Source organism: Capricornis sumatraensis, chromosome 9, assembly GCF_032405125.1.
Source record: "Capricornis sumatraensis isolate serow.1 chromosome 9, serow.2, whole genome shotgun sequence".
NCBI classification, from domain to species: domain Eukaryota; kingdom Metazoa; phylum Chordata; class Mammalia; order Artiodactyla; family Bovidae; genus Capricornis; species Capricornis sumatraensis.
In genome coordinates this window covers 59,383,483-59,527,661 of record NC_091077.1, presented here as the reverse complement: position 1 = coordinate 59,527,661, position 144,179 = coordinate 59,383,483, and the positions used below count along the sequence as shown (strand labels likewise).

The following is a 144,179-nucleotide window of genomic DNA, read 5'->3' as shown; positions in this document are numbered from 1 at the left end:
ACCAGCTGGCCAGAGAGTGGGCAGTTGGTCAAGGGGATGTGAGTCAATGGAAGGAACCAGGAAAGAGTGGTTTTATCAGGGTTACTCTTATTAGTGCATCTCCTCGTCTCAATGCAGAGCCTTCCGGAAACATTGAGTTATAAAAGTAAAATGCCAAAGTCATTCCAGAATTCTGTCTCATCTAATAGAAGCCCTCTCAGTGGGGAGCAGTCTCTGTTTATTTTCTAATTTCCTGACATTTATTTTCTATTTAAACCTTCCTTTGTAACTGATGGCTTCACTTGTGATAGCCTATATGAAAAAAAAAAAAAAAGCAGAAATTCTGATACCACTGTGAGTCACCAGCTGGGTGACTTCTGGCAAGCCACTTCCCTTCTGGGTCCCAAATTTCTCATGAAACAAACTCCACAGCCCACCTCACAGATACCAAACTTTATTTATTCAATTGGCAAAGGTTTTTGTGCTGCTGGAGAAGAGAGAAATAAATCAATTTTTTTTTTTTTTTGGCATGGGCCTTTAATGGCTATAATATTAGTAGTCAGGGAAAGATACAGTTACAAAAACTAGAAAGCCAGGCAAAAAGTGATGTTTGGTGAGGTTAGTTAAGACACAATATTCTATCTAAAATATATAGGAATGGACGACAAATGCAAAGTAGTATTATTATTACTAATCCAGTACTAAGTGCTAGCTAAGTTCTAGTAGTGGGGGGAAACAAAGAGCTTCAGGCTTGTTATGACACCCTCTGTGGCCCTGATCTCAGGGGCAAAGGTAAAAACAGAAGAAACCCTGTTGCTGCATTTGGTAGCTGTTTTTACCCTGCTGGTTTCCCTGAGTGTTGGTCACTCACCCAGCATGGATGGTTGATTAATCTTCTGGATGGATTCCAGACCCAGACCCCTGTGCTAGTGGGGAACTGGGGAGCTGCTGTAGGATCCTGAGTGGATATTTTGAGAGTATAACAAAGCATCATCCTGTCCGGGACATCTGGAAAACCTAGCACTGATCACTATGCACTGGCAGGTTTTATCTTCCCCTTTTCCTCATCAGGTGGAAACTACACTGCATCAATTTTATTGTAGTTCTAACAGTTAGGGTATAATAAAACTCTTTTGAGAGTCTGATAAAATCTATAGCCTTTCCCTTAGAAATCTGGAAAGAATTTTGAATACATTTCCAAGAAGTTCACTTGTTCCCTGAAGTAAAAACCCAAGGTTAAAATAAAAATTCCCGCTTTGTTATAAGACTGTATTGGTGGATACAACAGTATTAACTTGGTGAAGTCACAGACTCAGCCTTATTGTTCTGTTTCTGGCTAGTGATGTATGCATCTCAAAGGCATAAATAGAGTCTCCAAGTGCCATTGTTGTCAATAGAGCAATTCATTGTGAAGATCATATTTCTTTACATAATATCTTTCCCCCAAATAGTTCTATGGAAATGATCCCATAAATTGTTATAGATTTCTTATGAGCTAGACCAAAGAATATGTCATTGCCTTCATTTACAGACTCAAACACAAGGTCTAGAGAATTTGAGCAAATGGTTGAGATCTTGGTTAGCTGCTGAATCTAATCAGAAATCTTTCACTCAATAGAGATTTCTGGCATGCCTACTATGTGTCAGGCATTGTACACAGCACTGGGTCTGCTAAACCTCAGACTGTTATCTTGTCCCCAAGGCAAGATACAGGGAATTTGTTCAAGTAGGGAAAGTCCTGTCCTCTTTGGAAATTGACTGGGATGAGTATAGTGTCCCTAACTCAGCTATAATATCTTACATTTTAACAGCATATGTGAAAGCAATAGAGTGTGGGTTAACACACTTTATGAAAGTCAATAAAACTGAATTAGAATCCTGATTTCAATGACTTAAGTACTTGAGTATTTTGAGCATTCGTTTCCTTATCTGTAAAATTGAAATTATCTCTAGAGCAAAGGTCATCAAGTTATGGTGGGCCACGACCAGCCATTGACCTATTTCTGTGTGACCCTTAAGATAAGAATGATTTTACATTTGTAAAGGGGTGTCAAAACTCAACAATAACAAGAACTAAACAGAGTTCCCTCTCAGAAAAAAAAAACAAAAAAGAAGAATATGCAACAGAAATGGCATGTGGTCCCCAAACCTAAAATTCTTACATCAAGCCTCTTATAGAAAAAGTTTGCCAACTCCTGTTGAATCAGAATGCCTATGTTTGGATCCTTGTGGCCTCTTTCCACCAGCTTAATCTTGAGCAGATCACCCAACTGACATATCCAGTTTTTCTCATATGTGTCAGTTTGTTTTTGTTCAGTCACTCAGTCGTGTCCAACTCTTTGCAGCCCCCTGGACTGCAGCACGCCAGGCTTCCCTGTCCTTCACCATCTCTGAGAGCTTGCTCAAACTCGTGTCCATCATGTCAGTGATGGCATCCAACCATCTCATCCTCGGTCAAACCCTTCTCCTCCCACCTTCAATCTTTACCACTAGCACCACATGGGAAGCCCCACAAAATGAGATAATCACACATAGCATTACCACCTAGAGATACATCACAATGAGTTGTGTCCAACTCTTTGTGACCCAATGGACTGCAGCACGCCAGGCCTCCCTGTCTATCACCAACTCCTGGAGCTTGCTCAAACTCATGTTCATTGAGTCGGTGATGCCATCCAATCATCTCATCCTCTGTCATCCTCTTCTCCTCCTGCCCTCAATCTTTCCCAGCTTCAGGGTCTTTTCTAATGAGTTGGCTCGTCGCATCAGGTGGCCAAATTATTGGAGTTTCATCTTCAGCATTAGGCTTTCCAATGAATATTGATTTCCTTTAGGATTGACTGGTTTGATCTCCTTGTAGTCCAAGGAACTCTCAAGAATCTTCTCCAACACCACAGTTCAAAAGCATCAATTCTTTGGCATTCAGCCTTCTTTATGGTCCAACTCACACATTCATATATGACTACTGGAAAAACCATAACTTTGACTATACATGTGTCAATTAGAGATAATAATAAGTACCTATTTCACATGATGTAACATGTATAAATTCTGACAGTGGAGGTCAGTGTATGGTAAACACTTAAGAAATGTTAGCTATTATTATTAATATCACTATTACCACCATCATCAATTTTTCAAAAGATTTTTCTAGGTATTAAACGAAATGGTGTCTATTAAATACCCACTAGGGTGCCCTTTCCAATGAATCAACTCTTCACATGAGGTGGCCAAAGTACTGGAGTTTCAGCTTTAACATCATTCCTTCCAAAGAACACCCAGGACTGATCTCCTTGCGAATGGACTGGTTGGATCTCCTTGCAGTCCAAGGGACTCTGAAGAGTCTTCTCCAACACCACAGTTCAAAAGCATCAATTCTTCAGTGCTCTGCTTTCTTCACAGTCCAACTCTCACATCCATACATGACTACTGGAAAAACCATAGTCATGGCGTCACTGACTTGATGGACATGAGTTTGAGTGAACTCCAGGAGTTGGTGATGGACAGGGAGGCCTGGCGTGCTGCAATTCATGGGGTCGCAAAGAGTCAGACACGACTGAGCGACTGAACTGAACTGAACTGATAGACTGATCCTAAAGGAAATCAGTCCTGAATATTCATTGAAGGACTGATGTTAAAGCTGAAACTCCAATACTTTGGCCACCTGATGCGAAGAGCTGACTCATTTGAAAAGACCCTGATGCTGGGAAAGATTGAAGGCGGGAGAAGAAGGGGACAACAGAGGATGAGATGGTTGGATGACATCACCGACTCAATGGACATGAGTTTGAGTAAACTCTGGAAGTTGGTGATGGACAAGGAGACCTGGCATGCTGCAGTCCATGGGGTCGCAAAACGTCAGACACAACTGAGCGACTGAACTGAACTGAACTGAGGGTGCCCTTTCATGATAGGCTCTCAGTAAATGTCAGCTAACTTTGTTATTATCATCATCAGCAGCAGCAGTATTATAGTTTTCAAAGCTCTTTCACATACAACATCTCATTAAAATCTCCCAACAGCCCAGTGGTTGGTGCTGTGATCTCCCTCTAATAAATGAGAAATGAAAGCACAAAGAAATGAAAGGAGAGACACTGAGCCAGAAAGAGGCAAAATATGGAATCACGTTAGATTTTGTGTTCTGGACCAGTGCATCCTCTTTCCTCACCATGTTGCCTCTCCATCAAAACATCTGAGGATCTGTTGTTTATTAGTTTTCTCCAAATTATATACTTTGAGTCTTGGGAGACTGACAAGACAGGCAAACATGACTGTGTTCTTCCCTGGCAGGGTTCAGCAGACAGGAAGCTGGGATAATTGGATTCCAGCCATTTAATCTTAGGGCTGCATTTGTAACCAGCCAACTGCTGATGACCAAACCTAATGGAAAAAGCCCTGACCAAACAAACACAACCCCCCTGCAGGACCTCATTGTTAATGCTACAGAGAGTGAAATTCATCAACAGCAACCAGATCCCATCTAATAGTTCCTATCCAGGGCAGAGGTGGCTTCAGAATGTGCCAAAACTTAGCCTCCCACTAGGGACAAGCAGAGGTCCCTAGCATAGGGAAGAGTGAGGTAAGGAGCCAGGACATTTTTGACAGCAGGGCTCATGTAGTCAGATCAGAACTATATTTTGTTTGGCATTAGCTAAACTTGATTTGAGCAAAGTGTGCCCTCAGAGTGATGTTACAGCAAGTTGTTAAGATCGTTAGTAGTGCAGCCTCAGAGTGAGTTAATGACTATAAAAATAGGTGATATTGCAAAGTTAGCTCATGGAAGGAGTCCCAGTCATTTCCAGTCAGCTTTAGCTTAGAACAGCTTCAGGCCAGATGTTTTTAAGGCAGTAGATTAAAAACACACACTGTTGTTGGGCAGTATGTAAAGTTGCGTTTCCTGATATTGTTACTGCAAAAATAATGAAAATTACCCTTAAGAAATTTCATCGTTGTTCCTGATGTATAGGGCAGGATATATGAAAGTACAGCTTGTAGGGATTTGCCACGCTAGGGGAAGCTGTCTTTGGTTATGGCATTAAGCTTTGCTTAAAAACTGCTTTGAGACTTGGTCCTCAACTGTTGTCCAGGAGACATAGAGCCCTCAGTGTGAGGAAGAGGATGATATGACCTCCCTTCCCAGGGAGGGTACTGCTGTGGGTTCCTATCTCGGGCCAGATACAGGCTTCTCCTCTGAGCTTATGGCAAATGATTTTAAGGTATTAACTCAGTATTTGTGGATAAGACCCTGTCTAGTAGCAAAGAATTCCTCCAAGCATAACAGGGATTGAGCTAATGAGGAAAGCCAAGGTTCTTACTCATAGCAGGTGGCAGGAGCTATCCAGGTGCTCAAAGCACTCCCAGCCATTATCTAGGATGCCAGCTCTCTGTCTGACCTCTTCCCTCTATCTGCCACCAAACATTGTCTTTTTGGCTATGAGTTTATCTAACACCTGCTGTCAGGCCGTTGGCTAACCACCAACCAATCCCCAGCCTGTCACATCCGTATCCAAACAGTAGCCAAGGCAGCCTGCACAGTGCCGTTTCCTGGGTTTGTGACCTGCCCCAGCTCCGTCCCAAGCTGCCAGGCCAAGGCTCTGCCTGGACCAGACATGTCTGAACTTAAGAAAGGTAAGGCTGATCAGTTAGCATGGTCTTCTACATGTCTTGTCTGGGCAAGGGAAGGGATGTGTGATTTCTTTTCTGCTCATACTTTCACAATACCAACCTCTTGGGTTCGTGGTGGGTAAAAAGTAAAATGATGCATGTCAAAGGCTTTGTAAGATCATGGTCTACAGTACAAATGTAAGGGAAAATAGCTGTATATAAAAACATAGATTCAGCTGGGTGAAATCTTACATTAATAATCCAGCAACTGATCTCAAAAATATACAAGCAACTCCTGCAGCTCAATTCCAGAAAAATAAATGACCCAATCAAAAAATGGACCAAAGAACTAAATAGACATTTCTCCGAAGAAGACATACAGATGGCTAACAAACACATGGAAAGATGCTCAACATCACTCATTATCAGAGAAATGCAAATCAAAACCACAGTGAGGTACCATTTCATGCCAGTCAGAATGGCTGCAATCCAAAAGTCTACAAGCAATAAATGCTGGAGAGGGTGTGGAGAAAAGGGAACCCTCTTACACTGTTGGTGGGAATGCAAACTAGTACAGCCACTTTGGAGAACAGTGTGGAGATTCCTTAAAAAACTGGAAATAGAACTGCATTATGACCCAGCAATCCCACTGCTGGGCATACACACCGAGGAAACCAGAATTGAAAGAGACACATGTACCCCAATGTTTATCGCAGCACTGTTTACAATAGCCAGGACATGGAAGCAACCTAGATGTCCATCAGCAGATGAATGGATAAGAAAGCTGTGGTACATATACACAATGGAGTATTACTCAGCTATTAAAAAGAACACATTTGAATCAGTTCTAATGAGGTGGATGGAACTGGAGACTATTATACAGAGTGAAGTAAGCCAGAAAGAAAAACACCAATACAGTATACTAACACATATATATATGGAATTTAGAAAGATGGTAATGATAACCCTGTATGAGAGACAGCAAAAGAGACACAGATGTATAGAACAGTCTTTTGGACTCTGTGGGAGAGGGAGAGGGTGGAATGACTTGGGAGAATGGCATTGAAACATATATAATATCATATATGAAACAAATCGCCAGTCCAGGTTCAATGCATGATACTGGATGCTTGGGGCTGGTGCACTGGGATGACCCAGAGGGATGGTATGGGGAGGGAAGGGGGAGGGGGGTTCAGGATGGGAACACGTGGACACCCATGGTGGATTCATGCTGATGTATGGTAAAACCAATATAATATTGTGAAGTAAAAAAAATTAAAATTAAAATATTTCTGTGATATTAAAAAGAAAACACTCCAGCCAGTAAAAATTCAAACAGCCAGAGGTCACAGGAAAGCTATTCAGCAAGGCTGACGTGGACAAGTGACAGGGAATAAGGTCTTTAAAACATTTTATAAAATTTATGAAAATCTAAATTTTAATTTTATATGAATATTTTAAATTTTATCTTAACATTTCTGCAATGTGTAATTTTAATCTCATCCCCCATGTTTAAGTATACAGCAGCACAAAAAAAGTGTTTGTAAGGTTATATCTTCTGAGATTTTTATAAGGAAAGTTTTTTTCCCGTAGAATTGCTCACTATTTCAGACATGTCTATAACTTACCTACACATTGCACTCCCAAAATTTGCTCATTAAACTCATTAAGGGTTATATCCAAGAAAAACAATATTGTTATTCACATTTAAAAGGATGTAAGGAGTAAGAGTAATGTAAGAGTAATGAAATTTTAAATTAAGTAATTATTAAGTTCTAACATATATTTGTAGTATTAGTTATTTATAGTAGTTTGTATTATCCTATGTGTAATCTCAACCCCACACAAATACTGGAAACTACTGAACTGTGGAAGCTTAGAGCCATGGAGTGTCTCAGTTCCTCTTGCACTCGGAAACATCCTGGCTCCTACTGTTTGAGTAGCCAAGAACTAATTGTCTGATTTCCAGGAAAACATATCATACAAACAGACACTCAGATATTTAAATCTTCAGCTGATGGTTTATAGCTCACTGAAAGTTTCTGAGTTTCTTTCTTAAATTTTCTTACCATATATGAGTTATTGAAATTGAAACTTTTCATAGAATAAACATAGTACTTGTTATGGTAACCCTTAGCTTTGATTGTGAAGGATATTAAAAGCATGTCATCAGGCTAATGAAGGGCTAGAGAGAACCAATTGAAGGAAGAAAAAAGATGTGGGTCCATGTCACTGTGAAATCTTGCAGTTAATGTTTGACTAGCACAATACTGGAGAAGGAAATGGCAACCCACTCCAGTATCCTTGCCTGGAAAATTCCATGGACGGAGGAGCCTTGTAGGCTGCAGTCCATGGGGTCGCGTAGAGTCGGACACAACTGAGTGACTTCACTTTCACTTTTCACTTTCATGCATTGGAGAAGGAAATGGCAACCCACTCCAGTATTCTTGCCTAGAGAATCCCAGGGACAGAGGAGAATCCCAGGGACAGAGGAGAATCCCAGGAACAGAGGAGAATCCCAGGGACAGAGGAGCCTGGTATGCTGCCGTCTCTGGGGTCGCAGAGAGTTGGACATGACTGAAGCGACTTAGCAGCAGCAGCAGCACAATACTGGCTAATAGTTCATGAGCACCATGCCAGGCACGATGAGCAATATGATCATGTCTCACCATAGCTAGCTGAGGGAGATACTCTTTTTATCTCTATGGCAGATGAGGAAACTGGTATAGGGAGGTCTGAGGTTGTGAGGCTTCTAAGTAATGAAGTTGTGATTAGAATTCTGAACATTTGATTCTCGACCACCATTGTTTGGATAATGGTCAGTAAAGTTAAAACCACTAGATGAATAAGTCATAGTTCCTTCCCACAAGAGGCTTGTAATTTATCTGGAAACACGCTATCAAGTGTATGTACAATCGATTTAACAAGACACAGTAAGGTCTATCACAAAGGAAGTTTATATTGTCAAGTAAATCATAGAGGCAGAAAGGGCTATGTTTGTTTAAAAGAGGGAAAGAGAATATCATGTTGAGATGGCCAGAGATGGCTGAAAGGAGGAAGTGGCCCTACCCAACTACATTCTCAAAGATTCCTCAGCACGGACATACCATAGGAAGTTAGCTAAAGAAGAGGGAAGAAAGGCAAAGAGGGTATGGTCTGTGCTTTTTCATCCTTATGATAAATTATTCTGGGCTTCCCTGATAGCTCAGTTGGTAAAGAATCCGCCTGCAATGCAGGAGTGAAGTGAAGTGAAGTCACTCAGTTGTGTCCGATTCTTTGCGACCCCATGGGCTGTAGACTACCAGGCTCCTCTGTCCATGAGATTTTCCAGGCAATAGTCCTGGAGTGGATTGCCATTTCCTTCTCCAGCGGATCTTCCCAACCCAGGGATCGAACCTGGGTCTCCCGCATTGTAGACAGAAACTTTACTGTCTGAGCCACCAGGGAAGTAGGAGATGCAGGAGACCCTGGTGCGGTTCCTGGGTCAGGAAGATCCGCTGGAGAAGGATTAGGCTACCCACTCCAATATTCCTGGGCTCCCCTTGTGGCTCAGCTGGTAAAGAATTTGCCTGCAATGCAGGAGACCTGGGTTTGATCCCTGGGTTGGGAGGATCCCCTGGAGAAGGGAAAGGGAATTGTTTTAATCAGCTTGCCCTTAACAATTCTGACTCCAGGATCCTGGCTTTCTACCTGGACTCTTGCCTCATGAAAAAGTGAAATTTGATGTCTTGTTGAGGGAAGAGGTAGGCAAAGCTAGGAGAGCCTTTTAGAACCTGGGGCCCTGAAGGTATGAAGGAGTATTTGGATGGGGTTTCCTAATGCGGGGATTAGAGTAGCTCTGGGAAATATAAGAAAGCCATGCATGGCTTTTCTTTCTTGGAATGGGACCCAGAGCTCAAGAGGAGCTTCATTCCTTGCCTGATCCAGAATCTACTGAGGGCTAGCCAGATGGGGATGGGGAATAGGTTGCTCTAGCCTTTAGAAGGGAGGCTCTGTGATTAAGATGCTCACTTTAAATGTGTGTGGTTCTGTCAGAGGGCCTTGAGGTCAGATCAGGGTTTTCCCTCTTTTTCTCCCCCCCCCACAAAACCATTTTAACTTTACTCAACATTACGCAACAATCAACACGACTTCCAGTGTTTTCTCAGTCTTCTCTTGGTTAAGCCTTTCTTCTTGAACTGTTTTCAAAGATCATAGAACTGAATCCCCCATCCCTCTTACTAACCAGATTATTTTGGTCACATTCAATCCTGCTTCCAAGCCTCAGCTTCCACATTAGGAAATGAGAGTTAATAGTGTCTACTTCACAAGGTTGGCTTGAATATTATGTGCAACATCATATATGGGGATGTTGTATATGGGAATATTACATGGGATGATTCATGTATGGAATACAAGACGAGGCCTGGCTAGTGATGAAGAAGAGGAAGGGGAAGGAAAGAGGGTGGCTTTCTGTACATAGCAGCGCCATAATACCATAACAGGTAATTTAGGGTACTGGGCCTTGGTTCTGCCTCAGATGCTAACTCCCGGATGCGTTCGGACTGGTAACTTTCCTCCCGGCGCCTGTTTTCTGACTTGGTTAATTAAGATAGCAACCTACAGTGTAAACCTTCCAAGCATTTCTGTGACTCAAATGAAATTCTAGCTATTAAAGTGCTTTTCAGAGGTATAGCGTGGTATAACCGTGTTGTGCAATAATTATGCTCCCTTCCTTACCCTCCCCTAAAGGCACTTTGATTCCTGTAGAATGTTCAGTTGGGCTAAGATCACCTGTACACTAACCTCTGCATTTTTTTTCTTCCCCCCAACTTCTGTGGCTGTTTTCTGTTTCAACTAAAAGTGGCTGCTCCTCTGTCTCCAGCTTTTTCCTGCTCTTCTGCAATAGACCGGTTCCTGTATAGCTCTGAACGTACTCTGTAAGTCTGTCACTGTCTGTGTTGTGAGTATACCTGCGTCTGTCCATTCACTTCTTCCCACAAAAGGTCCTTGGTTTCTGTTATTCTCCTGCCCTCACCGGGCCACGTTGAGTCCAGTGGACACATCACATATCATGGAGACGTCACAGTTGTTGGCTGAAGCCTGTGCAGAGGGCCTTCTGGACCTTGATTGCTGTTGACCTGAAGGCCAAAGATTCATATGGCTTGAGAGCTTTATTTTATTTTCCATCACTTAATTTTAAATATTGTTTTGGGCTTCTTCCCTGTTCGGGGCGCACAGTCTTCTCAAGCCCTCTAGGAGATGAGCACTTGACCGAGCTGAATTCCACCAGTGTTAACCATGGTCCTCGGAGGCTTTTCGCAGGCCCCAGTTCATCCTGTGTCCCCTTGGCTGTAAGTGGTGAACTCCATCTTTCTCAAACAAATAATTGTAACTAAATTTTTTTTTCTTTCAGTTTTTAAAAAATCCTTTTGTTTTGAAATACTTTTGTATCTGTAGAAGAATAGTGGAGGGTCATCCCTGGTGGTCCAGTGGTTAAGAAACTGCATGCTTGCTCAGTCATGTCCGACTCTTTGCAATCCCATGAACTGTAGCCTGCCAGGCTCTTCTGTCCATGGGATTTTTCAGGCAGGAATGCTGGAGTGTAGGAGATGCGGGTTTGATCCCTGGTCACAGAACTAAGGTCCCACATGCTGCAGAGCAACTAAGGTCATGAGCCACATCTAGAGAGTTTGTGTGCCACAGTGAAAGATCCTGCATGACGCAACCAAGATCCCGCGCGGCACAATTAAGACCCAACACAGTCATATAAATAAGTTACTTACAACGGATAGTACAGTGATAGTACATGGTGTGCATGGATGCCTTGCACGCAGCTTCCCCTCATGCTAACAGTTTATATAACCTTGGGACATTCATCAAAAGCTAGAAAATGAGCATTTATCCAATACTATTAAGTGAAACACAGACTTTATTTGGATTCCCCTAGCATCAAATCAGATTTTGAGTAACATTGTTCAAAGTCATTACTGTGAATTTCCATTATTAAGTCATTTTACGCCACTGTAAAGGCCTTGAGGGGCGTTTGAAGTGTTTTCTTCTGCCCTGTATGATCCCAGCAGGTTCTGCTGTGCTGATTTTTGTAGACATTCTTGTGTTTCTGTTCTCTCTGCACATGTCGCCCATCCTTGTTTCCTGTGATCAGTTTATCTGCAGTAGCATCACACATTTCCCTTGCCATCCTAGTTTCCGGTCTCTGCTCTGCTGTGTGTAGAAGGGCGGAGCTGTCTAGAGTTGTATGCAAACTAAGTTTACATATTCTCTGAGGGAAAGATGAGGAAGACTGCAAGGAAAGTCCACACCTTTGGGACAACTACTCTGATTACTCAGAGACCTTTGAAAAAAACAAGCAAACCAAAGGTTTCTGGATAATTAAGGTCACTGGATACTGACCTTTGGATAAATGAAGTGTTGCTAGCAAAAGATTCACAGGAACACAGACATACAGATGTCCCCCTGATGGTTCACTTTCTCTTGATGCCTTAGGTTTTCCTGAATTAACGGCTAGCAGTGAAAAGTCCTGTCTCCCCAGGTCTCCACATATACTGTTGTTTTTTTTTTCTCTCCGTCCACATTCTTTCTTTGACTCCTTGAGACCTCCTGTATCAGCCTGCTCAGTCTGCCATAACAAAATATCATAGACCAGGTAACTAAAATATCAGAATTTATTTCTCACAATTTTGGAAGCTGGGAGTCCAAGATTCAGGTGGAGGCAAATTTGGTTCCCGGACAGATGTCTTGTCACTCTCCTCGCATGGCAGAGAGAGAGACAAGAGGGTGTGGAGGTGGGGGATGGAGAGAGAGGGCTCAGTTCTTTCTTCCTCTTCTTATAAGGGTACTAATGCCATCATGGATGCCCTACCCTCAAGAGCTCTTCTAAACCTAACTACCTCCCAGAGGTTCCACCTCCAAATACCATCATATTTGGGTTTAGACCTTTAACATATGAATTTTTGAAAAAATAAAAACATTCGGTTTATAATATGTTTCCATCCTGTACCAGCTGAGAGGTATTCCTTTTTCAATCTTCAGACTCCTAGCTTCTTTGCCAGGGGGTGTCCATGGAAGTGACCCAACCGATGATGTGAGTTTTGTTTCTCAGTATCCTCCTCATGGAAGGATTGAGTGACACAGTGCCCACAATCCCTGTATCCCGTATCTACAGTGACTTCCCACATTCTACCACATACAAATCTTACTCACCCTTTAAGATCCATTCAATGCCACCTTCTTCCAGAGCCTTCTGCACCACCCATGAGCATTTACAATCTGTAAGAACACGAATTATCTGCTAATGTGAGGTATCTGATTGGACATATGTCTGGCCTCCTGACATGAAATACCCACAGCCAGAAATACCCTCAGCCTGTTTTTTTCCAAAAGAGGAATGTGTGGAGGGGATTACATCTCCCCACCCCACCCTCCAGAAGACATGGCATAGTACATGAGAGAATGGAAAGTGCCATCACTATTGCAGAGATAATCTGAGTGGGGAACACACAGGGCTACTGTGAAGATCAGTGGGAGAACAGTTGCCAACATACTTTGTAATCAGTATAAATTCCAGCAATGTGGAGGAGGATTGTCTCATTCTGTAATCCAGTCAGTAAATATTTCTATATATTCTATGATATTCTGCACTATATATTGTGAGCTATGTAGCAAGCATTAAAAAGAATAAGGCTGCAAGTACTAATAGCAAAAAAGGCTTGGGATTCTAGCATGCCTGGGTTTGAATCCTGGCTTTGCCATTGCTAGTTGAGTAACCTCTGGCAAATCTTAACCTCTCTGAGTTTCAGTGTTCTCATCTGTGAAATGGAAATATATAAAATAACAGTGCTAACATCATAGACTTATTGTTAGTATTAAATGCAATAATATTTTAAAGTATTCAGTGCAGGGTCTGGTACAGAGGGCTAAAAGATTGATTCTTCTTTTAATAAGATGCCGGCTCTGCCTTCCAGGAGTGTCAGGAGGCCAGACATATGTCCAATCAGACACTTCACATTAGCAGATAATTTGTGTTCCTACAGATAGTAAATGCTCATGGGTGGTGTAGAAGGCTTCTGGAAGTAGGTGGCATTGAATGGATCTTAAAGAGTGGGTAGAATTTGGATGCGGTAGAATATGGAAATCATTGTAGACATGAAATACAGGGATTGTGGGCACTGTGTCATTCAGAATACTTTGGCCTGTAAGTGCTAGAATTCCTAACTAAAATTAACTTTAAAAATAAGATTATTTATCCATTTATAAGATAAAAAGCTTGGTTTAGTAGAGTTTGGTAGTTTTAGGATTGGTTATTCCAATGATTCAACAGTGCTGTGAAGGACCCAGATGCTTTTCCTCTGCTCTTTTCAGCCTGTTAGTTTTCATTCTAAATGATACTTTTGTGGTCACAAACTAGCTGCAACAGTTCCAAACATTGCATCTTCCTCACACAATCATAACCAAGTGCTAGAAGATAAGTAGACTCTTATTGTACTCATCTTTTATTCAGGAGGAAAACATTTTCCATCCCCCTAGCAGGCCTTCAAGTCTTGTTCACCAGAAGATCACAGGCCAAGCCCTTAGCTGTAATGCACCTGGTATTTTTGCCTATATTCAGAGATAGGCTCTGTTAGAAAGAAAAAAGAATGTGTGAGACTTTGCTTTAAATAGCTCACAATGTTTACTACAGACTATAAACCCATTTATCCTTCCTGAAGAAAAACACAGGGAGATTTATTGAAAAGAGATGTCTCATGGATCCCCAGAATAGCAAACTCACTGGCCTTCCTGGTGATAAATAAGGTACATGGGTGCTTTTAGGGATTAAGTTCCTCTTTCCATCTCTCTGAGACCATAATCTATTTCTATTTTTCACTGAATATCAGCTTTATTCTTTTCTCTTTCTAGATCACCTTTCTTTGCTTCTATGAACACATGAGTAAAACCTGGCTCCCCTAGGCAGCCCTTCTCATTCTCAGTTCAAGCACTAAGACCATGATAATATCTCCACATTCCCCAGTCACATATTTCCTGAAGATAGAAGCAGAGTTAACTTTGGATTCTGCCTGGAGGTGGACTTCCCTATAGCTCAGATGGTAAAGAATCTGCCTGCAATGCAGGAGACCCAGGTTCGATCCCTGGGTCAGGTCCCCTGAAAAGGAAATGGCAATTCAATCCAGTATTCTTGCCTGAAGAATCCCATGGACAGAGGAGCTTGGTGAGCTACAGTCCGTGGGGTCACGACTAAGTGATTAACGCATGACCAAGAGGTAGAGCCTCCTGACTTAACACACGGCCAGGAAGTAGAGCCTCCTGCAGGGGTGGGGACTGGTCCTTAGATTATGGAAGAAATGGCTGGAGACCATGGCCACGGCTGTATGCTGTGGTAAAGAAGCACGTGTAAGAAACCGTGAGCTTGTGAGCATGGGGTGGGGAGACCAAGAGAGGAACACAGTTAAAGGAAACATTTCCTGTTTTGGAGTAGTTATAAATTCCTGTGTAAAAGCAAACAGCTGAATTATAGGTGTGGATTTTAATCCCGGCTCCACTGATAATCAAAGAGAAGACCTGAGGCCAGGGTCCCTTAGCAAGAATATCTGTTTTCTAATTACAGAAATAAGCTAGTACCCAGAGGGGAACAACCAGGGAGCCAAAGAATAGGAACCCTGGTCTATGAGGAATCCTGAAGGACTTGGAGGTGTTTCTCCTGGAGAAGAAAAGTCTCAGCATAGGTGATTGAGAGCTCCAGCATTAATGACATTGGCATCCCATTAGGTTTGCAGACTAAATTCAGACCAGACACTCTTAATCGGTGGGACCAGTGAGGGTGTCCTGTTCACTGTTCTCTACAAGGTCCTTCTCTCTCCTCCCACTTACTGCTCCTACTTGTTCTTATGACCTGTCTTGTCTCTTCCTGAGGAATGAACCTCCACACTGGTCTCAGTGTCCCCATTGTCCCAGTTATTTCCCGCAGTGAAACCTGTATTCATTTCATTCTCCTTTACTGCAAGATTCAGCCTAACTTCCTTACCCTCAGTCATGGAGCCTCAACTTCCTCTAAGCCTCATCTCCCAGCAACCTCTCATCCCTACCATGTAGGATGCTGTTAGAACAATCACCATTCCGCAAACTAAGGATGCCACTATAAGCTCTTTCCTGCCTCCACACTTCACCTAGCCCATGCCAAACCTTGAACGCCCTCATCATCCCCATGTCCAGTGCACCACCAGGTCCTATGAGCCCTACCTTCAAGGTAGAACCTAAATCTGACTACTTCCCAACACCTCCACTGTTACCATCCCAAATCTCCAAGTCACTGATATCTCATCCAACCGTCTCATCCTCTGTTGTCCCCTTCTCCTCCTGCCTTTAGTCTTTCCCCACATCAGGGTCTTTTCAGATGAGTCAGTTCTTCCCATCAGGTGGCTAAAGTATTGGAGTTTCAGCTTCAGCATCAGTCCTTCCAATGAATAGTCAGGACTGATTTCCTTTAGGATTGACTGGTTGGATCTCCTTTCAGTCCAAGGGACTCTTAAAACTCTTCTCCAACACCACAGTTCAAAAGTATCAATTCTTTATAGACACTTAGCTTTTTTTATAGTCCAGCTCTCACATCCATACATGACTACTAGAAAAACCATAACTTTGACTCGACAGACCTTTGTTGGAATGGACAAGTAATGCCTCTGCTTTTTAATATGCTGTCTAGGTCAGTCATAACTTTCCTTCCAAGAAGCAAGCATCTTTTAATTTCATGGCAGTGATTTTGGACCCCCCCCCCCCAGAATAAAGTTTCTCACTATTTCCATTGTTTCCCCATCTATTTGCCATGAAGTGATGGGACCAGATGTCTGACATCTCTAGACACCTTAAAAATCACCTGTGATATATATGTATAATTGACTCACTTTACTGTACACCTGAAACTACCACAATATTTTAAATGAACTATACCACAATAAAAATTAAGAAATAGAATAAAAATAAAGAGTGCCAGTCCACACTGCCTACTCCCCCAACACAAGCATAACAACGATGTTAAACTAAAGTCAGCATGTTGCTGTGCTCAGTTGCTCAGTCGTGTCAGACTCTGTGGACCACATGCCAGGCCCCTCTGTCCATGGAATTTTCCAGGCAAAAAAAACTGGAGTGAGTTGCCATTTTTCACTCTAGGGGATCTTCCTGACCCTGGGATAAAACCTATGTCTCCTGCATTGGCAGGTGGATTCTTTATCACCTGGGAAGCCCCTAAAATCAGCACATGCGTGTGTGCAGTGTTGCTTCAGTATATACCATCTTACAAAAAAGAAAAGAAAGAAAATCACCTGTGACAGGCAAGATATTGTCCAAAGAGGTTCACATCCTAATCCTCAAAACCGATGAATCTATTACCTTAGATGGCTAAGGGACTTTGTAGATGTGATTAAGCTATGGTAGTGAGACAGGGAGGGGATTTTCCTGGATCATCTGGATGGGCCCACTGTAATCACAAGCATCCTTCTAAGGATCAGGGTCGGAGGAAGAGATGTGATGGTGGAAGCAGAGTTCAGAGCAGTGAGGCCGTGGACCCGGGAATGAGGGCAGCCTCTAGATGCTGGAAAAGGTGAGGAATGGCGTTCTCTCCTGGGATCTCCAGAAAGAGTGCAGCTCTACCCAGAACCTTGACTTTATAAAGAAAATTCCATGGACAGAGGCGCCTGGCATGTGGGCCACAGAGTCTGACACGACTGAGCAACTGAGCACAGCAACATACTGACTTCAGTTTAACATCGTTGTTAAAGTCAAGGTTCTGACACCCATTTTGAACTTCAGACCCCGAGAGCTGGAAGATAATAAATTTGCATTCTTTTGAGCCAGTAAGTTTGTAGTAATTTATTATAGAATCAATGGGAAGCTAAGATAACTCCTGATTTGCCTCTGGCCCTCCCGCAACCCCACCTCTGCCCACTCTACACATCACAGCTAGAATAGTCTTCCAAATCATAAAGTTCTCATGAGCCCACTCTTGTTCCCTTGGCCAGCTTCCCACTGCTCTGAGGATGAGCAAAATGGCCTTTAGCAAAGTGAGACTTGGGGCCTTCACCCTCCTGCTAGACTGCTGAGCACCCTGTTCTGCGGTCACACCTGCCCTTAGGACTGTGTTCCTCTAATCTTGCTGGACCTTAGCCAACATCTTCCTTCCTGTTTAACCCTTACCCATCTTTCAGCTCTCATCTCCCTCACTTCCTCAGTCATGCTACCCTGACACACTCACCTCGGCCACATCTCCTATGACATGTTCTCACAGCACCGCCAAGCACCACTCATCCCTAACTCTTCTCAGGCTGGCCATTTTCCATCTCGCTGTGGGTCTCCCACACTGCCCTATGAGCTCCTCACGGACAGGGACTGTAGCTTTTCCTCACTGCCCTGTTACCTTCAGGGCATGACACAGTGGTAAGCACTCATAATATGTTTTTAAATAAATAAGTGGCTGAATGAATAAATACCTAAGAATTTGAAAATCTCATATTCCTCTGAACATCACAAAGCACCCAATATGAGATCTTTGTTTCCAGGTGATGGTGCTCCGGCTTCCAGGAAACTTTGCCTTAGGGTTGAATCTCTTTAAACTCATGCACCTTGCATTTTTAATTAAATCAGCTTCTCGCAAGTGCCCCCATGTGAGCACTGCCAAGAGGGGGAGGGCTGCATGTGTAATGAAGTCTAATCATTTCCTTATAATACTAGGTTGGGCAGGCAGAGGGGGCTATTATCATGCGACTAATTACTGCATCCAGGCTGCTCTAAGTGCGATGCTAATTGCTCAGTGAATGAATTGTAGACTCAGGTAATTACCAAACCTAATGTGGCTTCAGTCATGTTTGAGTAAATTAATGCAGAGAAAGAAAGCAATCCAGCTTGAAGGGAGCTGCCTCCTGCCTTCCTGTTGCTTGGGAGACAGCAGTTGGGCTTTTTCATCTGGACTCAGAGCTGTCCAGGTACACTCACACATCTGGGGTCTGGTCTCCACAATTCAGCTGCAAGACTGCAGCTCTTACTTCAAACAAATTTTATACCCAATTGAGCTAGAGACTCTTGTCTCTCAGAACAACCTCTCTCTGGGGCTGTTTCTTTACCTGTAAGTCCATCTTGAGGATTTCCTTCAGCCCTATGATCAGTGACTAAGTGAACGAATATTTGATTAATTATTAAAGAATGGATTTCTGGAAATCAGTCATCAAGTACTGGGTTCAGGAATTACTTCTATCATCAAATAGCAACAGTTCTCATAAACACTTACGGAGTGCTTACTAGCTGACTGGCACTATTCTAATAAGCGTTTTCTCTGTGTTATTTCACTGAATACCTACAGTGACTCAGAACATTTTGAGTAAATCAACAGAGCTAGTCAGTGCTAGAGGTAGGGTTAAACTTAGGCATTCTTACTCAAAAGCCTTTATTTCTAACTGCCTCATACATAACTACTTCTGTGACCCTGGGAGTGTCATATTTTTTGCGCCTTGGTTTCCTTACCAGCGAAGATTTCTGCACCCACTGCATGTCCAGCCTTTTGTGAAGGTCTTTACAGTTGTTGATTTTATCACAACAAAGCTGTGAGGTAGGTAGAACTAAGCTACTTGATTCAGTAACAAATCTAGTAAACGGTAGAGTCAGGGTCTGAATGCTGTTTTGCAGTATTGTTTTTTTCATGCACCCTCATTAGAAAAACGCTGCCCAAAGCCAGTCACTGTCACCACATCAGGCGGGCCTAAGCTCACAAGGCAGTATGAGTTCATAAGATAGTGTACCATATCACTATGTACCATATCATCCCAAATCTGCTCAGGTGACTTATTTACTATCAAAGTGAAAATACCAAATTAAAAATAGGTCTCATGAGATTTGGAGAAACATTTGCACGTCAGACAACCATGAAAGACACACTGCCCTCTGCTAGAGTCCTACTGAGGAAATCTCAGACTGGCCTCTCCTTTCTGGGTGTATCACCCACGATGGTGACAGGACCATCCAAATGTAACAGGAAACATGCCCATGTATAATAGGAGCTTTTGCCTTTCCACTGAACTCTGGAGCCTCCACTTGTTATTCCTAAACAATTCACTCGTTAGCACACGAGAAACATACTCAGGAGAGACATGTTGAAGGCTGCTGTGGAGATGTGCCTGATTCCATGGCAGCATATCTTTTTATATAAATATGAAAAGATGCCTCTTCCAGGGCACCCTCTTCATGTGGACTTGATTGATTGCCAGTGAGCATGGCTTATTGGCCATGAAAAGGGCAAAGGATTGGGAATGTGTTTTGAGGTTAAGAGTGTGGGTGTCGTGGACACTGTGGCCTTAAATAAATTGCTTGACTTCTCTGAGTCTTAGTTTTCTCATCTGTAAAATATGTCCTAGTATAGTTTCTACTTGAGTTCTAAAGCCACTGTGGATGATGACTGCAGCCACAAAATTAAGAGACATTTTCTCCTTGGAAGGAAAGCTATGACAAACCTAGACAGTGTTTTATAAAGCAGAGACATCACTTTGCCAGCAAAGGTCTGAATAGTCAAAGCTATGATTTTTCCAGTTGTCAGGTATACATGTGAGAGTTAGACGATAATGAAGGCTGAGTGCCAAAGAATTGATGCTTTCAAACTGCAACGCTGGAGAAGATTCTTGAGGGTCCCTTGGACAGCAGGGAGATCAAACCTGTCAGTCCTAAAGGAAATCAACCCTGAATATTCATTGGAAGGACTGATGCTGAAGCTCCAATACTTTGGTCACCTGGTGTGAAGAGCGAACTCATTGAAAAAGACCCCGATGCTGGGAAAGATTGAAGGCAGGAGGAGAAGGGGACAACAAAGGATGAGATGGTTAGATAGCATCACCAACTCAATGGATGTGAATTTGAGCAAACAGGTGGGCATCTGACTGTGGTCCTGGTCAGGCTCTGCCACTCACTTACCACAATGCTCATTACTCACTCGGATGCACCAAGTTTCACTTTTTTCTCCATATAATGTTGGTCTTATTGTCTACCTTGCCTGGCCTGAAAAGCTACTTATGAAGTCATGGGTGGGAAAATCAATTAGTGCTGCTTTGGTGCCCGTGCTTGCCAAATGAGAGCTTGTGTTTCTGATAAGGGAGAAAGAACAAGATCTGGGCGCCTTCAATATCTTGAGTTCTTTTAAGTTTTGCCTGTAAAGGAAATAAAGGAGGAAAATATTTTTAAGCCTAGAATTATATATGCTGTGCATATATAATTATTGTCATTATTATATACTCACATCTAAATGAGGTATTGAGGGAAAGAAGTAAATAGAATAATTTAGCTTCAATATTTTGAGATTCTGTTTTGTGTCAGACTGCTCCTGTTTTTCATGCATGATGTAATTTGGCCCGTACACCTGGACTGTGAGGTGTCTCTGTCACTCTGTCACACTGGAGGAAAATGAGGCATAGTGACATTGAATAACTTGCTAAATATCACAAAGCTGGTAAGTGGTAGAGCCTGGTTTGGGAAAAAGGTCTGCTAACTCAAGTCACAGTTTTTACCACTGTGCTGCATGAAGCAGCCTCTAGTTGGTGAGACAAGGCCAGGGAAACCCCAGCACACGCGACAGAGTCTGAGAACAGTTGTAAAGGCTAGATCTTCTGGTAGAATTAAGTATATTAGCAAACTACTCGCTCACTCAGATTATTGCCGTAACCTCCTGAATCCCTGTGCTCATGTCAACTCCATTCCATCTACTCTCCATAAAGCAACCAGAGAGAGCCAGCTAAGAAGTCATTCAGATGGTCAGGGCGCTGCTCACACCTCTCACAGGCAGTGAAAGTCAAAGCTTTACAGGAACCTGCAAGCCATGGCCCTTCCGCCTCCACTCTGGCCCCAGCTACCTCACCGGCCTCAGCTCTCAACTCCGTCCACTCTCCCCCTCACTGTTTCTGCCTCGGCACCCAGCATCCTTGCTTTTCTTCAGACCTTCCAGACAGAATCTAACCTCAGGACCTTTGCACCTGCTGTTCTCTCTACCTGGAATGCTTTTCTCCCTGATAAGCACCTGTCTCCATTCTTCATTATATTTCATAGAATTTAGTCAGAAGACAGAAACCACACCAGCTATTTAAGCAATATATTAATAGGTAGCAACTGTAAGAAGCAACTGCTCCCTCTAGGGCTGAGAGAACAAAAGGAGTAACCCCCCAACCCCAACAACAACAAAAAAACCTAGAAACTTAGAGAGATCGCACAGAGCAGAAACTTGGACCTCTGAGGAAAAGGAGGCACTATCTCTGAGGGGCTGTTTTGCAGCTGATTATGTGAGAGTTGGAAAGACTGTAAACAAGACTTTCTGCTGCTACTGCAAGGCAGCGCTGGTGCTGAGGAAGCATGGGTGGGGTGATGCTCAAGAGAAGCAGGAGTAGGTAGGAAGCTCACAGGAGGAGCAAGGCTCTTCTCTTCCATCCAGGCTTCCAGTCCTCTGCTGGAGGAGCATGAGACGAGCCGGCTCACAAGCCAGCATTTGATTTGCAGAACCACAAAGCCAAGCTTAGAAGAGTGGTGTTGAGGCGGAGAGATTATGACTCTATGGCTGGAATGCTGACCACCCTAAAGCCTTTACTCACATATCTCACTGGGACCTGTTCTGGCCACTCTCATGAAGACTGTGTGATCCAACCCTTTCTTTAACTCTTTCCACTTCGCTTTTCTCCTCAGCACTCACCTAGCAGGCGCTCGTGGCTCTTCAGGTCAGAACTCTGCTGCTCACCTCTCTGTTAGCACCATCTGCAGTGACAGTTCTGTTACCGAGCAGACTCATGCCCTTCTTCTTGTGTTCCTCAGCTAATACCTGCTCTGTCCAGCTAGGAGGACATTTTATTCTAGATCAGGGCACCATGCACATTTTGGGCCAGTTAATTCTTTGTTGTGGGAGTCTGCTGTGTACTGAACAATATTTAGCAGGATTTTTGATCTCTACCCACTAGATACCATTAGCATCACCCCTGCCATGACAAGCAAAAATGCCTCCAAATTGTTTCTGTTGAGACTCACTGTTCTAAATTTATAGCTGGTCCATGACTTGTGTGTGAACCAGTTAAGCACATGGGTGTTGGCATCAAATAGACCAGGCTTGATAGGTTATATCTTCACATATTACCTGTACTCCTTTGGGCAAGTCACTGAGGCTATGTGTAATTTGGCTTAAATGAAAAATAGACATAATCTTATTTCATAGGGTTGTTGTGCAGATTATAGAGAGTGGAGAGAGTTTAGTACAGTATCTGCTATATACCAACCAGTCAACACAAGTCAACAATAAATTAATATAATTCAAAGGAAAGCATCAGTATAATTCTTGAGAAACCACCACCAAGTTGGTTGTCAACATATGATGCCAAGTAACTTGTGTGTGTTTATTTTACTGAATGGACTTGACACTTGCTGTGAGAATGAGAGGTGATAGCCCTTCTAAACTGTAGAAATGTCAAAAGAATCACTGCCAGATGCTGTAAACTGGATTACTGATGACAAGACCCACTTGTGATTGAGACTGATTTAAATGCAATTAACATATTGAGTGCAAGTGTGTGATACTGCAGAAAAACAATAAACACTTGTCAAATAGTAAAGTTCACTCTGATGCTTAGAGTCAACATGCTGTTGGATCCATCTAATTGAGTTACTGTCCCAAATGTCACCAGAAGAAATCCAGCTAACAAGTACAGCTACATTGTCTTTCAGGCTCTGAGTGGTTTATGAATCTCAGTTCAGAACTTGGGTATTGCTGAACCTAGAACCATCCCTGCTGAGATATTTATAATAGACACTGCTTGAACTGGTACATAGGGTCCATTTTAATGAGTAACACAAGAACTCCAGGTTTTATTGCAGGGAAATAAATCTGGGTACCAATGCCAGTTCTACCCCTCACTCTATATAACCCTGGACCTGTCCTTTCCTCTGGGACTTCAGCTAAAAGGAGCAGTTCAGATGCTCTTCCCTCTTGCTGAAGTGCCAGCCCTTGCCCAGCCCCACCTCGCCAAGCTCTCAGAAGTGTGCAGGGAAAGGACGTCAAGAATGATGGGAGTGCTCTCTTTGGTACACTTGAAGAATGCCTGTCAGATTCTCAAGTTTTCTTTTCTTCCTCCTTAGGTACACAGTTCTGCACAGTGGACACCAGGAACTCGAGAAACTGCCCATACACAATGACCCAGAATCCCTGGAATCATGCTTCTGATTGAGGACATGGCTCACAACTAAGCCATTCATTCCCATTCATGTCTGCATGAACAGAACACCCTGGCATCTCTCCTGACCCTCATCACCACCTGTGAGGCATGGGGCCATGGGGCCGAGGGCCCAGGGAAGGCACGTGGGTGACTGGGTTGGACGGGACCCAAGGGCAGAGCGTGGAGGACCTCAGAGCTGAGAAGAGGCTTCAGGTGCCATCAGATGCAGGCTCCCAGCCAACACAGAAGCGGTGTCCTCCATTGCATTCTGGAGGCTGGTCAGTCTCTGCTTGTAAACCTCCAGGGACAGGAGCTCACTCTCTCCTAACACAGCTTCTTCTATTGCGGAGAAGATTTAGTTATAAGGAAGCTCCTTCCTTTGTTGGGACACAAATTTGTTTCTGCTCTAGTTTGCATCTGGGACCAAGCAATTGGCCCCCTTCTTCCACTGAGAGCTCTTAAATATTGGAAGACCATGATCTGCCACCTACCCCACCTTTTAAAGTCTTCTCTCTGTACTCAACAACTCTAATTTCCTCTCCATTCTGGCCATCTTCTTCTGGATGTGCATTGGTGGGTGAATTAATCAAGGCTCTCACAAAGAAATTAGGTTGATGTCAGTGCCAAGATGTCTGTCCAGAAGCACTGAATTTTCTTAAGTGAAGCATCAGTGTTTATTGGTTCATAGACATGAACATTTTTCTTTCTTTTTTTTTTTCTTGGGGATAGACTTTGGAAACTGTGCTGAAGTTTTGGTTTGGATCCATTATCGAAAGGCCTCTTTACAGCTGGTCTGATGTGTGTATGTATGTGTGTGTGTTTAAAGATATTTTCTCATTGGCAGACTTGCTGTGAGGCCATTCAAAATAAATCTTGATTCACTCCCCTTCCGTGACAGTGGGAAAAGGACTTACATCTTTACCAAGAATGTTGACTGAGAATTGTCCTACAATTCAGATTTTGGGAGGGAAACTCATTTGCTGCTATAAGCCCCTTTTAGGGGCTTACTTTCTTGGGAAACTTCATTGGCCTCCTTCCTGTGAAGTTTCTGGGCTACCATTTTTCTACATCTGTTTAGGTATCTCATTTCCTCCCAGCTCCTAAGGAGATGCTTCCCTGATGTCAAAGCCAACACCAAATGACTTTATGTTGGGGTGAATTATCCCCTCAGCTGGAGACTCTATGGTTTTTCAGTTGCCTCTCTTTTGGTTGCTGATCAAAACCCTACTGAGAGTGTTCACTGCTGGTCCTTATGGGGAAGCCTAAGGAAGGGGCAACGTGGTGGGTAGTTGGGAGTGTATAGAATGTGAACTACAAGATAAAGAAGTGCCAGAAGTTTCTAACCTCACCAGTTCTCCTTGCCCTTTTACTTGTCTGTTGTCCCCACTTTCCTTCCTAAGTGATCCCAGAAGCCACAGTTGCCTCCTTATCAGCCATTTCATCCACAAGGGAAGGACCCATCAATTTGGGGCAGGATGGTCAGACTCAACATAAGACCTGGGTGAACTCCACCCTGGTTTTAGCACCCAAAGCCCACATTCTAGGAAACTTTTCAATCTCACATAAACTAGGCTGAACGGTCACCCCGTTGATGGGAACCTCCCTGTGCTGAGGGTTAATATGCCTCCTCGGAATTGCACTTCCTTTATTTTCACTTTTTCATGGAAAAGGCAGAAATAAGTGAATTTGGAAGTCCAGACTTTTCCACATGCTATCTAAATGTGGTCTTTGTTTTCCTCAAAGGATAAAGGACTTCTTAGGGAAAGACTAAGACAATCCTAGCTTTGAGGCAGCTGGTGCGCTTCAATGCCTCCCGAAGTAAGTAATTTCTACTATATAATACAAATGTGATACATGCACACACAAATACCATAGGATTTCTTTCCTGTGAAATGTTTCTTTCCCTAGGGGCGTAGCAAGCGTATCTGCTTATGCAAAATGTTTCTCAGTGGTAGTCTCCCAAATTAAGTGGCAACTTGAACTCATCAGGGATCCAAAGATTACAACATGTTGCAGGGCCGTATTTCTGGACTCTCTGGATATGCTTATGTGGGCCAGGCCATGAATGGTGTCTGTAGAGATCACATGTACCCTGGGTCAGGGAAAGAACAGCAATTGCAGGAACAGGAGCCCTTGCCGTTGTCAGGAAGATGGTCGCTTTTGCAGAGAGAGTCTCACAAGCATCTTTGGCTGTCTCTTTGGAGGAGGGCTGGGATGATGTCGGTGATGCACCAAATGCTCACACTGGAGCCTCACAAAACAAGCAGACTTGCTCTATCTGGACAGCTGCTGGCATGGCATTACTTAAATCTCTGGCTTCTGGGAATCTAGGTAATATGGCATGTGTGTGGGAGAGTCAGAAGAAGAACTGGAGCTTTCAAAGGAACAGGTATTTTGCTGTCTTCTCTGAGGTCATCCTTTTCCAGAAAGCCTGCAACATCATGAAGGGATGCTCCCAGGGAGAAGGGCACATGACCCCAGCCACATCTGCCAGATTAGCCTTGACAGTCAGACTGCCCCCTGCCTGGGATAAAGGGGGCTCACCTGTGCTGCTCTGCACCGTGACTCTCCAGCCCACGGGGCTATCCAGGTACAGGCCCTGACACTCCCCATCCAGCTCATGATCAGCAGCTAGGAAGCAAAGATGATAAAACACTAACTTCAGTTAACACTCAAGTATGTGTCTGCAAAAAAATCCTTTCTGAGACTTCACCTTTCATCTCACCGTTTCCTCTTCATGCTGCTAACTTGCTCTGTGCTGTAGCAAACTGCTGTCTAGCTGGGGGTTGGGGGGTGGGCATGGGGGCGGATGAGGGAGGGAAAGGGGGTGGGCTGCTGGGGAGTGGCTATAACTAAATTCCTTCGTCATTGTCTTCAAGTAAGAAACAAAATAATGTCTTCTCGGTGCCTTGCTGTCTATCCGTTTTTCTCTTTGGTGTTCTCTCTCTCTTTGAGATATTTGCTTTGATCAATATTGTTTTTCTGTTTTTCTGTATGACTCTGGTTTACTCTGGTTAAAATCCTTACCGTAATAGCTGGTCTGCTGCTGCTAAGTCGCTTCAGTTGTGTCCGACTCTGTGCAACCCCTGAGATGGCAGCCCACCAGGCTCCCTCGTCCCTGGGATTCTCCAGGCAAGAACACTGGAGTGGGTTGCCATTTCCTTGTCCAATAGCTGGTCTAGAGTGGGGGAAAAAAAGACTACTGACTGCACTTACCTCTTCTAGCCATAACGTGCAATCCCTTCTCCATCCAATCTAGAAAACTGAGGCCGAATATTTGATTTGAATGTAAACAAATCAGGGATGAATTTGAAGGCTTGAGTTTGAGACACCGTGTCACTTTGGGCCTTCCTTAACCAGCGCTTGCCTCACTTATGTACAAAATGGAGAAAATCTCTGAGCTGGTAGGATTGTTGAGTGTTCTAACATGTGTCACCCAAGGATTTTTACCAAACATGTGTCCTGCCTCTACTGTTATTTAATATTTTTATTTAAGTCAATTCGTTTTTCACATAGATTTTAGAAAGAAACATTCTATCAGTACCCCAAACAGAAAATCAGTATTGCCATAAATAGAAAGCAGCCATAGAGAGAAATAAATGAACACAAAACAAAGTTATTAGGATTTAATAGAGCCTGCTCTCTGCTTCCCAGTTTGAAAGGGAAACAGTGAGTATCAGAGAGCTGTTAGGCCTCCTGCCTCCCATGAGGTGTCTTTAAGCTAAGAAGAGTTGAAAGGGGACTCACCCGAGAGGAACTTCCAAACTTTGAGTTAATGTGGTTTCATGACAAGCTGCATTCCTACATTCTTGCAACATAGAAGGGAAGTGAAACTGCTTATATTTTCTGTTTAACTACTGTTATACTAGGTTCAGATTGGGTTTCTTCTTTCCATTTCTTTTTCAGTTCAGCCCAGAACATGTCTTAGGGAATAATAAAATGATAATAATATAATGTATCAATAATAAGAGAAGGAACATCTAATGAGCTCCTTTCTGCTAGGCACTGTGGTAAGTGCTTTACATGGATCGTCTATAATCCTCATCAATTCCTTACAAGATAAGTATAAGATTTTGCCCTGCTTTCCAGTTGAGCACACCTCCACTGAGAGGTCTGGTGACTAGTCCATGGTAACAGACCTGGGAACTGTGGATTTGGAGTGGGAATGCTGGCAGTCAGTCTGACTCTAAACCCCACAGCCCTGCGCGCGACGGAGTTCCTTATTGGGACTGACTGACTCGACATCCCCATGTTGAGCCCTGTTCGAGGAGAGAGCAGTGAGCAAGCCGAGGCTGGCCCCTGTCTTATGCTGCCTGAAAGTGTCCCTCCCTGTAGGCCTGGGGCCTGGAGAGGAGCTAGGGCATGTCTACTCCAGAGTGAAACTGTCACGCACTCACTGTATCTTCTGCTCCCTTTCACTTTCTGAGCCTCAATTTCCATCTTTAAACATTGCAGGGATTCAGACTGAAGATTAATCAGAAGGAAAGGCCTTTCCCTACTGATGTCTCATAGTCTTCTCAGTATTCAACAGCCGGGAGTCACTGAATAACCAGCAACGGATCTTGGGGATCAGGTGTGTAAGCCAAAGAGATTAGTCTTTTGTTCCTGACCATCAGCAGGGGTGGCCCCACAGCAGGAGTGGCCCCATTGGAAGGCAGTTTGACTTCCTCACATTTCTAGTTGGAACCTGAAACACTACGCAGACAGGTTCCCAGTCGTCCCATCAGCCAAGCACTGCAGGCCCTTTACAGCTTCTTCGCACTTTCACAGCGGGATCTCTGAGCCTCTCCCAGCAGCTTGGGGAAAGGGATTCATTTTCTAGAAAAGGAAGCAGACTTTGTCACGGAAATTGATTTGCCCAAGAACACAGCATAAGCATATAAATGGGGCAGAAATGGGGGCTGAAAACATGCCAGGTCACTCCGTCCTAGCTGAGTGCTTTCTTCTTCCTCTTCTTAACATTTATTTCTAAATATGCAAATTACGTTTAAGACTACATAAATGATGGGTTATACAGATAATGTATTTATGCATGCCATCCTCATCTAATAATAATAAAATAATAAAGATCTAATAAGTAAAAATAATCAAATAATAAAGATACCACAGAATACCACTTGACACCAACTTAGTTCCACTCCCCTCCCAAGAAGTTACTGCCCTCCTTATCTGGCTTATATAATTTAAGAACATATTCTGTGTATTTGTGTCAAAATGTACATATACAAATGCATGGTTTTGGTTTGTTGTTATATATAAATAAGATGATGCAGTGCATAACTGCAACTCACCTTTGCTAAGGTATAGCTTCATGTCACAGCGATACGTGATTCCTCTTTCTTTTGAGTTGCTGTGTGTATCTCATACGATAGACATTGTCTAGTTTGCAGTGTTGTTTATGTTCTTACTGCATCTCACATCTGAGTGGGGCGTTTGAGGCCTGCATCAGAAAATCAGCAGCCTCTATTCTTCTGGGGCTATGCCAACATATGAAGGTCAAGAAATTTCTTTAAGTTTAAGTGGCAGCAGGAACTGATAGGGCAGCTTCCCTGGGCGGGGGTGGAGCTCACTCTCAGATGGGCCTCACGTGGTCTCCTCCCTCCCTTTGAGAACTAAGCCACTTTGCTCAGTTGCATGGGCTTTAGAGTCAGATTGCTTCCATCACTTCTTAGCAGTCTGTTTGTAAGCAAGAAATTAAACCTATTAAACACTAGTTTCCCCAGCAATAAAGTAGGGAACTAATGATCATACATATTTTAAACTGTTGGTATAGGAATATATATGGTCCACACTTGGTAAAACATTTTAAGAATGTTTTCATTGTATCGTTGTTATTGTTTAGTAGCTGAGACACATCAAACTCTTTTATGACCCCATGGACTGTAGCCTGCCAGGCTCCTCTGCCCGTGGGATTTTCGCAGACAAGAATACTGGAGTGGGTATGCCACTTCCTCCTCCAGGGGATCTTTCCGACCCGTGTCTCCTGCATTGGCAGGTGGAGACACTGAGTCACTAGATTGCCCTCTTGGTATCATTGCTTCCTCATAATGGCCTCACCAGTTCTATCTCTGCTTATCATCCTGGGATCTAGTCTAAGGAACCAGAAAGTTTTAGTAAGATTAGGTTAAAAAAAAAAAAAAACAAACCCTTTCACAATAAAGGGAATTATGGTGGAAGCATATTACTTCCACTTGCATCACACTGTCCAGTTTACTGAAAGCTCTCATTGGACATTCACAACTGCCGTGTGGCATGGGTGTTAGCCCTTTCTACATGAGGGAACAGGCTCCAGTCTAAGGGTTTTGACCAGCCACAGCACCCAGCAGTCATCTGATGAGCCTATTTTTTTTCGAATATGAAGTTCCTGGAAGAACTGTGGCATCAGCTAAGATTGTTAGGACTCACACACCTGGCCTGATTCTCTAAAAGTGACATTAGTTCAGTAATCCATCCATGAAACATTTCTTAAGGTCTTTAAAGTATCTGCCAGACACTGCACCAAGAGCTGATTTACACACAGCTGAATGGACCAGGACAGCTCCGCTCTCTGTCGCAGGTAGGTATGGGCAAGCAACTTAGGGACCAAATCCTCCAGTCTGTAAACCAAGACTGGCTTTTACTTTTTAAAGTGATTGGAAAACAAGATATTTTGTGACAATTTTGTGAAAATTATGTGAAATTCAGATTTGTTTCCAAAAATAAAGTTGCACTGTAACATAGCCATGCCCATTCCTTGATGCTTCCTCTGTGGCTGTTTTCACGCAACAGCAGAACTGAGTGGTTGTCATTTTTGTTTGTCATTCAGTTGCTAAGTCGTGTCTGACTCTTTGCAACCCCGTGGATTGTAGCCTGCCAGGATCCTGTCCATGGGATTCTCCAGGCTAGAACACTGGGAGTGGGTTGCCATTTCCTTCTCCAGGGGATCTTCCCAACCCAGGGATTGAACCCAGGTATCCTGCACTGGTAGGCCAGTTCTTTACCACTGAGCCACCAGAGTGGTTGTCATAGTTGAACCTAAAATATTTACTCTCTGGCCCTGAACAGAAAAAGTGTGCTGATAGCTGCTTTAGGGCAATCACTATACAGCCTTTCATTCTACAGACAATTTGCCTTCAACGGTAGCCATCTTCCAAGTTTTGTTTCTGTTGTTCCAGTCTGTGGATCTTTAATGATTTAAGCGCTCCCTGCTGTACGTCTGCTTGTTCTAAGAGTGGGTCAGGTGAGACATTGAGACACACTAAACCAACAAAAGTTAGACAGCAGTGGCCTCTAGTGGCTTTAAATATAAGCATTTTACTTCAGTTCAGTTCAGTCGCGTCCAACTCTGTGACCCCATGGACTGCAGCACACCAGGCTTCCCTGTCCATCACCAGCTCCTGGAGGTTACTCAAACTCATGTCCACTGAGTCGGTGATGCCATCCAACCATCTCATCTTCTCTTGAACCCTTCTCCTCCCGCCTTCAATCTTTCCCAGCATGAGGGTCTTTGCAAATGAGTCAGTTCTTTGCATCAGGTGGCCAGAATATTGGAGTTTCAGCTTCAGGATCAGTCCTTGCAATGAATATTCAGGACTTATTTCCTTTAGGATAGACTGGTTGGATCTCCTTGCAGTCCAAGGGACTCTCAAGAGTCTTCTCCAATGCCACAGTTCAAAAGCATTAATTCTTCAGCACTCAGCTATTCTTTATACTCCAAATCTCACATCCATACATGACTACTGGAAAAACCAAAGCTTTGACTAGATGGACCTTTGTTGGCAAAGTATGTCTCTGCTTTTTAATATGCTGTCTAACTTTTCTTCCAAGGAGCAAGTGTCTTTTAATTTCATGGTTTCAGTCACCATCTGCAGTGATTTTGGAGCCCCTCAAAATAAAGTCTGTCACTGTTTCCATTGTTTCCCCATCTATTTGCCATGAAGAGATGGGACCAGATGCCATGATCTTAAGTTTTCTGAATGTTGAGTTTTAAGCCAAAAGCATTACTTAGATTTGGTTATTATGTTTATGCTTCCCTGATGGCTCTTGGGGCTTCCCTTGTGGCTCAGCTGGTCAAGAATCCACCCACAATGCCGGAGACCTGGGTTCGATTCCTAGGTTTGGAAGATCCCCTGGAGAAGGGAAAGGCTACCCATTCAGTATTCTGGCCTGGAGAATTCCATGGATGGTATAGACCATGGGGTTGCAAAGAGTCAAGACACGACTGAGCAACTTTCACTGGTGGCTCAGATAGTAAAAGAATTCACCTACAATGTAGGAGACCTGGGTTCGATCCCTGGGTCAGGAAGATCGCCTAGAGAACAGAATGCTACCCACTCCAGTATTCTTGCCTGGAGAATTCCATGAACAAAGGAGCCTGGCGGGCTACAGTCAAGATGGTTGCAAAGAGTTGGAAATGACTGAGAAACTAACATACACATAAACACATTGTGGTTACAGTAGAAAACAGGTTTAGATGAGTCTTGACTGAGAGTTGGGGGCTCTGTATTACTTTGAAAATATCTAGAACGTCCTGTAATTGGTTTTCCACCTTTTAGTGGTTACAGTTCTCACCTGGAGAGAGGAATACACTCTTAGAAGAGAGGTATCTGAGTTAAAAACAAGGTAATAAAGAGATGACTGAATGCAGCACCATTCTTCCTAATAAATAGGCAAATTTAATTAAAGTCGTAAGAAACTGATTTAGCAGTGTTAGTGTTAGTAAATACTTGCCAGCACCTTGTCTTTAAGTATTAACGATGAAGACAGAGGCAGCCTGGTAGGAATCAGACACTAGAATTATTGTCCAGCTTGACCTTAATCCGCCCCTGACCATGGGAAAGCCATTTTCCCTCTAGGCTTCAATTAATCCCCTGTAAATGAAGGGGTTGGACACTTAACACCTCATACAGACCATAATTACATATTCTATTTGGAAAGAGATTAAAACTGGCAAAGCCATCAGCCAAATGCTGGTGTTGCTCTAAAGCTTTTTTTGCCTTAATCCTGGACAGTGTGATACTGGGTTTATCACTGCTGTGTACCAGGTAAATTTCTCTCCTTGAGAAAGGACACCTCCCGAAGACAAGGCATCTGGGGGAATTCTGCTGCTCTCACAGAACACTGTGAGTTCTGTGAGTTCAACACTGTGCAGCCACAGAACTTTTAAAAAAGCAATCAGAAATTAGATTACACTAAAATGTTACTTAGACACAACTCTACACATTCCTTTGCTGGGTAGTATTTGCTCCTCTTCGATTCAGTTCCAAGGCAAGAAAAAAATTTTTAATAAACTTTTATTTTTTATATTCAAGATAAAGCATATACACAACTGAATATGGAAATAAATAACTAGAAATGCTTTGGAAACTTTTCCATTTCCCCCTCAAACTCATGAGTCTTTTTTTAAACTTCATTTTAAGAAATACAGCAACTATAATACCAAGAGAAAAAAGAACCACAACTTTGTACAGAAACATATAGCCGCCTCTGACTATAAGGTTTAGCTGGAGTTTTAATAAACACAAAAGAGCACAAGACAAAAAGACTCTTCAACAGATCTACTCAAATAGCTTCGGTCGAGAAGAAAAAGGCACAGATTTAAGGGGATGACAGTGATTATTAAGAATATAGTAAATGGGGGCTCAGCCAAAAAGTGATACTTTATGAACTAAGTCTGGAAAAATGAACAAAATGAACTCTTTCCAATTACCTGCCTTCATTAAAATGAACTTTTAAATTAAATTGTATAAACATATGATATAAAGCTGGTACTTAGGAAGTATCTTTGTATATCTCCTCTATGTACAAATCTTTGTATACAACTTCAATGTTCCTGATACATTTTCTATACACCAAAATGGCCCGGGCTTCCCAACTGCACACCTCCAAGTCTCTGTGGGGCTTGTTGGCAGCTGGACGGCCCCAGCAGCACTCCCAGGACAGCTAGAAAGAAGAGGGCCAGTTAAATGTAGTCATCTTCAACAGGCTCTCCATTGACGTCACAATAGTGGATAAAGATCGCCACTACTCGCTGAAACACACCCTTCTTCATCTGCCGCATCTCTGAAATTTCCTCTCCTATTGTTTCCATACAGATGTCTGCAGACAGCTGCCCTTTCCTTCGAGGAGCATAGATGGTACCTTGGAAAGTAGAAAGCGAAGGGGAAACAAGATTATCAAAATCGTTTGGGAAGCTACTCTGATTAAGCTGGTCCATGAGATATGCCTGTATCCTCTCATGCAGTGTACTGATATATGTTTAGCTCATGGAATGGGTTCCCATCAGTGTGGTTATAATACTATGCTTGATGCCAAAAAGACTGCATATGATTAAAGGCCCAAGGAGAAAATGCACCAGAGACGTAAGTCATATATATGTACATTTAGTTTATGAAATCTATTTCCTCCTAAAATCTATACCTAAACTGTTAAGTCCCCACAAGCTACCCAAGCAGCAGCTCATAATTAGCAGAATTAGTATAAGTGGGACAATTTTGAAACAATATAATTGACCAATTCTTTAATAAAAGAGTAACAAGATCATCAACATTTAGGTTAAAAAAAAAAACAAAACTAAGCAGGAAAATCAGTCTGAAGGGCTCCTTCCTACATATCCCTAGTTAAGTCAATGATTCCCTACTGTACGCATTTGGAGCTACTCTGTTTTTTGAGCAAGGGGAGAACCAAATAATAACAAAAGGCAAAAACATTTATATGGGAAGTGATTAAAAGCTGCACTGCTTGTAACGCAAACAAAATACTCAGGATTTAATGCTCAAACTAGAGAATAAAAATCAAGTCAGGTCATAATTACTTTCTTCATCATCCTCAAAATCGTATCTGGCAAAGCTGTTAGGTTCTGCTGCCCGTAGTGATCTCAACCAAGGGAAGTCTGAAATCATGGAATACGGCGCTCCATCCACAACACCTAAAGAAGACAGATCAACAACAGTGCTACCGGAGGGGAAGTAATGACAGGGCCAAATGCTGCAGCATTTCAAAAGCAGCACCAGAGCTATGGATTCCAATTCTAGCTCCGCTATTACTTGGTCATGTGACTTTGACCATCCTTGGTTTTCATTAAGCCTCAGTTTCTCTCCCTTTATGTGTGTGTGTATGTTTATACACAAATAAAGAGGCTAACACAGGTTCCCTCAAGTCACGGCAACTCAAGCTGTATCAAGTTTCCATTTCTCTTACTTTTTGTTTCCATACTGTTGATTATTTTAGAGATGGCAAAAACTCATACAGGGACAGCAATAATTATCTCATCCCTGCTACCTGCAGATAGTTAATATTCCCATTATTTTGACAAACTGTAAAGCTCCCAATCCTTCCTATCTTTCCTAAGACATGTCTCTCCATCTAGTTAGTTAACAGCTATTAGCTTTCCAACCATTTACAAGTAAATGCTCACCTTCTAAAGTATAGATTTCTCTACCCCAGGGATACTTAGGGTACTTCTTTAAGTCATCTTCACTTCGTGTGGCTTCAGGGAAGAATTCATACTTAATGAGCTCTCTGGAGGCAACAAGAAAATTTAAAAATTATAAAACTGAAAAAAAATGTTGGGATATAAGTTAGAAAGGAACTATCAAAATGTGTCTTGCCTTGATTCTAATGAAGATCTCAAACAAAGTATTAAAATAGCAAATGCATAAAGACTGATGCATATATTCTGATGATATAAAACATCACAGTTTTGGACTTCCCTGGTGGTCCATGCTAAGTTGCTAAGTTGTGTCTGTTTGAGACCCCATGGACAGTAACCCATGAGGCTCCTCTGTCTATAGGATTTTCTAGGCAAGAATACTGGAGTGGGTTGGCAGTCCAGTGGTTAAGAATCCGTCTGCTAATGCAGAAGACACGGGTTCAATCCCTGTTCCAAGAAGATTCCACATACCATAAGGCAACTAAGCCGGTGGGCCCCAACTACTGGAGCCAACGTGCTCTGGAGCCCATGCTCCAGGGCAAGAGAAACCACCCTAATAAGAAGTCTGTGTACCACAATGAAGAGTAGCCCCTGCTCACTACACTAGAGAAAGCCCACGCACAGCAACAAAGACCTAGTGGAGCCAAAAATAAACATTTTTTTGTTTTTGTTTTTAAACACAGAGTTTTTTAAGATCTTTAATTTGACCTCTTTTAAACATGCTGTGGGGCTTCCCTTATAGCTCAGTCATTAAAGAGTCTGCCTACAATGCAGGAGACCTGGGTTTGACACCTGGGTCAGGAAGATCCCCTGGATCTTCTGCCACTCCAGTATTCTTGCCTGGAGAATCCCATGGACAGAGGAGGCTGGCAGGCTACAGTCCATGGGGTCCCAAGAGTCAGACACTACTTAGCGACTAAACCACCACAACCAACCATACATGCTGTAGGCTAAAGGCATGAAACTAAAGGTACATGTACAGCCTGTTCTTATGGTTTTTAAGTTTGAAAATAAAAAGTTACAAACATACATGTATGCATTTTAGTTTTAAGTCTTATTTCCCTCATTTTTTTTCACTATTTCATGTGTGTCAGTGCCTGAAAAGCCTGGATGAAATCATTTAAAATAAAAAACAATTAGGATTTGTTTCTGGGTGTCCTTGCTCCACGGAATGATACAGAAGGCTGTCAGGGCTGCAGATTACTTACTGGTTAATGTTTGCTATCGTGTCCATCCAGCTGCGAATGCGCACCTTGTTCCGAACGTTGGGAGGGTTACTGAATTCATGGATAATACAGATATGATAGGGGTAGGGACCACTAAATAGCTTCTGCTCCAATGTTAGTGTGTCCACCTGTGGAAAATACCAGAGAGGATTTGGAACCAAGGAAGAGAATGCCTTAGCAATCTATCTCCTCGGGCTTGAACAATCTTTCCTTGGGACCTCAGTTTTTGAATCTTTGGCTGATTTGAAAATCAAATAGTCACATTCTGCCCTAAACACAACTTGCCATGCTAGGAATAAGGCTAAGCAAATTCATCTGTCTAGCAAGCTCAACAATTTACATCTCACTGTTGTATAAATGCACATTAAACCAGAGAATCTGGATTTAGGTAACTGATCCCAGCAATTCACTTCCGAGTATGTCCTTTACAGGTTTAAAGACAATACATTATAGAACTGTGAGTGTAGAACCATACACCTCATTCTAACTGGACTGTCCATTCCTAAAGACAGAACACATTTCCTTGCTTCCTTGTAGCTTTTGTTCACACTACATCCCTATTACACCAACGAATTCCCACTTTACCATCTTACTGACATACATGTCTACCTCCTTTGTGGAAAGGCAAATTTCTCAAGGGAAGGCTGATGACCTGTGTATTTTTCAGCCCCAGTAAATTATAAACATTCAACAAGCAATCTGTGTACTGAAGTGACTCTTTTCAGGCCAGGTTCAAACACTGACTACAAACACTGATTGTTTAAAGCCTAATACTTCCTTTAAACGTTCTTTTGACATTAAGCAGTTTCACATGCAATGCTACTTTTTCCCCTCAGTTTTACTGAGAAGTAATTGACACATATCACTGTATACACTTAAGGTATACAGCACGATGATTTATTACTATATATATTGTGAAATTTTACCACAAAAGGTTCAGCTAACAGCCATCATCTTATATGGATACTATAAAATGTTTACTCTTGATAATGATAATGGTAATAACAGCAACTATCATTTGATTGCATGGTATATGCCAGAAACTGTGCTAGCACTTCACATGTATTAGTTTAACCATTACAGTAACTGCAGGTTTTTATTCCTCTAATTTTAGAGACGAAGAAACTAAAACACAGAAGTCAAGCAATCTGCTACAGATCAGTGAACCAGAACTGGAACCAGGAAGTCTGAAATCAGAGTCTGCTCTTTATCACAGGCAACTTTTAATAAGTATAAAAACTTGTTGAAAAACAACTCTCTTCATCATATAACTTGCTAAAAGCCTCACAACGATCTATTAGAGAAGCAATGATGCAGAAAACTGCAAGATAGTCTAGGTTGGTTAAAAAACTGGAGAATCCAAAGAAACCTTACTGTGGATTCAGCAACTGAATAAAAGCCAATTTTAAAAAGGCTGAAGACTAACAAAGGATGAGTGCAATATGTCATCACCAAAAAGAAGCAGAGCTTGTTACCTGCTGCATGGGGCGTAGGTATATGATACGGTTTCTTTCAGGAGGCATCCTTAGTATCTGGTCTAATACCTGATCCATATTCAGTTTCTTGCACTGCGCATAATCAAATCGGTTTACGATTGGTGCATTTTCTACTTTTAAATGTTTCAGTACCCTGCATCTTGTAGCTACAAAATGAAAACAAAGGTAAGATCTACAAATAACTTATACAAAATAACAGAGCAATGAATATAGCCTATTTGGAATCCTCTTTCGAGGATTGGCACATCTTTCATTAGCATAAAATACTGCAGATAAAAATATCTTTAACACAGGCCAAGTATTATTATACAGGACAACTGACAGTCAGCAAAATGACTTGAAAATATGATTCTGTCCCATTCAAAGGAAGACTGTCACCCTCATGCTAGAAGGGAGCTGAAGGTACCTTTTCCTATCTAAGATGTTACTGACAAGAAATTCAAGTCTTAGAGAATGACTTGCCTAAATACAGGAATTGTTTAGGAAATGTTTCTTGAAGAGGATGAATGACTGCAACTATTGAACTATACCAACTTTATGGGTAATGGTTCACATATGTTATCTTTCATTTGCCCACAGGGAATAAGCAGTGTTGACTTCAATTCTTATCACAGTATAAAACCAGAACCTTAAAAAAAAAACCAACTCAGAAATATTTGGATACTTTGGTCTAAAGTTGTACAGTCCAGTATGGTAGTCACTAGATACCTGGAGCTATTTAAATTTAAATTAACTAAAATGTAATAAAACAATTTAGTTCCTCAGACACTAGTCACAGTTCAAAGGTTCAAAAGTCAAAAGTAGCCAGTGGTTACACATAAAACAACAGAGATACAGAATATTCCATCACTGCAGAAAGTACTACTGAAAGTGCTGCTCTGAAACATGATTAAATATTCTTCCCATTTAACATACAAATGTGAGGTTATGGAGAAAAGTAAATGTGACACATTTAACTACAGTAAGATACCAACTTCAGAAAAATACCCCCTTTCTTTTTTTAATCTCACATATCATATACATATGTGTAAGCATGTATCAATCACTCCATTAAGCCGTGGCAAATGCTTTGTAAAGTAAGTATAATTATGTACACTTTACAGACCGAAAAAAATCAATGCAGGATACATAAGGTGCACAAAGCAAGAAACAAGTCAGTTCTTAATGATTTTACATGGATAGTATCAAAAAAAATTTTGAGTAATAATGGAAAAATAAACAGATAATGCATGGGGCATACTATGTACCTGAAGCTTTTAACACGCATTTTCAATTTAAAAATTTTAAACTTTGAATAACTCACTTATTTGCTCAGAGATAAATATGTATATTAAAAAGACATGAGAAATGTACTGGAAGGATATATATTAAATACACGACCAAAGGTAATGGGAGCCAATGGGACTGGCAGTGAGGGACAAATGGGCCTGGAAAGAAAAGTAGGGCCTAGACTAAGGATGTGCCATGAACTGAGGTTATGATTGATGGTATCACATCCAGAGCAGTCAAGCACTTAAGGCCCAGTCACTACTCCCTCTGTAAACACACACGTAAAGACATGTCCAACACCACAGCTAGAAAATAGCAAAGAAGGATTCAAGGTGAGGCCTACTTGACTTCAAAGCCCAAAAATGCTGTTGACTTAACCTCTATCAGATCAAGTTGCAATTATCTTGAGGAGGAAACTGGAGGAGAGTCTATATTAAAAGATAAACTAAGTCTCTGTACTTAACCCCCTGCAAATACTACAGAGTTGAGAACTACAGAATGAGGACAGAATTAGAAAAATCTAACTGATTCCTTTGAAAAAGCAATACAGTAATGTTGTTATAGTATTTATGAGACTTTAATCCTTTAAGCTAAGTCAGATGCTGTAGTGCGACATGGGCCTAAGTACATACCATGGATGAACATCATCTTGGGACAGTCTTTCAGCACTAGATCTGTGATTCCACAGTTGGTCATAGTGACTCCAACAAGATTTTTGGATTTTAATACAAGGACCTACAAGGAAAAAAATTTAAAAGATGTACCTTTTCTTTAAAAAAACAAAACTAATGTTTTCACTGGCACAATTGAGAAGCAACTACTACCAATCTCTTCTCTTTAGGGCAAAAAATATAGGTAAAGACGGGAACTTGAGCTCCTTTACATTCTTCAGGGACTGGGCAGGACTGAAAGGTAAGTGAAGGTTTTCCCCTTCACCTGCACATGGTCATCTTCAATCACAGGATCACTGGTACTGGTGGACTTATCCGCTGTCCGCTTCCGCTTCATGGCATGACGTGGCTTTGCTTTGGCAACTTCTAAAAAAGGTGAGAGGAAATAAAAATTTTAGCTTTGTTGTCTTTCCTTCAAAGAGAGCACGTTCAAATGCATAGGTATAAACTCCATTAAGGCAACTCTCAATTCTACTACTTGATTCTGAAAGGAATACAAACAGACTGGCATTTCCAAATGACTTCCAAAATAAGATAACCTTCCACTGTCTCAAACATACCAACGTCAAATATACACCATGCTCTTCATACCTGGGCCATTCCAACAATCTAATCAACATTCTTGTCTCTAGACACTCAAGCCATCCTAAATACTACTGGTAAGATTAAACTCACCGATTTCCTGCTAAACAACTTTAAATCACTGACTGCTGCTTAGGGAATACATATTGATGCCTGACATTTGGAGCTATGCTTTAGCCCCAACCTTTTTCAATTTTACCCCATACCATATCCTAGTCATCTCCTATTGCCAATGGCTCTGAAGTCACTGATCATTTTAGCTTTTCCTGCCCACCTTTCCTGACTTCAATTTTTGAAATACTATCCATCCCAGAAAGGTCCAGTTTAAATGCTACCTGCTCTAATAAGTCACCTGGATCCCCAAACATCTGGTTCTATAATTCCCTGTATATGTTTTATTTCTCCATTTAAACTAAAAGCTCCTTGAAGACAACAACATTGTCTTATTTCATCTTTGTATCAACGTCAGCTGCTAACGATGAGCTAAAATGAACATTTATTGAATAAAATGGCACTCAACATTCACTGAATGATTGAAAGCATCACAGATACAGCAATGGAGTAACAATAATAGCAAATATTTACTGAGCGCTTACTGTGTGTCAGGCACTTTTCTCAGGGTTTTACTTATATTAACTAATTTAATCCTGTTCACAGCCCTCCGAGATAGATTATTCTCCTTGCTTTACAAATAAGTAAACTCAGACATGGTAAAAGAAAACAGTTTATCAAGCTATTTACCACTGTGCTAGAAAACCTGCAATTACTTATCTGCCAGAGCCTGCCTGCTGCTGCTGCTGCTAAGTTGCTTCAGTCGTGCCCGACTCTGTGTGACCCCATAGATGGCAGCCCACCAGGCTCCCCCGTCCCTGGGGTTCTCCAGGCAAGAACACTGGAGTCGGTTGCCACTGCCTTCTCCAATGCTTCACTTTTACTTTCAAACCCCGCCTAGTAAAGTTCTAATTCACTTACTAGTATTGTTTTAAAACATTATAGTTTAATTATATAATCATCAAATATCATGTTGATATTATTTAAGCACAAGTTCAAAATTCATCTCAAAAACTTAACAAGCACATATATTTTCCAAGACAAGACAAGATACTAAATCACTGTCTTCATTTAGAGTCATTCTGTAGCAGAGCATATACTGAATGAAGTAAGGGTGACATTTATTAATTAAATCCCACCACACTGCACACTACTACTAGATTATAAACATTCCACTTGGTAACTCTCTCTCTCACTTCAAACTTGAAAGTCTACAAAGAAAGGGAAACAAGGTACAAATACTGAAAATTTCTGAAGGCCTGGGGTTATATAGGAACCCTGTATAACCAGTTCAAGTGGTTTTTTTCTTTTTTCAATATACCAGAACTCTTTCCTCCACCATTCAAAATCTTTGTGAAATATTATGCAAAACAACTGAAGACAGCTACTTTGGTTGAAGCCTAGAAGGGAGTCCAAGAGTTTTTACCTATCAAACTTCTTCCAAGGACTTTGAACCCAAGCAAAAACCCTGGGTTTCTGGAAAAGAAAACTACTGATACACTGAAGGCCAACTTACACAGTATTCCTGAAGGAGCTTCATGAATAATTTAATTATCTTCACTGACAGGGAATCTAACAGCAGCACCATTTCATACAACAGCCAAATTTCACACACCTGTTTCAACCAATGAGAAGTCCTGGTTCCTTCTCCCAGTACCACAAAAGCAAAAAAACAGGTTTGCTTCCATTCCTTCATCACACTGTTCAAATAAGACTCTTCTAACAGCACTCTCCTTTCATGCTCCAATCTTCAACCTCTCACCGTCATGGATTGCTTCCCTCCACTACTCTTCAACTGATCAGAATATGGGGCTCAAAGTTAAATTTCCTGTTCTCCCGAGTATCCAAATTGGCAGTTTGTTTTCTAAGAAAAATTGTAAAACTAAGTCACATCGTATATGTAGACAATCTTGAAAAACAAATGCTTCCCAATGTAAAAAGAAAACAGAGTTCATTGTGCTTTTTTCTTATGCCTCCTTCTTTGTTTAGGGACAATCTTTAGTGATTTTATACATCCACCAGCATCAACATACCTCATATGATGGCTCCTACCACTTATTAAGTTCACAATTACTCACTCAAGACCCATACCATGTAAGACATTGTGCTAGAAGCTGGGAATATTATGGTGAGCAAGCAGACACTGTCCCTGCCCTCATGGAGCTCATAGTCTATTGGAAAAACAGACAGTAAAACACAGAATCACAATACACAGTGTAGTTGACACTAGTGAAGATGCTACAGAAACACAGGAAAGCAGACCAGCGTAGTCACGGGCGTTAAGGAGACAGGTCAGGGCTCATGGGCCCCGCACCATACTCATCCTGATGCCGTTCTCTGACAATCCAGTTAGTTATTTCTGTGATGTTTATTTTATAAATCATTATGCAATGAGGAGAAAAAGAACAACGTACAGGCATTTATTCCCAATACAGGAAATCACAAGACAAATAACTACTTCTAACACGGTTTTAACACTACATAGGGCCATAAATAAAAAGCCAAATTAAAAACTCAAATATTTCCTTTGAAGTTATTTTAAAAATATCTGTAACACTCAGTCAAGTTTGTTCCTTTATTGGTTTGGACTTTTCTCCTTAAAACTTTTAAAGCAGAATGGCCAACAGATATAAAAAAACATGCTAGATTAAAAATTGCAAACTGAAAGTCACTCACATAACTTGTTCTTCCCAAAAGAGATAGGGAAAATTTAAAACTCAGCAGTTTGAAATTTCCCCAGAAAAGCTGTTATTGAAAGTAAATGAACATTTGTATTGTGTTTAAAAATATTAGCAAGTAATTTACCTACCATATACACTATACACATTAACTATAGACATTATGAGTCTTCCCAAATTGAAATAAAAAAAAATCAATAAGACAACAGATATAATTTACCTAAAAAAGTAAAAAGCACTACATAAATTTAATTCTAGTAAATTATTTAACCAAAGAAAAAGTTCTAGTCACGAAATAAGTCAGAAGAAAGTGGCAAAGGGAATAACAAAACATAAGGCAAAGAAGTCAAACCCCCTCCCCTAAGATGGTTAACGTGAAGGGCCCATATTAAAAACACAAGCAACCCCCCCCCCCCCCCCCCACAAAAAAACCAACAACTCTTAAAACTTTACCAAGGCACAGGAGACAAAATGAGTCCCTAAAGAGGAAGACTCAAAAACGGATCATTATCTTTTCAGTCAATCAATGTAAAGGAATTACAAACAAAACATAGGAATGTTTGTTTCTGCAACTTGACAAATTATAAAACTATAAAAATAAGTGATAAATGCATGACTAACCAAGGACATTTCGCAAAGAGTAATGAAAGAGGACAGAACACTGGAATAGGCCAGCATGCCAAGAGGTGAGCTACAGAGGCCAAGTACACAATGAGAGAGTGTTTCAAAACAGCGATGAGGATGGGTGTCAGTAAGTAGTGCTCAGACAATCGGGTGACAATTTGTAATTAAAAGACAGTTCCCATAGATTATAATAAAGATTTAAACTAAAATAAGTAAACACATGAACAAAAGAATGAAAAGATGTGAACAATCATCTGAGCTAGGTGTACAGAAGACTTTCCACAGCATAGAAATAAACTGAACATGTAGATCAAAACTAAAACATGTGGATCTGACTTTACAAACATGAAAACCCATACAGCAAAGGGTGTCCTAATGAGGTGCTTCTGTTTAACGGGCACAGATGTTCAATGTGGGGCAATGAAACAGTTGAGCTGGATGGTGGTGATGGATGCGTAACAATGTGAATATACCTAATGCTAATAAGCTATATACTACAAAATGATTAAAATGGTAAATCCATGTTATGTATAAAAAAATATAAAAAGCATTTAAAATTCAAGCTGGGAAAAGTATTTTCATCATGGCAGAACTAATGTTTGCAAAGCATAATAAAATCTTCAAATAAAACTCATATACTTTGAGTTTATGACTTATAACAGTACATAAGGTCTCATATTTATCTTACAAAATATTGCTTTTATTAGTTTAACTCCACATGATTTAATCAACTCTACTTAGTATATAAAAAGGTACTCTATGTGCTGGGTGTTGATGTAAAGATTTTAAAATTGAGTGAGACTTAGAGAAAATGAAATGTATTATTATTCACTGACAGCTATATACAACTTAATAAAGGCAGCAGAGAGTATTTAAAAATAAGATCAAAAATATAAACAGAATTATAATTAAGAAATGTGCTTTACCCCTACCAAATCCAATGCCTTGGCATACAAATAAATATTAATGAAACTGTATATATATGTACATCTTGAATATATCTTCATCAAAATAATTCTCAGCTAAACCACTTACTTACCTGCTTATCTCCTGGCAAACCTGACTGGAAACAAAACTAGACTTTGGAAAAATTTACTAAATACTGCAGAAGCAGATATAGGGGTATACCCAACAACTTACAGTCCTTACCTTTTGGCTAAGGTTTTAAAACTTACTAGTTAAGTCTTAAAAGTTAAGACTTCTGAATGTGGAATGGGAGCAGAGCTTATATATTGGGAATAAGACATCAGAATCAATACAGTATTTAAGGTCAATACATATACACAATTATACTTTTCTTAGAAGCATAGCTATCTAAGCTTTTCTTGGCTAGATATCTTACAAGCTGTTTCACATGCCACCCCGACTCCCCACTCCCATCCCACTGCTGAAAATTAGCTCAAGATCTGTATGACCATAGAACCCAAACACAGAAATCAATTTGCCAAACTGGCTTTCTGTAAGAAAACTTTTAGAACGAGCAAATGCTCTTCTGGTCCTAACCTGAAGTAGCTAATCCTGGCAGCATTGTCATACCTGACTCAGATACCAGCGGTACATGGGAGAGTCTGCTCCTGGCCCTTGTTAGGGGCCTCCGAGGGTAGTCTTCATTAGACTGCACGTCACAGCGCTCAGGCTGGGAGCTCCCCCTCCTGTCCTCACCTGTAGCCCCAGAGCCACTCCCATTAGTCCTCTCATCATGTGCTGGGCCTGAAGACCCCCCTTGTGGCAGAGTCCTAAAGGAAAAGGCGGATCTCGTACCATCCGGGCCATTCACAACACAGGCTCGGCTGGTTGAAGGACGTTCCTCATCAGAACACCTGCTAGTTCTCCTGTGGGATTCCTGGGGCCTGTGACAGCAGCATCTGGGGCAGACAGAACTCTCTGCATCTCCCTCCTCCATGGCCTCAGAGTCCTCTGACCCACCGGGGGAGCAGACACACTGCCTGGGCACATCCACTTCTGCAGGGCTAGGCTCGGAAGAGCCGCTGCTGTTCACCGTCCTCACAAAGTCGGGGCTTTGAGAAGCAGTGCTGTGTGAGCTGGAGTTTCCCACTGTGCTGGCGGTGGTGCTGCTGCAGCTGGGATAAACATCCTTGTTTTTTTTCTTTTCAGGAATATCCCTAGCTGCTTTCATATCGGCTTTGATCTGCTCACTGGTGACCTGACAGCCTTTCTCACAGCTGCTTTCCTCGAGAGGAAACTGCTTCGACTGGCCCATCTGATGGGAGTTGTACCTCTTTCGAAGTGGAGTCTTGCCTTTTCCACTTACTGCTTACAGAAAAAGAAGAATGGCCCGAGGAAAAGAAAAGATTTCAGTACAAATTCTGGACAAAAGGTAAGAGTAAATCTGGAACAGGAACAATGTACACTAATTTTCCTAAGGCATAATGGTGACCACATCACTCAGCTGCTCAAGAGTTCTTCTCTAGTGCCTATCTGATTAACACTCTTGATATCAGCTGTCACGGCTTGTCATGACCTAATTGCAAACTAACCTTCCATTCTTGTCCCATCTATAAACATTCTACACCCCCACCCAAACTTTTCTTTGAACATACCCCTGGCTTATTACCTAGGAGCCTTTATTCTCACCCGTTTTTTTTGGCTTTGGACATCTGTTCATTCTCTTCTGCACTCCCACCCCAGAGCCACAATAGTACATGCCCTAAAATATAATCTGTTTCTGATCTGACTCTTCAACCAGACTAGAGGTTCCGGACAGAGGGAGGGAAATAAGAGAGGTCAAGACTTATTCATCTCACCCCTCACAACACCTAACACAGTAACTGTGGGCAGAGTAAGGCTGAATGAATGTACAAAAGCATACTTATATTAGGTTTTGTCTGGCTGACACAAAATCTGGTTTCTAAATTCAGAAATTAACCTTTCTAAGAAACATTAGGTTAGTCAGCTGGTCACATGACTTTTCCTAAATGTCAGTGTCCATAAAACCTCCTTTAAACAAGTGTAAAGATAAATCTGAATTTCTTAAAAAGAATAAAGTAAGAAGTGAAAAATCAGTTAGTGGTTAGTAAGTTATTCCAAGTCTAAAGAACTCAGCTTACCATACACAGAAATGTGTGTATATTTCAGGTTCGGTGTTAAATGTGTACAAATATATACTAAACATTCAGATACATTAAGGAATAGGGTCGTCAAGGAAAACTGAGTGGACAATTTAAAAAAACCTCATCCTTTGCACAAGATGGTAAGCATATGGTTCTGAGAAATAGAAGGGAAGACCAAGGAAAGAAGTATAAACCTAAAAGTTAACAGAATTAAAGTTTCTTGGTGAGGCAAATGGCAGAAGGTTGTAGACTGGATTTAAAGGGAGAGAAGGGATTATAAGAACATACTTCAGGAGTTCCTCAAGCACCAAACTAACCACCACCATTTGCTAAATAAGCACAAGTGGACAGATGACCACCTGGGGAACAGTTGTTCTTCACTGCTCTAGATGACTCGGCTGTCATCTTTCAAGTGAGGCACAGGCCCCTCACTAATCCCTGACACTCTGATGCCACAATTTCCTAAAGCCTCCACTATGGGACTGCCAATCCTCACATCTTCTCTTCCCTGAGCCCCGATTCTACAATATTCTCGTGCTGCACTTGCCCCCGGCAGTGCCACTCAGATTTCCCTCTCTTGCTTGTTCTGCTGCCTTTCTTGCCCCCTGTCACATTTCATAAGGACATGTCAACTATACCACAAGCTGTGGCAGGGACACAGTATGTAAAGACCAGTGTGTCCGCTCTCACGGTGACTCTCACCAACAGGCCAGAGTGAGACACAGCCTCTCACCTGATAATTCCCTGGACTGCACAGACTCTCCGGTTTTTTCTTCACGCTCAGAGAAACGCCGGGAACCATTCTTAGGAATCCAGACTTCTTGGAGTTCTAGACTGTCTTCTTCATCATCACTCTCTGAGTCATGAACAGTAATTGGGGGTGGTTTTACTACACGCTGAAGACCACTGGGTCCTAAAACAAAGAGCAAAGGCATAACAGTCAATTTTTGCCCACGAACGACTTTCACTCAAAATATTGTTCCAGTATTTTGGGATCAGAGAGATGCTTTGGCTCTATGAAACCTCCCTGATCACTCATTTTCATGCACATACACTCAGATGAGACACTGTGAAAACACTTTAATTTTAAAGCATTGTGTAAACATTAAGTATGACTAATATACCACCCAACATTATAAAGGAAATTAAAGTAGAAGAGCATATGGCATCTTCCTTTAAGATCTTCACTGTTGGAAAGAGTCACATAATTATTCTAAAAATAATACTCATTATTATCATTTGAAAAACAGGCTAGATATTTTCCAAATTTTGCAAATGTCTGAATGAAAGCAAGCCTCTGACACCTATAGACTGGTGAGAATTCTGCATTCTTGAAGTACAGGTCTAATGCACTGGATGTCACAGATATGTTCTTGAAAGGCTGGATGCATGCTACAATTTGGTTCTTTGATTATTTATGTAAGAAATGTTTTGGGCTTCCCTAGTGGCTCAGTGGTAAAGAATTTGCCTGCCATTGCAGGAGACGTGGATTTGATCCCTGGGTTGGGGAGATCCCCTGGAGTAAGAAATGGCACAGAATGCAGTATTCTTGCCTGGGAAATCCCAGGGACAGTAGAGCTCGGCAGGCTGCGGTCCATGAGGTCACAAAGAGTCAGACACGACTTGGTGACCAAACAACAACAAAACATTTTTTGTCTGCTTGGCATTGCACATTGTAAACCTTCAGCTCTCACAACCCACTTTTCTCTGACAAGTGAGGAAACTTTCCTGCCTTTTTCCTGTCATACTGTATAATGCCTGGCACAGGGTAGGCACTCAAGTATTTGTTGAGTGAGCGACTGCATCTGTAAGACACTTAAAACAAGGGTAGTTAAAGATGTTTTCAATTCAAAGGCAAGGTAGCATTTGAACAGACCAGGAGTGAGAAAATTTTAGTTCTCATCTCAATTCTGTTCCTTGATCAATGGCTGAGTGGTCTTGAGTAAACCAGTCAAACTTTTCAAAGAATATTAGTTTCCCTATCTGTAAAGATGAAAGATTGTATCAGGTAATCTTTATGGATTATATGACTGCTCTAAATGACCCAGTGCCAAACTGAGACTAGATCTTGTTCTGTTTATTATACCAAATCAACCTCTCCACTGCTTCTTCTCCCCACCAAAATGAAGGGAGAGAATAAGCAGAACATTTAATCAGGTTGTTTTCTTATTTATAACTTGAGTGTTTTATTTTCTCTATACACACACATATGTGTGTATACCAATAAAGAGGAACTGCTGCCACATTTACAAAAAAATAAAAAACAAACTAATAAGATACACACACACATACCCAGAGCAAGAAATAACACAAGCCTAGTCAAAAAAATAGGCAGTGGCACCCCACTCCAGTACTCTTGCCTGGAAAATCCCATGGACGGAGGAGCCTGGTAGGCTGCAGTCCATGGGGTCGCTAAGAGTCAGACACGACTGAGCAACTTCACTTTGACTTTTCACTTTCATGCACTGGAGAAGGAAATGGCACCCCACTCCAGTGTTCTTGCCTGGAGAATCCCAGGGATGGTGGGAGCCTGGTGGGCTGCCATCTATGGGGTCGCACAGTCGGACACAACTGAAGCGACTTAGCAGTAGCAGCAGTCAAAAATAAACAGCATGTAACACATCATTAGCTGTCATGTCAAAAAAACCCCATCATTCTCAATGTTTTCCTTTCTTCATTAAAGTCAGGCCCTAGTTTTTAGAACCATGAATGTGGGAAGTCACATGATTACCAGCTTGTTCCTCGTCAACATCCACAGGAATAACTGCCTGACTGTGAGCTGCAGTCTCATGTCCACTCTCGGCCATCACCTCTGCATCTTCTTGCACCATGTCTTCCATTTCATTCAGTGCTTAAACAAAAATAACCACAGTCAAAGTAAAACCAGGAGATGTCTAAGAACACCACAATGGCAGGCAAAACTGTGGCACCATTAAGAAATGAACAGCCTCATGATCATTAGGCCCATTCTAAAAGAGTATCATGTGAATGTGCTTCATTCTGTCGACATCAACAAGAAGTGGTCAATTCTATAGGAGGGGAGACCACAGACGGCAAAAGGATTACTTGATAAAGTCCATCATTTTAAGATGAAAGGATGGAGAAAGGTACAGATGAAAGAAGAAAGCACTGATTTCTTCCTGAAGATGTTAACAGGGATGGCTATATATGGCAACTGTTTGTCTCCCTCTAAGCTATTTGTTTGATGGCAGTGACAGCCAGCTACTGCAAGATCTCATGATCATATTATAAGCAGTTAGTCTTGTATCTGCCACCTGAACCAGGATGCATTGAGCAAGCAAGCTCAAATTGTTTTTTTCTGCTCTCTAGAGAATATGGTCATATTTGCAGCTCATGTGTAGCAAGGATTATTAAACACAGCAAGTACATTTTTAACATTTTAGCAACATTCAAATGTTTAATCTGCATCTAAGTCTTCTAAGGCTCTTAGTGCCTTTCAGTGAATGAGAATGTTTATATTTTTCCAGATGATAAGCACATTGAATAATTTCAGACTGATAAGCTTCAAGATTTTAAAAGATTAAATTCAAATCCCTCAAGTCCATATTCAAAGCACTCACCCCAGTACCCTCTTACTCCTGACCTCTAAGCTAGGGCGCCTGCTCTCAGTTTGAATCAGGACAATACCAGTAGTGTCCTTTACACTTGTAGCATGGCCAGGATCCAGATGGTGGCAGGCTGTGTCTACCCTGTGCACCACTCAACACCTATGGGTGTACCACACTACTGCTATCAAATGAACCAACCATTTGAATGAAATGAAGACACCAACACAGAAGGAAACAAGATACTGTTCCTGAAAGAACTAAAGAATCTATTTAAGGAGACAAGAAAAATTCATATTTCAACAAAGAAACAAGGTAAAATATGAGTATGCCAGAAACATACTATCCGGATAAACGCTACTGGAATATACAGCAGAGAGGTCTGAGATTTCAGAGGGACACTGGGGTTTGCTTTGGTTTTGAAAATACACAACAGCACGTTCCCCCTCATGTTTAGCCTCCCATCCCAAACTCTTGCCCAACTCTAGCTTCTACACTTCATTTAGGGCCAAAAAAGGACTGACCTTGTCAAGAAATATTACATGATAAACATCAATCAATTTGCGTCTTTTATTCAATTCTCAAGAGCAATTATGAATAGCAGCTAGTAATTAATGTGTACATATACTATGTCTGGCTCTGTGTTAAATGCCCTCATATACATTAGTTAGTTCTTATAGCAATCTTATGAGGGTATTATTACTAGTCTCATTTTTGCAGTTGAGGAAACTGAGGCTCAGAACGGTTAGCAATTTAAGGGGATTTGAAATGAGGTCCATTTCCAAAGCCTGCTACAAAACATGGACGATGAGTAGGTGGAAAATTTATAGTCCCTGCTCTCAGAGAACACACACCTTCTAGCAGAAATGTCAAGACATATAAAATAAGGTCAAGGCAAGGCAACCTACTCCAGTATTCTTGCCTGGAGAATCCCATGGACCGAGGAGGCTGGTGAGCTGCAGTCCATTCAGTCGCAAAGAGTTGGTCATGAGAGAGTGACTAAGCACAGCACAATACATACACAGCACAAAACATACTCATTAAGTGCTAGAACAGTCCAAGTAAAGGGAACATGGACAAAAAAGCAGTTGTTAAGTCTGTTGGACAGGGAAGGTTTCACTGAGATGGAGTGATATTTCATACATACCAGGAAGCACATAACATTTTCCAGAAGAGTAAGTAGGTCAGTGATAAAAAGAGTAAGAGTTTGAGTTGCGGTAAGGGTGTGAAAGAGGAAAGGAGGTTAAAAAGGTAGCCTGGGTCCCAGACTGTGAAAAGTTTAAAACTGCCTCTTATAGGCAGAAGAAAACCACTAGGACAGAACTACAGACTTCCCTGATGGCTCAGAGGGTAAAGCATCTGTCTGCAATGCAGGAGACCTGGGTTTGATCCCTGGGTCAGGAAGATCCCCTGAAGAAGGAAATGGCAACTCACTCCAGTACTATTGCCTGGAAAATCCCATGGACGGAGGAGCTTGGTAGGCTACAGTCCATGGGGTCACAAAGAGTTGGACATGACTGAGTGACTTCACAATCAATCACAATCAAGATTTTCAAAGCTTTCAGCAATTGCTTTTTAGGTTGCCACAATAACCTGTGGAAATACTATAAATACCCCAAAGTTATTTTAAACTTCTTTAATTGCATTCATTCACTGAATATTTTTTTAGAGCTTACTACAATGTGTTATTGTTCCTAGGTGCTAAAAGACAGTGGTTATAGTCAATATCTCTAATCTCATGGAGTTTAGTTGGGGAAGAAAAAGATTTTTAGTAAAATTATTTTTTAGTCAACAATAAAAACATCAGAAAATAATATCTTATGCAATAAAACTAAAAGAGGGTGACATAAAAGAGAATGAATTAGTGGCACTTAAATTGCTAAGGTGATCAAAAGGTTCAATAAGTCAGAGAAATGTAACACACAGCATGCAGACTATATTAATACTCTATTGCATATTTGAAAATTACTGATAGAAGATCTTAAAATTTCTCATCACAGTAAAAAACTGTAACTATGTATGGTGATTGATGTTTACTAAACTTATTGCGATCATTTTGCAATATGTACAAATAATGTCAATTATACCTCAAGTGAAAAAAAAGATTAAGGTGGTAAGGAAAGACACCTCTGAGATTAATATTTAAGCTAAGACCTACATATCAAGAAGAAGCTAGCCATGTAAAGATGGAGGGGAGGACATTCTATGAAGAGGCAGCAGTCAATACAACAGTTGGTGCCAGTTTGGCACATTCAAGCACAGTGTGTGAGGTGGGGAGTGGTACAAGGTGAGAACAAGCCAGATTATGCAGCACTTTATGGCCCAAATCAAGAAACTAGATTTATTCTAAGGGAGAGGGGAGCTGTCAGGAAGTTTTACAAAAGGAAGTAACATTGCCTGGTATTTGTTTTTTAAAAATTGCCCTACCTACTCTAAGAACTTATTTTACTGTAAATGCCATTAAAACATTTAGGTAAAAAAAGGTCTGGTACAATGAGGAAGAAGAATGTAGATACACTGGGGAGATGTTTTAGAGACAGTCAACAGAACTTACTGAAGACTCCATGTTGGAGAGAGCAGGTAGGTGGTGGTATAAAGCAAAGAAAGGATAATGTCTTGGGAAAGACAGGCAAGACGATGGAGGGATAGGATGGGGAGACCACTTTCTCCCCAACGAAATCATCAAAAGATCATTTGAATGCTGAGCAACTTCCACAAAACAAATGAACACTGGTGGAGGACAACAGGCACCCAGAAAGGCTGCCCATTCTCTTTGAAAGGAGAGAGGACAAAATATAAAAGACAAAAAGAGAGTCAAAAGAGTTAGGGATGGAGACCCGTCCTAGGGAGGGAGTTGTTGTGAAGGAGAAGTTTCCAAATAGCAGGAAACCCTCTCACTGGAGGGTCTGTGGGCAGTTTTGGAATCTCACAGGGCAATATCAGTTCAGTTCAGTCACTCAGTCATGTCCGACTCTTTGCGACCCCATGAATTGCAGCACGCCAGGTCTCCTTGTCCATCACCAACTCCCGGAGTTCACTCAGACTCATGTCCATCGAATCAGTGATGCCATCCAGCCATCTCACCCTCTGTCGTCCCCTTCTCCTCCTGTCCCCAATCCCTCCCAGCATCAGAGTCTTTTCCAGTGAGTCAACTCTTCGCCTCAGGTGGCCAAAGTACTGGAGTTTCAGCTTTAGCATCATTCCTTCCAAGGAAATTCCAGGGCTGATCTCCTTCAGAATGGACTGGTAATATAACCAGGAGGGGAAAAAAAAAAACAAACAAACACACAGAATATGCGCCTAAACGCAACTCCCAGCGGAGAAGTAGCCCAGACGCTTGTGTCCGCCACCAGTGAGCAGGGGCTAGACAGGGAGGCTTGGGCTGCATGCTTAGGGTAAGGACCAGGCCTGAATGCCCTGAGGACAATCTGAGGAAGCTAATGTGAGACAGCAACCCAAGCTGTGGGATAGCCACAGAGAGAGAGAGGAAAAAAAAGAGAACTTCCCCGCGAAAGTCTCTAACCTGGCCCTCTCACAGAACAAAGGACTGAAAGAATACCAAAGGAGAGCTAGCTGGCTGCACACAGCCCCCGCCCCCCTGCCAGAGGCAGAGAGGCAGGGACGCAACAGCCAGAGCCAGAAGGCAAGGGGCAATCTCGGCCCCAGATACTGCATCCTCCACCAAACTGTGAGCAGGCTCCCAGTTGCTAACCACGTCTCCCTAGGATCCTGGAGGACTGACATCTGCCAGTAGGGTCACAGCCTGAGATCAGCTCCCCAGAGGAGATACAAAGCACACATGAGACAGTGCTCTCTCGGCACACCCCGGAAACTGAGTGGCAGGAACCGGGGAGATGATCAAGATGCACGGTCCACCTGGGACAGTGTGCTCACCAAGCACCTCGTCACCTGAGCTGTTGGGACCTGGGAAGGGCACAAAACACATGCCCAAGTGAGTCTGTGCCCTTGTGGAGTAGCCAAGAACCTGAACCTGAGCAGCTTAGACCTGGGAAGTGCATAAAACGCAGGGCCAGCTTTGGACAGTATTCCTGCAGAGCAACCTGGAGTCTGAGCAGTGTAGACCCGGAAAGCACAGGCCACAGTGAGCTGGGGCAAACCCAGTGCGATCCATATACCACGAGCACTCCCCACACACGCCAGTGATACTTGTTTGCAGTGTTCCTCCCTCTCCACAATTGAACAAGTGAGCCTAAATAATGAACACCTTTGCCCCCTTGTGTCAGGACAGAAATTAGACACTGAAGAGACTTACAAACAGGAAGCCAAAATAAATAAAGAGGTGGAAGTGACTCTGGAAGTGACAGGTGCAACAGATTAAAACCCTGTAGTAAACACTGACGAAGCACTGGAAGGGGCCTATAGAGACCTTGAGAAGTACAAGGGGGAACAAGGAACTATCTGAAACTGAACTGACTCCACACTGCCCACAAGAGCTCCAGAGAAATTCCTAGAAGAATTTTTATTATCATTAAAACAATTTTTTAAAGTTCTTTACTATTCCTTTTTCATTTTTATAACCTACTATTACCTTGCAAAAAAAAATACCTTATTTTTAAAGCAAATTTCATATATATACTTTTTATAATTTTTGTGACTGATTTTTCTGTTTTTTTAATATTATATTTTTGAGAGTTTAACCTCTAGATTCTTAATCTTTGCTTTTTGGTATTTGTTATCAATTTTGTACTTTTAAGAATCTAATCTTCAGTATCCATTTCCACCTGGGGGTGTGATTACTGGCTTGATTGCTCTCTCCCCTTTCGACTCTCCCTTTTCTCCTCCACATCACCTCTATCTCCTCCCTCTCCCTTCTCTTCTCTACTTAACTCTGTGAATCTCTGGGTGTTCTGGGTTGTGGAGAACACTTAGGAAACTGATTACTGGCTTGACTGCTCTCTCCCCTTTTGACCCCCTGTCTTCTCCTCCTGGTCACATCTACCTCCTTCCTCCCTCTTCTCTTCTCCATGTAACTCTGAACCTCTCTGGGTGTCCCTCACTGTGGAAAATTATTTCACCATTAACCTAGATGTTTTATCATCTTTGCTATATGGATGGAGAAGTCTTGAGGCTATTTTAAGAACAAGACTGAAAGCCAGAGGTAGGAGGCTTAAATCCGAAACTTGAGAACACCAGAGAACTCCTGATTCCAGGGAACATTAACAGACAAGAGCTCATCCCAAACCCTCCATACCTACACTAAAACCCAAGCTCCACCCAAGAGCCAACAAGTTCCAGAGCAACTCATACCACACTAATTCTCTAGCAACACAGGAACATAGCCCTGAGCATTAAAACACGGGCTGCCCTAAGCCTTGCCAAATCCATAGACACTTCAAAACTCACTACTAGACACTTCACTGCACTCTAGAGATCCAGCTCTACCCACCAGAACACAGAAGCAAGCTCCCCTAACCAGGAAAGCTTGACAAGCCACTAGTCCAATCCCACCCACAGGGAGCAAGATCTACAATAAAGAGGAATCATAAACTTCCAGCCTACAGAAAGGCCACCCCAAACACAGCAATCTAAACAAAATGAAAAGGCAGAGAAATATTCAACAGGTAAAGGAACATAATAAATGCCCACCAAATCAAACAAAAGAGGAAATAGGGAGTCTACCTGAAAAAGAATTCAGAATAATGATAGTAAAGATGATCCCAAATCTTGAAAACAAAATGGAGTTACAGATAAATAGAGATAAGGATTGAGAAGATACAAGAAATGTTTAACAAGGACCTAGAAGAAATAATAGAGTCAATCATTAGTGAATAATACAATAACTGAGATCAAAAGCACTCTGGAGGGAACAAACAGTGGAATAACTGAGGCAGAAGATAGGATAAGTGAGGCGGAAGATAGAATAAATGAAGCAGAGAGGAAAAAAGAAAAAAGACTTAAAAAAAATGAGGACAACTTCAGAGACCTCTGGGAAAATGTTAAACACCCTAACATTCAATCAGATGTCCGAGAAGAAGACAAAAAGAAAGGGTATGAGAAAAAACTTGAGGAGATAATAGTTGAAAATTTCCCTAAAATGGGGAAGGAAATACTCACCCAAGCCCAAGAAACCCAGAGTGTCCCAAACAGGATAAACCTAAGGTGAAACACCCCAAGACACATATTATTCAAATTAATGAAGATCAAACACAAAGAGCAAATATTAAAAGCAGCAAGGGAAAAGCAACAAATAACACACAAGGGGATCCCCATAAGGGTAGCAGCTGATCTTTCAATAGAAACTCTTCAGGTCAGAAGGGAACGGCAGGACATACTTAAAGTCATGAAAGAGAAAAATCTACAACCCAGATTACTATACTCAGCAAGGATCTCATTCAAATATGAAGGAGAAATCAAAAGCTTTACAGACAAGCAAAAGCTGAGAGAATTCAACACCACCAAACCAGCACTTCAACAATTGCTAAAGGGTCTTCTCTAGAGGGGAAACACAGAAAAGGTTTATTATAAACTCAAACCCAAAACAACAAAGTAAATGGCAATGGAATCATACTTATCAATAATAACTTTAAATGTAAATGGGCTCAAGGCCCCAACCAAAAGACAAGGACTGGCTGAACAGATACAAAAACAAGACCCCTATATATTCTGTCTACAAGAGACCCACCTCAAAACAAGGGACACATACAGACTGAAAGTGAAGGGCTGGAAAAAGATATTTCATGCAAATGGAGACCAAAAGAAAGCGGAAGTAGTAATACTCATATCAGATAAAACAAACTTTGAAATAAAGGCCATGAAAAGAGATAAAGAAGGACACTACATAATGATGAAAGGATCAATCTGAGAAGAAGATATAACAATTATAAATATATATGCACCCAACATAGGTGCACTGCAACATGTAAGGCAAATGTTAACAAGTATGAAAGGGGAAATTAACAATTAACATGTTAATAGTGGGAGACTTTAATATGCCACTCACACCTATGGACAAATCAACCAAACAGGAAATTAGGAAGGAAACACAAACTTTAAATGATACAGTTAGATCTAATTTATATCTGTAAGACATTTCACCCCCAAACAATGAATTTCACCTTCTTCTCAAGTGCACACGGAACATTCTCCAGGATAGATCACATCCTGGGCCATAAATCTAGCCTTGGTAAATTCAAAGACATTGAAATCATTTCAAGCATCTTTTCTGATCACAATGCAGTAAGATTAGAGGTCAACTACAGGAAAAAAACTATTAAAAATACAAACATATGGAGGCTGAACAACACGCTTCTGAATAACCAACAAATCATGGAAGAAATCAAGAAAGAAATCAAAATATGCATAGAAACGAATGAAAATGAAAACACGGCAACCCAAAACCAGTGGGATTCAGTAAAAGCAGTGCTAAGGAAAAGGTTCATAGCAATACAAGCTTACCTCAAGAAACAAGAGAAAAATCAAATAAATAACCTAACTTTATACCTAAAGCAACTAGAAAAAGAAGAAATGAGGAACCCCAGGGTTAGTAGAAGGAAAGAAATAATAAAAATTAGGGCAGAAATATATGCAAAAGAAACAAAAGAGACTATAGCAAAAATCAACAAAACTAAAAGCTCGTTCTTTGACAAGATAAATAAAATAGACAAACTATTAGCTAAATTCATCAAGAAAAAAAGGGAGAAGAATCAAATCAACAAAATTAGAAATGAAAATGGAGAAATCACAACAGATAACACAAAGGATCATAAGAGACTACTATCAGCAACCACATGACAATAAAAAGGACAACTTGGAAGAAATGGATGAATTCTTAGAAAAGTACAACCTTCCAAAACTGAACCAGGAAGAAATAGTAAATCTTAACAGACCAATCACAAGCATGGAAATCGAAACTGTAATCAAAAATCTTCCAACAAACAAAAGCCCAGGACCAGATGGCTTCACAGGTGAATTCTACCAAAAATTTAGAGAAGAGCTAACACCTATCCTACTCAAACTCTTCCAGAAAACTGCAGAGGAAAGTAAACTGCCAAACTCATTCTATGAGGCCACCATCACCCTAATACCAAAACCAGACAAAGATGCCACAAAAAAAGAAAACTACAGGCCAGTATCACTGATGAATGCAGATCCAAAAATCCTCAAAAAATTCTAGCAAACAGAATCCAACAACATATTAAAAAGATCATATGTTATGACCAAGTAGGCTTTATCCCAGGGATGCAAGGATTCTTCAATATTCACAAATCAATAAAACCATATGATTGCTTATCTTAACAGATGCAGATAAAACCCTCCAAAAAGCAGGCACAGAAGGAAAACACCTCAACATAATAAAAGCCATATATGATAAAACCACAGCAAACATTATCCTCAATGGAGAAAAACTGAAAGCATTCCCCCTAAAGTCAGGAACAAGACAAGGGTACCCACTCTCACCACTACTATTCAACATAGTTTTGGAAGCTTTAGCCACAGCAATCAGAGAAGAAAAAGAAGAGGAATCCAAATTGGAAAAGAAGAAGTAAAACTCTCTTTGCAGATGACATTATCCTCTACATAGAAAACCGTAAATACACCACCAGAAAACTACTAGAGCTAATCAATGAATATAGTAAAGTTGTAGAATACAAAATTAATACACAGAAATCCCTTGCATTCCTATACAGTAACAGAAAAAACAGAAAGAGAAATTAAGGAAACAATTCCATTCACCATTGCAAGGAAAATAATGAATCAATCTAGCTAAAGAAACAAAAAAGACCTATATATAGAAAACTATAAAACACTGATGAAAGAAATCAAAGAGGACACAAATAGTTGAAGAAATATACCATGTTGATGGATCAGAAGAATCAATGTAGTGAAAATAAGTATAAACCCAAAGCAATCTATAGATCAATGCAATCCCTATCAAGATACCAACAGTATTTTTCACAGAACTAGAAAAAGTAATTTCACAATTTGTATGGAAATACAAAAAACTTCAAATAGCCAAAGCAACCTTGAGAAAGAAGAATGCAACTGGAGGAATCAACTTGCCTGACTTCAGACTATACTACAAAGCTACAGTCATCAAGACAGTATGGTACTGGCACAAAGACAGAAATATAGATCAATGGAACAAAATAGAAAGCCCAGAGATAAATACATGCACCTATGGACACCTTATCTTTGACAAAGGAGGCAAGAATATACAATGGAATAAAAACAATCTCTTTAACAAGTGGTTTTGGGAAAACTGGTCAACCACTTGTAAAAGAATAAAACTAGAACACTTTCTAAAGCCATATACAAAATAAACTCAAAATGGATTAAAGATCTAAATGTTAGACCAGAAACTATAAAACTCCTAGAAGAAAACACAGGAAAAACAGTCTCTGACATAAATCACAGCAGGATCCTCTATGATCCACCTTTTAAGCAAAAATAAACAAATAGGACCTAATTAAACTTAAAAGCTTTTGCACAACGAAGGAAACTATAAGCAAGATGAAAAGACAGCCTTCAGAATGGGAGAAAATAACAGTAAACCAAGCAACTGACAAAGAATTAATTTCAAAAATATATAAGCAGTTCATGCAGCTCAATAACAGAAAAATAAATGACCCAATCAAAAAATGGGCCAAAGAATCAAACAGACGTTTCTCCAAAGAAGACTAATAGATGGCTAATCAACAAATGAAAAGATGCTCAACATCACTCATTATCAGAAAAATGCAAATCAAAACCACAAGAGGTACCATCTCACACCGGTGAGAATGGCTGCCATCAAAAAGTCTACAAACAATAAATGTTGGAGAAGGTGCAGAGAAAAGGGAACCCTCTTACACTGTTGGTGGGAATGCAAACTAGTACAGCCACTATGGAGAACAGTGTGGAGATTCCTTAAAAAACTGGAAACAGAACTGCCATACGACTCAACAATCCCACTGCTGGGCATACACACTGAGGAAACCAGAACTTAGAGAGACACATGTACCCTAGTGTTCATCGCAGCACTGTTTATAATAGCTAGGACATAGAAGCATCCTAGATGTCCACTGGCAGAGAATGGCTAAGAAAGCTGTGGTACATATATACAATGGGGTATTACTCAGCTATTAAAAAGAACACATTTGAATCAGTTCTAATGAGGTGGATGAAACTGGAGCCTATTATACAGAATTAAGTCAGAAAGAGAAACAACAATACAGTATACTAATGCATATATATGGAGTTTAGAAAGACGGTAACAATGACCCTATATGCGAGACAGCAAAAGGGTCACAGATATAAAGAACAGACTTTTGGAGTCTGTGGGAGAAGCCGAGGGTGGAATGATTTGAGAGAATAGCACTGAAGCATGTCTATTGCCATATGTGAAATAGATCACCAGTCCAAGTTCAATACATGAAACAGGGCACTCAATGCCGGTGCACTGGGACAACCCTGAGGGATGGGATGGGGAGAGAGGGAGGTTCAAGATGGGGGACACATGTACACCCATGACTGAGTCATGTCAATGTATGGCAAAAACCACTACAATACTGTAATGTAATTAGCTTTCAATTAAAATAAATAATTAAAAAAAGAAAAGAAAGGATAATATCTCAATAGATGTCTTTGGTAATTAAATGAGATGATGGTACTTTGGGGCTAGGGAAGTTGTAAGTGATTCTTGGTTTTGATTTTTTTGTTTCAAAGTATTTTACCATTGGGAAGTACATCTTTTTCAGAACAATTTTAACTTATAGAAACTACGTAAGCTATCTTTTAATCAAATATCAATGCTTACCAAACATTCTGTTCAGGTGAAATGTTGTTTCAGTTATAAAAAAAAATACTGTTACCTAATATAATCATAAACCTTGATGGAGCTGACCTAGTTTTACAGATACATTAACTGGCCTCTTTTACATATAAATTTGAGAACCACTGTCCAGAATAAATGCTGCAGAGCAGTTTCACTTAGTGGCTAATTTGCAGCGTTGGTAGTGAGGCAATGGAGTGGCACCCTACTTTTGAAAGCAGTAAATACATGGGATTTATTTTAAATCCAGATAGAAAAACAGTTAATGATATATAAACAAAACTATGCTTTACAGTTATAATTACTTCAAAAGTAATCATATGTAAATAACCTGGCAAAATGCTTTAGCAATTACAGAAGCATGATTTTGACAGATGGTAATATTGCTAGACAATGAGAATTGTTAAAAAATATGGATATCTCCTGTTTTACAGTGCTGCAAAATGAAGGTAATGAACTGAGATTTTCAGTTAACATAAAATGAAAGTGAAAGTGAAGTCGCTCAGTCGTGTCCAACTCTTTGCAACCCCGTGGACTATAGCCAGCCAGGCTCCTCTGTCCATGGGACTCTCCAGGCAAGAATACTGGAGTGGGTTGCCATTTCCTTCTCCAGCGGATCTTCCCAACCCAGGGATTGAATCCGGGTCTCCTGCATTGCAGGCAGACACTTTATCCTCTGAGCCACCAGGGAAGCTAAGTAGTTCACAATACAGCTTTCTAAATCTGTTTAACAGTTTTGGAAGTGCAAATCTAAGATAATATCCGTAACCAAATTATTGAATCTTGGTAAATTAAACAGTACTCTGTATAACAGTGAAAACATATTTTTGTTGGAGTTATCTATTACTTTCATGATAATTTTCACTAAAAAAACACCATATTTTATTTCAGTGGTTTATTAGCAAAGATACTTAACTTATATAAATTAAATGGCCTTTAAAATTTTACAATGCCCTTCTTTGACAGACAATTATTTCATCAAGCTGATTAAGTTAAATACAACAAGGCAACAGAGTGAGTGAATCTACTTCATTCTAGCACTAATCCAAAAGTTCATTCATGAAAAGTTCTAAAATTCTACAGTAAAGTCGACATGTGAATATCAGTTTCAAACTAATGTTTAAAATATTGTCATGTTGGTACTTAAGGAGTACAAGCATTAATATTAGTCATTTCAACTAACATTCATTCCTCATGATCCCTTTTATTTTTAACCCCTGTTTATGTTTTTTTTTTAATCCCAATTTATGGGTTTTTTTCAATCCCTCTTTATGGTTTTTTTTTTTTCTGTTGTTTCTTTTACTTGAATTCTTTGTACTTCTAGTTTTGATCAACAGTCACATACCCTTTCTCCAGGTCTTTTTTCTTTGGTTGTGTCTTGTGGCTTGTGGGTGCCATCTAAGAATGGAACCTGGGCCAAGGCAGTGAAAGCGCTGAGTCCTAACCATCAGACTGCCAGGGAATTCCCCACGTCCTTATTTATTTAAAAGAATTAACCTGACATGTGGGTAATAATAAATGCACATAAATATAGCATGAAGCTGGAAAGACCCATGGAGCCTAATGTTTCATGCCAATATTCACTTCTCTAAAATCCTGCCACCATCTTTGGTATTCTTAGGTTTCCTCTTGTTGAGGCTGTTGAGTTCCTCAATCTTGGCATTTTTGTCACTAACTCCTTAACTTCTCAGCATTTGAAGATAACACACTTGACAAATTTGGTACCTCAAGTTATTTGTTTTGTAATTATATCTCATATCTATTGAACCTTAATTTCAAATGTCAGTGAACTTAAGTTTCATTGTTCTTAAATTAAATGCAGTATTCTTGCATATGTTTTGGTTCATGCTGCATCAATATATGACTTAACAATGAAAGGCATCTCCTAGTCTATACCAAGAAGCCAATGGCCATGTAACTTTCTAGTGGATTCTATACTCTGTCTAGTACATCAGCTCCAAACACAATTGGGTTCGTAGGATTTGGGGAGTGCAGCACTTCAAGTGCTGCCCCAGTTTCCTACAGATGGTCAGTGTTCTCTGAAGTCCAGATCTTTGTGATGGCACACAAGGACAAGAAGGCAAAGAAAGAACAGCAGACTCCACACTCCACTCCTTAACCCCTAGCACTTACTGGCTCTGCACTTTTTTTGTGTGTTTTAGGAGAGATTTAGCCAGAAGTTTGAAATGCCTAAAAGTACTCCTGTGGAAATCAGAAGTATGAAGTTGGATATAACTGCAATTATTTTAAAAAACAGAAGTATCAAAGCTGAAAATAAAGGTTTAGAATTCAATTGTATATAGTTGGCACTGAAGCCATGAGACTGGATAAGCTTATAGAAAGAAAAAGGGAGAGAAGGACAAGAGTGGAGAACAGGAGGTGGTACAAGTGAAGGAACCTGAGGAGGCATGTCCAGTGAGATAGGAGGACAAATCAGGAAAATGGTTTCAGAAAGGCCAAGAGAAACAGATACCTCAGGAAGATAGAAGTGGACAACAGTGACCAATGCAGCTGAGATGAGATGTCAGAGAAGATGCAAGTGGAGAAAAGATCACTAGCCTTTATACAAGAGCCACTGGTGACTTTGCCAAGAGCCAAAATGGAGCATTCTCTATAGAGAGAAGAACATGTAGGGTAGGGAAGTGAAGACAATGCCTACAAACGAGTCTTAGATCAGGACCTGCATATACAGAGTGATCTTAAAGGAAATTATACACAGAAAGTAATGAACACACCGGGGCACCCTATTTTCATTAATTACTGTCCAAGAGAATAAGGGGCAACAACCAAAAAAGTGGCTAAAAGAGATTCCTTTTCCAGTTCTTAAGTGTCAACTGAGAAACTGGAACATCTGTAAGGGAACAATTTCACTCCATTCTCACTCATTTAATATGGGCGGATGAAGCCTAATAACACACGGAGTGGCAGAGAGCAGGAGTTCAGTCAGTATCAAAGAATTGGATGGATAGTTACATAAGTGAAATCCCATAGGTCCTTATTAGCTCATGTGCTTAATTTTCTGGGTGGTTTTGAAGACTTAATGGTGAGAGGTATGTGAAGGGTTTCCAACATAATGTCTAGCACATGTCTGGTATTCATTTTTCCAATTCCTGGTACATCCAAAAATTGTCTCCACATTCAAGTTCAACGGTGAGAGAGAATATCTATTGTTTAGCAAGATACTGAAAGATGCTTCTTCACACAAATCCTGACAGCTAAATCTCCATTCAGCCAGGCTTCTAAGGCTCACCGCACCTAATTCTCACGGCATCTGAGCCCTTCCCTTTCTGTAAGTACCTCCAATAGATTCTATGGACAAGAGGCATCACAAAGACAACTCTGAAACAAGCAAGCAGACAGGCCAACTCCATCCACCCACCGGCTGCTCTGGTAGCGAGGTTCCCCAGTGTGTAAAGTGACACACCGAAATGGGGGAGGAGACAGAAGAGTCAGAGAAACAGGCCCCAAAGGAAAAATCATCTCTATCTGGAGCTCACAAAAGATCTGGGTTACCGTCGGCTGCAAACTGCTGCTCTCCTGGCTGCAAGTCTTGCCGGAAGTCATTCTCCTCATCTGAGTCATCTGGGTGATGGTGATTGTTGTCGTGGATGTTGGCATTATTCTGGGCATTATTATCATTGTCATTGTTGGAGTTCTGATTGCTAACAAGGGCCGAGGAAACCCCAATTCCTGTGCCTGCACTCAGACCAACCCGAGCACAGCCCTGAAGCAAGACGAAACCACATGCTTATTAATTCGGATTAGAATAAAACACTAGTTTTAATATTCCTTCATTTCATCTTTACATAGAATACTTATATAGCACTTTATGAAATACTTTCACCTATTCATAAAGAACCTCATTTAAGACCCACAACACCTCAAGCAAGACAAAGTGATTAGTCTTGATTTACAGATGATGACATGCACAATGGGAAGGGATCTGCCCAACAGTGCATGACCAGTATGTGGTACAGCTGAGACTTGAAACCCAATAATTTGTCCTCAAGCCCTGAGCTTTCCCTACTATATGGCACTGCTTCAACAGTGAGGGTATAACCATTAAGAATTGACAAGAGAGAACCTAATTCATTGAAACATTAAGTTTCTATTACAATAAGTTAAGATTCTACATACATTAAGAAGTTTTAAAATAACATTTTGTACAACTGGGCAACTTCAGATTTCCCCAGATATGCAACTGAATAGAAAATGTAGCAGCAAAAGAAAACATCCAAAATAAGTTCCTAATCCTTACTTATATTTTGGGTTCCTAATTAGAGATCTAATCTTTCAACCACTCTAGGTAATAATTTTTGCTTTAGCTCAGATTTCCACCTTTGCTCTTACCTTAACTTTATAAACCTGATGGAGACAGCTTTCCACTTATTTTTTTTTTATCTGGAAGCCCCTTAGTACTCACTTACAAGAACATATGGCCATCCATTATTATAACCTTTATGCCTTCCTTCACTGAGGCTGGCAGTAAAAAGTCATATTATATCATTTGTAAAGGCATATCATTAGGGAAAAAAATTACTTAGGTTGTTTTCTTGATTACAAAACTCTCTCAAATGTGACTTACTTTGGGTGGTTCACGAAACATTTGGTCCAGTGAAATAAACTCCAGGCTGGGCAACAACTCAATAAACTGGCCGAAGGAGTCCAGCTTCAAAGCATGGCAACGCACTAAGTTGATATCAACCAATCGAGTCCACCTTGAGTGGTCTGTTGAAGAAATGACATGGCCAGAGAAAATATGTAACTAACACTTTCTCCATTACTCATGAATTTTGCCATAGGTCACAAAGACTTTCAAACCCATTTCCTTTGTGTAAATTTTATCTTATTTCATGATCTCTACCACTTAATGACTCTAAACTATGATGTCTCCTTATCCAATTTTACAAGAACCAGATGGATTGGAAATCATTAACTTGAAAGTAAGTCTGTCTTCGTTTAAATGTGATTCACTTAAAACCTACATGCCTATTTAACAACAGGACACTAGTTAAAAGAAATGTTGGTGTATTCCTTTAATAAAACATTATGCAGCTACTAAAAGAATGAAGAACTGAATAAGCTTGCTAATATGAGAGCTCTCCAAAATATTCTCAGTGCAAAATACAAGTTACAGGACAATGTATATACATAGTAAGGTCCTTCTGTATATATAAATCATTTTTAAATGCTATACATGTATAGGCTGCAAATGCACAAAATAACCTGTCCAGAAGAATATACAAGAAACCATTGATGGTGGTTACCTTTGAGAAGAGGAGGCCTTTCATTTTGTACCTTTCTGTACTGTTTGATACTGTTTATCAAGTGCATGTATTACTTTTAGTTTTTAAGTGTTAACAGGAATTCTGAGTGATGGGATTATAGGCCATTTTTTATTTTCTTCTTTATACTCTTCTGTATTTAAGAAAACAAACAAACCAAAAACCCAATAAATGTTATTTTTTAAAAGTGATCTATGCCGGCTACAATCTAAAGTTTGTACTTTCCAATAGCTTCCTGGTGCAGCTGGGCAAGGGGTAGAACTTCTCTTCTCATGGGTGAGACATGGCCATTCTAATGAGTGATCTTAGCAGAGGCTCAGGAGCCCTGCAGTAGGTCTGGAGGTGGGTTTTGTGTGGAGCTGTAGTATCCATGTGTGATGGCTCAGACAGCTGTCAGGGTTGGTTTGCAGCTGTCAGTGAGAGGGCCTAGTTTGGTACAAGGGGGTCAAAATGAAAAGTCTCTAGCTCTGACTTTATTAAAGGCTTGTGAATTTAGGTATTTAACAAGTGCCTTAAAAAAAATAAATAGCATTGCTCTCTTGTGAGGGGCGGGGAGCGGAATAAAACTTCTCTCATAAAGAAAAATACCAAGAGCAAAAGTCACACTTCTGTACCCAAGGGATCAGGCAGGCAGATATCATCTGAAGTAGCCTAAAAATTTAAGGTAATAGAAAATTTCACTACATGTTTAGTATGTCACTTAATTGAAGCTTTAAAAATACATACATACCTACTTTGTCTGTTCAGATGATATGCCATTTTAAGGTAACACAGAGAAAACAACCATAATATCCCAGGCAACAATTCCTAAGCTTAATTTTACATGCCCGGCCCAAAGAAAAACATGTAACAATTAGTGTGACTGAATCTATAATCTCGACAAGTGCAAATTTCTAGGCAGAGAATCTCAAAAGTTCAAAGAGGCGTTGAAAGTATTTCCAACTCAGTTATCAAAGGCTCCCAGAGCTTCTATGAACAATATATATAAAAGTCAACATTTTACATGAGGAATGTTAATTAACGCCATACAGAAAACAAAGATATGTATTATTTTGACACCAATAAAATATACCTGTACTTAAGATATAGTACCTGAGATCCAATTATATGGGTTATGTAGATGGGGGCAATTATAAATTGCCAGATATTTGATACAGGAGAAAACTTCATTGACCGCCTTCATCCCTATATCAGTGATAATACCAGGATTTTCCACCACATCAGCCAAACCATACTTCACCAGATCTGCATTAGCCATTCTGCCTAGAAATAAATTTAAAAAACAAAAGATTCTTAAGTGTCATGGAATCTTGATAACTTGTCAACTCTTTAACATCCAGTATGATTACTCTCTATGACTGTCCTGCTTCATCTGTCCATCATCAGGTTCAGACACAATCTTAGGTTAGGTATTCTGTACAAACGGTAGCCTTTATTTTGAAAAATAAAAATTTATGTTAAAAGTTAAGGGACAGCTAGCAGATTATTTTCAATCGTTTAGAAAAGCAAAACAGAATGTGAAGCCTTAAACCAAAACTGATGGATATATTGTACCAGTTTACATTTATGGTGAAGTTTTATTGGCTTTTAAAGAGGAAAATAAAATCTTAAAAATGTAACTCTCTGGGACTTCCCTGGTGGCTCAGTGGTAAAGATCTACCCTGCAATGCAAGGGATGTGGGTTTGATTCCTGGTTGGGGAACTAAGATACTACATGCCATGGAGCAACTAAACCCACAACCACAGCTGGTGTGCGGCGATGCACTGAAAGATCTCACACGACACAACAACAACAATCTAGACCCGACACCCAAATTAATTAATTAATTATTTAAAATGTAACTTTCCTTCTGTAAGGATAATGTTTTTCGAGTCAGGTGTGGCCATGTGTAGAGAAGAGTAAACTTTGAGAATCTGCATCCATTTTTAGAACTATGGTTCAGTTCAGTTCAGTCGCTCAGTCAGGTCTGACTCTTTGCAACCCCATGAACTGCAGTACGCCAGGCCTCCCTGTCCATCACCATCTCCTGGAGTTCACTCAGACTCACGTCCATCGAGTCGGTGATGCCATCCAGCCATCTCATCCTCTGTCATCCCCTTTTCCTTCTGCCCCCAATCCCTCCCAGCATCAGAGTCTTTTCCAGTGAGTCAACTCTTTGCATGAAGTGGCCAAAGTACTGGAGTTTCAGCTTTAGCATCATTCCTTCCAAAGAAATCCCAGGGTTGATCTCCATCAGAATGGACTGGTTGGATCTCCTTGCAATCCAAGGGACTCTCAACAGTCTTCTCCAACACCACAGTTCAAAAGCATCAATTCTTCGGTGCTCAGCCTTCTTCATAGTCCAACTCTCACATCCATACAGGACCACAGGAAAAACCATAGCCTTGACTAGATGGAGCTTAGTCGGTAAAGTAATGTCTCTGCTTTTGAATATGCTATCTAGGTTGGTCATAACTTTTCTTCCAAGGAGTAAGCGTCTTTTAATTTCATGGCTGCAGTCACCATCCGCAGTGATTTTGGAGCCCCAAAAAATAAAGTCTGACACTGTTTCCACTGTTTCCCCATCAATTTCCCATGAAGTGATGGGACCAGATGCCATGATCTTTGTTTTCTGAATGTTGAGCTTGAAGCCAACTTTTTCACTCTCTTTCTCCTCTTTAAAATCAAGAGGATTTTTAATTCCTCTTCACTTTCTGCCATAAGGGTGGTGTCATCTGCATATCTGAGGTTATTGATATTTCTCCCGGCAATCTTGATTCCAGCTTGTGTTTCTTCCAGTCCAGCGTTTCTCATGATGTACTCTGCATAGAAGTTAAATAACCAGGGTGACAATATACAGCCTTGACAAGTCTGTTGTTCCATGTCCAGTTCTAACTGTTGCTTCCTGACCTGCATATAGGTTTCTCAAGAGGCAGGTCAGGTGGTCTGGTATTCCCATCTCTTTCAGAATTTTCCACAGTTTGTTGTGATCCACAGAGTCAAAGGCTTTGGCATAGTCAATAAAGCAGAAATAGATGTTTTCCTGGAACTCTCTTGCTTTTTCCATGATCCAGTGGATGTTGGCAATTTGATCTCTGGTTCCTCTGCCTTTTCTAGAACCAGCTTGAACATCAGGAAGTTCACAGTTCAGGTATTGCTGAAGCCTGGCTTGGAGAATTTTGAGCATTACTTTACTAGCATGTGAGATGAGTGCAATTGTGTGGTAGTTTGAGCATTCTTTTGCATTGCCTTTCTTTGGGATTGGAATGAAAACTGACCTTTTCCAGTCCTGTGGCCGCTGCTGAGTTTTCCAAATTTGCTGGCATATTGAGTGCAACACTTTCACAGCATCATCTTTCAGGATTTGAAACAGCTCAACTGGAATTCCATCACCTCCACTAGCTTTGTTCATAGTGATGCTTTCTAAGGTCCACTTGACTTCACATTCCAGGATGTCTGGCTCTAGATTAGTGATCACACCATCGTGATTATCTGGGTCGTGAAGATCCTTTCTGTACAGTTCTTCTGTGTATTTTTGCCACCTCTTCTTAATATCTTCTGCCTCTGTTAGGTCCATACCATCTCCGTCCTTTATCAAGCCCAACTTTGCATGAAATGTTCCCTTGGTATCTCTAATTTTCTTGAAGAGATCTCTAGTCTTTCCCATTCTGTTCTTTTCCTCTATTTCTTTGCACTGATCACTAAAGAAGGCTTTCTTATCTCTTCTTGCTATTCTTTGGAACTCTGCATTCAGATGCTTATATCTTTCCTTTTCTCCTTTGCTTTTTGCCTCTCTTCTTTTCACAGCTATTTGTAACACCTCCCCAGACAGCCATTTTGCTTTTTTGCATTTCTTTTCCATGGGGATGGTCTTGATCCCTGTCTCCTGTACAATGTCACAAACCTCATTCCATAGTTCATCAGGAAACTCTATCTATCAGATCTAGGCCCTTAAATCTTATTCTCACTTTCACTGTATAATCATAAGGGATTTGATTTAGGTCATACCTGAATGGTCTAGCGGTTTTCCCTACTTTCTTCAATTTAACTCTGAATTTGGTAATAGGGAGTTCATGATCTGAGCCACAGTCAGCTCCTGGTCTTGTTTTTGTTGACTGTATAGAGCTTCTCCATCCTTGGCTGCAAAGAATATAAGCAATCTGATTTCGGTGTTGACCATCTGATGATGTCCATGTGTAGAGTCTTCTCTTGTGTTTTTGGAAGAGGTTGTTTGCTATGACCAGTGCATTTTCTTGGCAAAACTCTATTAGTCTTTGCCCTGCTTCATTCCACATTCCAGGGCCAAATTCGCCTGTTACTCCAGGTGTTTCTTGACTTCCTACTTTTTCATTCCAGTCCTCTATAATGAAAAGGACATCTTTTGGGGGTGTTAGTTCTAAAAGGTTTTGTAGCTCTTCATAGAACCGTTCAACTTCAGCTTCTTCAGCATTACTGGTTGGGGCACAGACTTGGATTACTGTGATATTGAATGGTTTGCCTTGGAAATGAAGAGAGATCATTCTGTCGTTTTTGAGAGTGCATCTAAGTTCTATGGTATTAGTTAGTAAATATTTATACCTTAGAGCGTTTTTGAGAGTGCATCCAAGAACTGTGGTATTGGTTAGTAAATATTTATACCTTAGAGAGTGGACTTTTAACTCAAACAGACACATCCATTCTCTGTCCCTCAAGGTCTTAGGGTCTACTGTCTTGTCAGAGAGTAGGGGTTGGGTTTAGCAAAAAATGATCCGCCAGTCTAGATTATGCCACTGGATATCACACGGTGTCTCTTGCTTCCTATTATTATTCCTGCCACCTGCCTGACCTTTACTCTCTAAGATGGTCCACTTTACTATGAGCAATTTGAAGGAAAACTAGACTCTGCCTAGTTAGTTGACAGTTACATTTTCAATGTCCAGCCTAATACTGGGATATAGGAACCCAATAAATGTCTCTCACAATCCCAGCAATCAAAACTGACACAAACTACAAAGAAAACACTGTTGCTCTGGTGAAGCTGTCCTGCCCATTACTGGGATTTACTCCCAACTCTTTAAATTTCTCTTTCCATGTAATTCATGGTCTCGCTCCTAGGGTCCCTGTTTTTTGTATTTACTGGCATTCTTGGACATTTCACCTTAACCAATTCATAATTTTGCTGAGAAATACTCTTTTAGTCTCCTGGTAAAAACTTTGTTCTTGCCCTGTGAAGTATAATTTGCCTTCTCCCTTATGATCAGGTTCATCTTGAACTGATCCCAAGTGGGTGTTTCCAGCATTACTGCTGCAGCCTAGCATGATAAATCCATGTCTTACATTCATTCCTTTGAGATCTGTTTCCATTTTTAGGGTCTCCTGATTGTCACACTTCTTCAGAATCCTGATTACATCACCTAGGACTTAGATTGTTTCTTTTTCCTTCAGCCCAGAGGTCAGCTAGAAGTAAAAGCTACCATTTACTGAATTTTTTTTTTTTTTTGAGATTTATTTATTTATGGCTGCACTGGGTCTTCTTGCTACACACAGGCTTTCTCTAATTGTGGTGAGCTCTGCTTTGTTAAGGTGCTTTGAGCTACTCTGAGTGGGGGCTCCTCTTTGCTGTGGTGCACGGGCTTCTCATTGTGGTAGCTTCCCATAGAGTACAGGCTCTAGGGCACTTGGGCTCCATCACTTGTGGCTCGAGGGCTCCAGAGTGCTGGCTCAGTAGTTGCGGCACACAGACTTAGCTGCTCAGAGGCACGTGGGATCTTCCCGGACCAGGGATCGAACCCACATCCCTGCATTGGTCCTTTACTACTGAGCCACCAGGGAAGCCCTACTGAGCGCTTTCTAAGTGTAAGAGATTATAAAAGTCCATCTTTTCTCACTTGTCAAATGGGTATAAGACCATTTTCTACTTTTTTATTGGGTGATCTGAAGCCAAGAAATGATTTCCCCAGGTCCCATGATTAATAAGATTCCATCTCACTCCTTCTTTCCAAAGTCCCAACACTATAGACTACTCTACACTCCTCCTGAATCTAAATGAGTTTACACCCCTATCACTTTCCCACAAAGCTCTGAAATCATGAATCCACGTAAACAAAGAAACCCTCTCTGAGTATTCATCCTTGGATCACTTTTCTTACATTCCTAGTACACAGCATCTACTTTTCAGCACATCCATTTCCTGAACCTGGCACTGCCACTTTTACCATAAATGTATGCAGCCAAAGGTGCTATTTCTATATTTTGCTAGAATCTCTGGAACAAAGAACTGATGCAAGTTTTACCAGGAGCCACCCCAACCTTCTGGAAAGATGTTTCAAAATCTAAATGGCTGAGAGGCAAGAGATTAAGTGACAGAGTATAAACAGTGACCTGTAATCTCTCCATGTTTATTAGAGGCACCTGGCACCTATTCCCAGACAGAGAATCCCAGACTTATCTTTGGAGTAACAGAGCAAAGTACATATATAGGAGAGATGGGTGAACTGTAGCAAATATGAAGAATGACTTATAAAAAGATAACTAAGATTATTACATATAAAGAAGACTATGAAATAAGCTATGTTGCAAACATAAGATAATGGTAGTCAAAAGGTAAAGTGTTTTCAAATGAAAATGTGTGTTAAGGGGAAATAAACACTATTGAGAAATAGTTGGTTATAAAGACAATTCTCAGTGGACCTAAAATACAGTCTCATGAATATACAAATCCATTAAGTTTTTAGCTTTTAGGAGGAACAAAAAACAAGACTGCAGAAAAACACTGATTACCAATAATAATTTTAACTATTACCTTAAAATTTTGAGTTACTATATACTAATATATATATTTTCAGTTACTATGAGAGTTGGACTGTGAAGAAGGCTGAGTGCCGAAGAATTGATGCTTTTGAACTGTGGTGTTGGAGAAGACTCTTGAGAGTCCCTTGGACTGCAAGGAGATCCAACCAGTCCATTCTGAAGGAGATCAGCCCTGGGATTTCTTTGGAAGGAATGATGCTGAAGCTGAAACTGCAGTACTTTGGCCACCTCATGCGAAGAGCTGACTCATTGGAAGACTCTGATGCTGGGAGGGATTGGGGGCAGGAGGAGAAGGGGACGACAGAGGATGAGATGGCTGGATGGCATCACGGACTCGATGGACGTGAGTCTGAGTGAACTCCGGGAGTTGGTGATGGATAGGGAGGCCTGGCGTGCTGCGATTCATGGAGTCGCAAAGAGTCGGACAAGACTGAGCGACTGAACTGAACTGAACTTAAAATTATTAGCTTAATAAAATTAAGCTAAAGCTAATAATTTTAAGTTACTATATAGACACTGTAGAAACAGAGAATGTTAGCAATTTCTCTGAAAAAGGAAAAACAACAGTCATATTGTTTGATCTGGACTGTCTTAAGAAATCAAGGTTGCTGGGAGAAATAACCTCAGATATGCAGATGATACCACTCTAATAGTAAAAAGGTGAAGAGGAACTAAAGAGCCTCTTAATGAGGGTTAAAGAGAGTGAAAAAGCTGACTTGAAACTCAAACGTTAAAAAAACTAAGATCATGGCATCTAGTCCGATCACTTCTTGGCAAATAGAAGGGGAAAAAGTGGAAGCAGTGACAGATTTTATTTTCCTGGGCTCCAAAATCACTGTGGATGGTGACTGCAGCCCTGAAATTAAAATATCTTTGCTCCGTGGAAGAAAAGCAATGACAAACCTAGACAGTGTATTTAAAAGTAGAGAATCACTTTGCAACAAAGGTCCATATAGTCAAAACTACAGTTTTTCCAGAAGTCATGTACAGACATGAGACATGGACCATAAAGAAGGCTAAGCATTGAAGAACTGATGCTTTTGAACTGTGGTACAGGAGAAGACTCTTGAGAGTCCCTTGGACTATAAGGAGGTCAAACCAGTCAATCCTACAGAAAATCAACTCTGAATAGTAACTGAAAGGACTGATGCTAAAGCTCTAATAATTTTGGCCAGCTGATGCACAGAGTCGACTCACTGGAAAAGACCCTGATGCTGGGAAAGACTGAAGGCAAAAGAAGGGGGCAGCAGAGGATCAGATGGTTAGACAGCATCAATGTATCTGGCCAAACTCCAGGAGACAGTGGAGGACAGAGAAGCCTGGCATGCTGCACTCCATGGGCTTGCAAAGAGTTGGCCATGACTGAGTGACTGAACAATGGCACCCCACGCCCGTACTCTTGCCTGGAAAATCCCATGGACAGAGGAGCCTGGAAGGCTGCAGTCCATGGGGTCGCTGAGGGTCGGACAGGACTGAGTCACTTCACTTTCAGTTTTCACTTTCATGCATTGGAGGAAAAAATGGCAACCCACTCCAGTGTTCTTGCCTGGAGAATCCTAGGGACGGGGGAGCCTGGTGGGCTGCCGTCCATGGGGTCGCACAGAGTCGAACACAACTGAAGCGACTTAGCAGATTAGCAGCAGAGCAACTGAACAACAAAAACAACAAAGCCTTTTTACGTTCTTTGACAATGCAAAGTATGACACCGAGAGTTTAAGAAAGACTTGTCGTAAAGTACATGAGTAAGAAACTAATTCTTGCAAAAATAAAAACATGTTGATGGTGTAAATGTTCTTGCATGTCTGACTACTGTCATGTGGGAAAAAGTCTGAATAGTGAACTCACATGCATTCAAACCCAAAGGACTGAGTTCCCAGTTTTAAATACATTCCAGAATATGCTGTGGACAAGCCTTCCAACAGCAGTTATTAAATGAATACTGACCAAAATATGCTAACACTATCAGAAAATCCAGAACCCCCAGTGGGCTTATTACAGAAATGAAGAGCAGGGGTAGGGGCTGGGACCTCATCTGAGAGGACCAGCAAAAGCTTCAAGAAGTGTGGTAGATAAAATTCAGCAAACAAAAGCAAGGATAACATTCTGTGAAAACAATGAAGCAGAATGGGAAAGAAACTTAGAGAGCAAAGTGGAGACAATATCAAATGTAGGTAAGGATCTTTTTTTGAGTAGACAATCACCTCATTTTCTGTAATATGCTAAAATCAGAGGCAATATAGAAAAAGAAAAAAAAAATCACTGGCACTTCAAGTTCAAATTTTTCAAGAAGTGAGAGCACCTGAGATTTTAAGTATTTTTATGTCTAAGAAAATAATGGCACATCCAAATTTACAATTCACTTTGTCAAGTAAGTTTCCAACAATAATTTTAGGGGAGTAAATGAGCTAATTCTTACTCTGCAGCAAAAACTCATCTACATATCCCAGATGAAGGGTTTCAAACTGGGGGAATTCCAACTCTGCCATCTTTAGGGCGGAAAAGACGCCATCTTTGGTTAGGGAAGGCTGGATCCGAACTTCATGTAACCTATGAATGAGAGACACATAGAGGAATAAAATGAAAGCCATCAGAATAAAAGGTTCTTCTTAATGTAAGGCTCTGAAAGAAGTTTATCGTACTGAAGTGTCAAATGCAAAAACACTGCCTCCTCCATGAAAAAATATCAGAGATGCTTCCTTTAAAATAGCATTTTATAAAAGTGTGGGCACATCTCATGTGTACACTAAAGTCACAGTAAGAACGACTTATAATAATCTTATATCCTTTTTGGTACTTTCCTAAACCTGATTAAGTCAAGGCAAGAATCTGGTATTTCTTTAATAACTTTTAGAGGCCAATAATAAGTCCCATTTTTAACAGAGTATAGTCCTATAGCAGGTAACAGTATCTATTCACTTAAATACAGTTTTATTTTACTCTTCACATTCTATGATCGAAAGGAAGAGTTTCCTTTTTTAAAATTCAATTTAAATATTATAAAAGTAAAAGCAGAGGTAGACTTTTGATATGCAGGAAATAGTAAACGTGGCATCAAGTGATGTGAAGATAGGTTAAAAATTTAAAAGTATTAAAGGTCAGGATGCTGAAAAAGCTGACTTAAAACAGTGATTTCTAAATACCAATTATCACCAACTAAAACAATTCAGAAATCTGTCCAGAGGATGAAACAATGGCTCCTGAGCAAGTATCAGTACTGACTTCTACTGGAATCTCAGGCACTTCCAGATAACTGACAGCTTTTTTCTGATGAGATCATGAGCATTTTAACACTTGCTGGGTCTGGACTGCAGCTCACTTGGTCATCAGTTGTATAGAAGACTTCCCCTAAATGATAACCTACTGCTATTTAAACAACTTCTCTATATTTTAAATCTGAAAAAGGCATGATCAAACATCATATACATATTCTGCCAATTTTTATAAAACAGATTAAAAACATAATTCTGACCCAACGTGAAGAGAAAACATACCTACGGGCAGCAGTGATGATGAGGTAACCAAGATCTACTTCAAGTGCATTTTTACAAGCTCCCAAAACAATAGTGTGCAAATTTCGAAAACCACCTAGTTAAAGGAAAAAAGGAACAAAAACAATTATCATCCCATTTGACCACAGCACTTTCAGTAAAGCATTTCTATACACTTTAAGTGATAACTGTTTAGGTGTAATCATTTTACTGCTTGTATATAACACTGTGGTTTTAATTTTCATTTCTCTATGATCAGTGAAATTTACCATATTTTCATGTTTGCTGGCCATTCAGATATCCTCTTTCATAAGATCTTTTCTTCAAAATGTTTTCCTATTTTTCCTCTCGTTTCTGACTTTTTCTCACTAGTATTAGTTCTTTTTGTATTCTAAATACATAAATTAGAATTTATGTATTTTAAATTCTTTCAGTTCAGTTCAGTTGTTCAGTCATGTGCAACTCTTTGTGACCCCATGTACCGCAGCACACCAGGCCTCCCTGTCCGTCACCAATTCCCAGAGTTTACTCAAACTCATGTCCATTGAGTTGATGATGCCATCCAGCCATGTCATCCTGTCATCCCCTTCTCCTGCCCTCAATCTTTCCCAGCATCAGGGTCTTTTCCAATGGGTCAGCTCTTCACATCAGGTGGCCAAAGTACTGGAGTTTCAGCTTCAATATCAGTCCTTCTAATGAACACCCAGGACTGATTTCCTTTAGGATGGACTGGTTGGATCTCCTTGCAGTCCAAGGGACTCTCAAGAATCTTCTCCAACACCACAGTTCAAAAGCATCAATTCTTCAGTGGCCAACTTTCTTTATAGTCCAACTCTCACATCCATACATGACTACTGGAAAAAACCATAGCCTTGACTAGACGGACTTTTGTTGGCAAAGTAATGTCTCTGCTTTTGAATATGCTATCTAGGTTGGTCATAACTTTTCTTATAAGAAGCAAGCGTCTTTTAATTTCATGGCTGCAGTCACCATCTGCAGTGATTTGGGAACCCAGAAAAATAAAGTCAGCCCCTGTTTCCCCATCTATTTGCCATGAAGTGATGCGGCCAGATGCCATGATCTTAGTTTTCTGAAGTTGAGCTTTAAACCAACTTCTTCACTCTCCTCTTTCACTTTTATCAAGAAGCTTTTTAGTTCTTCTTCACTTTCTGCCATAAGGGTGGTGTCATCTGCATATCTGAAGTTACTGATATTTCTCCCAGCAATCTTGATTCCAGCTTGTGCTTCAGCCAGCCCAGCGTTTCTCATGATGTACTCTGCATAGAAGTTAAATAAGCAGGGTGACAATATACAGCCTTGACGTACTCCTTTTCGTATTTGGAGTCCAGTTCTAACTGTTACTTCCTGACCTGCATACAGATTTCTCAAGAGGCAGGTCCAGTAGTCTGGTATTCCCATCTCTTTCAGAAGTTTCCAGTTTATTGTGATCCACACAGTCAAAGGCTTTGGCATAGTCAATAAAGCAGAAGTAGATGTTTTTCTGGAACTCTCTTGCTTTTCCGATGATCAAGTGGATGTTGACAATTTGATCTCTGGTTCCTCTGCCTTTTCTAAAACCAGCTTGAACATCTGCAAGTTCACGGATCACGTATTGTTGAAGCCTGGCTTGGAGAATTTTGAGCATTAATTTGTATTGTAAGTATTTATCTGATAGCTGTACTGCAAATATCTTCTCCCACTCTGTAGCTTGACTTTTTTACTCGAGCTCTCACTTATGCCTTTTGATGAACAACAACAAAAAGTCTTTATTTTAATTTAGCACCGTTTACCAATTTTTTTCTTTATGGTAAATGCTTTTTGATGCACAAATCTCTACCCAACAATGTTAAAGAAGACAGTTTCCAAACTTTTCCTTTAAAAAGTTTATTTTTTATATTTGGATCTATGATTTTTTCTGAAATTAACTATTGTGTGAGATATTCTGGCTCCTTAAGTAAAATGAGAGTTGTTCTTAAACACTTATTAGGGAAGGAAAGTCTCTGTTGCTCTTTTAGGCCGTTTATGCAAATTCTTGGCTTTTGGCACCTCTCTCTAGGTCTTCTAATGAAGGAGTCCACTGTGGTCTTCTTTCCCTTTCTGACTTCAATCTGGTTAGCTATAGACATGGAGTAAAAATTGCACTGTTCATTTTGAGGGAGTCTCCATTCCCTTCACACAATGTAATGAACTACACTTGCACCATACTTGATTAACTGACAAAATGTTAAAAATGCACTGCATACTCATTTTAACAGTATTAATGATAACATCTATTTATTACCAATGGTACTAGATGATTTTCTATTTACATTTTGGACATTCAAAGTTACATTTTGTGTCCCCAACTATTAATTATCTATATAGCTAAACTTCTTGGTCTTTTTGTTGAAATGAGGAGATAGTTAACACGGAGCACATTCTACTACACATGATCATTTAAAATATAATTATGGGTGCTAGGTAGTAAAATATTTTTTTCTTTTAAAAGCCATCATCTGATCGGTATGGGTGGATCTAGTATCCAACTGATAAACTTTAAAACATTTTATATATTATAAAGTATCAGACAAATGTTAGGTTAACATTTCTAATGCCTGAGTTCTTTTGTAGACCTAATTTGTCTAAGTCAAAAAATATCTCTTCTCAGCAATAGCCACTAGGATATTTCTGTTAACATTTCTCAGAAAGATTTCAAATATACCATGAATTACTAACTAACTGGTAAGTATTAACAAGCCAGAAAACATGACTTATCATTTTGAGGTTTAACACTGCATAAAAAGGAAATGAATACTAGCCACACTCATAGTTACTTATTCTTCATCAAATACACCATATAGAAAGTAAAATTACTAACAAGCATTTCGTTTATAAAGACTCTGTAGAAAAGCTAAATAAAAGCTTAATAAATTTTTTAACTGATTTTTAAAATATTTAGTAACTAAAGGAAAATGAATACCTGATCTCCAACTGTCTTCAACTACATGCTGAATAAGACCTCCAAGGAAAGGAACTCGAACCATTTCTAAATGTTCCAAGTTGCGGGCAGAGGCTAGGCCTGTTACTAAAGGGACATATTTCAAGGAGTTTGTGGGTCCTGAAGAAAAACAATTTCAATGGAACAATGTAAATTGCCAAGATGATTTTTCAAATCAGCAACAGAAATTAATAACTTATAAATTCTATGTCTGAAAATGATAACCGAGTGGCTGGTTCTCTACAATTTATCATTGGAAACAAAACCATTAGTAAGTCAACCACATACCGATTCAGCATAAGGATTTTTCAGCAACATTGGAGATTTAGTATTTTTTAAAATTCCCTGGAGTCTCAATAATTTTGAGCTGAAAATAACTGAGTGGGAATAGGCAAGTTGAAAATTTGATCCTTCATTAAAATAAATAGCTCAATGGCTTAAACATCTCTCTATGTGACCAGTATTATATTAGGTGTTATGGAAGATCACAAGATAGGATCCTATCCATCAAAGAGTTCACAACTGACAAGGACATAAAACATGAATAATTATAAAAAGATAAAAAGGCAGAACATATCAAGAACAAAAATCAAATCTGATGTACTACATAAAAAAGAGAAGGAAGGAAGTCAATGAGGCAAAACTTGCATAAAAGATGCGTACAAGTAAAGAGGAGGAAGGAAGTGTTCAACCTCCGGACAAGAAAACAAGAATAAGAAGACACTCAGGTGAGAGCTCGTATGGCTGTTTGGGAACAGTGAGTAGGCAAGCCTGACAATAAAAGGGGTACTTTGGAAAGGACTCTGAAATAAGGTATCAAAAACAGCTCTGATTGTTATGAACTCTGAAGCAGAACAGTTCCCACTTGACACACTAGGACAGCAGAAAAACTGGTTTTGGAACAAAAATGTAGTATCGTAAAAGCAGTGTTTAATGCTTTAAGGTATATTAAGTCAGACAACATTTACATGCAAAAAGATCAAGAGACCAGAGACAAAGAAAGTATACAAAAATTCATTAAAACAAACCTATATAAAAAGTGTCCAAAAGATATAGGTAGAGACATTTTTGACACTTTGTGAAGGGTCAAAGGCAAATCATATGTCTACTGTCTTTAAAACAAAAAAAGTACATTTACCTACATAAGGTAAGTTACAAACATAAATAGTAACAGTATAATATAATTTCACTTACAATGTATCATATCTATGCAGTTTGTTTTAGGATATTTTTAGAATGGTATATGTGTATTTCCACTACAACTACAGACCCTTACCTGCACAGTTCCTCATGACAAAAGTTCGTAAACTGATGCAAAGAAAATCTTTGAATGGTTGTGGTTTAGTGAGTCTTACCCACTTCATGTAAAGGTGCCTTAGCATTGGGATACAAGGAATTTCAGGAACATTCACCCCTAAAGCATATACACAAAAAAAGAAAAAAGAAAACCACTAAAAGACACTGTTTGCTGTGTACAGGTTCAACAGTCTATTTTTGAAGTTGACAATATATCCTTCCTGGATATTTTCATCAGAACAAATTACCTAGATAATAGTTAGATACCTAGTTTATCCTATGAAGATAAACTTATATAAAACAGGCTTGTAAAGGACAATTTAAACAAACAATAAACAGACTACTTTGTAATTTCTTTAGAAAAGGCAAATGGAAAGATGGGATTTATGAAGTATTTCAACATGTTATACACACAACCTTTTCTCTTAACTCTGTAACTCTTCAAGAGTTACCAGGAATCATACTTGCAGAGGACCATTTCTGAAAGAAAGGGAATGTACAGAAGAAGGATAAGTCAAGAGATATGGAAGAAGAGAGAATATGGGTAACTTGAAAATTCTTATGGAAGGATGCAGTTTGAGGAACTTGCCCAAAAGTCTAAACACGGTAGATTCAGGAACAGCAAAAAAGTGACAAATTCTCAGAAAGAAATTCAAGGATACGGAGTGATGACATTTAGAAAGCAACAGCTGGCAAAATCAGTTTAATATAATTTTAACCTTGAGTCAGTAGAAGCCCTGCTAGCAACAGCAACTAGAGAAAGCAAAATTGGGAGTACTTAAATCGGTGGTTCTTTGAAAGCTAAATTCTGTACATTCTACTGTAAGCATTACTCCTTAACCTGGTCCACCCAAAAAAGCACAGCTAGCTTTAGCTTTGCACTATGCGTAAACACTGTACTCACTGGGGATTAGTCCAAAGGAAGAAAAGCAGAAGTAAGGTACAGATTGAGACTCAAGATGCAAAACTCACAAAGGTATATTTAGCATCTGCCATTATGGTGGTAGTTCTGATTAGGAAACCCAAGGGCAGCAAGGGTGAGACAGACCCAGACAAGACAGTTATATTCTATGCCCAATCCACATTTTATCCCAAATCCATTCTATAAACAAAGGACACAATTACCTGTCTTCCCCAGCATGTTCATTAATTTACTATACACGTTTGTATCACCATCACAGTGTTAAACTGTTGAATTAATCAAATGAATTAATGCATTTCAACAAAATTTACCAAGTATTTATATTTGCAATGAACTGTGACAGGCATCATGGAAAATATAGATATAAAACCACAGTCTCTGACTTTAGAGAGCTTATATTATAAACTTCAGATATTATAGAATTCCTTTATTATCTAGAAATCCAAATTCAAACTAGATATCTAAGTCTTTCATCAGAACCACTCCTTCATCTTGTAAAGGAAGGACCGCTAGAGAGCTTTGCACGTCTCCCGTAACTGCATATCTAAATAGTTTTTAAGACCTACTCCTTATCATTCTTGCTGCTCTCCCTTCCCAGTTTCAGAAATATCCAGTTCTTCAGGACCATCCCTAATATCTGGAAGAATGCTTGAAACACAGCAGATATTCAATACGTACAAGTTAAATAAAACACTTAATCAGTATTAAAGGTCAGACTATAGTAACAGGAGTCCTCCCCACCACCCGGAAATTCCTTTCAGCAATCTAAGCCAAAGACGACAAATTAAATTTGAGAAAATATCTGTTTTTATCATTTACTTAGGTTTGAAATTACTGGGATACAATTTCAGAGAATATTCAGATGAAGAATGCACACCGTGATCACTGTAAATAAGGTGTCTTTGGGAAAAAACCACTCCCTCCTCATTTCTCAGGGAAAAAGAGAAGTGGCAGAGTTTTCTAGAAGCTCTAGGTTGAAGAAATGGGGGAGTTTTCTGCTTAGAGAAGATACAAGTAAACTTAAGTTTTATCTAAGATTTTTTATTCTGTCATGTTCTAGAACTGAAGAGGATAATAAAGTAGCCACTAGCTACATGTGGCTATCTGATAAACTACAACAAAATTTAAAAATCCAGTTCTTCTGTTTCACTGGCCACAGTGGGTACCATATGTGATACTACAAATACAGGACATTTCCATCATCACAGTAAGTTGTACTGGAGAACTATTCTCTAAACTCTCTTCTAAAGGGTAGAACTAGGAGCAAAAGGTGGGTATCAGAAAACAGGGGCAAGATTCCACCTCATTCAAAAAATCAAAAACAAAAAGCCCAACAACTTTCCAAATTAGTCAAACTGTCTATTAAAATGAAAATAGACTGATTTTGAAATAGTAGTTTTCTCACCTACCCACCAGGCCCCTGGCCCCAAAGGCTCCTTAGTGGGAAATCTCAATTTTTATGGAAGTCTCACAAGCATTTCTTTTTCTTTTTCATATATGTACTTTAAAATAAAAATATGTAATTAAAAATTAAAGAAATTTTTAATTGGAGGTTAACTGCTTTACAATATTGTTTCTGCCACACATCAACATGAATCAGCCGTTAAGTATACATATGTCCCCTCCCTTTTGAACCTCCCTCCCACCACCCACCCCATCCTACCCCTCTCGGCTGCCATTAGCAATCAGCTAAGCTATTTCTAAAATCCCCATTATTCCCTTTCCACTAATATTCAGCTGTATGGCATTTAAAGGAGTCACAAGTAACCCAAGAAACATGTACTCACCAACTAAATGTAAAGTTTGAATTTTGGCTCCTATAGGAATTTTCAGTTTATTTTCAGGAGGAATTGGAAATGCTCCATTACGGTTACGAAATTTCCCCAAAATATGCACATGTGGCATGTATGTCCAAATGGATTCTACTAATTCCAAGTGAGAAGTTTCCACACCCTACAAAATAATGCCAAAGCAAGCATAAGAAAGGCTTTTATTTAGCATCCAAAGCTTCTATTTCTATATCATAAGATCCTAAGTATGCAGTGGAACTTAAAATTCATTATGAATGAAATTTGCATGAACATGTTCTATCATTCTTTTAATTTAGTGCTTCATTAATCAGTTGATGTCAAATGTTCAACCAAGTGCACTCACCACTAAGTTTGGGCATGCCTGCAAAGCTTCCAGAACTCCTGGAATGCTAAAAGCCTCATGGCCCCGTACCCTTCGCCTCTCAAGGTATCGAGGGTGAAGGCCATATAGCTGTTCGACATCTGGCATCTTCTTTAGTAGTGTCAGAAAACTGGAATCTGTGAAGCCTAAGAAGTTCACAACTATTTAGAGCCAAGTTTATCGCCACTTGTAATTTTTACAATATTTTTACAAACGTTGTACAATATTTTTACAATATGTTTTACAAATGTTAACAACAAGAAGATTTCCTCTTTAAATTTTCATAAGGCTAGCATTACAGCTGAACAAATGGTTAAATAGAAAATACTTCCCTTAGGAACAGAAAATATATTAGAAATACCACCTATTCTGAGTTGTTATTTCACAGTTGAGGCTTTTTATTATTTTGTTGCTGTTGTTGCTGCTGCTTTTAAAGAACAGACATCTTCAACTAGGAACACCATGCTTTCAACCCAGACGACCTGGACCTGGTGGGGACCAAGGAAGACCTAGCTGACCACCACTCTCTCTCCCTGAAGGCACTTTCTGGCCCATAAAACCTTTATGCCCCACAGAGCACACAACCAAAAATCAGACAGACAGGAACCCCACTTTCAGGAAGCTCACAGTTCCAACCGGAATCCTATCTCAAACTGGGTTCTCTTAGGTACCCATGTCACAGCGATTACTCTATCCTGTGTTTAACATCATTCCCAGGATATTTTAGACAATTCATTCTTTTAGACAAGACAGATGTGAATCAGCTAAGAGAACATAAGCGATCCAAACTAGGAGGATGCTGACTGACAGAAGACTATTTCAAAGGCCAGTTGTGCTCCATAGTGGAACTCCACCAGGTTGGGAAGAGAGAAATACTTCCACAGTACGAGCTGCTAGTGCTTGGTAAGTAGAGAGGTAAGTATCTTAATTTTTGTTTTTAATGGAGGCCATCAGTAAGGCAACTGTTTATTCACTAATAATAAAATTAATAATTTTCAAGAATAAAAATTTCCAAACCATTAAGTCTTACTATAGTTTTCAAAAGTTGTTCTAGTCGTACAGGGCTAGTCAAGATGCTGTGTAAACTCCAAATTCACAAATAATGAAGATTAAGAAGGGACCTCGGAGATTACCTGGCCTCTCTAATTGTAACAGTCCTCATTATTGTTCTGTATAGTAACTCTACTGACTAAGCCATTCAACGTGTTAATCATTTCACATATCTACTCTCACAACCCAATGAAAAAGTTTATCACCCCATTTAAAAAAATAAAAAATGAACATTACCTTTGCCAATGGCCAACCTCTTTTGTTGTATATTACACATTGCCTCCCACCCAAGAATGGGTAAAGTTCCACCTTTACACATTTGGTAGGAGAGTCCAAGAATATCACATAGGTAAACCATATAATGCTATATAAAAACCTTACTTAGCAGTATTATATAGAGTATCAGGGTATAAACTCCAGAGACTAGACCCAAGTGGCACTAGCAAAGCAGGGTTCGGTTCAGTTCAGTTCAGTTCAGTTCAGTTCAGTCGCTCAGTCGTGTCCGACTCTTTGCGACCCCATGAATCACAGCATGCCAGGCCTCGCTGTCCATCACCAACTCCCGGAGTTCACTCAGACTCACGTCCATCGAGTCCGTGATGCCATCCAGCCATCTCATCCTCTGTCATCCCCTTTTCCTTCTGCCCCCAATCCCTCCCAGCATCAGAGTCTTTTCCAATGAGTCAACTCTTCACATGAGGTAGCCAAAGTACTGGAGTTTCAGCTTTAGCATCATTCCTTCCAAAGAAATCCCAGGGTTGATCTCCTTCAGAATGGACTGGTTGGATCTCCTTGCAGTCCAAGGGACTCTCGAGTTTTCTCCAATACCACAGTTCAAAAGCATCAATTCTTCGGCGGTCAGCCTTCTTCACAGTCCAACTCTCACATCCATACATGACTACTGGAAAAACCATAGCCTTGACTAGACGGACCTTAGTAGGCAAAGTAATGTCTCTGCTTTTGAATATGCTATCTAGGTTGGTCATAACTTTTCTTCCAAGGAGTAAGAGTCTTTTAATTTCATGGCTGCAGTCACCATCTGCAGCGATTTTGGAGCCCCCAAAAATAAAGTCTGACATTGCTTAGTGAGATCTTATTCTAGGCTAGAGACTTTCGATTTCACTTTTTTACATTTGTTACACTGATGTAAGCCTTGGGCTCACAGGTATTTATCTGTCACAGGTATTTACTTATCACAGGTATTTATCAGTCTAAAAGAAGCCAGCAATGTAAAAACACATTCTTCTCTAGTTCGATAAGGGGCAGAGATTTTCACTGGAAGACTGCACCACATGGGAGCTCTGCTATCCTGTCTCTTTAGTGCATTAACCCCATCTCCACAATTCCTACTGGCCTAACCTCTGTTAAAGCAAATCTAATAAAACAAGTAACAGTCCTTTTCACATTGCCCCTAATTTTTTCTTTTCTCTATCTCTGCAATATGATAAATCCTCTTCCCTTACAACAGTTTCTTTAAAGTATCTGAAGATAAACATCATACCAAGCTAGGTTCTAGCCTCAAGTCTTTGCAGTGTTCTTCAAAAAAGATATAGTGATAACTCTGATCAAGTGACAAAATTATCAGTTGACTGATGAACTCTTAAAAGGCTATGTAGCAACCCAAACTGTACAACATCTCAGTATTTCAGAGGCAGTCTGTTCTGTTCCTCATAACAGAACAGAGCAAGACAATAATCTCCTCAGCCCTTCACTTCTATTAAGCTCCCCACCACTCCACTCTGCCCAGCATGATGGCTTCATCACATTTTCAAAATATCAGGATATGAATATTGTTGATCAAAGGTAGTTTAAAAAGACACTCAAAATTGCTAAGCATTAAAGTGGAGTTATTAAAGGACTGCTGTTAACTGAAAAGAAGCCTGATTAGCCCTTAATATTAATTCTTCCCTTTTAGGTGTGCTCCGCTTAACTAAAGTCATTGACTTTTTCAGTGGTCTCTTTACCTGAGGTCCATTTGTTATGGTTAGGCTACTAACTTTTTTGAGTTCTTCACGTGAAAGGCCAAGGCATAATTTGAGAAAATTCCAAGACCTAGTATAGACCTTCTAAAAGTGTTAGACTATCCCAAAGCAACAAGTAACTTTTGATGGGAACACTATTATTAGTTTCCAGTGGGGCTCCACTGTACATTACAGGCTAAATTTACTTACCACTTGGCATGTATTCCCACCATCGCCCTGCACAGAGATCTACAACCCTCACAACTCTCAGATACAGGGTGACTGCTTCCTTTAGCTTCCGGGAAAGACACTCCATACACATGATATCCTGCAGGGGGAGGTACCTTTGTAAGAGAAAGAAACCCGGATTTATCAAGTGGGTAATTACTTCATCTAACTGACAGGTTATTTTTTCCCTTCCTCCATTCTCCTGCCTCTAAAGTAAAATAAGACCCTAGGAATATTCACCAGGTTTTAAGATTAATATAAATACATAGGATTTTACCTAAAAAAAAAAAAAAAAAAAAATCAGCAAACACTTAAGCATCCAAAGAAAGTGTTGAGCTCCCTCCATATAGCATTGTATAAATTCTGCCTTTCTCCTTATAAGAACAAAGAAAATCTAAAAGAAAAAAAAAAGTCAGTACATTTCAAGGTATGGTGATATGGGAATGTAAAAAAGATTAGAGAGAAATGATTAATTTAAACCTATATTATTTTATAGTTTTATAGAATCCATTTCCTAGCGTGGCTAAAAATATTCCTCTCTGGTCTCGTTTACCACCACAAAGAATCTCTACTATCTTCTTTATCAACGGATCTGTATACTAAGTTTACAGTGTACCTTTTTCCCTAGATCTTTTACCTTTTAATCACATGTTCTTTAAGTACTGCATAAGCATAAACTCATCTGAATTACAATTTTCTTTTTCTAACCTCACCTGTTATCTGCTTCCTTCATGAAACTTTTCAACTAACCTCTACTTTTGTTCTGTTTCCAGTAATACAAATATATTATATATTTTGAGAGATCAGAAAAATTTCATCTCTCTTTCTCAACAGACCTAGGTTAATTTAAGGGAGAAGTAAAAAAGGTAAAGCTCCTCTTTATTGACCTGGTGTTGCATCACAGACACTGTACTATAGCCACTGTTTCATTTCACAACTTTGCAAGCTAGGTTCTTTTCCTGTTTGCAACACAGCCCTCCCGCAATCCTTTTTCTTCCCTTCTCTGTTCTGCTGTGTTCCCCAGCCCCCCACCCATCCCTTTATGAACTGACTGGCCAGTGCAAGGCAGGGCAAAAGCTTTATGCTATTGCTAATCCCTTAGCTGAATGAATTCTTTAACATCTCTTACATGTTCTCTTAACCCTACCTACACTTCTCTGAGTGATTCCTTCATTATCTTCAAATTCCAGCCAAGTATACCTTGCTTTCTGCTAAAACTCTACTTGATATAGTAGGTGCTACCATTATTCCACTTTACAAGTAGTGAAAGTCATCAAAAAGCTAACCAGAAAAAAAAGTTAACAGATAAGAGAGAGGAAGAGCATGGATGTCAACAGGTACATCTATTTCCTAAAAATTAAGCTAATTCTAAAGGAAGTCCAAGTACGCCTGCTGAATATTTCTCTGCTCTATTTATGCCCCCTATATCTGGCCCCTTTGCGTTCTCCTTTGCTGCTGCTGCTGCTAAGTAGCTTCAGTCGTGTCCGACTCTGTGCGACCCCATAAATGGCAGCCCACCAGGCTTCCCCGTCCCTGGGATTCTCCAGGCAAGAACACTGGAGTGGGTTGCCATTTCCTTCTCCAATGTATGAAAGTGAAAAGTCAAAGTGAAGTCACTCAGTCGTGTCTGACTCCTAACGACCCCACGGACTGCAGCCCACCAGGCGCCTCCATCCATGGGATTTTCCAGGCAAGAGTACTGGAGTGGGGTGCCAATGCCTTCTCTGTACTTTCTCCTTTATAACTATTTAAATGAAGTGAATAAAATAAAGTCAAATTTTCTACAAAAAAAAAAAACTATTGCCAACTTAATCTACAGTTTCTATTTCTCAGATATGAGGAAAATTTTCAGAAACTACATTACTATGCATTTCATAAACAATGAAAAACTGAATTTGTTTTCTAAATCAACTTTTGCCACTAAAATTTTCCCCCATATCACTAATTTTTAACCAAAGTATTTACCTTAGTTAATATTATTTAATATTATACTCCCTTGAAATAGAAACATTAGTAATCTTATGAAGATTAGATAAACAATGTATTTTTACTCCACAGATGCATGGTCAAAAAGCTGGAGTTCAAAAGACAGATCAAACATGTTTTAGAAAAGATGTGTTTAACATGGCAGGTACAAAAAGATTGGATTTCTTTTAAGGAAACCATAGTTTTTCTTATTTCATGAAAATATGCTAAACAGTACAGCGCTACAAAAAGAATCTTCAAATAAAATCTTTAGAAGCCCAAAAAATAAATGTTTATTTTTAGAATAAACATCTCAGACCAAATTCAAGCACTCAGCTTAGTTCACAGTTATCACTACATTCTGCCAATCTGTTGCATGTTTTTTTCATAAAAACTAGGGTAGATCCTTCTACTTGATCCCACTCCTTCTACTGCCATATTCTGTTTGAACTGCAAAATCGAATCCACTATCAATTTAAAATATGATCAAATTTGTTCATAATATGTCCTATCATTAGTCAACAAACAACAAACACAAATCCCTAGAAACCAATTTACCTATCCTCTCCTGTAGAATTTCAATAGCTTCATTGTTTAATTCACTGAAACATTTAGAATACGGCTGTCAGCACGTACACCCATGGCTGATTCATGTTAATGAATGGCAAAAACCACCTCAATATTGTAAAGTAATTAGTTTCCAATTAAAATAAATTAATTAACTTTATAAAAAGAACACAGCTGTCAGAGAGAAAAGAACATGTTTTATTATTTTCTTCAAATAGTTTTTAGGCTGTGACATCATCACTGAATAATCCACTCAGCTTTTCTTCACTGATGTGAATACCTAGTTTGTCATAAACCAGATCCCCACATATATTTGAATCCACATATGTTTTACCCAACTGGCTGGCTATCTTCTCCCATACCAAATCTTTAATTATTTTATACTTTAGAATACATCTGAACATCTGCTAGGGTCAGACTATTTCTGGAAAATTTTGGCTACAGGATTTTTCCTGCCAGATTAACTTTACTATCATCTTGCTATTTTTTTTTTTAAAGGTTGATTTATTAGGCCTTCTATTACCAGACAGAACTGAACAAAAACTACACTGACAGAGTAACAAAATGCAGAAGATAAAGACTGAGACAAATTTATACTGAAAAAAAATGAAGTGCCTATGGTTCCCCAAAGTAACTCTATCACTATATTATATAATCTGCAAATATTTAATAGTTTTTTATATATTGAAAACCTTTCTAGGAACTTCATATGTGGAAATTTCCCCTAAGTAAATAATCTAAAATAATGAAAAATTCAAATGTTTAGAGAAGTTAATTGCATTATTTAAGAGAAAAATTAGAAGTAATCCAGATGAAATACAAGAATAAAGGTAATTACATCATAGTCAGTGGAATAGAAAGCAGTGACTAAAATGATAAAGGCCATGTAGTAATATGAAAAAAGGCACAACAAAATCATAATCACTAATGTTTTGTGTCATGCAGTGTATAAAGTACTTTAAAACAATTATCTCAGATGGGAGGGAGGTTCAAGAGAGGGGACATACATATATCTATGGCTGATTCATGTTGATGATTGACAGAAAACAAAATTCTGTAAGGCAATTATCCTTCAATTAAAAAATTAAATTAAAAAAATAATTATCTCACTGAATCCTCATAATAACATCTTTATATCTATCACTGGTCCACAGCTAGCAAATGAGACTCAAGAATCAAACTCTGATCTCTCATCCCAGAGACAAAGTATGTTAGGATGTGTTTATTTGAGTAATAATGAAAGAAGAGAGCAGGAGAAATTATAATGACAGAGTTTTTTGGTTGCCTTTTTGGATTTGTTTCTGGTTTTTGTAACAGCTGTTAAGTACAGTTTAGATAAAATTATAATTTTTAAAAAAAGGTTTTGAAAAAAATTTGTCAAAACAATCTTAATGTGTACACTGCATAGGGGGGTTATTATTTCACAAAACTTTTTTTTCCATTTACTTACATATATGTGCACACTGAGCAAAATGTTGCTTCTTACTGTGGACTGTAATCAAAAAGTCAGAAACACTGTCTTATGCTGTACACAAATGGTACTGTAATAATAAAAGTCAACAAATCTATCAGTCAGTAAGAATTCTAAGAAGCCTGGAATGTTAACAGTCTAGATAATGTCTGCCCAACAGAACTTTCTGCAACAAAGCAAAGTTCTTGACTGTCCGTGCCATCCTATACAGTAGCCACTAGCCATACCAGATCTTTAATTTAAACACCACATGTAGTTAGTGACTACCACACTGGACAGACAGCTCTAGGATTTGCTTCTACCTATAAATTCCAGGTAGGTGAAAATCCAAACAAAACCTTACCTAAAAATATGGCAAAGCACTTCATGTGAAAGTTGATTCATATAGTCCTTTGTTTCATCGGATACTGCTTCCTCAGGAATTTCATTATTCGTGAGACACGTTTTAACACTTTTCTTTCGTGGACCCATTGCTGTGTTAGCTCCAGGATCAAAGAGCAAATCTCCCCTCTTGGTTACTTGACTTCAAAGCACCTGAAAGCAACCAGTGATTAGAGAAGACTAAAACATGCCAAACCCAGACAGAAATTATCCTTATAAAACATAGGTAAAACAATGTCTATTCTAGAATACAGACACAACAGTTGTGCTATTACAATGATACAGGCTACATTCAAATTAACAAAAATATTACACAAAAGGCACAGAATGTCTTTTTTTCTGAAGAGAAGTAAAGGTAAAAACTAATTATTTAGAATGAGCAAAAATCCAAATAGGGAGTTCCTGAATTCTATTTGTACTGTTGCTTCCTAGCTAATTCACTCAATTTCTCCTGTGTGTAAGGTAAGATCATTAAACCAGATACTGGTGCTTATGATTCTAGGATTGCCCTTAACGCAGCAGAAAGTAGAAGACTCTTAGATTCTAGTCCTGGGTCAGCCCCAGATTATTTCTATGAACTTGGAACCACTGTTTAAATTCTTGATTCTCCCACCAATAAAGTGTGGGAACCCGATTCCACCAGTGGGTCACATATCCATTTAAGAATTTGATTAAAAAATAATAATAATAACAACCTTTTCCACAAAAAACAAACAAAAAAAACTGCTTAGTTTTATATGCAACATCAGAAGAATAAAACTACCCTTTTTCCTCTCTCTCTCCCATACATATTAAGGAGCAGAAGTTAATTCACTTTCGTACTAAACGTATGTATTGTTTGTGTGTTTGTGGGAAGAAGGAGGGGATGAGAGGGAGAAAGGAGGAAGAATGGAGGGGGGAAAAGAGATAAAAGTCAGATGAGCGAACTTCCGCCTAGAGGTTTGTTTTATTTTGTAGGTCAGGTTAAGAGGGAACTATGTGAAAACAGTGTCATTTTTTTAAATAAAATCTTTATTTTCTGATTATAAAGTTACTGTATGCTCATTATAGAAAGTCTGTATAGAAAAGTATAAAGATGTAGAAAAGTTATACCACTCAAGGCAACCAGTGTATTTCCTTCTAATCATTTTTTTCTGTGCATATTTTAACCTAGTTGAGCTCATATATAGTTTTACCTATTCATGTACAATAGTCACTCAACATGAGAAAATTTTCCTGTGCTATTAAAATCCTATTTTTTAGTAACTGAATTTGCATAGAAAGTGAATATAGCAAAATTTACTAAACTGTTCTATTACTGAATATTGACTGTGCTTGGTCAGTCATGTCCATGTGGTCTCTTGTGACCCCCATGGACTGCAGCCCACCAGACTTCTCTGTCCATGGGACCCCTCAGACAAGAATAATAGTGTCATTTAAATAGTATTATCAATTATCTCTGGTAAAATTCTGAAAAATTAGCTGGACTCAAAGTGAGAGAACTCTAGACTTCAGAGCTTAATCATGTTACAGTGATGCAAAGAATTGCTGCTGCAAATCTGTCAGTCTCTCATTTACAGTGTTTGCTCCCTTTTATGCACCACTGTTTTTTCTTAATTATACTGGTACTACCAACAGTTTGTAAAGTGGACCACGTGCTTCCATTTTCTTACAGAGATGAGTCAATAAATGCATCACCTTTTCTTGATGACCTGAAGTGATCAATATAAATATACATGATATTCTTCAATATATTCTCAGGGATTAGTGAACTATATGGAGTTCCTGGGGCTCCTTTGCTTCAGCAGATGGGAGAAAGCTACAAGGCGAAGTGAATTCTTATATTTTTGTGTGTGCATGTGTGTGTATGCTCTGGTCTCTTCTCTCACTGAACGGTTATGCACTGTGAATTATGGCAGGTGTCAGGATGCTTGCTTCTCTCTGCATGCCACCCAAACACACACACTAACCTCTTAATTTGCTGCTTCTAATCAGCTATGGCCTGGAAAACCAAAGAAATAAATGTTTAGAATTGTGGGTAGATTAATATCAACATGCACTTAGTACTATGGCTTGAAGGAATTCTACAGAGTAGGTACATGAGCTATAGTTCACTGAATTTGTTTTTAAAGAAATATATACACATGATCAAACAGAAACCAAATCAGCCTACAAGAAATCCTAGTTTCCAGAGCATAAAATGTTTCCAATCTGATCAAGCACCTTTCCAATCTAATTTTTCGATTTTTACCACTTGCTCATTCCAGCCACACCAATCTCAGTTCATGCATTTATTTCACATTCATCTTTTATTCCCAATAAGCTACTACTCTGGCTAGAAAGTCCTTCCTTTCCCTTTCTTTTTTTGCTAGAAAGGCATTATTCTGCCTTCAAAATCTAGTTTAAACGTTAGGTTCTCTAAGAAAATGTCTCCTATTAAACTTCTTTTCTGAGGTCCCTGTAAAACTTCACTAACATATGCTTCTCCCATAGCAACTTGGATAGTATTTTACTGATTGTGTCTCTGCCAGGAAAAGGAAAAAGAATCTCAATCTCATGCCACTGGGTGATGACAAGTCCTCGTTCATAGTAAATCATACATCTGATGTGTAACTATCCATCAGTCTTTCCATTCTTCCATATGTGTTCAGCAGCAAGGCTCCTAAGAACCATTTCATGCTCTTATGAGCATTCTATTTGCCACCACAGCACTCAATGATCTCAGCAACAAGCCTGTAACCCTGGCAAAAATATAATCACACTCTAATAAGAACACAAAATAGCTACCCTGAGGCATTCAAATACGCTGGCAAGACTATTAATCAGTACAGACCAGTCCAACCATGGATTAATTCTCCAGTCACGTTATTTAGCACATGCTTCACCCTTTATGCCCTCACCTTTGCTAACTCTAATCATTCATGGATACCATGTTCTTGACTTCATGCTTTAAGTAAAAATCTTTCTTGGCTCTTCATCCTCCTTTTACTAAGTGGTGTAGATCTGCTACCCTCATCTCATGATTCTACTTTTCATCGCTCCTTATTTTGCAATAGTGAGGTTTTGTGTGAACCAGATATCGTAGCTCTAGTGCACAACACACATTTGAAATTTTACACAAATAGACTGCTCCTTAAATATCACAGAGTTTATATAAATTTCCCTAGTTTAGAACTCAGAAAAATATTTACTCACAGATATGAAATTATACAACATTATAGAAAGGTCAGGTTAGGTCTCCAGCAAGCCCACAAAGATCCATTTAACCTAATATGCATTAACACTAACTACCAAAGAGCCTAAGTTAGTAGGACTGTAACAAAACTTTAGGTGAATTGTATATATAGTTCCCATATCGTCTCGAATTGAAAACTTGGTCACAGAGCTACTTATTTGTCAGCAAGTGGAGTAGTGATGCCCCTGCTACAAGCCTTCAGTGGGGAAGGGACTCATGGAGATGAACACTGGGGTAGAGGATAAGACTTCCATCTTCTACCTAGGGGCTTTAACAGCTCAGGACCCACACCTAGGAATCGCCAAGTCCTCTCCAGCCCCAGTAGTGCCCCTAAAGACTTCTTCAAGGACTCAATTCTTCTCCCTCACCACTACTCAAACTCTATTAAAAACAAACAACATCAACCGAAACACCCCACACAACTGTTTCAACTGAAGCTGGCTTCATCATCACTTGAGTGAAATACATGACTAGACTATGCTGAGAGCATTTAATCCCAAGCACTAAGTACATAGGCCTGGTATTCCTGTTTGAGAAGAAAACACTATGAAAGACCCAGACACCTAGCGATGATGAAGTCTCTCTTATATGTGCACTCTCTCTCTCTACTGCTTGTCTTTCAGTGGAATGAAGGATAAAAGCAGGTGGCAACAGAAAACTACGACAACTAGCCTTCTATGTCTTGGTTTCCTCCTACCCTTCTCTCCAAAATATCACCACTTGTCACCTGAGAAACTCAGCAAGGTAGGAGCGGTCCAAAGCAGCAATAGGCTGAAAGGGGAAAAGAGGGAAATTCCAGTTATCAGCAGTAGATGAAGATGACACATAGGAACAAGTTCGGAGAAGGCAATGGCACCCCACTCCAGTACTCTTGCCTGGAAAATCCCATGGACAGAGGAACCTGGTAGGCTGCAGTCCATGGGGTCACTAAGAGTCGGATACGACTGAGCAACTTCACTTTGACTTTTCACTTTCATGCATTGGAGAAGGAAATGGCAACCCACTCCAGTGTTCTTGCCTGGAGAATCCCAGGAATGGTGGAGCCTGATGGGCTGCCATCTACGGGGTCGCAGAGTCAGACACGACTGAAGCAACTTAGCAGCAGCAGCGGGAACAAGTTTAGCGAGGAGTTATGGAGGGTAAGGAGAGGTGAGTATAAATAACGAGTACAAATATATAGAGACTATTATTTGCAGCAACAGGTGTTATTTGGGGGGGATTCCCGGGTGGCACAGTGGTAGAGAATCTACCTGCTAATGCAGGAGACACAAGAGATGTGGGTTTGATCTGTGGGCTGGGAAGATCCCCTGGAGTAGGAAATGGCAACCCGCTCCTGTATTCTTGCCTGGAAAATCCCATGGACAGAGGAGTCTGGCAGGCTGCAGTCCATGGGGTCGCATGCACGCCTAGGTGGAAGAGTCAGTCACGACTGAGCACACGCACACAAGTTCTGGAGGCTAAGACTCTAAACCTCTAAGAAATGTCATTCTGAATGACAAAACTCATTTTCAAGGAAAGTTAAAAGGTGAAAGGTCCCTCAGAGATTAGTCACACAGTTCTTAATTTTTTGTGGGTCACAAACCCATTTGGGACTATGACAACAATTGTACATCCCCCGAAGAGAAAAACAAAACACTTCGAGACTCATATACTTTCAGGGGCTTCACAGAGACATGCAAGCTCTTCACCAGGATGCTATCCAAACCTGGTTCCTTAATTTTTAGATAGACAAACAGAACCAGAGGGTAAAAGTCACTTGCCAAGGGCAGATATTAAGTGTCAGAGTTTATGCTGGGATTCAGATTTTTCAGCCTACACTGTATAACCTGTCATCAAGTCAGTCCTCTGCACTTCAGCTGGCTGCCGCATTCCAGAACTATGCCCCAGTGCTTGGAGACGCACTTCTTGATGCTCTGATAAAACTGCTGACCACACCCTCCTTCACAAATTAGAGCCCATGGTCCATCTAATTTGATTCCCACACAATAGCCTACAGAAGCCCTCAGTCTCTACAGTCATCCTGTAAAGCTGTGTAGCAGACTTTAGCCAAAGGAAGCATTGTTTTTGTTTTAGTGGTCCAAGTACATTCTAACTAACAATAAGTCTGAGTTGTTTCTGAATATTCTTTAAATTTGAGAAACTCGACAAGGGAAGGAAGGTCCTTTTCAATTTCTTAGGCTGCTTCGTTCCTTGCAACCTGCCAGTTCAAGTTTCCCCCTATCCCAAGCTAGACTACCTATCCTCTACTAATTTAATTCATCCTGGTTGCTCCCAAATTAATCCCTCTCTTTTAAACCTTAACCCTCAAGGCTATTTCTACTATTTGCTGAGGAGCACCAACATTTCCTTGCTTGCAAAAATCATTTCCCTTTTTATTCTCTATTCCCATTGGAGAAGTTTTAATACTTATTGTACACAACTCTATCATTGATACCTATAAAAAGTCTTACATAAATCCACTCCTTTACTCCCCAAATGTCCAACTTAGAAATCTTGTTATACCTTGTCAACATCTTCTTCCATCTCTCTTATTCTAATTACTCTCTTCCTCAGATCACACTGGATCTTCCAAGGTACATGTTTGTTTCTTACTAACATACTTTATAAGGAAGAGAGAAACTGACTTATCTTACAATTAATTAGAAAACTTAGGGACCTCTTCTTTTATTGGACTTTCACAATACTGAATCAATTTCCCACTCTGTATCTAATTAATAACAATTTTTTTGAGAAACTCCTTTTTTAAAACTTGCTATTATCAATCTATCCATCCATCCAACCACCCCCTCACTTGATTTATTTTTTTATTGCCTACTAGGTGCTAGGTAGTGACAAAGCCTTTCCTCCCATGAAGCTACACCGTCAAGGGCTCCTCTGCCCCTTAGGTTTCTAACACCTTTCTTTAGTTGTTGTTGTTCTGGCTTCAGTTTGCTCATATCAAAGTAATATTGTATGTCACTTAACCTGATACCATTCCTCATAGATCTTCCATCTACCACCTAGAACAGCCTCTCCTGCCTAAAGAAATGCTGCACCACATCCACCAAGTTGCTCAGATAAAAAAAATGAGAAAAACAGAAGTACAGTGCTGAAAACATCTAGGAATCATCCAGTGGAATCTTTCATTTTCCAGATAAGGAAAGTGAGAACCAGAGAGGTAAGCTGGCTTGCCAGAAAGTATCAGTGCTGTACAAGGTACCAGTACCGGTGCTGTCTGTATCTTTAACTCAAGTCCAGTTTTATTTCACTATGTCACTTTATTATAATCTGGCTTTTCCTTTTTCTCCTTTTCTATATCTTAGTATCTTTTTTTTTTTTTTAAACTAAAGAGTGTACCTCCAGGGACACAGTCATTCAAACACACACACAAAGAAGTTTACACAAAGAAGACATACGAATCACAGCACAACAAATTTTAAAGAGAAAGAGCCTTAGTGATAACCTAGACCAGTAATTGTAAAAAATGAGATTTTAAAATTAGAAACACAGATTTTTCTATCTATATGGCTACGTAATATGCACCCTTCATATCTCACCTTTCCCTTCCCCCAGAAAATCATGGATCTATAGTTATTATTTTATTCTTCATTTGCGCAGTTGTTGTTTAGTTGTTTAGTCACTAAGTCCTGCGGGACTCTTTGCGACCCCATGGACTGTAGCCTGCAATGCTCCTCTGTCCATGGGATTTCCCAGGCAAGAAAGAATACTAGAGTGGGTTGCCATTTCCTTTTCCAACGGATCTTCCTGATCAAGGGATCCAACCTGCGTTTCCTGCACTGGCAGGAGTGTTCTTTACCGCTCAGCCTGCAGAGTATGAGAAAGGGGATTAAGAACCTGTGACCTCATCTAACTAATTCATTTGTCTGATGAGAAATCTCCAGTCCAGAGAAAGGAAGGTATTTGCCCAAAGTAAGTAAACCAGCAATTTAGGAGCAATTTTAAGACAAAGGTCTGTTTTTCACATTTGCGTGTTTTACACTGCTGATATAGGTTCAAAAAACAAAGTCTTCAGGACAGAGCTTTTCAGCGCACAGGAAACACAGCAACCTTCCTAACTGCCCAGCTGCCCTTAGTTGGCTTGGTGTCTGGAAACAAATATGGTAGACACTTCTGATAAGTCATCTCCTGGTTACCCAAAAATGCAGAAAAGAGAGGCTTTCAGGCGTGTTTCTAAGGAAAGACTCCTTAAAAGGGAGTTGAGATTCTGACTTTTGAGCTCGGAGGGGCATCAAACGCACCCAACACCCTCATTTTACAGATATGTAAGCCGTGCCACAGAGAAGATAATGGACATGGGCAAGGTCAGAGTGAGTCGGTGGACGAGGTAACACTAGAACTCCGGGCTCCCTATCCCCCGGTTGGCCGCCTCAACAGATGTATTCACCGCATCCTGCTCGGATAATCCCCGCAGTAAGCTGACTACAGGCTTTAATTCACAGGTTAAAACACTGACTTAACATTAAAATCGTGGAATTTGTGACGCCCAGAGTACGACGGGGTCCCAGAAGTTGGCCAGGCCAGAACTCCCACTTTGTTCAGGAAATCCTGATTCATAGATAGTGCTATGTACTGGGATCTTGGGCAAAGTTCAGGCAAGGTGGCAAACGCCGCCACCAGGGCCTCGAAGACCAACCACTACAAACCCAATCCACCACAAACCCAAGCCCGGCTTTTCGAGGAGCTCTAGGCCCGAAAGGGGCCGGAGACCGAGAGCCCAACCGGTCGAGGGCCCTAGAGCCCGATCCAGCCGCCTCCACCCGCTGTACGCACCCTGGGCTCTGTAGTTCGCCGCCCGCCCCATGCCCACCAGCCCGCCGCCTCACCTATGCCAGCCCTCCGTTTGTTGTACTGGTGAAGGGGGAGGGAGAAACGCGACAAACACTTCCCGCGGACCCCACCGCCGCGACACTTCCGCTTCCGCCGCCCCTCGGGCACTTCCGGAATGTGGGCATCCGGGGCTTGGCCCATTCCCTGTGCCCATGTTGGGTGTGAGGCTCGGGCGTCCAGGCCTGGCAGCCATGTTAAGCGTGGCTTTTGGGTAAACTCGCGGCAAGTCCTTCATTCACGTGACAGCGTTACCACGCCCAAAGTGTGTAGCGTCTGCCGCGGGATAAATAGTCCAGATGCTGCGGTTTGTTTCTGGGTGGCTTTGGTGCGCCTTTCAGGGTTTCGCGTTTCTCGGTTGCAAAGTAGCTAAGTTCTGGTAGAGTTTTTGGTTTTTTTTTTTACAAAACTTACTCACCTGAAAACAGAAAAACTTTTTTGGTGAGGGTGAGGTGGGGTAAAAACGTCAATGTTAAGTCAGCTTTTCTCTACATTTGGGACATTGTGTATGTACGTACTTTACAGTATTTTATAGTTTCCAAAGGATTTCCTCATCATTGTCTAATTAAACACTCGCCACGACCGTGACGTACTGGTAGGAGTTAATTTGACCCGTTTGTTTCCTTACAAAGATTATCTTCAGAGAGGGTGTGGACTGAAAAAAACAAAACAAAACAAAACAAAAACCCCCACAGCCTAGAAGTAGGGAATTACCTTTTATTCAGCTCACTGGCTGAGGACTTAAGCTGTGGAAATGGCCTCTCAGATATCTGCGAGTGACTGCTGAAGAGGTAAGGCATACAGATGTGTAGGAGAGTTTGCAAAAGAAAAAAAGCAGGTAGTTGAACGTGAAAATATTACTGCTGATTAAAGAAACAAAATGTCAAATTAACTTAGCTCTTTTTTATGTATGAGGTAATATGAGAATCTGGGCTTAATGAAATCATTCTCTTGATATGTACCTTAACTTTCTAGGGTCTATAATCCTGTTTTTCTCCGAACTGAATCTCATTAGGATGCACCTTTAGGCACAGTTGCAGTGACTGATGGCTCCATGACCACAACAGTCTTTAACCGAAATGACACGAACCATTGTATGTCTGCAGAGATAATTGCTCAGTGTCACACAGCTAGACTGAAACCAGATTTTTTATACCTTCCAAATGCCTTGCCCTTAAATATGGGTGACCCTTGATCAACTCTGGGGTTAGGGGTCAAAAATTTGTATATAAGTTTACAGTAGGCCCTCCCTACTGTAGTCCACATCTGTGGGTTCAAGCAACCACAGACTACTCATTCTGTGACCTTGAGATGTCAGCTCTAAGCTTCGGGTTTGTTAGGAAAAAAAGGATGTCGTTATGGTAAGTTCATACAAAACCACCGCAGAATTTAGAGGCTAACCATAATTTGTTAGGATTCTGTGAGTTAACTGGGCTCAGTTCAGTTCAATCGCTCAGTCGTGTCTGACTCTTTGCGACCCCATGAATGGCAGCACGCCAGGCCTCCCTGTCCATCACCAACTCCCGGAGTTCACTCAGACTCACGTCCATCGAGTCCATGATGCCATCCAGCCATCTCATGCTCTGTCGTCCCCTTCTCCTCCTGCCCCCAATCCCTCCCAGCATCAAAGTCTTTTCCAATGAGTCAACTCTTAGCATGAGGTGGCCAAAGTACTGGAGTTTCAGCTTTAGCATCATTCCTTTCAAAGAAATCCCAGGGTTGATCTCCTTCAGAATGGACTGGTTGGATCTCCTTGCAGTCCAAGGGACTCTCAAGAGTCTTCTCTAACACCACAGTTCAAAAGCATCAATTCTTCAGTGCTCAGCCTTCTTCACAGTCCAACTCTCACATCCATACATGACCACAGGTAAAACCATAGCCTTGACTAGATGGACCTTAGTTGACAAAGTAATGTCTCTGCTTTTGAATATGCTGTCTAGGTTGATCATAACTTTTCTTCCAAGGGCTCAGTTGGGCAGTTGTAGATTGGGGTTACATGCATTTGATACTAAATGTCGGCTGAGACTTTTAACTGCAAATTCAAATGGAAGTTGCATTGTGGACAATTTAGTCTGCAAGCCCTCTAGGCCCTCAGCTAAAACTATCAGAATACCTACACATGATTTACCTTCTGGTTTATCATAACCCAGAGAGCTGGGTTATGATAGCGAGCACTCAGAAATAGAGTGGAAAGTGAGCTGTTCCAAGCAATACAGGAGGAAACTCAAGGACAGGACTTCAAATGATTCAGCCTTGGGAGTCTCAGAAGTCACTTCTGTCACATTTTGTTGGTCAAGGAAGCCACCCAGATTCAAAATGAGAAGGGTAAGATTCCACCTCTTAATTTAATGAGTAGCAAAATATGGAGGGTCCGTCTTTAATTTACTACAGTACCTCCTTTGTTTGTTTGTTTTTTATTGAGGGGGAGATATATAGATTTTATTAGCACAGGCTTCAAAAAGGAAGGCTGGTAGCCCTACCAGTACAGCCTTGAGGGTGTACTTGAGTGATTCTTTACATAATTTATTTTTAATTGTAAAATATACATGGCTTCCCTGGTGGCTCAGTGGTAAAGAATGCACCAGCCAATGCAGGAGTCAGTCACAGGTTCCACCCCTGGATTGGGAAGATCGCTTGGGGAAGGAAATGGCAACCCACTCTAATATTCTTGCCTGGGAAATCCCATGGACAGAGGAACCTGGTGGGCTCCATTCAGTCCACAGGGTACCCAGAGTCAGACACAACTCAGGGACTAGATCACCACCACCAAAATATATGTAAAAAAATTTAGTATTTTAACCAATTTTGAGTGTACAGTGGCATTAATTCATTGGCATTAAGACTATTTACGTTTTTATGTGACTACATCACCATCCACCACCAGATTTTTTTTCATCTTCCCTTACCGAAACTCCATATGCCCTAAACAATTCCCACCTGCTGCAGCCCAACCCCTGGCAACCACCATTCTGCTCTCTCTCTCTGTGCCCATATAAGTAGACTCATACATTATGTCCTTTTTGTTTGTTTTCTTTTCACTTAGCATAATGTTTTCAAGGTTCATCTATGCTGCAGCACGTGTCAGACTTTTCTTCCTTTTTAAGACTGAGTTATATTACATTGTATGCATATATCATATTTTGCTTGTTCATTCATCCATCACTGGATATTTGGGTTGCTTCCCACATGTCTGTTGTAAATAGACATTGTGAATAATTCTTCAATGAATATTAGTGTGCAGGTATCTTTTCTTTCTTTCCATTATTTTGATATATATTCCAAAGTGGGATGGTTAATCATATGGAAATTCTATTTTTAATTTTTCCATAGTAGTTACACCATTTTACATTCTCAGCAACAGTGCACAAGGGTTCCAATTTTTCAGCAGTCTTTCTTTCTTTTTTTTTGGTGAGATAATGTTTGTAATCCACTAAGAAGAGTGCCTGCTGCTGCTGCTGCTGCTAACTCACTTCAGTCATGTCCGACTCTGGGTGACCCCATGGACTGTAGCCTACCAGGCTCCTCTGCCCGTGGGATTTTTCAGGCAAGAGTACTGGAGTGGGGTGCCATCGCCTTTGCCTAGCACATAGCAAATATTCTGAAAAGGTTAGCTGTTACTATTTGATTGTTCAGAGGCTCTTTTTTTCCCCTTTTTTCTCAGCAATGTTTGAAGTTTCAAGGACTGAATTCTTAGCATGTGGTTTTTCTGAAGTTCACTTTCAAAACATCTTAAAATTTTCCAAGTTACATAAGGAAATGCTGTGAAAGGATGTTGTAAGTAGGTATATGCTTAGTGAATTGCACTATCAAAACAAAACACAAGGTGGTAGATTAGGCGTGTGCACGTGTGCGCACGCACATATACACACACTAAAGGAAAAAAGAAAAAGTTTCATGGGTAGCTTTTATAAACATGAGACCTAAGTGAGCATAAATAAACAAGGCCATTGTTTTTCATTTTTAATTTGGACCATACTGTTAAAGGTTACGTCTCAAGAAAGTGAAAAGATTTAGAAACTTCAGGAACTCAAAAAAGTTTAAGTAATAAGCCTTACTGTGTTTTCCCTGTCAACTACGTTGAGTGCTGAGCCAGCTCTCTAGACATGTGAGAGTAAAGAAGTTATTTTTTAGAAAAAGAGATGTTTGAAATGCCAAGACTATTTACCATGAGCCAGCATTTACTGAAAGACCGTGTGGGACCTGGGAATATGTTAGACTGTTAGGACTGCAGAGATGACTAGGTAGCAGTTTCTGCTCTAAGCAATTTGGGAGACATCATCTACAAAGAACACTTAAGTGAAGTTTGGGAAACCCTGGCCTAGTGGAATGTCAGGATACCCGAGCAGTACAGAGGACCAAGTCCAGGCTCTGTGCAGCTGTGCTTGAAATGGTAATTACAAACACCCAGTTCAGCTCACTTTTCCTTCCCCCACGAGCTTGTGTCACTACTTCTTAATTATGTCTCTCTGTCTCATCATTCTGGCTCTAGTATCTCACTTGCAAATTCTTAACGTTTTGTTTTTTTCATTGTTTTAATCACAATGTCTATCTACCAATCATTTTAAATACATCATTATGTTTAATCCCTATGAACTCTGTGAGGTAAGTGTCACTTACCCCATCTTACAGGTAATGTAACTCAGGTTCAGAGAGGTTAAGTATTTTGCTAAAGTTCACACAGCTAGCAAATAAAGAGAATCACTGTGAAATTTTAGCTATCTTGCTTCAAAATCCATATTCATACTGTGCACTCTTGTAATTTTTCCTCCAAATAACAATCTGATTAATCTTCTTAAAGCACACAAGGAATGTGTCAATGGCTCATTTTTTCTTAAACTTTAAACCTTAAAGCATACATTTATTTCTTGTTGATTGGAGTTCCAAGGCCCAATATGCCTTGGTTGCAGTCTACTGTTTCAGTCTCCCATTGCTGCATATAGGACACACAGAGATCAGTTTCCCCTCACATACTCTATGACTCTCCTGACCTTGACTAAATGAGCAAGTTGCCCCCCAATTAGTAGAAGTGAATTAACCTCATTCAGCTGTCACAAGGAAAGAAATGAAAAGTGCTGATGGACTGGGCCCACCCAAATGAGCCTAATACTGAGATGGAAACTGATGGTCCTTAAATTCCAAAAGTAACAGGTAGAAAGCAGGTGTAGTTTTTGAATGCTGGTTGTATTTTGAATTTGACGTGGTTCATTAATTCATTCAACAAATATTTTCTGAGTGCTTGCTCTTGGGGGAGGCACTGGATTAGTTGCAAAGAAACAAATAATGATAAGTGGATATATTTCTACCTGCAGTTTGGTCAAGGGAGACAGGCAAACATCCAGGTGAATCAATTTCTCAAACATAAACAGATGGGCGGGTGGGGTGGGTATACAGTTAAGCTTAGTTGGATGAAGGAATTAATGAAAGGATAATTGTACTCAATTTTTGCTTTTAAGTACTTCAGTTATAACAAAATTCTTTCCAAGTGTTACAGCTCTATTCAGTTAAACATAAATGTGGCAAATGACAACTTCTCAAAATGCCAATAATACACACTTAATAAAATTTTTATTCTCTTAAAATTCTAAATTTAAATCAACAATGAAAGATTTCAAATTGGAATCACACAATTCATCCATCATATTCTTTACTCTTGTATTTTCTTAAAGTATCTATATTTTAAATTATAATTATTTGTATACTATTTCTAAACCCAAACTACAATATAGATGTGATTTATTCCTCATTTCTATGCCTACGTTTAATATTTTTGTGGTTATAAGATAATTACTTAAAAATTCAACTCCTCATATTGGCAGATTGTAGTTGCATATTGATGGGGAATAGCTAAGCCCCATGATTTCCCTTCTTCCCACCCTAACCCTTTTCCTTTTGGCTCTCAAGCTATGAGGACACATGACTAGGGTGGTAACAGCGTTAAATCATCATGTAGATGGAATCTGTATGGGAGATGACAAAACCAGCATTCTGTGCAGTTCATAGACGAGCAGAGGTCAGAGGCGGACAGTAAGACTCCTTGCATTGCTTAAGTCAGGGGATACTGCTGATCTTGAATTAAGACCATGAGTCCTCTTAATTGCATGAACCCACCCATTTCTTGTTTGACCTAGGCTAAGTTTCAGTTAGATTTCATCACTTTTACCAAAAATATTCCTGAAAATATTTCCTAATATTAGCTGTTAATTGCTGTGTTAGCCATTAACCTCCTCTATTATCCTCAATTCAGTTCAGTCGCTCAGTCGTGTCCAACTCTTTGTGACCCCATGAACCGCAGCATGCCAGGCCTCCCTGTCCATCACCAACTCCTGGAGTTCACCCAAACCCATGTCCATCGAGTCGGTGATGCCGTCCAACCAACTCATCCTCAGTTGTCCCCTTCTCCTGCCCTCAATCTTTCCCAGCATCCGGGTCTTTTCCAATGAGTCAGCTCTTTGCATCAGGTAGCCAAAGTACTGAAGTTTCAGTTTCATTGTCAGTCCTTCCAATGAACACCCAGGACTGATCTCCTTTAGGATGGACTGGTTGGATCTCATTGCAGTCCAAGGGACTCTCAAGAGTCTTCTCCAACGCCACAGTTCAAAAGCATCAATTCTTTGGTGCTCAGCTTTCTTTATACCCCAACTCTCACATCCATACATGACCACTGGAAAAACCATAACCTTAACTATTATCCTAAACCTTCAGAAAACATGTTACTCTGAATAGCCTTGAACATGCTTGAGGAATGAAGCACCAAAGTGGTGGATAATATTAAAAAGTGAAATGAGGGGCTGATGGAGAACTCTGCAAAATTAGGGATACGGAGCAAGAAGTAACCATGAGAACAGAAATGCCCTGGGGTCCTCTGAAGTTGAGAGGACACCAGACTGCCCATGGTTTGTGGGCCAGCACATCAAATGATTTTGTATGGGTATGAAAGTGTATTTTCCAGAAGGTTTAGCTCTCTGGGTGATATTTCCTTGCCTTCTACTAAGATAGTAAAGTGTTTCAAGTCCTGGCAGTACCATAACTTACGATATAGATAGTTAAGTGTGGTAAAGGCAGGAAAATAGCAGGGAATTGAACTTTGGGCAGGCCTAAGGACAACCTCAGATTCAGAGGAGGGAAAAGTAGAATCCCAAAAGGGTAGTATCAATGTGTAATTGTAAAGAAGTAATTTTACAGAAGTAATTACTTCTTTCATTTTCCTGGCAATAGTGCCTTAATGTTCCTTTGGAGAACACTTCTTTATCCTCGTCTAGTCCATTCAGGAGGGCTGCTTCATCCCTGGCTCCTGCAGTGCCTTGTAATTTAGTCTATTAAAACAAAAGTTAAAGCACACTTGAAGCCCTAAAGACTGATTCAGCAATCTTATCCCAACTAGTGTATAAGCTTCAAATCTTTTACTAGAAGTTTTAAGAAAGGAAAGTTCACTTCTACTGAAATTGTAACTCTGGAGCTGCCAGGGTTTACCTCTGGGATGGGTGAAGTGGTCAAAGCCTGAGAATGAAGACAATGTCAAGGAAAACATGGATGGATCGAAAAAAGGAGACCCAAAAAACCACCTGGCAACAATTTTTGAGACTGGGTCGAGACATGCCTGAATTCAGACATCCCTCTGGATTTTTCAAGTACAAGTGCCATGGAAATCCTCCCCACCTCCCCTACTTTGCTCCCATCTCCCCCCACCCCATTTTTTTTTTTTTTTTAAATTCAGTATCTGAGATGAGTTTTCTTTTGGGTGTTATTCTTCCAAAGAAGTTCAACATACTACATGTGTTTTCCCCACTAGAGGGTGTAGCTCACTCACTGCATAAGGAGCAAAACTTTAGGTGCTTCAGTCAGATCTGTTGGGATGGTGCAGAGTCCCAGCCACAGAGTTCACATCACTGATGGTGCCCTTGTCTTAGAAGACCTGGGAGAACGGTCATATTGCCAAGTCCAAGCTCATACTGCTCATTGCATGACAGAACAATTAATTAAGAGATGAGGTGTTTGGACAAGGAATAACCACTTTATTTGGAAAGCCAGCAAATCATGAAGATGGTGGAGCTAGTGTATCCAGAGTTAAAATTCAGGCTTCTTTTATATTAAAAAGGGAGGGAGTGTGATCAGTTGTTGCAAACTTCTCGATGCCAGAATCATTTCTGCTTCTGTCATGACATTCTATGTCATGACATTCCTGTAAACTTCTAACAAGCCAACTGTTACTCTCTATTCTGCAAATTTTTATTTCTATATGAATGAAAAAATGTTCTACCTTTAAAGGTTAAACTTGAGGGGTAGAGCCTTGAGAATGGGCTCATCATATGTTTCAGGTTTTTTCTTCTCTGTTACAGACAGATGATCAAGGCAAGGAAATGGAAGAGGACCCAGGTGCCACCTGGAGACTTCATCTCAAGAACAGTGAGGCTTCCTTTGTTTTAAAAAGGTAAGGGCCAGAATGGCAAATGGGTTTTGTCTTCCATGCCAAATCTGATGGACAAAACATGCTTTGATTGCTGTGTTGAGAAAGATTTTGAAACCATGTCCAACTCAGTGGAGTGTGCTCTCATTGATTACCAATACCTGGGGTAGGCATGGGAAGAAGCAGCAGGGTTGGATGCAATAGATACTTTGCCTCTATGGGTGAGATGTTTCTCAGTAGGAGCAGCATTGGCATTTTGGGATTTTGTTTGTTCATTGTTAAAGCAGATGTTTTTAAAATTTAAAAATTCTATTTATTTATTTATGGCTGTGCTGGGTCTTCACTGCTTACGCCAGTTGTGGCAAGTGGTGGCTACTCTCCAGTTGTGGTCCACAGGCTTCTCTTGCAGCAGCTTCTCCTGTTGTGGAATGTGTGCTTTAGGGCATGCTGGTTCAGTAGTTGCGGTGCGTGGGCTCCACTGCCCCACGGAATGTGGAATCCTCCTGGAGCAGGGATTGAACCCATGTACTCTGCATCGGCAAGTGGATTCTTAACTACTGGACCATCAGGGAAGTCAACTCTTGGCATTTTGGATGGGTCACTTCTTTATTGTGTTGGGCATTGAAGGGTATTTATCCACTGAATGCTGTTAGTATCACTCCAGTCACTGTGACAAACAAAAATTAAACCCCAACATATTTTTAAAAGCCTCTTATGAGAGCAGTCACTTGAAAATCATTATGTTTGGCTGAGAGTGACTTGACTAGACTTACTTGAAGATTGATCTAGAGCTTGTTATGTTTTTGAAGACTAACAGGAAAAAAAAAAAGAGGATTTTTTTTATAAAACCTGAGAACAGACTTTACACCAGTAAGTGAATAAGAATCAACAATGGAGATGGGAATGAAGAGTGTCCAGTAAAGGGAAGAAGGTGCCTCTAAGGACAGGGAGTCAGCTATCAACTGACAGCAGGTGATTACTATGGTTGAGGAAAGGATAGAGGGAACTTCGGCTTTTGGGGAAGGGGTATCCTATTAAGCATCAGGGTCATTGGGGTACTTTCATCTCACCTTAGGGTTCCATTGTCTCTAGGTGTCCTGTTAGGTCAGAGTGTTGTCATATAACAGTTATCAGAGAGTGCCCCCTGCTCTATACCTCTGAATCCCCTGAATAATATCAGCGTCCTTAAATTATCTTTGGAACAAGTTAGCATATAAGCCAATGAGTGAATAAATAGATGAATAAAATATTCCTTACCCCTTGATTTAAGAGTTCAATAGTACCTCTTTCATGTTCCTTATGCCCCTGAAGAGAGAAGCAAGAAAGAGGGCTTGAACAACCGGCATGGTATTGTTGCCACTATCAAGTTTTGCATTTGCCCAAGACCACACATGAGGAGCACCTGAGCTGGACAGGTTGGATGTATTATTCATCTCTGTCAGAGAGAAAACAATGGAAGCCACAGGGTACCTCAGTAAAAGCATATTAGGAAGGATTTATTGTCCAGATTTGGGATCATTAGGTTGATTTGGGGAAATTCTAATGGCTTTGCCCTGGATTGGATACCCTCAGGAAGTGAGAATTTTCTGTGATTGGCATCTTGAAGAGTCTTATTTAGAAGGAGGAAAGAATAGGCTAAAGTTGTAATTGGTAAAGAAGCAACAGTCACTCATATTAACCTAAAATAGGGGATGTTTGGTAGTTTGTATGATGTTTGTTTTGCCTGAGTTCAGGCTAATTATGGAGTAGTATTGCTTTCATCTTGATTCATCACAGTTGCAGACCAGCTTTGTTGGATGTTAATATTCTGCGAAGTTGTTTGCTAAACAGGAGAGCATCAAGGCCACTTGTTTTTCATTTTTCATTTGGACCCAGGAGTGCTATGGCAATGCCAAGGTTAGCTCCTGGATGTCATGGGTTGTTTTTCTCTTATCACATTGTATTATATCTTTTATAGTCTTGTTTTCTTGCTCCCTCCCTGGATTGTAAACTGCACAAGGAACAGCCTTATTTTGATTACCATTAAGGACCCAAACGTAGCCAAGTCTCTCAGTTCATAAGTTCTTAAAGAATATTTACTGAATATACGAATTGTCCAATTAGCCTATCAGACTGAATTACTCAAAGGCAGAGGTCACTTCCTACTCAGCTCTGTACGTCTAGAAACAAACACAATTCTGGTGTGTCTCATTAAATATATCTTGAGTTAAAGAGGAACTTTCCATAGCATAAGATTTATTGATTTTTTAATAAGAAAATATAATGAATTTTGCTTTTTGAAGGAAAGATGATGGTTGATTCAAATGGGTTCATTTATGACGAATAAAGGAAAGTCACTTCACAGTCAAGATTTTTTGAACTTCTGACATTTTCCAAGATGTCGAACTGAAAGAGTGAATTCCAAAGCTCTAAGAGAAATTGATATAAGTATTTAGTGACAATTCATATGAAATACAACCTTTATTTCTCCTCCTCTAGTTTTAATGTTTTAGAGATTTTAAGTGAAGACAAGTCTTGATTTGTAAACTCTTAACTTACAAATAACCCATAGCTGCAAAGATTTGCCTCTCCTCTCAATACTCCCATCCCTCTGGAAACCGCTGTACTTTGTAATCATGGTGAATTATTAGAGCTTTTAACAGATGTATAAACTTGTATTTTAAGTAGTGGGAGGGAAAAACAGTGACTCCCTGAAGAACCATGGGAAAATCTTTTCAGTATTCTGAACCAGAATTACTTATTTGTAAAATGACCATAATTATGCGTACCTACCGAGAAAGGCTCTTTGAGGCTCCTTGTGAAAGGGCTCTATGAACTACAAACAGGGAGGATTCTTATTGTGGGGGGGCAGAGAGCATAATAAATACAGCAGTGCAGAAGACACAAGTGAAAATATTTGTCATCTTCAGCAGAAATGTAATAACAACAGCAAGCCAGTTACTACATTTTGCAATAAATTATAGTCAATGGACTTTTTGTTATTGCATTTTTCATGAAAAAGTGGTCCATTTAAAAAAAGTAACAATAGCCACATAAGAAACAAAAAAACATTGTTCATCTTCCGTATATCCTTCCAATTTGACTTGAGGAAAGGAATTAACTTTGGAGTCTTTTCTTATTATGTATAAAAAGGGAATAATCTCATCTTTGCCTACCATCCAGTATTGGTATGGCTTTCATAGGTGCCCTGTATAGGGAAATACTTTCTAAACTATAGCAGGCTTTTAGTTATATATCTGTATGACATATAGTAATGGCCTGAGAATAATAGTATCTTATTCTTCCCCACTCTTTCCCTGCGTCTAGCACAGTGTGTAGAACTTGCTAAGCATTTGTTAAAGATTCATGAAACAGATAAGTGTGAAAGATTGTTTTTAAGTATTCAAAAACTCTGGTCAAACATAAGATTCTAATCAAAGAAATTCAAAGTTAAGCTTGAGGGCTCTGGATGTTAGATTCCTGGAATTGTTTCTTGGCTTCTTCCCTCACAAGCTGTGATATTTTGAATGAGTCCCTAAATTCATTCCATTTTTACTGATAGTCTAGAATAGGCAAATACATAAAGGTAGAAAGTAAAGTTGTGATTGCCAGATACTGAGGGGAATGGTAGAATGGATACAGGTTTATATTTGATGAAAACTATTCTGACCTTTAGATAGCTGTGATGGTTTCATGACTCTGTGACTATACTAAAGACTGGGTTGTATACTTTAACAAAGTAAATTTAATATTCTCCCTGCTTTTAAACTAAAACCCTAAGGGTAAATTCTTAGCACTGAGAAGTTATTTTTCAGTTCCCTGAAAACTTGAGATCCTAGGAAAGTGGGTAGATAGTAAATTTGAAGAAAAGATGGAAGAGAAGAGCTATTAATAAATTTGAGAGAAGAGATAGCTATCATCTATACAGTTTCTCTTCCCTCTAAGGAGTCTCAGTGTGTTCCATGGAATTATTGTGACCAATACCTTGGAGGCCTGTAACATGAGGGTTGAGACTGTCTGAAAGATATTGTTTTACTAGCTGTGATATAGTTTTTATGGTCTGAGTGAAGAAAAGAGTTGGGAAATGTAGAAGGAAAACGAGGGGTTGGTATGAAAGCATGTTGATGGTAAGATGACTATTTTGGTCAAGACTGTCCTGTTTTAGCACTCAAAGTTTTCCATCCCGGGAAAACCATCAGTCTCAGGCAAACTGGGATGGTTGGTCCTCTAGTTAGAAATGACATAACAAGAACACTAATGGCCTACTGTATGACAGGCATTATGCTAGGCTCCCTTTATGCATTATGCCTTTTAATTCTCATGACCAACCTCTCAGGTAATTACTGAGGTTAATTATCTGTCCTAGGTCATAGTTTAAATAGAAGAGGTGAAATTCCAATTCAAGTCTATAAGGATCAGTCTTCACTCTTAACCACATGCTCAAGTCTGAGAGATTGAGCCAATATAACAAGTGATAAAACTTTAAAAAAAACTTAACCTGTAAAGGGTTAAGTTTAAAAGTGCTTTTTATACCCATTATGTTCATTCTCCTCAAGAACTCATTCATTCAATAAGTATATACTTACAGTGCTTATGTGGTGCTAGGCACTGTGCTAAGTATTATGAATAAATAAAAAACCTGCCTTCTGACTTCATGGAACTTAAAATTAGGAAATAAATAGAAAATCTGGGTGTTACAAGAATTATAGACAGAAGCATATTAATATGGAAAATGTCAGAGATAAATCTATGTTAGGTAGGATGGTCAGGGAAAGCATCTGTAAGAAATACATACTTAGGCTGAAGCTTAAATCATGAGGGAGAACTAGCTCTATGAAAATCAAGGGGAAGACATTCTTATAGGAGAGGATAGTTTGTCCTAGGGTCTTGAAGCAGGAAAGAGCTTTGTATGTTTGAAAATATCAGGAAAGAAGGTCACTGTGGTCAAACGATATTTAGCAAGTGAAGCAGTAAATATCATAAATACAATTTCAGATTTTAAACAAGAGCTCAAGTTTTGGAGTAGTTAGGAGATTTCTCAGTATCACTTAACCACAGGGATAGGACCTAATCCAAGGTCCTCAGACTTGTTGATATGTTGTCTTGAAAAGAGTGATTTGTCTTACAACTATGGTTTTCAAACATTTTAGGAACAAAATCTTTCCTCATAAAATCATATTGAAACCTAACGTTCAATGCTGTTAAAGGGAAGGTTCTCTGCTAGAGTTGGAGGTAGGACTCAAAATCTCAGTTACCCCACACCCCTTGGGTTCAATAAGTACAACAGAAATTCCAATGACATTGTTTTTAGTTTAGAGAATCACATCTTAAGGAGTTCACATACATTTTCCAAAATACGTAGAAGTGTTATCAGTCAGCTACACAATAGATTTTCAAAAGAGGGTTCTGTTTGGGGGTTGGTGTTTTCACTTACATTTTAGCAAAGCAGTACATGCAGGAGTTAGAATATGTAACATTATTAGAGGCACATATTGGGCTGACTCTTATGGAGCATATGTGTTTCTGTTGTACAGTCTTCTTTTGATAATAACTGCACGAAATGTCCTAAAACAAAACTCATAGGTCAAACTCTCTACCCAACATGTTCTCTTAATGGCTTCTAGTATAAGTACTTGGGTGTTTAACTTTGTGCACAGAGGAGATAATGATAAAATATGTCTTCTTTTAAAATTCAAACATGAAAACTTTTTTATCTTAAATTCAGCAGTCAGAGTCTTTGCAGTTTTCACTCTGAAAGGCAGCTGAGGCTATGCAGCGCTGGTCCTTGACTGTCTTGTATATGTAACTTCTTGGAGAAGTAGATTATTTTGAGGAGTAGCAATAATGACTGTACCCATGTCATTATTCCCATGTCTGGGAATAACTGTCTACAACCACTGCTCAGGTGACTCCGGAGTTATTTTAGTTTATCCAAACCCACCCTCCATTAACTCTTGTGCCTAGATTGGGACACCCTGAGTGCTCCTACCCTGGCACTGGCTATAGTTCAGTCTTTTGGAGATTTGGAAGCTGGAATAGTGAGGGAAGAAGTTACCAGGTTCAAATTTTACCAGTATCTCCCCCATTTTATTTTGATGTTCTTCAATATTACCAGAGTTGGAGTAAGCTAGTCTTAGAGGAACTTGAGTGACAGAACAATTTGTCTGCAGGCAACAGGGAGACTTGTAAAGTTCATGAGAATTCTGTAATGAGCAGATTAGGAATGAGCTGTCCCAATTCCCTACTCCATAGGTTCAGATCACAGTCTATCCATATATCCAGTTTTTCTGGCTACTGCCCTGTGTACAAAACTTCCATCGCTCCCATTACTTACAGTAATGTTTCCCAAATTTCAGTCACTTGGTTCATGACTCCTTCCGAATTCAGGTGCCATTTTTTTAAGTTTCCTTGAATTGGCTGCCTTTTTAAACTTGACTATTCACTTTAAATTTGTCCTAAGTATGAATATCCATGCTGTCTTGAATTTGAAGTTGTTATTATATTCTTTCTAACACATTAAAAAAGCTATAATTATTGTAATACAAGATATTCATTAGATATTAACTAAAATCGTCACTAATACTCAAAATCACTGTGGGAAACACTGTTTATGTCTCTTAGCTCTTCTTTTAATGATTAAGCCCATATAGTATGTTTGGGAAAAATTTACCAAAGAATTGATTCTTTAGTGGGTTCCTAAAGAATGAAAGGGATTTCTGAAGTTGGATATAAGTATAGAAAGAAGGATAATTTAATTGGAGGGAATTATAATACAAAGATACACTGGAATAGCAAGGACCCCAAAATAGTTAAAGTTAGCTAGAATCTAAAGTGAGAGAAGGGAAGTTCTCCTTTTAGGGAGAAAGAGGCTAGGATAAGGAGGATATGCAAAAAGTTTACTGTAAGGGTAGTAGGAGCCGTTCTTTAAGGAGGGTGGCATCTTAATCAGATTTGCATTTTAGAAGGCCCATTCTTATGGTTGTGGAGATTAGCGCACAGATTGGCAAACTTCCTATTAAGATCGAGGTGGTAAATATTTTCCTATTAAAAGCCATACTACGTCTTCCTTGCTTTGTTGTTGAAAGCAGCTAGAGACAAGATGTAAACAAATGAGTATGCCTGTGTTCCAATAAGACTCTATTTTCCAAAACCCTTGGATCAAACTAAGTGCAAGGAGATCATTAGACGGCTCTTGCAATAATGTGGGCAAAAAGTGAGAAGGGCTTGAATGAAAGCATCAGCAATGACTTTAGAAGGAAAAAGTGAAAGTTGCTCAGTTGTATCTGACTCTTTGCAACCCATATACAGTCCATGGAACTTTGCAACTCTATACAGTCCATGAAATTCTCCAGGCAACAGTACTGGAGTGGGTAACCTTTCCCTTCTCCAGGAGATCTTCCCAACCCAGGGATCGAATCCAGGTCTCCCATATTGCAGGCAGATTCTTCATCAGCTGAGCCATAAGGGAAGCCCAAGAATAGTGGAGTGGGTAGCCTTTCCCTTCTCCAGAGGATCTTCCCGGCCCAGGAGTCAAACCGTGGTCTCCTGCATTGCAGGCAGATTCTTTACCACCTGAGCTGTCAGGGAAGCACTTAGAAGGAAGAAAGATATTTTAAAAATTAAAATGAGGAGCTTTAATATCTAGTGGTCGATAAAAAGGTGAAGAAGCAGTAAGAGACAGGCATGAGTCCTAGTTTTCCTCAGCATTTATTTTGACAGAGATGTTTAGCTTGAACCATTGATCTGCTATTCTATAGATAAACAATGATCAAATATTAGCAGTTTCATATGGGTTAATATGGTTCAATCTAATGGAAATGCTACAAGCTTAAGATTGTAAAAATCATTCTTATGCAGGAAGTAGCAAACTTACCTTATCTCCGATGTTACCAAAAATATCTGAAACAAAAATATTCAGAAAATAGATCAAGAAATGTAATGTTGAGATGCACACAGCTAATTCACCCATTAAGTAATCCCATGTAAATTCATAACCATGAAGCTCACAGAAAAATATGTGGCTTCTTCATGCAAGGTTTGTCTGGTCAAGCCTGATCCTGAACACTGCTCCCTTCCTCTCCTCATGCCTGACACACAATGTGCCACCTGAGAATTCAGCCTTGGCCCATACCTAGCTTTAAAGCTGACCTTAAGCAGGAGAGATTTGAATCCTGGACTCAGCATATCCTCCACTACTGGGCAGTTCACACATTGCTAGATCCATTTCAGAGAAAAGTCTAATTCTTGATAGTCATCCTGGCTACCTGCTGACAGAACTCTTACATACCTACCTCCATTTTAAAAAATCACTTCCTGTCCTTCTGAATATACTCTTTCCAAACTCCATCTGCTTCCAAGGAAACATCTTCCTTCTTTGTTTGGCCTCTGTGTCAGCAACTGCTTACCCAAACTTTTAATGGTTCCTATTACCTTCATCCCTCATGTCTACTTCACAGCCATGATTTCTTTCAGCTGCTGAGACTGAAGCTCCTCCTTGTCTCCCCCTGTATCTGTGCCATCCTGCCAGCAGATTCAGTTTCCCATCATGGACTTCCCTTACTAGTGACATTGCTATCATTGGGTTGTGCTCTAAGAGTAAGCCACATCAGAAACTGACACTGCTTTGTGCAGAAGGCATTTGTGTGTGTGCACACAAAAAGTACAAGTTTGTGGAGGTTTCTGGCCGGTGTGCAAGTATTAGGAAGAAGAGGGAGGAGAGATGAAATTCATTATAAAGTCGAAGACCAATTACTTGTCAAATGTTATGCTTCTTAGGATCATCCTTTAAAATATCTTGAGTCTAAACCTGTCTATGGCTGAATTCTTATACTTCTTAGGATCATCCTTTAAAGTATCTTGAGTCTAAACCTGTCTATGGCTGAATTCTTGGGATACTAAAAAATGAATTCAACCACCATTAATTATTTTAGTCAAGGTAGTGAATTTTTTAACTGCAAGAGAAATGTCAAAATTTCAGAAATTCCTTCATCTAGAAAACGATTATCATTGGCTTGTTACTTCCCTTAGAAGATCAATTGTTTACTCCCTCCCTGAGTTTCTTTGATAAATCCTTACATGAGAAATAGCCAATAACCATGAGAGCCACAAAGAAAGTTTTCGTCTTTTCCATAAAGAACAATGTAATTCATCCACGGGAGTTCCTTCTGTTGAAAGTTTCATAGCAAATCCTCAAAGCCTCAGTTCTCTTGATGATTTGAGAGCAGTGGCCCCATTATGAGAACCTTAGATTCCCATTATGAAGTCACTTTGCAAATAACCTGTTTACATGTGACATCAAGGATAAAGTCTTCAGGTTACTAAAGAGCAAGACTTCAGGGAAAATGTTTCTTCTTAACAGTCTGTGGAGCTAAGGTTCTGACAGCATGACTTAACATTATTGTGATTGTTAAATTATTCAGTTCCATAGAAGTATATTCTTTTTTTAACTAGCAAGAAGAAACAGATGTGAAAAGAAGATGAACTTGGAATGAATAATTTGGGGAAACTTTAAAAAAATTTACATGTCTTCCTTCAACACTTGCTCCCCTCAACTCAAAGATTCTAATTCAGTAGGTATAGAGTGTGACTCAGACATATTATACACTTACATTTGAATTGCATAGTAGAATCTAATTAGTCTCTTTGAGGAACCAAGGGATTAGGAGAATATAATATTCTACTAAGGGTTGATTTTGGGGGAGCTTTCCTCTCTTACTTCCTAAAGGCAGTTGTCTGTTCTGTTAGAACAATCTCCTTTTAAAAAAAAAATTGAAATATCGTTGACTTATACTATTTTGTTATTGTTAGGTATGCATCAAAGTTAATCAATTATATATATATATTTCAGATTATTTTCCATTATAGGTTAATACAAAATATTAGATGTATTTCCCTGTGTTATACAGGAAATCCTCTTTGTTTATCTATTTTATGTATTGTAGTTTGTATCTGTTAATCCCATACTCCTAATTTATCCCTCTTTACCTCACTTTCCCTTTGGTAACCATAAATTTATTTTCTATGTCTGTGAATCTGTTTTGCAGATACATTCATTTGTATTATTATTTTAGATTCCACATATAATTGATATCATATGTCTTTTTCTTTCTGACTTCAGTTAGAAATATTTTTCTAACTATATATTATATTTTTCTAACTATATTCTCTAGGTCTAGGTCCTATATTTTCTAAATCCATCCTTGTTGCTATAAATGGCAGTATTTTATGACTGAGGAATATTCCATCATGTATATATATATACATACACACGTGATACATATATACACAGATGATTGGTTTAAGAAAGTGTGTATATATATGTGTGTGTGTGTATATATATATATACACACACACACATATGTTATTATTTGATGGACACTTGAGTTCCATGTCTTGGCTATTTTACTGTAAGTGGTGCTGTTATTAGTATTGAGGTACATGTATGTTTTTGAATTAATTACATATTTTCTGGTATATGCCCCAAAGTGGGATTGCTGGATCATATGGTTGCTTTTAGTTTTTTAAGGAAATTCCCTAATGTTTTACCTAGTGGCTGTGCCAGTTCACATTCTCACTAATAATGTAGGAGGGGTCCCTTTTCTCTGGCCTTCTTAGGTGGTGCAGTGGTAAAGAATTCACCTGCCAAGCAGGAGATACAGAAGGCGTGGGTTCTATTCCTGGGTCAGGAAGATCCCCCGGAGTGGAAAATGGCAACCCACTCTGATATTATTCCCTGGAAAATCCCATGAGCAGAGGATCCTGATGGGCTACAGTCCATGGGGTTGCAGAGAGTTGGACACAACAGAGCATGCACACACACACACACACACACACACACGAGAGTATACTAGGTTGCAGGTTTTTCCTTTCAGGATATGGGATATATTGTACCTCTCCCTTCTGGCCTATAAAGTTTATGGAGAGAGATAAACTGATAGCCTTGTGGGGGTTCCCTTGCTACTGACTCTGTTTTTTCTCTTGCAGCATTTAAAATTCTGTCTTTAACTTTTGTTGTTTTTAATTATGATATATCTTTGTGTGGGTCTGGTTTGGGACCCTCTATGCTTCTTGTACATGGATATGTTTCTTTTTAGATTTATGAAGTTTTCAGCCATAATTTCTTCAAATACATTTTCAATTCCTTTTTTGTTTTCCTTCTGGAGCCCCTATTATGCATAGGTTAACATACTTTATATTACCCCATAGCTCTCATAGTTGGCTTCTTATTTGTCTATATGCTGTTCTGATTGGATAATTTCCATTATTCTCTCTCCTAGATCACTTATTCATTCTTCTGCATTATTTAATCTGCTATTCATTGTATTTAGCTTGGTTTTTTCTTGGCAAATGAGATGTCCAATTTCGATTGATTCCTCTTCATAGTTTCTAGTTCTTTGTTACAGTGATAATCTTAATTCCTTTAGCATTTTTATTACCTCCATCTTGAACTCAGTGTCTAGTCAACTGGGAGGTCTGTTTCATTCTTTGTTCTTTCAGGTGGTTTCTCTTATACTCTTAATTGGGAATAGTTCCTCTGCTTTTTTATTTTATTTAGCTTTTTCTAATTCAAAGAGTTTATGAGAAACTGTTGTCTACTGTGCCCTTGAAGGGGTGATTTTACATGGGAGTGTTCCTGCGTAGACTGTGTAAGTCCAATATTTTTGGTGCCAGGGCTATTTTTGGAATGGATGCCAGCCACATCTTTCCTCAGAGTGTGCTGTTACCCCCTTAACAGGGAGTGTAATGATGTTGTGGTGTCCAAAAGCTGAACTGGATGTTCAATGTGGCATCCTTTTTGCCCTGTGCCTGTCACAGCCCTTTTGGGGGCCCTCTCGGCAGTCTTGCACAGCTGGACCAAATTTTCTCCCAAGGCCCGTCTCTCAAAGATTCAGGGCCTACGTGTAATTCATACCAGCAGCATCATCCAGTGCTTATTTTGGACAGGGAAGTATAGTAAGGAGGCAGCCATAAGTGCTGTTTTCTCCCCACCTTGATTGTTAGCAAGCCAACAATGCACACTCCTGATGAGTGGAGGCCAGACCCCTCCACCCTCTCTTTCTGTCTTGGTGGACCTCCCAGCAAGCAAGGGGGCCTCCCAGGCTGAGGGGTCACTTGTGTGGACCTTCCACCCTTTATATATTTCTCCCAGGGACACTGGTCCCATCCTGACGCCCTTTCCCCCTCCATTATACCCTGTTAAATAGGGATCTTTCTTGCAGGTTTGGTTATATAAAAGATCTTCTGCCTCTAGTTTTCTGTGAGAGTTGTTGAATATGTAGATATATTTTTGATGTGTTTGTTGGGGCAAGATGAACTCCACATCCTCCTACTCCGCCATCTTGATCCTTTCCTAGAGTGATCTCTTTACCCTTTATTATTACCAGACACATTCCTACGTTACTACTCATACCATGTACCATCTCATATTTGACATAAAACATATTAAATAAATAATCAGGGTACATGCATGAAAACTCAGGTCCATTATGTGTGATTTCTATTATAATATGTAGCTTGCATAACAAGGCAGCGTCCTGGAGTTCATGAAGAAGCAGTAATTCTGTGCTGAAGGTTGTGTTATGACCAAGCACAATGGGGCTTAATTCATATTGTAACCAGAACAAGCATATGAGAAAAATCAGGCCTAGTTCTTGAGGAAAGCATCTTATTTTAAAAATACCATCAGTTCTCAGATTTTCCCAGGACACTCCATTGGGAAATTTGACTCCAGAGCTCATCAACTTAACCACTGTATTATTTAGCATTTTGGTTCAACATAAAAGAGTTCATTAACAACAAGGACGATCTTACTCACCATTGCATCTTGGACCCCTAGCCCAGTGCCTGGATATGATACATCAATATGAGTAGTTAAAAGATTACAAGCAGACAATTTTCTGTATACTCAACATGCCTAACAATGACATAGCCTGCCTTATGAAGGCCTGAATTTCCCATCTTCAGTGCTATCCAGATAGGAGTAAAAGTTGAATAAGGATCTTTCATAGATATGGAACAAGATTCCTCTCTGAATGGAAAAATTAAAAAAAAAAAAAGATTTTGGTCTTTTTCAAGCACCAAGATTCTGTGATTTCTTGATAGTCATAAAAATGTATTTTCTCAGTGGTTTCCAGGAAGCTGTAAGGTGACAGTGTCTGAGAATTCTTTGGGCAGAAGATAGTCAAGGGGCTGCTCTCATCTCAGGCACACATAGGGCAGTGCTGAAAGGGAAATACACACTGAAGACGGATGGAAAGCAAAAGCAAAAGGTCAGAAAGCAAGTTCTATTCTCATTGGCTGAGGTGACCAAGGACAGTGAGGTAGCGGCAAGACAGATGGGCTTGCAGTGCCAGCCAAGCCTTCTGTACTTGTAATATTTTCAGGCAGGATAACTCATCTTGATTATTAAATCATCTCTTAGTGATTTGAGATGGTAAAAGCATGCTAGAAGTTTTTGCTGAGCTGGGAGAACTTTTCTTTTCATTTAGGAAAAGAAAGCTTAGAGCCAGAAAGTAGAAATGGGATACAAGACTCAAACTTCTCAGGGATACTACCTATACTGCTGGTCTGGACTTTAAAGTACTTAAGAGCAGAAGAGTTTCTTCAGAATAACAAGTATAGATTGTTAGTTCAACATAGTTCGTAGTTCAAACTATGACAAGTGTAGATTCTCCTTGATATTTTAATTAATGACAAGGTCTTACAGAGTCTAAAAGAGTCAGCATTACCAGTATGTTCCATGTGTTCCTGTAGCACCTAATGGTTTTTCAAGTATATTCTAATAACAACAGGAATCATAGCTACAACGTTTATATATTTTAGCATTGATAGCATTTTTATATTCTAAGTACTTCCCTTCTGTGCATTAACTGCTAATTCTTATGATAGTTTTGAAAATTAAGTATCACTGGTACCATCTTAGTGTGTGTGAAAGTCACTTGTCATGTCCAACTCTTTGCAACCCCATGGACTGTAGCCTGCCGGACTCCTCTGTCCATGGAATTCTCTAGGCAAGAATGATGGAGTGGATAGCCATTCCCTTCTCCAGGGGATATTCCCAATCCAGGAATGGAAACCTGGGTTTCCTGCACGGCAGGCGGATTCTTTTCCATCTGAGCCACCAGGGAAGCCCCAAATCTTTGTAAAAAGGACTTCTTGGCCTCTCCCAACAGGGCTAGGAGCTTGTAGGTCAAAGACATGCCTGGAAACACTTGTAGTCTCCTGAATTCCCATCCCAAGAGGACTTTATCCTGCTAACAGGAACTATGTAGATGTCTTCTTCAACTCCACTCTCCAAGGCAGTTTGTGTTCTTGGGATACAGACCCTTCACCTTAAAATGTCACCTAGGTGTGACTGTTTGCCAGGGTTGGAGTGAAGTTTGGACATACAGGCTTTGGTGTGCAAGTGTGTGTGCATAGGGCTCTTCATGAGGCATGACAGGATTGGGAGTGGAGAGAAGAGAACTTCTGCAGGTCAGGAGAGGGACCAGTGACCAATTTCTCCCATGCCACCATATTCCAGGAAAGAATTCTAAGGAGTTTGAGAATTTTACATTTCAACCTGGGTTTTTCATATTGCAGTAATGCTATTATTTGCCAAGGTCGGAGGATATAATTTTATTTAAATGTGTCTTAGCTATGGCAACCCACTCCAGTATTCTTGCCTGGAGAATCCCATGGACAGAGGAGTCTGGTAGGCTACAGTCTGCAGGGTCACAAAGAGTCGGACACGACTGAGTGGCTTCATTTTCATTCATTCAGCTATAAGTTTTAAATAGTTGGGCTAAGTAAATTATGGCTTCCCTAGTGGCTCAGATGGTAAAGAATCCGTCAGCAATACAGGAGACCTGGGTTCGATCTTTGGGTTGGGGAGATCACTGGAGAAGGAAATGGCAATCCACTCCAGTATTCTTGCCTGAAGAATCCCATGGCCACAGGAGCCTGGGGGGTTACAGTCCATGGGGTCGCATTATATACATACAGTATATGGGCTTCCATTTTAATTTTTGCCTTTAGCTCCCAAATGTAATGCATGAGCCTAGATTACTCCCATTTAAAAAATGTGTTAACAACTCTGAGAAGACAAGTGACTGGCTTATGATCATAAAGTGAGACTAGATTTGAGACCAGCACTCTTTGATATGAATGCCTGTGCCATTTCCACCACATGTTTCCTCTCACATATATTCTGAGACAGTCCTCACTTTAACTGTATGAAGTGGGGTTACTTCTGTCTCCATTTTTGTCAGCTGATGTGGACTGTGACTCAGCAAAAATGATTGATCCAGGGTCCCATGATACAGCCATTCCTTAACCCATCTTTTGACTCAAATTGGTAAGTATCATTGGTAAGTATCAGATGATGAGAATATTTTCCAAGAATGTTTAACTTGGAAAAGAGAAGACCAAGCGTGATCCATGAAAGTCATTTAAAACCTGATAGTCTGTCTCTGAAATGAAACAAACTTGGTCTGTGTAGGCACTATGAGACAGAACTAAAACCCATGGAAAGAAACTAAAGGGAGATACAGGGGTTCAACATAAGGAAGAACTTTCCAACCGTTAGAATCTTTCAGTTGTGTCCATGTTAAGTTGATGAACTCGCCATTGCTAGAGAGGTGTCTAAGCAGAAGCTGTCAGGGATGTTGTAAGTAGGATTTCTGTATTCGTTATCTGGATGCCTCTGATGTTCTCTGAAGTCCTTTCTAGAAATTCAAAATTCCAATATCTGATTCCGTAGTCAAATGGTCTTTGGTTGAAAACCACCTCCAGGATAGGTAGAAAAACCCAAGCAGCCTGAGGGCCTGTACCTGGTATCTTCCGTTCACCTCTCCCTTGCTCACCCTGCTCTGTGACCTAGGATGTGAACTGCTGTGGACTTCATCACAGGGGCTCTTTGCCCTGTAGCTACTGGTGAATTCATCTAATGAGCAGAGCAAGCAGGAGATGGAGGAAGGAGATGCCCTCCCTGTAGCGTCTCCACAGACTACTTTTCATTCAGTGTGTCAGGTTCTGTCAGGCCATTTTCTCCACAGAACACGGCCTCCTTCTTTCTAGGTTTCTTCCTGTTTCCCCTGCAGGCCTAGGAATGGTAGTGGGGCACTTCTGCTGTCCCTGGCTACAAGCCACTGGAGTACTCCCAGTGATTTCTGTACACTATTCCTACAGTTTAGTAAACTGTCCCCTAATCAGCTCTTCTCAAAGTGAGCAATTTGAATGTGCTCTTTCCTGCTCGACCCCATGTGATTCAGTAAGCCTGAGGTGACTACATTTTTGCTAAGGAGAAATCTTGGCTGTTGTCAATATAGAACAACTAGAGAACCTGTGTGTCAATATATAGTGAATGAAGTTGCTCAGTCGTGTCCGACTCTTTGCGACCCCATGGACTGTAGCCTACCAGGCTCCTCTGTTCATGGGATTTTCCAGGCAATAGTACTGGAGTGAATTGCTATTTCCTTCTCAGGACCCTCCTAAAAAGGAGGGCCAAAACCCTCTAGGGTATTGAAGAAGGAGGAGAAAGCCTGAGAAAGGAAACAGCCCACCAGAAAGCTGGCAGTTGCTATAGGTAAGTGTATATATTTGACACTTCAGAAATGTTTCCCCCTTATATACCAGATGCAGCTATGGTAAATATTGCCCATTCTCAAGCTTATGCACAGACTTAGCTGGTTAAGAATGTGGGTTCTGGAGTCTGACTCCCTTAAGTAAAACCCTGACTGGGTCACTTGCTGGTGTTGTAACTATGAGTAAATCTCTTCTCTGAAACTCATTTTTCTCATCTAAAAATAGGGATAGTATCTCCTGGAATTGCTGTACAAATTAAATAATTTAATGTGTGAGAAGTGTTTTATGCATAGTACCTAAAACATGTTAAGAATTAAATAATATTAGCTATTTTTTATTAGTCCTACTGTAATTCTGGATACCTTACCTTACCTTATCTCCAGTATCAGTTTCTTGACTGTGGGGAAATCAAATAAAAACATCAAATTCTCAGTCATTTTTAGCAACTAATGCTTATTCCTTTAACCCAATCCAGCATTTAAGAACCCATTATGGGTAGAGGTAAAAATCATTTATCAAGATATCGAATGCATAGCTGAGTTCAATGTGGCAAATAACATAGAAATATCTGTAATATGTAAACAGTAGCATCAAAAATGGAGACAATACATATTGCTGGAGGAGAGTCACCCAAAAAATCATCAAAGAAGAGACTCTAGCTGAAAGCTAACTAAGAAGTCTTTGGTCAGATTTACAGGATAAGGCCCAAGTCCTTCAAAAGCATTCTCACAGTGGTCCAGCCTAGTAATCATTTCATACTCTGATCACCTGTGGTACCTAGTGTCTGTTCTTTTGTATTTATCCTATGGATTCTTGCATTATTTATTTGTTTCAGCAAGTACCCTCTATATACTTGTCTCCCAAGTCCAGATGCAAGCTCCATGAAGTCAGGAACCGTTTCTCATTTCTTTAAATTCTCAGAGTATCCATTGGAAATTTTTAAGTGGTGAATAGCACAATGAAAATGCTGATGCTGCCTAAACCCAGTTACTGTTTAATCAAAAGTTATTTACTGAGTGGCTCTTACATTTAAAGTACTGCATTAAGTATATCACATCTCCCCAACTACAAAATAATAATAATAATAATAATAATGATAATGATAATAATAAGGTCCACCTGTAAGAGCAGGGACAAAGTCAATAACAAAGTCAATTCCATTTATGATTATTTTCCCAGTTTTTGTTGTTTACTCACTAACTTGTGTCCAACTCTTTACAACCCTATGAACTGCAGCATGCCAGGCTCCTCTGTCCTCCACTATCTCCTGGAGTTTGCTCAAATTCATGTCAGTTGAGCCGGTGAAGCCATCCAACCATCTTATCCTCTGTTGCCCCAGAGCCTAGCACAATACCATGCATTTAGGAATTCAATGGTTGATTGATTGATTAATGATAGATGAAAGAGTTTCAAAGATGATCGATGCATCCTCCTGTGGTTACTAAGCTAGCCAGAAACAGTTGAACCAGTGCACTGCTCACAGATGACACTGATGGCTGTGGTCATAATTATGAGAAGTAAAAGTTAGCCTTTCATTTGGTGATGACTTCAACATTAACAGTCCAGATTGTCCAGAGAAAAATCTCCAAAGACCAAATAAGGGTATAAGATCAAATAAGGGTATAAGATACTTCAGATGGAGTCTTAGGGATCAAATACAGTAATGGAAGGACAGAAGCTGACCCATTAGAATATGCATAACTTTATATGGATTCATTTCCTAGATGCTTCATCCCAGTCTACTAGGGATGAAGGGAACACTGAGAGAGAATCCTAATCCAGGGCGGTTTTCCATGTTATACTTGAGGGGATACCTGCAGCTCCTGGTAAAAGTACACTTTACAGGTATCAAAAGTCAAAGCTGCAGTCTCCCCATGAATTCTTTCATGTTTTTAGGTTTTAGTGAAGAATCCACATGAATCAAGCAAAACCTAAGGTTTATTTACTTGACATGGATAGAAAAAAAGCATGTGTCTTAAGTTCTTTGAGCTGTTAATTTCCATTATTGCCAAGGAAAAAAATTCTAGTACAAAGAGACTCTGTAATGGTCTATAGGCTATTAATTGTAACTTAAGTAAACCCTAAAGATTTAAATTCTATACCAGAAGTTTTACTGTAGGTCTGTTTTACTTAAAAGCAATTAAATTTATTGTGGTGCCCAAGGCATGGCATCCTTTTCCTGGCAAATAAATGACCTCTGTGCTTAGAATGCACTATAAACTATTTTAGAACTTTCCCAACTGTAAAAATTCAGATTTATTATTACTTACTTCATGGAGAGGTTATAAAGACAAATGATTCATATTAAACGTGTAAGTATTTTCTTAGCATCAGACTTCACCATTATGATTGAAGAAACTTACTCCTACTTGTCAACAATTTTAAAGGGAAGGCTGCAGTCCAAGGATACCTTAGTGACTGATGTAATGCAGTGAAGAAAAATCACTGTTTCAAATTATTATTAATTTTTGTTTTCAAAAAAGTCAAATAGCTTGTAAACTTTCTTTCATTCTGGATTTAATACTTTAAAAAAAATGGCAGAGGATGAGGAAACCTAAATAAACATCCAGAAACATTTTATGCTTCTTTCCTTCATAAATAATACATTTTGGAAATAATTAAAATGAAACATATGTATATCTTAAGGTCAGTTGTAATTTTGTTCTATGTTTCTTTCAGTAGTACTAATAGGTTCTGTAAGATGATCACTTTGAAATTATTAGACTGTTTTGGTCCATATAATTTATTCTTCAAATCTCCTTTGAGGTTTATAGAACAGAACTGTTTTAGGTTTAGCAAAACATTTGCACCATTTGCCAGTTTTAAATGTATAGAACAAAAAGCACAACCTCTTTTTAGCTGTTAGCATTGTCCTAGAATGTGTTGTGCACACTAACAGGGAGTGATTTTCCTGCCAATAAAAGTATTCAGCATGGCTGGGTCATCTGGTGGGCTTCCTGGTGAGAGAATTTAAGCAGTGGCTGTGTGAATGGGATATTTTATGATTCTCTGGCACAGCTTATACTGTAAGAAAAAGAACATAATAGATCTGAAAATCCTATACATCAGCAGAATACTGTTCTTTAGAGCAAATGTGTAACACTTTAAATCCCCTGAAACACCTTTCAATTATAAAGAAAAGCTGTTTATATATTTAAATTTGGAATTAAAATGTTAATTTTTGGAACAGGTTTTGCCTACAGGTTCATCACTTTTGATATATAATTACTCCTCCTGGTGGCTGTTTCTTATAAGAAAGATATTTTTATATTTTAAATAATATATTAGTGTTATTAATATTATAATATATTAGTATTAACTTTTGTGAGCTATTCCTGATTTCATGCCTTTGGGTTTTTCAGTTAAGTCTGATAGACTCTAAATACAAAAACCTGGTTCCTGTCTGTCTTCTGTGAAATATAAGAAGGAAATGGACCTCTGAATTACGAAATTGCACATAGCTCTGTTCTTTGCCTGTAAATGGGAGATAATCACACAAACTCTGCATTTGCAGTGATGAAAGATGAAAGCAATCATCCATGTTTAGTTTATAGTATAATGTATTATGGGCTTTCCCTGATAGCCCAGTTGGTGAAGAATCCATCTGCGATGCAGGAGACCCTGGTTCAATTCCTGGGTCGGGAAAATCCACTCGAGAAGGGATAGGCTACCCATTCCAATATTCTTGGGCTTCCCTTGTGGCTCAGCGAGTAAAGAATCTGCCTGCAATGTGGGAGACCTGGGTTTGATCCCCGGGGTTGGGAAGATCCCCTGGAGAAGGGAACGGCTATCCACTCCAGTATTCTGGCCTGGAGAATTCCATGGACTGTATAGTCCATGGGGTTGCAAAGAGTTGGACACGACTGACCGACTTTCACTTTCCCTTTTTATAATGTATTACAAATAGTTTGGGGATAATTTTAGGGATTATGTTTAGCTGTGACTTCAGTTATACATCCAGATGACAGAAAATATTCATCAGTATCTCCTACTATCCCAGGGTTTCCATTCTGAATTTCTAATTAATTTTTGAACACCTCTACATGAATATTCTGCAGTACCTTCAACCCATCAGGTATCCGAAATTAAACTCATCTTCTTCCTGTTGATCTGCTTCTAGCGTTTATTTATTCTGCTGCCACATACTGTGTCTCTATAGTTTTTTAGGTCTTAGGATGGATGCTGGAGTTAAGTAAGACATTATGCTGGCCAAGGAGAGCTACAGACTCTAGTAGAGACAAGAATTACAGTATTTCTTGAAAAATACAACATTAAGTTCAAAGGGTTGAGGTAACTGAGAACAACCAATTTTGTACCTGGTTTTATAGAATACTGTGGCTGAGAAGTAATCATCAATATGTCCTTCAGAAAGGGAGACCCAAACAGAGAAAGTTAAATAAAATTTCTAAGACCATACAGCTAGTAATTGATGAATATATTACTTGAACCAAAGTTTGTGACTTCAAAGAACATATTCTTAACTTCTATGCTAATGTATTCTCTTTTACTTATAAGGCTTAACCTCAAAGAGAGTTAAGGAAAACACTTTTTATTACCACATACATGTATACTCTAAAATATATTAATAATTTTCACTCTGAATCAAAATGAAAATTTAAATCACATTCTTCATCCTCTGATGAGTAAGTAGAGAAACATGATATTTTATGATAATACTTGCTAAACATCCTAGAATTCTTATTATGTAGGAAGGGCTATGTTTTGCCCTTTACAAAAATTATAGCATTTAAGCACATAGAAATTCAAATAGGTAGGTACTATAACACTTCTTACAGTATAAATGAGAAAACTGAGGTCCAGAAAATTAAAGTGATCTGTCCTAGTCAAATAGTGACAAGGCTGGGAACCAACAGAATTCTGTCTGACTCTAAAGCCAGTACACTTGACCACTCTTCTCTACTGACTCCATTTAATAATGGTTTGAATTTAAAATTCTTTCAATAGAACCAGGTTTGACATGTGAAGGGGTAAATACTCAGCTTCATAGCAAAACTATATTATGTCAGATTTATCTCTGACTCTAGAAAAGTTATGCTAAAACATATCAAGATACATGGAAGCCCTTTTGATTTTGAGATAGAAATATTCATCCCGATTTTGAGATAACATAAAAGTAGTAGTTCTATACCACATGCTGTGAAGTGACCACTTTCTATAATGAAAATCGATTATTTTTGGAAAAATGTGAGTTTTACTTCAGTTTTTAGTGTGTACCAGGTGACATGAAATTCTCTTTAAGGCTTTGAATCAGAATAATACTCAGGTTCCATCACTCAGCAAAGGTGTGAATACTACAATTGCTTTTTTGGATTAGGAATGGAGTATGAGGAAAAGGACCCTGAACAGAGACTCATGAGTGGTTTTTCTAGTAAGTGATGCCAGGTCATATTTGTTATTCAATAAATATGGAGTAGATAAATAAGTGATATATTTTAAAATTCTTAAAATTTTATATCAGTCATGGATGACGAGTCAGTTGAATTCTACTGAATAAGGTGAGAATAGTCTATTGACTCAGGTCATGAATGGGCTGGTTTGGGCTGTTTATTTTTCTTTCCCTTTAGAATAGAGATTTTTTTTTTTTCATCAAATCAGAAGCCAGATAGATGATTTTCACTTCTCAGGGATCTCCGGGTATTTCTTATACAGTCAAGAAGTTGGTTTATATAAATTTTATGGTCTGCTCCCAAGCTGAGATTATATGATTCAGTGATTTCCTGATGGAGAGAGAGTGAAGTAAGCCAGAAAGGAAAACACCGATACAGTATACTAACACATATATATGGAATTTAGAGAGATGGTAATGATGACCCTGTATGTGAGACAGCAAAAGAGACACAGATGTGTAGAGCGGACTTTTGGACTCTGAGGGAGAGGGAGAGGGTGGGATGATTTGGGAAAATGGCATTGAAACATGTATACTATCATGTAAGAAACGAATCACCAGTCTATGTTCGATGCAGGATACAGGATGCTTGGGGCTGGTGCACGGGGATGATCCAGAGAGATGATATGGGGTGGGAGGTGGGAAGGGGGTTCATTGTTTGGGAACTCATGTACACCAATGGCAGATTCATGTCAATGTATGGCAAAACCAATACAGTATTGTAAAGTAAAATAAAGTAAAAATAAAATTTTAAAAAATGAAAAAAAAAAACTTGCTCTCTTTTGAGATGAAAGAATCTCAGAATTTTCTTAGTTGAGATTCTGATAATGAATGAATGTTCTAGTACCAAGAGGGACTGTTGCTCTCACGATGCTGAAAGTGCCATAGGGCAATAAGGTGGAGTCAAGAGGAGTGAACTGCTATTATCAGCCTAGCCCATTTGAGGTTTGCATTATATCCTAGCCAGATGTGTCATCTCTATTAAGAAATAGCTGCTTCCCAGAACAGGACCCTAGAACAGGTTCAAAAGACTTAATGAATCATGGGAAATATTCCCTTGTTAAATATGATTACATAATATGACCCAGATTCTACTTTACATTTGGTGCATAAACAATTGGTTTATGCAGTTGGATGGTGCATAAACAATTCTTTAGTGCTTTCACATATATTTTATTTGATTCACGTGTAGGACTGAGTTGGCTATTACTGTCATCTCCACTTTATAGGAGAGGAAATTGGGTTTTAAATAAGTTAATAACTGGCTTAAGATATTAGAACTAGTAAATGTCTGAAATAAGTCTTAAAGACAGGTTCCTGGGTTCCTCATTTTCTGAAACAGTGCCATTTTCATTCATTGATAAAGTGATTAGTGCAGCTATTGAGACCAGCCATCTTGGCCCTTTACACACAGTCCTCATCAACTGGAAGCTTGCAGGTCTGTTTCATACTGTACGCAAAGCAAAGAAATCCAGTCATTATCTTTGTTGACTAGGCTAAAGTAGTGATGCATGCTCTGCAGTAGAAAATGGCTTTCTCAAGAACCCCACATTTTGTGGTGGAAGTGGTGCTACTGATGGAACTAGCTGAATAACTATTGGGAATATAGTTACTTTTCTTTGGAAGTTATTTATTCAAGTTTCTAAAGGAGAAGATCACTGGCATCTTCAAGTACCAGTATAAGGGTCAATGTGGATGTCTTTAAGAATCCCATGGTGCATAAGCTGGGCTCTCCCTCATGTTTTGACCATGACTTCTTTGTCTCCAAATAGGGCTGACTTGAAGAAATCAAGTATAGTTTAATGGATCAAGAGCTCCTCATGCCCAGTATCAAGGGGTTTGCTTAGCTAGTAATATCATCAACTGCACTGACATTTTCCATAGGAAGAGAAATATTTGCACTTTTGACTATGCCAAATATTAGGAAGTAACTTACTTATCTTGACCAATATTTCAACAAAACATTCTTCATTGATGATGTTTGCTAAGTGCTGTAAGAAAACTCTTGACAGTGGAAAATGACGATTTCAAAGAGCTGTCTATGGCAAGACCACTGGGAAGTGGCAAGGACTGGTAGCTGCTCTTGCCTTTTGGGTTCAGGAACTAGAAGGTATTCTCCATAACATTAATTGACATGGTTTCTTTGGCTTGGAAGGGCTGTGCCAAATAGAACTCAAGTTTGTCTTCCCAGAAATGAATAAAGATTCCAGAATCTGTTGATATGAGCTGATATAGGGACAGGGATTATGATGTTGACTAGAGAACATGGTGCAGCAGTGTTTAAGAGCTTGAGCTCTGGGGTCAAGCAGAACTCTTGTCTATCATAACCCTATCATTTCCCATTTATGTTGGACAGTGTATCTGTAACCTATAAACCTTACTTTTCTTAAGCGAAATAAAAAGCAGATTTATTCATTAACTTATTGTTCTTCTTTTTTTTAATCTCCTATCATGCTTCAGAACTAGATTAGAAGCTAGACTTACCAAGATAAATATTATAAACTTTTATTTATATAACTTTGTTATTAGGGTTGTTTTGTGAATTCAATGAGGTCACTGTGTACTTCAAGAGATGGGAATACCAGACCACCTGACCTGCCTCTTGAGAAACCTATATGCAGCTCAGGAAGCAACAGTTAGAACTGGACATGAAACCACAGACTGGTTCCAAATAGGAAAATGAGTACGTCAAGAATGTATATTGTCAGCCTGCTTATTTAACTTCTATGCAGAGTACATCATGAGAAACGCTGGGCTGGATGAAGCACAACCTGGAATCAAGATTGCTGGGAGAAATATCAATAACCTCAGATATACAGATGATACCACCCTTATGGCAGAAAGTGAAGAGGAACTAAAAAGCCTCTTGATGAAAGTGAAAGAGGAGAGTGAAAAAGTTGGCTTAAAGCTCAACATTCAGAAAATGAAGATCATGGGATCCGGTCCCATGTCTTCATGGGAAATAGATGGGGAAACAGTAGAAACAGTGTCAGACTTTATTTTTTTGGGCTCCAAAATCACTGCAGATGGTGACTGCAGCCATGAAGTTAAAAGACGCTTACTCCTTGGAAGGAAAGTTATGACCAACCTAGATAGTATATTCAGAAGCAGAGACATTACTTTGCCAACAAAGGTCCGTCTAGTCAAGGCTATGACCACTAGTTGAGTGGTCATGTATGGATGTGAAAGTTGGACTGTGAAGAAAGCTGAGCGCCAAAGAATTGATGCTTTTGAACTGTGGCGTTGGAGAAGACTCTTGAGAGTCCCTTGGACTGCAAGGAGATTCAACTAGTCCATTTTGAAGGAGATCAGCCCTGGGATTTCTTTGGAGGGAATGATGCTAAAGCTGAAACTCCAGTACTTTGGCCACCTCACGCGAAGGGTTGACTCATTGGAAAAGACTCTGATGCAGGGAGGGATTGGGGGCAGGAGGAGAAGGGGACGACAGAGGATGAGATGGCTGGATGGCATCACGGACTTGATGGACATGAGTCTGAGTGAACTCTGGGAGTTGGTGATGGACAGGGAGGCTGGGCGTGCTGTGATTCATGGGGTTGCAAAGAGTCGGACATGACTGAGCAACTGAACTGAGCTGAACTGATGTACAGCATTTAACATAAAACCTGTTTGAAGGTTTCTTCAAGTAATAATATTAATCTCAGGAAGTACAAAAGAGCCATCTTTAAAATACTAAAATGTTTCCCAGTTAGACTTTTTATTTGTGGCTCCAAGGGACAAGTGAGAAGGTAAATAATATATAGTAAATCTAAGCATGATAAAAATAAGAAGTTTTGATAGCAAGAGTTGCCCATTAATGATTGTCTCAGAAAGGTGGGAGTTCCTTCTCACTCAAGGGGACTGAGAAGAAACTGCATGAATATCTGTTAAGAATCTTATAATGGCAATTCCTACATTGAGTTGTGAAGATTGTATTATATTATTTTTATATATTATACATTTTAAATAGTAACAATACTTATTATTGAGTGTTTATACCATACTATGAATATTCTAAGCACTTATCATTCATGAATTCATTTAATCCCTACAAAAATTACATGAAAAGGGTACAAACAGAATACCAACATAACTAATGAGAAAGGAAGTTGAGTCATAGAAATAAGAAACCTGCCAAAATTCAAACAGCTATCCAGTGATGGAGTTAGAAAACATTTCTGTAACTTTCTCGCCGTGCTCCTTTTGGTTAATCTCTGATATAAGGCCTCATTTTGTGTCCAGTTGGTAAAATACACGATACTTCAGAAGCAGAAATTCAGTCCCTATCCTTTAGTCTCCTCAGGCATTCTACTAGCATTCTTTAAGGATTTGCATTCCTTTGGTATTTAGCTTACCTGAAGAGTCAGCAAGCTGATGCATGCCTACTAGTGATTTTCTATTAGCCAGGTACCTTAAGCCAGTTTTATCAGGTTTTTAAATGGGAAATAAGCCTCTGCTTCATGGGTATTTTTCTTGTGGAAAAATACCAAACGCTCAGGTTGAACACTTATATTAATCTCCTTGGGGATTTTTCATCTCGTACCTTGTTTCTGAGTCTAAGTTAAAAAAACAAACAAATAAAACATTTGCTTAGATGGAAATTAGAAGTATAAAGATGGTTCTTGCCTTCTGAAATGGCACAGATGAAGGATATTCCAGCTATAACTGAAGTCCTTTTTTGGCAAAGAAATGACTTATTCTTTCCCACATGCATCTGTACTTTTATCCAAGTACAGAGTTGCCTTCCCCATTCCCCCAAATGCATTTTTCATAAGCTGCAAGATACTCAGTAATGACATATAATTCAGTAGCATGGCATAAAGTTTAGGAAAACTCTTTAGGAACTAGTGTGCTCAGTGGGGATAGGGGGAGAGGGGGCTTCCCATGTGGCTCAGTGGTAAAGTATCCACCTGCCAATACAGGAGACCTGGATTCAATCCCTGGGTCAGGAGGATCCCCTGGAGGAGGAAATGGCAACCCACTCCAGTATTCTTACCTGGAGGATCCTATGGACCGAGGAACCTGGTGGGCTGTAGTCCATAGGGTCACAAAGAGTCGGTGACAACTGAAGCAACTTAGCATGCATGCACTATTCACCTGTAGCCCCTTCTCTTTAGGAGAAGTGATAACAGCTAGCTTAAAGACTACATTCTGAAGCCTATATTTCCTAAAGAGAACTTTTTCCTGAGAAAAAGAATATGTTCAAGCTTGTTGCAAAGCTTACAGAGGTGTGTTTTACAGTTGGCATCTTTGACTTCAAGGTGTTATGCATTGTTATATGCATCATGGAACAGCTCCATCACTGGCCTCCAGCACTGTATGGCTTCAAGTCTGCTCCAGCTAAATATCATTATGAAGAAGAGATTAGGAATTATCTGCCCCTTTTCCATGACGATGACATTTCTTCACAAGAGGAATACACATTCTAATTAAGTATCTATTATTATTTCATTGCTCTCCCAAAACTAAGCCCTGCTACTGCTGCTGCTAAGTCACTTCAGTCGTGTCCGACTCTGTGCAACCCCATAGACAGCAGCCCACCAGGCTCCCCCGTCCCTGGGATTCTCCAGGCAAGAATACTGGAGTAGGTTGCCATTTCCTTCTCCAGTGCAGGAAAGTGAAAAGTGAAAGTGAAGTCGCTCAGTCGTATTCGACTCCTAGCGACCCCATGGACTGCAGCCTACCAGGTTCCTCCTTAGTACAGCATTTTAGAATCTTAACTGAGACTTACTTCTCTGCCCCTTAACTTCTGCCGCCGACTTACTGAGTTTCACCTGCTTTTCTGCACAGAAACACACTGGTATATTTTTGAAAAAAAATGAAGCCACGTATAGTCTTCTGAGTCCTTGATTAAAATTCTTGACTCCTGCTTTTTGCTTACTACCCATATTCTTAGAAAAAGAAAAATCCTCTATAACCCAATATAAAAAGAAAGAGCAGTGGAAAGGGTGGTGTGAGGAATAAACTAGGAGGTTGGGATTAAAATATACACACTACTATATATAAAATAGGTAACCAGTAAGGACCTATTGTATATCACAGGGAACTATACTCAATATCTCAATATTTTGTAACCTATGAGAGTGAAAGTTGCTCAGGCATGACCAACTCTTTGCAACCCCATGGACTATACAGTCCATGGAATTCTCCAGGCCAGATTACTAGAGTGGGTAGCCTTTCCCTTCTCCAGGATCTTCCCAACCCAGGGATCGAACCCAGGTCCCCTGCATTGCAGGTGGATCCTTTACCAGCTGAGCCACAAGGAAAGCCCAAAATTACTGGAGTGGGTAGCCTATCCCTTCTCCTGTGGATCTTCCTGATCCAGTAATCGAACTGGGGTCTCCTGCATTGCAGGCAGGATTCTTTACCAACTGAGCTATCAGAGAACCTGTAAGGGAAAATAATCTAAAATATATATGTGTATGTGCATGTGTACACATAACTGAATCGCTGTGCTGTGTACCTGAAACTGACACAACATTGTAAGTCAACTGTACTTCAATATAAATAATTAAAAGGCAAATGTATCAGAATTGATGTCAGAGTAAAGGATTCCAAATCACTGGGCCCGTTTTTTCTTTACTGCACTGTTCAGGCCATGCCAGGGACTTCCAAGAGTTCCTTGGAACACTGTTTGAGGACCATTGGTTTTCATGAGTGATTCTTAAATGCTAGTACCTGATCCATAGGAGACTTTTGGCCTTTCCAAGGCAAAATGAGAAAAAAATAAGAACCATTAAGTAATTAAAAGAATGCAAAATTACAACTATTATTTGATATTAAGAAACAATTACGAAAGTACATTATAATTTTTATCAATGTCTTTATAGAACAAAATTGGCAATGCTACATTAGATTACTCATTTTTTTCCCAGTTATATTTTTTTTAAGTTACTGTTTATACTGGTTATTTTAGGAAGTTAGGAAAGAAAAAAGAAACAAGAAAAATAAAAAATTCTTATGATATAACATTAAGCAAAACAATACAAACAAAACTGTATTTATGATATTATTACTGATATAGGAAACTCTAATTATATACAGATAAGTGATAAAAATGATGTTTTCTAAAGATTGTGGGTGATTTTTTTAATCTTAGATTTATATTGTGCATTTTACTTTAATTTGCAATAATTATGAAAAAAAATTTAACTGGTCTGTGAAACCCAGAAATCTCTGTATCACTGGATCAATATTTTAGGTCCTTTTTTTGACCAACAATTTGTCACAAAATGTCCGTAATTCTTTGCTTTGCTTTTCATGGGAACTTTCACAGAGAAAGCAGAAATATTCAGGCCATTGCATAATATAATGCACTATTCCAGTCTGCACCCCTTTCTCCATAAAGTGGGTCTTTGTATTGGGTTAGTTTCCTAGTCTACTTAGGACTATTTTTGGAAAGGAGTAAGTCTCTGTCTCTGAGGGAAAAGGTGTCAAAGAGACTTGTGGTTATTGGAGAAGACAGGATGCCTTAAAAGTAAACACACTGATGCTTTGCACTTAGCAAATCCTCTTAAATTCAGGGCCAGTTTATACCTGAGAGCATCTACTTTTTTTCCCACTTTTTCCTCCTTGTCTTTTCTCTATTTCATCATGTATCATACATGCAAGGGTATATGTATTAATAATACACAGATACAGTTTAAACAATAATAATAATATCACAACACAAATGCTCATGTATCTATCACACAATATAAGAAATAGCACAAGCTGTATCTTTGAAAGTTTTATCTTATATAAAATCATATAAATCTTTTATATGCCCCTTCCCTAATTCCCATTCTTTTTTTAACTGCTTTGAAATTTAGAGACAAATTTTGTTTAAAATCTGAAATACAATTCCTAAAATATCAACTTCTCCAGAAAACTGTGGCTATGCAATAGTGCATCGCCTCTATCATGTTACAACGTGCATTAACTATGGACCAAATGCAAAAACTATGGACCAAACTACCATCCTTCAACAATTTGAACAATGATATTAACAATGTTCAAGCAACACAAATGAACTTTCAGAGGATGGGCTTTTTTACTTCAAGCACTATTAAAAGAAGCACAAATGCTTGAGTTTTCAGGTGTATATATATTAAGTTGAACCTTTGGAACTAGGAATCAGGGCATTTTTTGCACATAGTCTTAACACAGAAAATTGTGTAGTGTTAAAGAGGTAGAACCACGAGCATTCAAGCAAGGTTGTCAAGTAGGCAGTAAATTGTTCTAGTGAATGTTTCTTCTTTGTCTAATTACTGCCTGCACTGGTAGGAACTTTGAAATGAGAAAAGGAGCCTGCACTCCTTTTATATTCTGTTTAGAATAAAACAGAAAACTAACTGAAGCATAAGCCCTGTTATACATTAGCAATTTTAAAGAACATCAGTTATGCAAGAGAAAGACTAAGAACAAAAACAGTGCTTACAGATACCAGACATAACAGTGAGTATTCAGTAGACCCTCACAGGGCTTTGTGGTGGTTCTCAGCAGAAGCCACTTTGTAACCACTGGCAGTAAATAGAGATAAAGCATCTTTTGCCAGATATTTTAGGAAATCATGCCAACAGCCCAGCAATAGTGCAAGACTCTTCTCATCAAGGGGTGTGTGTGCCAATATTGCTCCAATTCTTACAAATAATCTCAGTAGGTGTGGTGCTGCCTAAACCTGGGGCACTGGCACATCAGGGTGAGCCAAGAGGATTTTGGGATACTGGAGTCTCTAAAATGTGGAGAGCAGCTGAGTGCCCAGTATCACATTGAAATACTCTTTTATTCCTGTCACAACTTTATTAACCACATACTCCTTATCACCAACATTTCCCTGCAATTTCTTGCAATTTGCATACTCTTTATAGCTTTTGTAAATGCTGTGTAGAATAACATCTACATTTTTTTTAGCAGAGAGTTGAAACAGCTGCTCCTGCCTAGTAACTAAGTCCCAGTCCTCAACAAGCCATGATTTTAATTCTTCTGGAATCTTTATTTTCAGTTCTACTCTTAAATGCCTCCTAACTTTCAACAATGAGCCCTTTTTTCTCAAGGTGGTCGAAGTGCTTCACTAGTGTTGCCACCATCTCCATTTCCACAAGGCTTCTGTTTGTTCTTGTCTTCTTCATGGATCTTGAAGAGGGGGTTCTCTGCAGAGCAACAGCGCCCCCGCCCCCATCTGCCTGGGAGTGCTTCTTCAAATTCTGCTGGAGACCAGCTCTCTTCTTTCCTGAAAAGACCCCTCTCATCTTCTATTTCCGTTGCTTCTAGTTGATTTTTGAAAGTTATCTTTTGCATATTGTCATCCACAGGTTTAAGAACCCTGCTTTCCCAAGCTCATTCCACCCTGTTTTCATTCTACTCAGTAATCCTCTTTCGTCTTTCTCTTCTAAGAACTCCTAGTGTTTTCACAGGTAGAATGTTACAGATCTTCTGGTGTGGTCTGGAGAGATGAGGTGGGAGGCACAACCCAAGACACAACCCATCCCTATAATCAGGGATATTGTGCAATTAGGATCAGACCTTCAGATCATCACTGTACAGGTAACTTAGCTTTTCTGATGGTAGTCTTTTTGTTCTGACCTCCAAGTAGAGTGTTCTTCAGGCAAGTATGCAGTCAGTTAATTTTCCAGAAAGTTGTGTGAGTGAGGTTTTTACCTTTTGGGTTTGCCACTAGAAGCCCCTAATTCTCATTCTTTACTGCATCTCCTGCTGCCCGCTCCCACCTAATTCAACCAGTCTTCCTCTCCTCCGGCAAAGACACTTATGCAACCACAGACTCTGGAAACGTTTTTCTGTCTGTGGAGGAATTTAGTTCTCTTGTTCTCTGCCCTTTGCTAAATATTGGTTTCTTTTGTTATTTTCTGGAAATGCAGAATTTAGTGTGGGACCCCTGATGCCATTAGGATGTTGAATACATGGCCTTGATTATATTCACCCTGTTGATTCTGATGTTTTCTTTCTTGACAGTTTAAAAATTATATATATGATGTTTGTCAGGCACTGCCTACTATTTTTCAGGTAGTGCAGAAACAGATAGACCAATACCCATCTTAGACACAAATATAAACAGGACCAAAGTTCTTGCTCTTGAGCCTCAAAACTAGAAGATATATATTTTAAACCAAACATGAGCACCATCTTTTTAGAAATCTTTTTAAAGTCTCTGATAGAAGACTGTGTTTTTATTTCATTTCAATCAAACTACTCTGCTGACTTCTGTGGCTCTGCCCTGACAGGAGGTTCATAGTTCTGACTCTTCGGGTGGGGCCAAGCATGGGTAACAGGGTGGGGCTGGAAAGAAGACAGGGAGGGGCCAGAACCTGAAATAGGACCATCCATTGTGCTTAGTATACAAATTTAGGGCAACCACAAGTTTTTGCTCTGTTATTTTTAAATCATTTATTAATTTTTGGCTAATTATGTGCCAGGCACAATAGTATATGCTGTATGTATAGTGATTCATACCAGTTCATGAGCAGCTGCTTTTGCCCCCATTTTGAAATGTAAGAACTGAAACTCAGAGGTTAAATCACCAACTCGAGGTTTCTCAGAAGTAGCGAATCTAGATTTGACCCCAAATTTCTCTTTCTTCAAAACCCCTCGTCTTTTTTTTCAGCTTCCTTAGAGTTTTTTAATCTGTGTTTCTTTAAAATTGAGATGTAATTGATATATAATATTAGTTTAATGTATACAACATAATGATTAGACATGTATATATACCATTTTGCAAAATGACCACCACCTAATCCATTGTATCACAGATAATTTCAGTCTGATTGAGGGACATGTTCATATCTAAAGAGTGGCAACAAGCAGATGGTAGTCCAGGCAATGTGTAGGCCTCATAGGTAAACTGGAGCCCAGACAAGCAGTCTAAAAACAGGCAGACAAGGGAGGTGAGCACCACAGGAGAAGTCTGCCAATATTTTGGGGGTGTCTGCCACTGGGCTTCATTTCTAGGAGCAATAAAACAGAGAGGAAGAGAGAAACAGGGAGCACAACCTGGAAGGGCAAAGAGCCAAAAGGTCTGGCTGCTGGGTCAGTTACAGAGGTGGGGCTTCAGGTGGGGTCTCCCACATGAAGAATGAGATTCAGAAACTGGGATTAGGGAGAGTGAAACCCCAAAACTGGGCTTGTTGATGGATGAGCCATGGAGGACTTGGCTAGGCCTGGCCATAGTTCTTTTAACCTCAGAACCTATATTCAAGAGTTAAATGCCTTACATCCCAGAAGGAAGTGCCTAGGAGTCTGGCAACAGGTAACGATCCAGTAGTTTCCAGATCTCTCCAGAAGCATTTTTCAGAACTCTAGTAGTTCGTTTGTAGAGCTTTATTAGGCACTCTTAAAAAGCTTACTTTTCTGTGAACTCAAATTTTGTTTTCTTCAGAAATTCTGGAAAGTTTTCAGTGTGTGTCCATGTAGATATTTTGTTGAGGTGTGTTTTTCTGGCTCTGGCTTACATTTCCTTGATCTGTACTATTATTGTTAATTAAAATTCCAAAGTCAAAGTCAGTGCTTCCACTTAGCTTTGTTTTTGGAGAGAGACAAGAGTGACCTGTTCCAGGAGGACAGGTTGATTGGATGTAGTAATACCTGCTTTGCTTAAATATGAGGAAGAAAAAGAAGCAGAGTGAGATTTCTTAGAATTTGAATAGGGAGCACGTTTCGACAATGTATTTAATTTTACTTTATTTTATTTGGAAATCTTTAAAATTTGATGGCAGTTTTCATGCTAAAAATCATAAGGATTGACTTACAAGACAGTGTTGCAAGATACAAATATAGAGAACAGGAACGTAATGGAGAGTTTTAGGCTGTGGGTGTGCAAGGCAACCACCATCTCTGTCTTTATGTGGCAGTCTCTAGGAAAACAGTCATTGCTATTATTTGTGTGTCTGTGGATTCTGTTTGTAGGAACTTGAATAACCATTCAGAGCTTCGGTTGATGTAGAATGCAAACAGATGCAAAAATTTCAGGTGAATCAGAAAGTGACATCTGACTTCAGGGTTATCTGGGATAAGACACCATGGTTTGCTTCCTTTCTTGGTGATAGAAGTAAAAGTCAATTAATTTTAGTTTAATTCAATTAATTTATAAAGCATTATTTGAACACCTGCAGTGTACCAGCTGTGAGCTCACAATGTAACAAAAGAGATAGATATTTATTAAGCTAATGAGAATATAATGTGAAACATGCTGATCTAGCAGGACTGAATACACAGGAGGAGATTTTTAGAGAAGATAACCCTGGGGCTGAATCTTTAATGAGTGGAATTGGTATTGGAGATTGAGAAAGAGAAGTACGGAAGAGGGAGCAGTGTGTGGAAAATTGCAGAGTTCATGCAAGGTTCTGAGAGTGGGAAGCAGTTCATATCAAAATGTGGAGTGGAGAGGGATGCAGATGGAGAGCGAGGTGGCCGGGACTGATGGAGGATTAGGCAGTGATACTCACTAAAACAGTTTTTGCAGGAAGATGAAAAGATGAGATCAGTGTTTCAGAAACACCACTTCGGAAGTAATTGGAAAATAGATTGTGGGGAGTGGATTATAGAAGGGGCTTAGGAGGAAGAGTGGTTTAAAAATATAAACTCACCAACTGTTGGTGTTAGTTACTTTGTTCTCTCTGCTTGTAATGATGCTTCTTGCTTCTTAACCCCATGACTATTGCCTCCCACCCTACCCCCAACTCCACTCCTGCACCAGACATCGTTTTCTGCTTAACTAGTCTCAAGATTCGCCATACACTCAAACACACACATATTTGATTGGTATCTTATTAATATTATTATTCCTATGTAATCTTAAAGCTTCATAAAGAAAGAATGAATTTTTATATTTGCTTATTGCTGGGAGAAATATCAATAACCTCAGATATGCAGATGACACCACCCTTATGGCAGAAACTGAAGAGGAACTAAAAAACCTCTTGATGAAGTGAAAGTGGAGAGTGAAAAAGTTGGCTTAAAGCTCAACATTCAGAAAACAAAGATCATGGCATCTGGTCCCATCACTTCATGGGAAATAGATGGGGAAACAGTGGAAACAGTGTCAGACTTTATTTTTGGGGGCTCCAAAATCACTGCAGATGTTGACTGCAGCCATGAGATTAAAAGACGCTTACTCCTTGGAAGGAAAGTTATGACCAACCTAGACAGCATATTCAAAAGCAGAGACATTACTTTGCCAACAAGGTCCGTCTAGTCAAGGCTATGGTTTTTCCAGAGGTCACGTATGGATGTGAGAGTTGGACTGTGATGAAAGCTGAGTGCCGAAGAATTGATGCTTTTGAAGTGTGGTGTTGGAGAAGACTCTTGAGAGTCCCTTGGACTGCAAGGAGATCCAACCAGTCCATTCTGAAGGAGATCAGCCTTGGGATTTCTTTGGAGGGAATGATACTAAAGCTGAAACTCCAATACTTTGGCCACCTCATGCGAAGAGTTGACTCACTGGAAAAGACTCTGATGCTGGGAGGGATTGGGGGCAGGAGGAGAAGGGGACGACAGAGGATGAGATGGCTGGATGGCATCACTGAGTTGATGAACTTGGATCTGAGTGAACTCTGGGAGTTGGTGATGGACAGGGAGGCCTGGCGTGCTGTGATTCATGGGTTTGCAAACAGTCGGACAGGACTGAGCAACTGAACTGAACTGAACTGATTGATGCATTTCTAGCATCTAACAAAATGTGGATATTTAATTAGTATTTGGTGAAAAGATAAATGACATTCAAGTCAGTATTTTCAATTTCTTTAAAGAGTTTCTTTAAGGAGTGTTTTTTTTAAAACACTTGGGAAAACAACAAAATAACCACTACAACAAACAGTATCCTACTTGAAGTCCTACTTCATGTCATTGGGGCGGACAGTCTCAGTCCCTAAATTTCTGATGGATTTGTGAAATCAGAATACAGTTCAAAAAAGTTTAACTTTTTCTCCCTCTTTGCAGAGATTTCTCCTTTTCCCTCTTTGCAGAGATCATGTAGTTAAATTTTCGTATGTTATATACTTATATAATGTGACTCTGTTATAATACAATTGAAATGTTGCTTAATTTTGATTCAGTGTTACT

At 39.7% G+C, this 144,179-nt stretch overlaps 1 protein-coding gene and 1 pseudogene across 3 annotated transcripts; both read right to left on the bottom strand.

Annotated features, from left to right (window-relative positions):
- Positions 1–33,110: 33,110 nt before the first annotated feature.
- On the bottom strand, positions 33,111–99,842 carry FBXO38 (F-box protein 38). 3 transcript variants are annotated; one of them, XM_068979705.1, is made up of 22 exons: positions 99,777–99,842; positions 91,702–91,892; positions 87,338–87,471; positions 84,099–84,262; positions 83,732–83,897; positions 81,003–81,140; positions 79,709–79,846; positions 76,753–76,846; positions 75,678–75,808; positions 67,585–67,755; positions 65,793–65,935; positions 64,721–64,931; positions 49,602–49,721; positions 47,604–47,783; positions 45,336–46,070; positions 40,130–40,230; positions 39,826–39,928; positions 37,904–38,070; positions 36,411–36,556; positions 35,188–35,291; positions 34,585–34,698; positions 33,111–33,911 (listed from the first exon to the last, which is right to left on the bottom strand). In XM_068979705.1, the coding sequence occupies exons 2-22, from the start codon at positions 91,827–91,829 to the stop codon at positions 33,733–33,735; spliced, it is 3,567 nt and encodes a 1,188-aa protein (XP_068835806.1). In that variant the 5' UTR covers positions 91,830–91,892; positions 99,777–99,842; the 3' UTR covers positions 33,111–33,732. The 3 variants fall into 3 exon arrangements, with proteins under 3 accessions (XP_068835806.1, XP_068835807.1, XP_068835808.1); XM_068979706.1 differs by having other exon boundaries at positions 45,561–46,070; XM_068979707.1 differs by lacking the exon at positions 45,336–46,070.
- A 38,740-nt stretch (positions 99,843–138,582) lies between these two features.
- LOC138085952 (mortality factor 4-like protein 2) lies at positions 138,583–139,357 on the bottom strand (annotated as a pseudogene).
- Positions 139,358–144,179: the final 4,822 nt, after the last annotated feature.

What these genes read in the sequence shown, in the direction of transcription:
- FBXO38 (XM_068979705.1), bottom strand. Translation starts at nt 91,829, where the DNA reads ATGGGTCCACGAAAGAAAAGTGTTAAAACGTGTCTCACGAATAATGAA. An exon ending in CCCATATAATTGGATCTCAG is followed by an intron (nt 65,936 to 67,584) that starts GTACTATATCTT and finishes TTTCTTCAACAG; the next exon opens with ACCACTCAAGGTGGACTCGA. An exon ending in TGTTTCGTGAACCACCCAAA is followed by an intron (nt 64,932 to 65,792) that starts GTAAGTCACATT and finishes GTCTTGCTTCAG; the next exon opens with GGCTGTGCTCGGGTTGGTCT.